We start from the raw sequence: 144,179 nt of genomic DNA, 5'->3' as shown, positions 1-144,179 counted from the left end.
GATATGAATTAATGTAATATGTGTAACTTTTGTGTGATCTCAAATAGATTAAACAGCAACATCAACAACCTTACACTTTCACTTTCCCTTAAAGTTGAACATGAAATGCCTGAGACTCAGTCTTGATCATGCTTATCAGGACAATTATTTTGGGTAGAGGCAGGCAAACTTTTACTGTAAAGGGTCGAACAGTAAATATTTTAGGTTTTGTGGGCCACATAGGGCCTTTGTTGCAACTACTCCACTCTGCCAATTGTAGCACAAAAGGAACAGTAGATGATACATACACAAATGAGCACAACCAGATGGCTGGCAGGTCAGATTTGACCCACTGGCTATAATTTGCTGATCCCTGCTCTAGGGGATGGTAGAGCAACAAGATGAAAGGAACCTCAAAGTCTTGAATGTTCACCGGTCAGTCTGGACCACTGGTATCTGGATTTGTTGTTATATGAGAATTTTCTTTTTTCTGTAAGCCACTGAATTGGGGCAGTCCCTTTACTACAACAGCTTTAAATTTACCCTAATATGGTGAGTGATAAAGAGGGATTGATTACCTAAAGTTTGAATCTGTAATGAAAAAAATTAAGTAAAATTATTCAATGTGTCAGTATTTTATTAGTAGTTAAATAAACCAACCAACAAATAAATACTTGGCACATACTTTCCAAATGGAGTGCCACAAATTAGGGAATCAAAATGCTAAAGGGGAAATCAGCTGCTAGATGTGATCGGCTTTACCACAGTTTCCAGAAACACAAATTATCAGAAAATTGGGGATCATCTATATTTACATTTTTAAAAGGAATCAAAGCTTTCAGCTCTACTACTGAATTTCAGTTATCAAACAATGGGAGAATAAGAGAAGTATTTAGGGAGACAACAGGACTCTCCACCTTCAACACCTAAATCATATGACAAAAGCAATGGCCTACTTTGCCTGCATGTGTAGCTGTCCCTATTGATGAAAAAATGTTAATAGGCCACATCAACACAATTCTACATACTATGAGTATCAGTTACACATGTGAGGGGAACTTGAGTCTATCTAAATTGTAGCTCTTATATTGTGCCTTCCACCAATGTTTGTTATTTATTCAACCAATAAGTTGCATTATAGGGGTCCCAGAAGCAGAAGAGAAAGTGATATAAAATTTATATGAAGAAATAATGGCTGAAACTTTCCTAACCTGTGGAAGGAAACAAATATCCAGGTCAAAGAAGCATAGAGTCCCAAGCAAGATGAACCCAAAGGCATATCATAATTTAAATGGCAAAGGTTAAAAATAAAAAGAGAATTTTAAAGGCAGCAAGAGACAAACACGTCACATACAACGGGACCCCTCATAAGGCTATGAGTTGATTTTTTTTTATCAGAAACATTGCAGGTCAGAAGGAGTGGCAAGATATATTTAAAGTGCTGAAAGGAAAAAAAATCACAACCAAGAATACTCTACCTAGCAAGTCTATCATTCAGAATGTAAGTATAAATAGAGTTTTCCAGATAAGCAAAAAATAAGAGTTCATCACCACTGAACAATCCTTACCAAAAATATTAATAGGTCTTCCTTAAGTGAAAAACAAAAGGACATAACTAAAAATAAGAAAATATATGAAAGAAAAAAAATCTCACTTGTAAAGGCAAATATATAGTAAAGTCTGTATATCAACCACTTAAATATGTTAAAAGACAAAAGTCATAAAATCAACATTAACTACAACAAGTAGTTAAGAGATACATAAAGTAAAAATTTGTAAAATGTGATACCAAAAACAGAAATGTGAGTTGGGGAGTAAAATGTAGTGCTTTTAAAATGCATTCAAACTTAAGCAGCTAACAGCTTAAACAGGTGCATACATACATACACAGACACACATATATAGTGATATATTTGAAGCTCATGATAATCACAAACCAAAAACCTGCAATAGACACACACACACACAAAAAAAAAAAAAGAGAAAGGAGGGAATTCCTTGGTGTCCCAGTGGTTAGGACTCCATGCCTTCACTGCTGAGGGCACAGGTTCAATCCCTGGTCAGGGAACTAAGATTCCACAAGCTGAATGGTGCAGCCAAAAGAGAGAGAGAGAGAGAGAGAGAGAGAGAGAGAGAGAGAGGGAAAGGAACCCAGAAACACAAGTATAAGGCTAAAGAAATCATCTAACCACAAGGGAAGAGACAAAAAGAATAAACAAACAGAGAAGAACTACAAAAATAACCAGAAAACAATTAACAAAATGGCAATAAATACATACTCATCAATAAACCCTTTAAATGTAAATGGAATAAATGTTCCAACCAAAAGACATAGAGTGGCTGAAAGGATTTTAAAAAATAAGACCCACTGGGGCTTCCCTGGTGGTGCAGTGGCTGGGGGTCCGCCTGCTGATGCGGGGGACGCGGGTTCATGCCCTGGTCCAGGGGGATCCTGCATGCCGTGGAGCACCTGGGCCCATGGGCCGTGGCCACTGGGCCTGCACGTCCGGGTGGGAGGGGCCACAGCAGTGAGAGGCCCACGTACCGAAAAAAAATAAAAGGCCCACCTATATGCTGCCTACAAGAGACTCACTTTAGATCTAAAGACTCACACAGACTGAAAATGAAAGGATGGAAAAAGATACTACATGCAAATGGGAACAAAAATAACGCTGGGTTAACAATACTCCTGTCAGACAAAACAGACCTTAAACAAAGACTATAACAAAAGACAAAGAAGGGAGTTACATAATGATAAAGGGGTCAATCCAACAAGGATATATGGCCTTCTTAAATATTTGTGCATCTACATAGGAACACCTAAATATATAAAGCAAATATTACCAATATAAAGGGAGAAATTGACAGTAATACAATAATATCAGGGGACTTTAATATCCTACTTACACCAATGGATAAGTCATCCAGACAGAAAATCAATACAGCAAGTCCCCTACATATGAAAGAGTTCCATTCCAAGAGTGCATTCATAAGTCCAACAAAGTTAGCCTAGGTACCCAACTAACACAATCGGCTATAGAGTACTGTATTGTAATAGGTTTATAATACTTTTCACACAAATAATACATTAAAAAACACAGAAATAAAGAAAACATTTTTAATTTATAGTACAGTACCTTGAAAAGTACAGTAGTACAGTACAACAGCTGGCATACAGGGGCTGGCAATGAGTGAACAGGCAAGAAAAGTTAATGACTGGAGGAGGGAGAGGAGGTGGGAGATGGTAGAGCTGAAGGATCGTCAGCAATAGGAGACAGAAGGCAAGCTGCAATTTCACTCATGCCTGACATTGATGGCACAAGTTCTGGTTCCTTGCTGGATTCAATTCTATCTACCCTCTTGAAAAAATGATCCAGTGATGGCTGGGTAGTAGCTCTCTTCTTCTCATCATAAATGACATGGTAGCACTAGATTTCAATCTGAACAGCTGCTGCAACCTTCATGTACTGTTCTACGTTCAGGTCCTCTGCCTCAAAAACTAACAGTTCCTCCTCAAATAAAGAAAATCCTCTTGCCATTTCCTGCATTGTGAATCTCTTCAGTTCTTCAGTTATTACTTCTTCTTCCTCTTGTTGCTCCTCTCTCTCAATTATTTTCACTTTTGTTTCCATCATTATCGCTTGGTGCTACTTAGCAGTACCAGCTACATCACTGCTGCTTTTATGCTTGCTTCCAGACATCCTGGGCTTCAAATAAAAATACTGTACTACTGTATCTATACAGTACTGTACAGTAAAGTACACAAAGGCACAACCGCTTGTAGAGGATGCACACACGTGACTATGTACACCAGACACATGAACTAACTTACATGATTGGACATGCAAATGCACATTTACACTTTTGAAAGTTTGCAACTTGAAGGTTTGTATATAGGGGACTTACTGTAAAGAAACATCAGCCTTAAATGACACATTACACCAGATAGGATTAATAGATATACAAAGAACATTTCATCCCAAAACAGCAGAATATACATTCTTTTCATGTGCTTGTAGAACATTCTCCAGGATAGATCACATGGTAGGCCACAAGATAGTCTTAATAAATTTAAGAAATTTGAATTGTATCAAGCATTTTTTCTGACAACAATGGTATAAAACTGGAAGTCAATTACAGGAAGAAAACTGGAAAAAACACAGACACATGGAGGCTAAACAACATGCTACTAAACAACCAATGAGTCAATGGAGAAATCAAAGAAGAATTCAAAAAATACCTTGAGACAAATGAAAGTGGGAACACATCAATCCAAAATCTATGAGATGCAGCAAAAGCACATCTAAGAGGGAGAGTCATAGTGATAGAAGCCTAGCTCAAAAAATAAGAAAAATCTCAAATAAACAATCTAACCCTACACCTAAAGGAATTAGAAAAAGGAGAACAAACAAAGCCCAAATTTAGCACAAGGAAGGGAATAATAAAGACCAGAGTGAAAATAAATGAAGTAGAGACTTCAAAAGTCATAGAAAAGATCAATAAAACTAAGAGATGGTTCTTTGAAAAAATAACAAAATTGACAAAACTTTAGGCAGACTCACCAAGACAAAAAAAGATAAAGGGCCCAAATGAATAAAATCAGGAATGAAAGAAGAGAAGTTACAACAGATAACACAGAAATACAATCATAAGGGACTACTATGAACAATTATATGCCAACAAATTGGACAACCTAGAAGAAATGCATAAATTCCTAAAGACATTCAGTCTTCCAAGAGTGTATCAGGAAGAAATAGAAAACCTGGACAAACTGATCACCAGTAATTAAATTAAATCTGTAATCAAAAAACTCTCAATAATCAAAAGTCTAGGACCAGATGGCTTCACAGGGGAATTCTACCAATCATTCAAAAAAAAAGTTAATACCTATCCTCAAACTGTTACAAAATGTGGAAGAGAAAGAAACATATCCAAAATAATTCTATGATGACAGCATTACTCTGATACCCAAATGAGGCAAATACACTACAAAAAAAGAAAATTCAGGCTAATAACACTGATGAACATTGATGCAAAAATCTTCAACAAAATATTAGCAATCTTAATTCAACTCTACATTAAAAAGATCACAAACTGATACGTGGGATTTGTTCTAGGGATGCAATAATAATTTTATTTTCATTTCCTTAGTTTATTAAAGAAGACAATGAACTATTAGATTGTGTATGAATTGCATCAAGTGGAATTCCAGTTCAGAACATGAGTTGTACATACACAAAAACATGTCTATGTAGACTCTTGCTCCTTTTATGTTAATTCAATAAAAGCTCTAAAGCCTTAGCAGAGAAAGTCAATTAACAACCTCATTTAAGTGAAAAATATTTGCCTTCCACTCTTCTGCTATGAATCTTGTCTCTACCTTATAAACAAATCAATCAACATGATACACCACATCAACAGAATGAAGGATAAAAATCACATGACCATGTCAATAGATGTAGAAAAAGCATTTGACAAAATCCAACATCCAGTTATTATAAAAACTCTCAACAAAGTGGGTATAGAGGGAACATATCTCAACAAAATAAAGACCATATATGAGAAGCTCACAGCTAACATCATGCTCAGTGGAGAAAAGCTGAAAACATTTCTCTAAGATCAAAACCAGGGTGCCCACTCTCAGCATTTTTATTCAACATAATATTGGAGGTCCTAGCCACAGCAACCAGACAAGTAAAGTAAATAAAAAAGCATACAAATTGGAAGGGAAGAATAAAATTGGCGCTATTTGCAGATGACATAATACTATATGTAGAAAACCCTAAAGACTCCTCCAAAAAACTTAGAACTAATAAATGAATTCACTGTTGCAGGATACAAAGTTAATATACAGAAATTTCTTGCATTTCTATACATTATTAATGAGCTGTCAGAAATAAGAATGAAGAAAATCCCATTCACAATTGCATCAAAAATAATAAATACCTAGGAATAATTTTAGCCATGGAGATAAAAGACCTGTACTCTGAAAACTATAAGAAATTTATTAAAGAAATTGAAAGTGACAGAAATAAATGGAAAGATATACCATGCTCATGAATTAGAATTATTAATATTCTTAAATATACTACCCAAAGCAATCTACATATTCAGTGAATATGTAGAATCCCTACTAAATACCCATGGCTTTTTTCACAGACCCAGAACAAGTAATCCTAAAAACTGTAAGAATCACAACTGACCCCACATAGCCAAAGCGATCTTGGGAAAGAAGAAAACAGATGGAAGTATCACACTCCCTGACTTCAGACTATACTACAAAGCTATAGTAATCAAAACAGTATGGTATACCACAAAAAACAGACACAGCAATCAAGGGAACAGAATACAGAGCCCAGAAATAAATCCATACCTACATGGTCAATTACTCTATGACAAAGGACATGAGAATATACAATAAGGAAAAACAGTCTCTTAATAAATGGTGTTTGGAAAACTGGACAGCTATGTGTAAAAAAATAAAACTAGACCATTTTCTAATACCACATACAAAAATAAACTCAAAATGGATTAAAGAGTGAAATATAAGACCTGAAATCACAAAATTCCTAGAAGAGAACATAGGCAGTTACCTCTTTGACATCAGGTTAGCAATATTTTTTTGGATCTGTCTCAGGCAAGGGAAAAAAAAGTAAAAATAAATAAATGGGACTACATTAAACTATAAAGCTTTTGTACAGCAAAGGAAACCATCAACAAAATGTAAAGGCAACCTAATGAATGGGAGAAGATATTTGCAAATGATATGTCTAATAAGGGGTTAATATTCAAAATATATAAAGAACTCATACAACTTTATGTGGGCAGAGGGTCTGAATGGGCATTTTTTCTAAAGAGGACATATAGATAGCGAACATGCACATGAAAAAAATGCTCAACACCACTAATCATCCGGAAAGCACAAATTAAAACCACAGTGAGATATCATTTCACACCTGTCAGAATGGTAATTATCAAAAAGACAAGAAACAGCAAGTGTTGGTGAGGATGTGGAGAAAAGGGAACCCATGTACACTGTTGGTGGAAATATAAATTTGTACAGCCACTATGGAAAACTATGTGGAGGCTCCTTAAAAAATTAAAAATACACTACCACATGATCCAGCAACTCTACTTCTTGGTATTTATCCTAAGAAAACAAAAACACTAGTTCAAAAAGATATATGCACCCTAATGTTCATAACAGCATTATTCACAATAGCCAAGATATGGAAGTGACCTAAGTGCCAACCAACAGATGAATGGATAAAGAAGATATGATGTATATATATATATATATATATATATATATATATATATATATATATATACACACACACACACACACAATGGAATATTACTCATCCATAAAAAACCCTGCCATTTGCAATAACATGGATGGACCTCATCCATAAAAACCCCTGCCATTTGCAATAACACGGATGGACCTATTATGCTAAGTGAAATAAGCAGACAGAGAAAAAAAAATACTGTATGATTTCACCTGCATGTGGAATCTAACAAAACAAAACAAAATAACAAACATGACAAAACAGAAACAGACTCATAGACACAGAGAACAAACTAGCATTTGCCAGAGGAGAGGGGTGTGGGGCATGTATGAAATAAGTGAAGAGGATTAAGAGGTACAAACTTCCAGTTATAAAATAAATAAGTCACAAGAATGTAATGTACAGTATAGGGAATATAGTCAATAATACTGTAATACATTTTATGTTGACAGCTGGTAACTAGACTCATAGTGGTGATCATTTTGTAATGTTTAAAAATATCAAATCAACTATGTTGTACACCTGAAACTAATATAACATTGTAAGTCAACTATACTCCTATTGAAAAAAGAAAGTTAGGTGTGAATCAAAATTTCTAATACCCATATCTTTTTGCCTAGCAATTCTACTTGTGACACTTTACTACAGATAAACCTATAAATGGTCTAAGGTTATGTGATAAGCAAAATTCTAAGATAACCTCCAAGATTCCCACTCCATGATGTACATGCCTTCTATAATTCTCTGGAGTGTGGGCAAGACCTGTGAATATAATGGGAATCATTCCTGTGATTATGTTATCAATCAGTTGACTTAGGAGTTACTCAAAAGGAAGATTATCCTTATGGTTCTGTCCTGATTAAGTGAGCCCCACCAAGAGGTTGAGCCCTTCCCAACATCAGAGAGATTCAAAGTGTGAAAGGGCCAATGGAGGGCACCATGTGGCAAGGACCTGAGAGTGCTAAGAGTGGTCCCTGGCCAACAGCCAGTAAAAAAGCAAGAACCTTAGTCATATAGCCACACGGAAAGTCATTCAGCCATCAACCTGAAAAGTCTTGGATTCAGATCCTTCCCTAGTCAAACCTCCATGGAAATCACAAAATAATGAATTTGTCTTGCTTTAAGCTGCTAAGTTTTTGATAATTTGTTATTCAGGAATAGAAAACTAATACAAGGTAGTTGTGTAATATAAGAATGTTGATGACAACATTATCTGTAAGAGTGAAAGATAAGAAATAATGCAACATAATAATTTGTCAAATAAATCTAGGTATATTTGGACAATGAAATGCCATGATGTCATTAACAGAGTAAGTTATCTAGGTACTAATATGAAGGTATGTCCTTGATAGTATGTTATATAAAAAAGAAGCATTTGTAGGACAGTACATATACCACAAACAATTTTTTTGTAATAAAAAAACCCTCTTTTTTAAAAAAAATCTACACATATATATTTAAATATGCATGGAAAAAATCTGGAAGAAAATACATGAATCTTGTTATAGTTGTTACATTTTGAACATGGGACCGGCTCAGTCAGTGGGATAAGAAGGGTTTTAACTTTTTATTATCTACACTGATGTACTGTTTGAATTTTTTTCAAGGAACATATATTATTTTGTGTTAAAATTAATAAAAACTCACAATCTGTGATGGTAGGAGTAAAAGCTATTTTTTCTTTTTCCCAGATATATTCCTTTATCTTAAGATTTCATTACTTTGAAGAAAAGTTCACTTTAAAAGTATTATATTTTCGAACATTTATTTACTGTTTGCAGAGACTTACCATTTTTGTTCAAAAGATCTACATTTTATGTATAATGAATGTAAAAAGTCTATGCTTGAGACTTCAAATCCAGAACAATTATTTTCAATTTTAGGGAAATCACTAACTGTTAGCACACATATCATTTGAAGGCAGCAAACCAAATCACAAGGGCAGTTTTTGAAGAGTGGCATAACCTTATCTGCAGCCAGCACTAAAGAGATTGACCTCTAATAGGGGAAGCACCTGTGAGCTTAGTGAAATAAAGGGGATTTGTCTAAATGGGCACAGTAAGTGAGGCGAGTTTGAAAGGGGACAGAAAATTTTAGGTTATAGACAGTGACCAAGGCCAAAACTAAACCAAACGTGAAAACGGGGCCATAGTCAGGCCTGGGCCACTGCTGGCCCATATAGTGCTTTTGTGTAAATTATTTAAAAGCTCCAATTTCTTCAAGGCAATAGAGCTCCATTTCAGACTGCATTTTCCCCCTTATCCTCGTGCTTTAATGCAGTTAATAATCTGTACCACTAAATAGGCAGTAATCGTGAGTCAGTCTCAGGAAAGCAAAAAAGAACTGGGGTGTGAGAGCTGGTACATGACATTTAGAACAAATTAGGCTTTAATAGAGTTACCTACTTCTGATGTGACACTGTGCTAAGCCAGCCTGAAGCAAAGTCGGGGACAGACATAAGTCTGATAAAGGTCAAACATACATGATACCCTGTATTAGTCAGGGCTGACACATAAAATTAACCATCATAGACCCTATCAGAATCTGTAAGGTAATAATCATAAGGTGATAGTTTTGTTATATTTGTATAGAAATGATTATTAAAATGGATCAAATGAACTTATATTGAAACTAAAAATATACAGATATTTGAAATTTTATAAAAATAAAAATGAATAAAACCTATCCTGACAATAAAAAATTTCAGTTTGATAAGGTTTGATCACATTTTATTTTGTAAATGAATAAATGTAAATATATAAATATAAATATATATTACTGACACTTCTATGTTCTGAAAATAAAATTTTCTATTGCACTAACATTGATGCTGTATGTCTGCCTATCAATGATGAGAACATGATGAATTAAAGTTTATCCATTAATCAGACATCTGAATGGCACACTCTTCAAGGCATCCAAGTGTTACATTTGTTTTCTCAAATTTGTATAACGTCCATGTCACTCTGAATCATTTTTCATCAAACCACATTATTAATCAATCATTTAATCAAGCACTTTCTACATGCCCAGAAGCATGCTAGATGTTGTGGGGAATCATAGGAAGTTGAGAAAGAGAATTCTGTTATTGAGGTACTTGAAAACCAGCTGAGGAGACAAGGCTTACACTCATAAACTATATAAAGAATGTGTAAGTATAAAGTGCTAAAGTCTGTGATATCAAAACTAAACAATACGGTCTTATTTGTGACATATACAATAAATGCAAAATTTAAAAAAAGAGTAAAGAAGGGAGAATTCATCAGAAAGAGTTTCACCACAGATGATATAGGACTTGAATTGAGCCTTAAAGAATAGGTTGGGTAAGCTTAATTTTTCTGTGCTATAAGCCTTTTTGAAAGCACAAAAATTGCATGAAAAAGTATATTTTATCCTTTGTAAACTAAATGTCAATGCAGGACTTCTAGAGAACACTAAATATGTTTCGGGACCTCAGATGCTTTGCTAGGGAAAAGGGAAGGGGCAATGTCTCAGCTTTTGGCATAGAAACTTGCTTATCCCTTGTTGAGGGAGACAGTCCTAGCTTCCACTTTGCTTGGTCATTCAGACTTTAGATCAGTTCTGTTTCATTGTGATGAATTTTTTAAGCAATTCGAGCATTCAAAATCTCCATTTCCTTGTGACCAAGTTCTTTCTGCCATTTCTAAGGTTATATAACATTTATTAAAAGCCTTTGGAATGATTTGAAAATTCAATATGCATTCTCTTCTATCTGTAATAATAGCTCTTCTTCATTGTTTTCTTAAAGAGGAAAATAAGACACAATTATAAGAGGCTGATCAGGGTATTCCATTCTTCAATTACCTTAGCAATAATTAATTATCCCAATTCTCATACCTTACAACTTTGCAGTAGGAGGCATGCTCCCTAATTACCACAGGGCATTTATGCCTGATTATTAAAGCAGCAGTATAACTAAAGAGATATGCATGTACTGAAGATAGACATCATTTACTGAAATGACTACAAAGGACAATGATAAGTTTCTGACTTCTTATGATGTGCCACTTCTTCAGCCATGGGTTTCCATTTTCAGTTTCCTTTAGTTCTAATTGTAAATGCCACGAAAATATATTAAAAAACTAGTATCTTTCTAGGACTAAATATATACTCATAGGATTAGAGAATATCATTGTTTGAGGGCATATTGGAGACTATCCCTCACTTTATAGAAGAAATAGCCAAAGAGGAGGTAAGTAGCTATTGACAGAGTCAGAAATGGAATTAATGTCTCTTGATATGAGTTAATCTAGAGTATTTTTTTTGGTTTGTTTTTAAAGAGGGTGGTTAAATTGAAAGTGTTGGCAACCTAGAAAGCACCACCATAGTTCTCCTACACATCATCAATGGTTATAAGCTCTTCAAAACTCTAAAAACCTTGAGGCCAACTTAAGGCTGATCTTCTGCCAGTGCCAAGACACCATGAAACAGTTCTTGGGATAGGTCTACAGCTGAGCCCAGTAGTAGACTCCATAGAAGACACCTACATACCCACCAGTTTCTATAGGTCATTTTTAAATATGCTGTGCTTCCTCTCCGTTGCAGCCCCCAATGCAGGCCTGAATTTACACACTGCTGACACTCTAAAACTCTTTTCCTGACTCATGATTGTTGATTAATTATTGGCATATACCATATACATGTTGAAAAAGAAATCTCGGCAAGGAAATTTCTAGTAGCTAAAAGAAGATCAGTATGGATGATTGGCCCAGAAAAGCATTAAAGTGTTGACCCAAAAGCCATACTGAAAAAGACTCAGTAATGGAAGACCAAAACTCATGCTCTTTTCTCAGGATCCAGCATCAAGCACTGTGCTCTGTACATAACAGGTGCCCAATAAATATTTGTAGAATGAATAGACTCTAGTAAGCCATGTCTACAGGGATGTTGGATTGGAGTATACACTAGATTTTGGAGTTATAATGATTCAGAAGAGAAAGAGTTTGTAAGGAGTACTGTATAAAGGTAAAATGGTAAGAGAAGCACCAGTTATGTTAAATAAATAGAACTGAGGACTTCTCTTGAATGGCATTTAGAATCAACTAGTAAACTAGATTTATGATGCCATGAAAGCATAACAACAATTACTATTAATTGGTTGAAATAGATCAAGGTACACAATCACAGGTTATAGTAATCTGAACTTCAAAGTAAAGCATGATCCCTAAGGATTGTATTTTAAAATAATCATAATAGTAACTGTTCTAGATCAGCTGATATTTAGCACATACAAGGTATAAGCTTTGGCTTTCACACTTACCCATGGTGTGTGAGATTTAATAAGCAATTCAACCAGAGCAGTAAACTTCATTATCCATTTTCTCCTCTGACTGTCCCAGGGGATCCTTCTGGAGTGACTAGATATTCATGGGATGTGCAGGAAATTTCTCATCATTCATTTCTATGTGGAATAACAACCTGATTCCTGGATATAACTATCCTAAGAGTCAAAAATAAAAGTGGCATCAAAAGTCATGGGTCCTATGACTTCCTAATATAATATCTCAACATTACAGAAGAAGAAATAAGTCAAAAGTAAATGAAAGCTTTGCGAACTGTGAAATAAGGGACATGGTGCTATTTGTTCTGTGACTGTCACAAAATTTTTCGTTAACATGGAAAATACAAACAAATCATAAGAGAACTATCTCATGGAAAGACCTACTCTTACTATACCTACATTATCTTTTCTCTTCCAACCATTTTCTAGCATGGTCAGGAATTCCCTTAGTTGAAGGAAACTGCATATTTCTCCACAGCAAGGCTTTGGGAAGGTTTTTAGAGGGAAAATAAAGTTCATAATGCAAACTGTGACAAGTCATGAAATCTGACATTTCCCCTTGGTTGACTAGGTTTCATTATCCTACATCCCAAAACATAGGATTCTGCACTAATATTGGAGGACAAAAGAGGTGGCCAAAGGATCCTAAAGCAAGCCTTTTCCATGGCCTGACTCTCATTCATTTCTCAATAAAATGTTATTGAATGCCTAGTATTTGCCAGTCACTGTGATAGATTTTGACAATTACAACAAATATCTGTATGGTACTTTAGAGCTGTTAGTAACAAGATCAATAACAAAGGGGCAGCACCTACCCGGGGAAAGCTCTTTCCATGGCTCTATCAGGAAGGGCAAGAGTGCCTGACTGTGCAAACACATTTTAAGTCCTCTTGATTATATCTGCTTATAACCAACTGGCCAAATTAGTCATAACAATTCACCTAGCCAAGCCCAACAACATTGGAGAAAGAAAATATACTCCTCCAGTGGAAGAGAAGTGGTAGAAAGTATTTTCTGAACAATCATCTGATCTTCTGCATAGGATATTACAGTAAAGTATGACTGTGGAGGCTTCTTTAGTTAGGATGGCTGGGGACAAATGCTCCATGGAGGTAATATTTGAGTTGGATCCCCAATGTTGAAAAGGGGAACTATTTGGAGGCAGAGCATTCCAAACAGAAGAAAAAAAAATTCAAATACTCTGAAAATGAAAAGAGCTCTGTGTGTGTTCAAAAACAAAACAGTCAGCAGAGTAGTTGGAAGGTAGTGAATGGGGGAAAGGGTACAGATAGATGAGTCAGAGAAGTAGACAAATCATGCAAATCTTATAAGGTCTCTATAAGGGGTTTGGATTTTATTATATGTGATTTTAGGAGCCATTGGAGATTTGTTTGCTTTTTAATGAAAAATACCAAACATATATACAATAGAGAGAATGATATGATAAACTTCATATAACCATGACTCAAATTTCTTTCAACATCTTTATTGGAATATAATTGCTTTACAATGGTGTGTAAGTTTCTGCTTTATAACAAAGTGAATCAGCTACACATATACATATATCCCCATATCTCTTCAGTCTTGCGTCTCCCTCCCTCTCTATCCCACCCCTCTAGGTGGCCATGACTCAAATTTAATTATCAAAAATTTGCCATATTTGCTTCATCTGTCCTATTTCTTTTTCTTTGCTTAAGTACTTAAAGCAAATTCCAAATTTCATGTTATTTCACCAGTATATACATAATTTAGTATGCATCTCTGAAAATAATGAGTATTTAAAAATTGAAGTACAGTTTATTTACAATGTTATATTAGTTTCAGGTGTACAACATAGTGATTCAATATTTTTATAGATTATATACCATTTAAAGTTATTATAAAATATTGGCTACATTTCTTGTGCTGTACCATATATCCTTGTAGCTTATTTATTTTATACATAGTAGTTTGTACCACTTAATCCTCTACCCTTATCTTGCCACTGCCCCCCTCCCCTCTCCTCACTGGTAACCACTAGTTTGTTCTCTATATCTGTAAGTTTGTTTCTATTTTGTTGTATTTATTCATTTTATTTTTTAGATTCCACATATGTGATAACATACAGTATTTGTTTCTCTGTCTGACTTATTTCACTAAGCACAATACCCTCCAGGTCCATCCATGTTGTTTAAAATGGGAAAATTTCGTTATTTTTTACGGCTGAGTAATATTCCATTGTGTGTGTGTGTGTGTGTGCGTGTGTGTGTGTGTGTGTACCACATCTTCTTTACACATTCATCTATTGATGGACACTTAGGTTGCTTCCATAGTTTCCATATTACTTAGGATATCTTGCATATCTGCATAATATTCCATTGTGTGTGTGTGTGTCTGTATGTATGCATGTATGTATATGTATATATCTTCCTTAGCCATTCATCTGTTGATGGACACTTAGGTTGCTTCCATATCTTGGCTATTATAAATAATGCTGCTGTGAACTTTGGGGTGCATGAATCTTTTTGAATTAGTGTTTTCCTTTTCTTCAGATATATACCCAGGAGTGGAATTGCTGGATCATATGGTAGTTCTATTTTTAATTTTTTGAGGAACCTCCATACTATTTTTCGTAGTGGCTTTACCAATTTTCATTCCCACCAACAGTGTAGGAGGGTTCCCTTTTCTCCACACCGTCTCCAGTGTTATTTGTAGACCTTTTTTTTTTTTTTTTTTTTTTTGCGGTACACGAGCATCTCACTGTTGTGGCCTCTCCCGTTGCAGATCGCAGGCTTAACGGCCATGGCTCATGGGCCCAGCCGCTCCACGGCATGTGGGACCTTCCTGGACCGGGGCACGAACCCGTGTCCCCTGCATTAGCAGGCGGACTCTCAACCACTGCACCACCAGGGAAGCCCTGTAGACGTTTTGATGATAGCCATTCTGACAAGTATGAGGTGATATCTCATTGTGGTTTTGATTGGCATTTATCTGTTGATTAGTGATTTTGAGCACCTTTTCATGTGCCTGTTGGTCATCTGTGTGTCTTCTTTGGAAAATGTTTATTCATGTCCTCTGCTCATTTTTTAATTGGATTGTTTGTTTTTTGATATTGAGTTGTATGAACTCTTTATATATTTTGGATATTAATCCCTTATCAGTCATTTTATTTGCAAATATTTTCTCCCATTCAGTAGGTTGTCTTTTAATTTTATCAATGGTTTTCTTTGTTATGCAAAAGCTTTTAAGTTTAATTAGGTCCCATTTGTTTATTTTTGTTTAAAAATTTTTATTTTATATTGGAGTAGAGTTGATTTACAATGTTGTGTTAGTTTCAGGTGTACAGCAAAGGGATTCAGTTATACATGTACATGTAATCTATTCTTTTAAAAATTATTTTCCCATTTAGGTTATTACAGAATATCTAGCAGAGTTCCCAGTGCTATACAGTAGGTCCTTGCTTGTTATCTATTTTAAACATAGTAGTGTGTATATGTCAATCCCAAACTCCCTATTGATCCCTCTCCCCAACCTTTCCCCTTTGGTAACCGTAAGTTTGTTTTCTAAGTCTATGAGTCTGTTTCTGTCTTTTAGATAAGTTCATTTGTATCATTTTTTTTAGATTCTGCATATAAGTAATATAATATGATATCTGCCTTTCTCTGTCTGACTTACTTCACTTAGTATGAAAATTTCTAGGTCCATCCATGTTGCTGCAAATGGCATTATTTCATTCTTTCTAATGGCTGAGTAACATTCCCTTGTATATATGTACCACATCTTTATCCATTCCTCTGTTGATGGGCATTTAGGTTGCTTCCATGTCTTGGCTATTGCAAACAGCACTGCAATGAATATTGTGGTGCATGTATCCTTTCTAGGTATGGTTTTGTCTGGATATATGTCCAGGAGTGGGATTGCTGGATAATATTGTAGCTCTGTTATTAGTTTTTTAAGGAACCTCCATCCTGTTCTCCATAGTGGCTGTACCAATTTACATTCCCACCAATAGTGTAGGATCATTCCCTTTTCTCCACACCATCTCCAGCATTTATTGTTTGTACACTTTTTGATGATGGCCATTCTGACCAGTGTGAGGTGACATCTCATTGTAGCTTTGATTTGTATTTCTCTAATAATCAGCGATGTTGAGCATATTTTCATGTGCTTCTTGGCCATGTGTATGTCTTCTTTGGAAATGTCTATTAAGATCTTCTGCCCATATCTTGATTGGGTTTATATATATATATATATATATATATATATATATATATATATTAAGCTGCATGAGCTGTTTGTATATTTTGGAGATTAATCCCTTGTCAGTCGCATGGTTTGCAAATATTTTCTCCCATTCTGTGGGTTGCCTTTTCATTTTGTAAACCCATGCACCTATGGTCAATTAAGCTATGACAAAGGAGGCAAGACTCTACAATGGAGAAAAGACAGTCTCTTCAATAAATGGTGCTGGGAAAACTGGACAGATGCATGTAAAAGAATGAAATTAGAACATTCTTTAACACCATACACAAAAATAAACTCCAAATGGATTAAAGACCTAAATGTAAGACCTGATTCTATAAAAATCTTAGAGGAAAACATAAGAAGAAGATTTTTTGACATAAATTGTAGTAATATCTTTTTCAATCAGTCTCCTAGAGTAATGGAAAAAAAAAATGGGACCTAGTGAAACTCAAAAGCTTTTGCACAGCAAAGGAAACTCTAAACAAGATGAAAAAACCCACAGGATGGGAGAAAATATTTGCAAATGAATCAACGGACAAAGGATTAATCTCCAAAATATATAAATAGCTCCTGCAGTTCAATATTAAAAAAACAAACAACCCAATACAAAACTGGGCAGAAGACCTAAATAGACATTTCTCCAAGGAAGACATACAAATGGCCAAGAGGCACATGAAAAGCTTCTCAACATCACTAATTATTAGAGAAATGCAAATCAAAACTGCAATGAGGTATCACCTCACACCAGTTAGAATGTGCATCATCAGAAAATCCACAAACAACAAATGCTGGAGAGGGTGTGTAGAAAAGGGAAACTTCTTGCACTGTTGGTGGGAATGTAAATTGATACAGCCACTGTGGAGAACAGTATGGAGGTTCCTTAAAAACTAAAAGTAAAATTACCATATGGCCTAGCAATCCCACTACTGGGCATATACCCAGAGAAAACCGTAATTCAAAAAGACACATGTGGGCTTCCCTGGTGGTGCAGTGGTTGAGCGTTCACCTGCCAATGCAGGGGACATGGGTTCATGCCCCAGTCCGGGAAAATCCCACATGCCGCAGAGCGGCTGGGCCCATGAGCCATGACCGTTGAGCCTGTGCGTCCGGAGCCTGTGCTCCACAACGGGAGAGGCCACAACAGTGAGAGGCCCGCGTACTGCAAAAAAAAAAAAAAAAAAAAAAAGACACATACACCCCAATGTTTATTGCAGCACTATTTACAATAGCCAGGTCATGGAAGCAACCTAAATGCCCATCAACAGACAGATGGATAAAGAAGATGTGGTACATATATACAATGGAATATTGCTCAGCCATAAAATGGAACAAAATTGGGTCATGTGTAGTGACATGGATGGACCTAGAGACTGTCATACAGAGTGAAGTAAGTCAGAAAGAGAAAAACAAATATCGTATATTAACACATTTATGTGGAATCTAGAAAATTGGTGCAGATGAACTGGTTTTCAAGGCAGAAATAGAGACACAGATGTAGAGAACAAATGTATGGACACCAAGGGAGGGAATGTGGGGGGGGAGGGTGGTGGGGGTGGTATGAATTGGGAGATTGGGATTGACATGTATACATTAATATGTATAAAATAGATAACTAATAAGAACATGCTATATAAAAAATATATAAAAATAACTAAAAATAAAGTGGTCTCAGAACCACCCTCCAGAAGGACTCAGAGTCATGCAGTACAAAATAAAGAGAAGGAGCCAAAGCAAGAAACACATCCCCATGCACAGTTTACAGCCTTTAATAAAAAGCAGCACAGGCCAAAAAGAGGACTCGACCCTCAACAACCCCTAAACCTAGACCAAGACCTTCCTTTAATAAAAGAGTGTTTATTTGACCCAGTTTCAGGGAGAGAATTATGTGTTGTTATTTTCATTAAGTATCTAAAATTGATGACAGCACTGAAGTATTAGAGAAAATATCTAGTCATTGTGTATGGAACATTTATGGAATTCAGTTGACAATACTTCTTTAATCTTATTTTACTGAATTTAAAATAAGGTTAAAAAGAACATTAGAACCAGAGTTTAAAAGGAGAGATATGTAAGAGCATTTATTTTCTGTTCTTAAGTTATAAAAACTACAAAGCCCCAAATTCTTTACATTTTATTTTATTTTATTTTTTGGAATATCTGTTGAAAAAGTCTTAAAGACAATCCTGAAAAGTTGTCATTATCCCATCATCCTAACCTACTGATTATTTAAACACATTTCTATAAGTTGGTGAATGCATGAATGTAACAAGACAACTGCAGCCAATAAATAAAATTAATAAAGAAATTTAAAAAAAACAGAAAACAAACAAAAAGAAATATTTGCCTACTCCAAGGTAAAAATATATTTTCCCATGTTTTCCTCTAAAAGCTTTTATCAATTTAGCTTTCACATACAATACATCTGGAATTGATTTTTGTATATGGTGTGAGGTAAGGGTCAAGATACAATTTTCCCTACTTGAATATCTGATTGAGCCAGCACCATTTATTCAAAAAAGCATCTAATGCACCATGGTATAATTTTGCCATGAATCAGATGACTTAGAGTGTGTGTGTGTGAATATTCTACTCCATTATTTTCCATTAGTCAGTTTGTCTACCCTTTCACCTGTTTTAATTACTACAGCTTTATAGTAGGTTTTAGTATCCAGTTAGTATAATTCTCTAGCTTTGTTTTCTGTTTTTTATGATTGTCATGGCTATTCCTTGGAATTGTAAATTTGAGTCACTGGCCTTTAAATGATATTTTATGCTCTATGATTACTTGCAATGACCAAGGACAGAGTGTAGATACAGAAGAGAAGAAGGCCCCAGATATAACTTAAGCATTTCAACAGTTAGAAGTCATATAAGAGAGGATAATCCAGAATCAGCTTCAGAAGATGCAGCTAATGAAGTAGAAAGAAACCAGGTAAGTGTAGTGTCATGGAAGCCAAGAAAAGAAAATGCTCCAAAAAGGAGGAAATGGTCAATAATGGCAAATACATTTGAAAAGTTAAGGGAATTCCCTGGTGAGCCAATGGTTAGGGCTCAGCACTCTCACTGCTGGGGCCTGGGTTCAATCTCTGGTTGGGGAACTAAGATCCTGCAAGCTGCATGGTGAAGCCAAAATAAATATAAATAAAAAAGAAAAATTAAAAAAAAATAATGACAGAGAATTGGCCACTGGCTTTGGCAATATGTAAGTCATTGCTGTCCTTGATAAGAGCCGTTTCAGTGGAGTTCTGGAGAAAAAAATCCTACTACAATTACTTAAAGTGAGAATGAGAAGTGGAATTTATATTGCTGATATTAAAATAATATAACATAATATAATATATATATAAAATAGAAGAATAGTGCTAGTACCAAAACATAAAAATATGAAAGAGAACAGAAAGCTTAGAAACAGACCAGATATAAATATTTTGTTTTACTGTGAACAAATAATGGTGGCGTTTTAAATCTGGGGTAGGAAAAAGGAAAGAGTATCAATAAATAGATCTAGGTTATTTAGAAAATAGACGTTTTATGTTGTACAACAATTGGGTTAGGACCACTGGAGGTTACTGAGAACATTGCAGAGGGTCCACGAAGTTAAAAACAATTTCCTTAAATACACCAAGGCACTATTTGCCAATTTTACTCTTTTTCTCTCATCTGTATGGTGGAGTTTTTCAGAGGCTACCTAATGTGTCTTCTATTAAGCTGGACATTATAAAGATTTGCAAAAGTGTAAAATAATAATATCCTTCTCACTAAGTTTATTTTCATTTCAGAAAAGATAGTAATTTTCCATTAAAAGTATATACTAATTTTTTTTTTTTTTTTTTTTTTTTTTTTTTTTTGCGGTACACGGGCCTCTCACTGTTGTGGCCTCTCCCGTTGCGGAGCACAGGCTCTGGATGCGCAGGCTCAGCGGCCATGGCTCACGGACTCAGCTGCTCCGCGGCATGCGGGATCTTCCCGGACCGGGGCATGAACCCGTGTCCCCTGCATCGGCAGGTGGACTCTCAACCACTGTGCCACCAGGGAAACCCACTAATGTTATTTTTAAATGAACAGATAAACGTTTTTTAAATTTCTCAGTTTTAATAATAATAAAAATCTCTAATATGGTAAATATTTATAGGTGTAACCTATATAAACGAAAGCTTTTAGGCATCCTCAATAATTTTTAAGAGTGTAAAGGTGTCCTGAGATCCAAAGACTTGAGAATCATTGAGTTAAAAAGATTGAAATTGTAAAAAAAAAAAAAAGAAGAAGAAAATATAAAAATATAGGAGAAAACGTAATATTGAGATAAGAAAGATCTTTTAACTAACAGCAACACAAAACAACAATAAACATAGATCATTTACAATATGCTAAGTGTTTTACATGCTTTCTCCTCAAATCTCATAACAATCTCATGACACAGGCATAATCGTTGTTTTCATCTAAAGATAGAAATACTAAAACTTAGAGTAGCTAATTTGCCCAGAGTTGATAAGTGAGTGGGTTATGAGCCCAGATCTACACTCTTAATTACTATTCTATATTGCCTTTCCCTGATTTACTATTGCTCCATCCAATATATTTTTCACATATACATGTTTTTAATTCAAATCTACAAAACGTGAATTTGAAGAACATTCATTGACCCTCCTTAAATGATAAAAGCCACGGGAGACCTCCCACCAATCCCTAAATACAGCATCCAACAAATGGATCTGGTTAAAGAGTAAAAAAATCTCACTCAAGTGAAAGCTCTCAGAGAAATGAGAAATCTCTTGCATCTGTGAATCTTTGTTGCTGTTGTTGTTATACTTGGTATGGGGATATATGTGTACATATAGCTGATTCACTTTGTTATACAGCAGAAACTAACACAACATTGTAAAGCAATTACACTCCAATAAAGATGTTAAAAAAAAGTCTAAGAAAAGTGTGAGCCAAGGATAAATAAATAAATCTCTTATTAGATTAAAAAAAAAAAAGAACTCTGGCTTAGATAAGCTTCATCTGCTACTGACTCAAAAAAAAAAAAAGCTGAAATGAAGGAAAAAGACAAACTATATTTAATGAAAAAAAGACAAGTACCAATCCATTACCTAGGATAGGAAACACAAGAGGCTTGAATGATCTTGCGGGTAGGAACAAAACTAAGGAAATTGACTGGAATATCTTAGCAAAGCATTCACAGTGTGAATAGTCAGCTCAGTTCATTGACACTATTTTGACCAGAGGGTAAAGTCAAATTGTAAATTTAGCTCAGCTATTGACATTCAATGATGAACTACTACAGCAATTTCTTTTATGAAACAATGCTAAACAATATCAAACAATATACATAGTCTCCCCTTATCCTCAGGGAATACATTCCAAGCCCTCCAGTAAATGTCTGAAACCACAGATAGTACTGAAGCCTATATATACTATGTTTTTTTCCTATACATACCCACCTATTATAATTTCTAAAGGCACAGTAAGAGAATATCCGAATTGCCAACATCACTACTCCTGTGCTTTGGGCCAATATTAAATAAAACAAGGGTTATTTGAACATAAGTGCTGTGATGCCACAACAGTCAACCTGATAACCAAGATGGCTACTAAGTGACTAACTGTGGGGGAAGGGGTGCTGGACTAAGAGATAATTCACATCCTGGGCAGAACAGTGCGGGACAGCGCGAGATTTCATCACACTACTCAGAATGTCATGCAATTTAAAAGTTATAAATTGTTTATTTCTGAAATTTTCTGTTTAATATTTTTGGACTGCCGTTGACCACAGGTAACTGAAACTGCAGAAAGCGAAACCACAGATAAAGGGGCACTATTATATATTCAGATAATCATGCTTTTGTGAATAACTATGGTACTCTACCATACCAAAATGATGAAGAAATCATCAAAGATGTCCAAACTGAACTCTGACAATCCAATGAAGAATTTTGCATTTCCTACTAATGCATGAATAGCAGAAAGGATGGGGAAAAGCCTCTAGCCAAGGCTCTTTGCTTTCCAGAAACAGCTTTCTTAGATCATATCATTTAAGCCACATATATCTAGAGAGTAATATACAAAACAGAAACAGGGGAAGGAGGCATTGAAAGAGAAAGAAGGAAAAGGTGAATGAACGAAGGAGGAGAAGGAAGTCTTCTTTAACATCCATAGAAATGCTCTGAGTTCTCAAATGAAGAGTTTCAAACCTCTAAAGGGATGAAGTAATTCATTTCAAAGTTTCACCCAAGAAAAATCTTCCCTTTGTCTTACAGTAAGTCCCCTACATACGAACCTTCAAGTTGCGAACTTTCAAAGATGCAAACGTGCATCACTGGATCGGTTTTTCAAGAGGATAGACATAATTGAATCCAGCAAGGAACCAGAACCTGTGCCATCAACGTCAGGTGTGAGTGAAATTGCAGCTAGCCCTCCGTCTCCTATTGCTGATGATCCTTCAGCTCTACCATCTCCCACCTCCCCTCCCTCCTCCAGTCAGTAACTCTTCTTGCCTGTTCACTCGATGTCAGCCCCTGTATGCCAGCTGCTGTACTGTACTACTGTACTTTTCAAGGTACTGTCCTGTAAGATTAAAAATGTTTATTTTTGTTTGTTTTTTATGTATTATTTGTATGAAAAGTATTATAAATCTCTTACAGTACAGTACTATATAGCTGATTGTGTTAGTTGGGTACCTAGCTAACTTTGTTGAACTTAAGAACAAATTGGACTTAAACGCGCTCTCGGAATGGAACTCATTCATATAGAGGGGACTTACTGTATATCCTAGGAGCTTCTATAATCTCATGCTCTGCCCAGTGGCCTGGCACTCAGCCAACACAAAGTGTTAATTCAACCTGTTTCTATACACCTAGCTGCATTTCTAACTACTGTATCTATTACCTTCTCTCTTACCACCTCATCTAAAAACAAAGCAAAACAAAAAAGAACATTGAAGGAGGCCCAAACTTTGGCCAGAACTTTAATACATCAAAATGATATGCTAAATTTCTTATTTTAATCTTTCATGCTGAATTATACATTTTAGGATTTTTAAAAACATATCTAACAAATGATTAAGTATCTGTCAAAAATAATGAGTTTGGGTGTTAATTCAATTACTGTTTCCTAATGCAAGGATTTAATATTATAGTTCAAGTGTGTTAAATCCCTATCTGGGGGAACTTTCCTAAATAGACTCACCAGAACATTCTTGATCATACATATCTAGTATAATTTACCTAAAGAAAAACATTCTGTGTCCATGACCTTTGAGCAGAAGTGCAGAATCAGGACAAATATTCCTTAATCTCCAATTGCCTTTTTCCTCTCTGATATACCTAGTACACCAGAAATCGGTGGGGAAAATCTCTCACAAAATGCACGGAAACCTAGTACCTTTAATCCTATGGCACTGCACTGGTTTACCTGTCCACTGGGATTGGATTGGATTGAGGCATACTGCTAAACGGAAACAACTTGTCTTTAAGGCCTTCCCATCTACCTTCATTTGTCCCTTTCTTGTTTCTTGATGACCATATTGAATCACCATACAGGACTCCCTGCCCTCATCTTGCATTCTAAGTGTTTTAAAGACATCTCATCACTACCAGTGCAGAATTTCACTTAGATTTTCTCCCTTCCCTAAGTACTCCACTACCAAAATTATCCCTTATCTCTGATCAAAGAATGCCATGTTCTCAAAACAGCTGCTCAGTATTATAAGTAAATTGATTCAATTGAAATTATTCACCTAAAAGTGGGAATAAATAATCTAATACCCATTTTCCCAGTCTCACCAGGAGTATTTGCATTTGGCAATTTAGATAAATCTCAGTCTGGTATGATTTCAGACTATGTAGCAAAGTGAAGAAATTTCAGCAAGTTAGGGGATGAACCAAAGGTAATAAAATGGAGGAAGTGAGAATAGTCTCTCAAGAAATATGTTAGAGAAGGGAAGGCTGCAGCCTATAGCAGAAGTTGGGCTAAGCCAATCTTTCTTTTTTGTTTGTTTCTTTTAGCTATTGGAGCCTGGAGAGCAAGCCAATGTGAACTTCTTTGTTGGTTGAAAGAAAGCAGCCAATAAGGGGGAGTAGGTGGAGAAGCAAAGAGATTTGACAATTGATGGATCAAGATTCTGGAGAAGGGATAGGGTGACTGGATGGTGGAGAGAGGATAAAATCAACGGCATAGATTGGCCTTGGAAAAGAATCAGGTATAAGCAGGTAAAGCTATATATAAATTTGGAGGAGAGAAGAAAGAATAGTTGAGGTACTTTGTCTTCTATGGCACAGGAGTTAAAATAATTTGCATATATTGAAGTGGTATGGATGGGAGAAAAGGAGGGTCTGAAAAAAGTGATATGGTTTGAAACAGCAAAAGTGGAGATTGGAAAAGGAAGGTCACTAGGGATCATAAAAGGATTGGTAACCAGTACTGACAGCTGCATCAAGGTGAGAAAAATACATATTTAATAGTGCCAAATTGTTATGCAATGTAGTCATCAAAAGCAACTCAACCAAGACTGGGGAATTTGAGAGGAGAGGCAAAATAAATAGATAATTGGACTGATCTAGGTGTGAGAATGTGTAGGGTAGCTGAGGGAAACGATAAAAAGACACAAGGATAGGGCGCTGGTGGGAGTATCAACACTAGGTAAAGAATAAAGTGAAATCGAAAGTAACTGATCTTTTGGCAGAATATGGAACAGCAAGGATTGGAGTGCTCAGTGAAGCTAAGGATCTGTTTAGATGAAGAGGTAGAAAAATTGAAGCAAGGAGTCATAATTTAAAATTGCAGAGTTGGAACAGAGTGGTTAAAGTGTACAGACTTTGGAATCGGTCAAATCTTGGTTCGTGTCTTTAGTTTCTTCATCTGCATGTCTGTGTTACTTTTGGGTAAATTTATTTGACCTCTCTAGCATCAGTTTCCTCATTTGGAAGATGGTGATAATACTAGTATTTACTCCAAGTGTTATCAGGAAGAATACATGAGTTATATAAATTACTTAACACAGTGCCTGGTACATAGTATTATTTTTAAATTATTATAATTGCTAAAATGTTACAGATTATTTTTTGTTGAAGTATAGTTTACAATGCTCTGTTTCTGGTGTACAGCAAAGTGATTCAGTTATACATAAATATACATTCTTTTTCAAATTCTTTTCCATTATGGTTTATCACAGAATATTAGATCTAGTTCCCTGTGCTATACAGTAGGAACTTGTTTTTTATCTATTTTATATATAGTAGTGTGTATCTGTTAATCCCAAGCTCCTAATTTATCCCTCCACCACTCTCATTATAAAGATTATTGTAAGTATTGTTTTAGGAGGCAAAGATCGGTGTGACCTTTAAATTGGGTTGCTGCAGTGGAGTAAAGGTGGTTAACTGCAAACTGAGTGAGGTGTTGAGTGAATCATCTGTAAGGTTGCTTAAGTTATATAATTTAGCCTCGTATCATAAAACATCGGTATCAACTATTGACTTCAAACAAGTAGATGAGAATTATTTTAATATAGCCAGAATTTTTGACCTATTACATTGCATAAAAACAGGAAATTAAATGAGAGAAAGAAAACATGACTCTGTCATAAATTGATTTTTCCCTTTGAACCAAGCAGAAATCCTTTTCAATTCTTCCTCAAACTGAGTTACTCACACATGTGAACATTATCATATCATAATTCTATTAATGTGGACTTATAATTAAAATCATCTTGAATTTAACCATTTAGCTGTACTCATATACATTCATCATAGAAGCAGTGTCTAGGCACTTAAAGGACACATGCTTGCACTTAGAAGAAAAGTTGATCTTTTATCTTCAGAGTAATAACAGCTTTTCAGAAGAGAAAGAATGGATGTAGACAGGAAAAGGCAGTTTTTAGTGATAAAAATTCAGTTTCTCTCACTACTTCCCTTGACTTAATGACTAGTACATGTTATGTGCAGAGAGAGCTGATGTAGGTATTCAAATAAAGGAACATCTGCTCTGTTTTATGCCTGACAGGTAGTCATGACAACAAGAATATGGAATCAGTATAAAAGTCCAAAAAATGTACTCCAAACATGCACTTACTCCTTTCTCATATCTACATATGCAATGAGAAAGTACCAACTGACAAATAAAAATTCAGTCAAGCCAGTTATTTGTCATCACATAGACCATCGGACACATCTGAAATGAGCCATTTCATTTTTCTTAATTCACAGCCTTCAATTAAAACTGAATGCTCAAATATTATGTAGTATTAGTGTACTAAGAGTAGATTTAAATGTCACTCATGAGATTTTATTGGACCTCTTTAATGAAAGAAAAATAATAATCTCACGTAATATTTGCAGGCTATGGGCCATATTCATATTAAGCATTTGTCTTCTAATTACTGGATCCAGATACCATTACACAGATTCAAAAAAGATAAAAAATAAAAAAGACTTCTCACATCCTCATCACTATATCTTTGCTCATGGCATGCCATCTTTATTAAATCCCCTCTCTCATTTTTGCAGGTTGAATCCTATTCTTCCTTCAAGTTCCAGGTTCAATGCAATCATCTCAATGATCTCCCCACCAGTAGATATGCATTCCTCTTCCTCTGAAGCTCCATGAATGTGCTTCAACGTCTTTTATGACACTTATACTTTCTGGCTAACGTATTATGACATTTTGGAGAGATGCCTTTTTCTCCCTACTGGATTTAAATTTTTTTTGATAAGTAATACATATTAATAATGTTTTATCCCACAGTGTCTAGCTCAGTGCTTTACACGTAGTACGTCCTCAATAATTATTCACTGATGAGACAGTGAAGCAATAAAAATTTCATTCTGCAATAAAAATGTTTCACTTTTTTTGTTTTTTAAAAATATTCTCTAGATTATTAATTTACAGTTTGTTGTTATGACAGATATATTTCAGTATTTTTTTAATAACACAGTTTAAGCTGGATACCTATCTCTGTCTCTTTTTCAGTGGTCCTCTAGCCTTTTCACTTATCAAGCTGCCAAAAATCACTGCTTGAATTTTCAAGATGCCCATCATAGATGTGATCAAAGAGGAGAAAGCATGAAGCTATATTTCATACATATAAGACCTTGTGTCATACGTCAGGATATTTGGTTAGTCACCTCCTGTCTATCCATGATACCACTAAATGAGATGATTTGTTCTACCTGTGGGCAAGGTGACAGAAAAGAGATAAATAGCTTTATATATTGTCAACTCAATATTTTATCACTGATAATTACCCAAACATCACTTTGTAAAATGTCAGCATATGAATATTGAAATAAAACAGCAATGAGCTAATATCCTATATTTTATGCTCCATATTTTGTTTACCCTTTTTCCTGTCTGAAATATATTTACTTCTAAACCATATCCAAATATTTACCCACCATGTGTCAAACACTCTCTTGCCTATGATGTCTACTCTCATGCCATCAGCCAAAAATGTTTTCCCCCTTTTAATGCTCATAGTACTTTATATGTACCCTTTTTTTCTGAATTTTTTTAATTTTTACCTTGTATTAAAGTTATTTTTATGCATATATTATCTTCCCAACTAAATGGTTCCTTGAGGGCAGACATGACATGGCTACATACGATTTATTTTGTATGCCTCAGGTGTTTAGTAAAATATCTTACATATAGAAACAGCTCAATAAGATTTTGCTCATTGAAAGAAGAAATGCTCTGCTTTCAAATAACTCATTTTAGGCCTAAAAGCATTTAACGTATTATTTCATTCATTCACACTCATTCATTCATTCATTCAACTAGTATTTATTAAGTACCTATTATGTTCTGGGCAATGTTTTAGGAACTCTGAATGTGGCAGTAAGCAAAACAAAGTCCTTGCTCTCATAGATGTTAAACTTTAGTGAGGAGAGGCAAAAAATAAAGAAATAAATATATAATATGCCAGGTTGTAATAAGTGATGTGAAGAAAAATAAACCAGGGTAAAGGGAGAGAGGGGACTGGTAAGGTACTACTAAAAATAAATTGGTCAGGTAATGAACCATGGTGGCTATAATTAATAATCCTCTATTGTGTATTTGAAAGTTGCTACGAGAGTAGATCTTAAAAGTTCTCATTACAAGAAAAAAATTGTAACTATGTGTGGGGAGATATGTTAACTAGACTTATTGTGGTGACCATTTAGCAATAAATACAAATATTGAATCATTATGTTGTACACCTGAAACTAATATAATGTTATATGTGAATTATATCTCAATAAAAATAAAAATTAAAAATATATATCTTAATAATATTCCTTAAAGATATCATATCAAAAGTAGAGGTTTGAATTAGAACTAAGAAAGAAGATTTGGATTTATCAGGTCCAAGGAAGTAAAACTTATATTGAAAAAGTTTAAGAACCTTCAGTTAATAGCATTCAGAAAAAATTTAGAAAATATATTCCTGGAATAAGGCAATCCAAAATCCAATTATTAGATTTGAAACATTCTCTTAGAGCTTACAATCTCATTAAGAGAAAAAACATTTTTTGACAATAGGTACATTAAAAACTCAATATGATGGCCTACAAACTAATTTCACACTATTTTAATGAGTTAGACCTAAAGAAAGATGAATGTCAATTTAAGAAAAGTTTTGCTTCTCTGTTGAGGAATACCTTTCCTCCAATGAGTTCAAGGGACTCCCTCTACATTTCGAAATGTAAGGACTAGAAAACTTGGATTAATGGCCAAGAAGAGGGGTCACCTCTAGTACTTGAATTTAAGAAGACCATGTTTATAGTTCTATGGAGAAATATTTTATCAGAAAAAAAATTGGGGAAAGGAGGAAGATTCTGCTTTCATGACAATACTTAATCTATAAATTACTAAATTTCTGTTAGGAAATATAAAGTCAATGCAATTCAAACATGAGCCTTAATAATGTGAATTGCACAGGTCATTTAACAAATATTGACAGACATTGGTGACTCTAATAATGAACAGAGACCTTAATTTAAATCGATATATGTTTTGTATGCTTTTGTTACTCTTTGTTAAATCCTGCCTTTATCCTAATTTAATCCTTTAATCAACAGCCTTTAAACTATTATACTTGGCATTCAAAGATTTTTTGTAACCTGATACCACTCTAACTACCAACTTTAGTTATTTCTATTCCTCAGCATCCGTTATTTTTCCTGACCATTTCATTAACATGCCAGGATAATGCTTAGCTCTGTCTTCATTTAAAGTGTTTACCTTATACAAATCCTACTTATCTTTCAAATTCTAGTTCAAGACCTACCTTCTCTATGAAATTTCCCTTTACTATTCCAGTCCTCTTTGATACCATTTTTTGAAATATTATAGCACTTAGTATGCAATATATAATTCAGGCTTTATTTATATATTAGCTTGTATTGGGATAATGATTTCATGTATATTCATGCAATGAACATTAACTGAATACACCCCTAAAATGTCTGGCTTTATGCTAGGCATTCATGATAGGAAAGTGCATAAGATGTGGCCCCTTCCCTAAGGAACCTCCTAGTTTACCAGAAGAGGCAGACACACAAAATGTGAGAAGGAATATTAAAGGGTAATACAAGCAAAGTTTTATGATGACATAGACAAGCAATTAATTTTGCCTTAGGGAAAAGTGTATGGCATGACAGAGAAGGTATTATAGGAGGTTAAACATGAGCTGGGCTTTGAAGGATAAGTAAGATTTCTGTGTTGGTAAGAAAAGAAAAGGCCTTGTAGGATTTCCACTTCCAGATGAATCTCCCCCACCCCAGGCTAAAAATTGAAAAACGTGGTTATTCAGGAAACTGCAAATAGTCCCACATGACAGAGCAGCATTTCTCAAAACCTGTTCTATGAGAGAGTTTTATGCTTTTTAAGAAGTGTTCTTCAAAAATTGGTTCCATGGTCAAATAAACTGGGAAACAACTGATTAATGTTAAATAGCCCTCTTCGTTACATTATTTTTTCAGAGCTTTTAACATATTAATATATCGCATGCATTTCTAAGAAAAGAATATATTATACAGTACTTCCCAAAATTATATAACCATGGAAACTTTTTCCCCCAGAGATAATGGAATTAAAGTTCTATAGAAAATTATTTGGAAAAAAATTAGACTACAACATAATTTGCATTGTGAAGGGGGTGAGGGTGTAAGTCACAGAGACTAGAGTCAGATTTTGAAGATCTTAAAGTTTCTAAAGATATTAGATTTGTTTTTTCTATAGGCAATAAAGAAACATCAAATATTTTATAAAAGGGAGTTGTATAATCAGACCTATAAAAGGATACTTCAGGAAGCAAAATAAAGAATGGATTCAAGGGAACAATGTCTGGAACCAAGGATATCAGTTGAGACATTACTGCAATGGAAAATAAGATGGAGGCCTGCACTGGATTAACAGTAATGACAGAAATGTTGGTATTGTCTCAACTGATGGTGATTTATTTGAAAACTAATGTTATGTTGAATGTTACTTTTCTTACACCCCTCTCTGCCAACCATAGGATCTAGCACAATGCAGAGAATGTCAGAAGTGTCTGAGTTTTTTTTATTATTATTATTCATTGTTCATTAAATATCTTCTGAGATGTAACTGAGCGTGACAACTCCGGGCTCCTGGGGAACACTGGGCAGAAAAGAAACTATTCTTTAAATTAAAACTTCTAAGTATAAATTTCATTTTTCAGGTGGTTATTCTAAGACTGTTATAGGATCCAGCCTCCGAGCTAGCCCCAGTTACCACCACCTCCTAACATTCATACATGTAGAGTCTCAAATTATACCAGGGTTCATTTGGGTGACCAACAGAACATAGCAGAAATTATGGTTATGTCACACTTCAGCTTAGGTTTTTGAAGTCTATCTTGGTCAACCATACTCGTTTACTCTTGGATCATTCACTCTGGGGGAAGGCAGCTGGCATATCATGAGCAGCCCTATAGAGAGGTCCACATGGTGAGGAACTGGAGCCTTAGCCAACAGCCATATGATTAAGCTAGGAAGTGGGATCCATGCTAACAGTGAGCTTAAGAAGCCTAGAGTACCTATACTAATATCCAATAAAATACATTTTAAAACAAAATGTATTACAATTACTAGAGATGATAATATTATTACCATAATGATATGTGTCAATTCAATAGGACAAAACAGTCACAAGTGTGTTCCCCCAATAACAAAGCTTCAAAATACATGAACAAAAATGGCAAAATTACAGGAAAAACAGACCATTCCTCAATCATAGTTGGGGATCTTAACACTCTTCTCTCAGAAATTGATAGAAAAACCAGACAAAAACTCAGCAAAAAATTAGATCTGAACAAAACTATCATCGCTTCAATTTAATTGATATTTATAGAACACACAAAAATGGCAGAATACACATTTCTTTCAAGTACACATAGTACCTTTCCATACTTTTATTCAATTGCTATTTGACAAATGTGTTAATGTAATTTCATGGAGGAAAGATATTCTTTTCAACAAATGATGTTGGAACAACTATATAACTGTATAGGAAAAAAAGAACCTTGACTCATTGCACACCAAAACTCAAAATGGATCATATGTCTAAATGTAAGAACCAAAACTGCTAAACTCCTAGAGAAAAACATAGGAGAAAATTTTTGTGACATTAACTTAGGTAAAATTTCTTAAACAGGATACCAAAACACAAAGTATAGAAGAAAAAAGTGACAAAATGGACTTCATTAATATTAAGAAAGTTTTCTCTTTGAAAAACATAATTAAGAAAACCGAAAAATAAGCCACAGACTGGGAGTAAGTATTTGCAAAACATGTATCTCACAAAACGCTCTTGCATCAAAACTATATAAAGAACTCTTACAACTCAACAACAAAAATACAAATAACTCAATGTAAAAAGAGGCAAAGGATTTCAATAAACATTTCTCCAAAGAAGACATACAGATGGCAAATAAGTACATGAAAATGCTCAGCATCATTAGTCATTAGGGAAATGTAAATCAAAACTGCAATGAGATACCACTATGCATCCACGAGGATGGCTATAATCGAAGTGATGGTCAATACCAAGTGATGGTGAGTATTTGGAGCATTACTGGTGGGAATGTAAAATGGTGTATCCACTTTAGAAAACAGTCTGGCTTTTCCTCAAAAGGTTAAGCACAGAGTTACCATATAACCTAGCAATTCCACTCCTAAGTATTTACCCAAGAGAAAGGGAAACATTTATTCACACAAAATATATATGTGAATGCTTATAGTAGCTTTATTTGTAATATTCCAAAACTTGAAATAACCCAATGCCCATCAACATTTGAATAAAAAATAAACTGTGGAATATCCATAAATTGGAACACTATTCTTCAATAAAAGAGAGTGAACTATTAGTACATATAACAACATGAATAAATCTCAAAAACATTCTGGGAAGTCTATAGTCCTCAACCAGGAAAGATTTTGCCCCCCAGGGAATAATTGGTTATATCTGGAAACATTTTGATTGTCACAACTGGGAATGGAACTGGTATCTAGTAGGTAGAGATCAGCAGTGTTGCTCAGCATACTAAAAATCACAAGATAGCACCACACAACAGAGAACTATACAGCCCAAATGCCAATAGTGTCAAGGCTGAGAAACCCTGTGCTAAGAGAAAAAAAGTCAAACACAAAATATCACATACTGTATGATTCTACTCATATGAAATTCTAGAAAAGGAAAACTATAAATGACATAAAAGAGATAAATGGTTACCTGGGGCCAGGGATGGGGAGAGGGGGTCAAGTTAAAGGGACATGAATAAAGTTTTTAAGGTGATGGACTGACTATTCTATACATTGATTGTGGTGGTGCCCACAACATCATATACAACTACCAAATTCATCAGAATGTGAATTTAAATTGATTGTAAAAATATTGCATGCATATTAGTCACACTTTAACATAAAGATACCACAATGGGGAAAAAAGCATTAAAAGAAAAGGTAAGGGAACTCCAAAGATGAGCTTTGCCAACCTCACCTATGTGATTGAGAACTGACCTCAAACTTCATTGACACTTCTGGATCACTGAGGTATTATCCAGTAGAACATCACACTGAAGGCACCTTGGTATCCTGAAAAGAGAGTTAAATCAGTTTCTTACCAGGTTCTACAAGGGACAGTGAATAATGAAGAGATTTTATTCTCTTCTAGTTTGTTTAATTCTTCAAAGAATATTCCCATTAACAAAATCTGATTCAATATTATTCCACCAAGTGAGAATTTTTGAGAGTATTCACTATGGCAATTAGAGTGTTACACATAGTACTTCTGTGAATTTTTTTAACATTTACTATAGCTTCCTCGATAAGTGAATGAAACCTTTCCTGGAGCTCCTGAGATGAACTTATTCCTTTGAAATTCTGGGAACACTGAAGCTCTCTTCATAATAGAGGCTTACATTTGCTCAATGCCCCCTCCCTCCCAAAAACAACCACCTATTACATTTCCTTAAACAAATGCTGCTTTGAGAAGTAAAGGAGGTAGAATTACAGCTGATGAAATGTGATAAACAAGGAGTCAGTTACTTCTCTCCTTCTGGGGTTAAATCAGAACTTTTCCTTCATTTTGAGTCTTGTTGAGACAGTTATATAGGAATAGCCTCTTATCTCTGCTACTCTGAAAAAGGTTATTTCTCCCATATGTCTCATTAAATCCTTGGAAAAATCATCTTAGAAGTAACAAAAATCATTACATTCAGCTCTGTGTAGAAGATTTCTTATGAAGACAGAGAAACACATAGCCAGGTTGCCTTCAGAGTCCCTGGAGGTTCCAGAGTTCTATGTGAATCCTGACAATCCTACTACAACTATTAAGAAAAGGAAAAAACAAGAAGATGTCAAAAGCTCATTTCTAGAGATGACGAAATGTTGAAAAATAAGAGTTTTTAAAGCCGACAGAAAATTACTTAGATCTACCACATTCATTTAAGTGAAAGCCTTTCAATGTCAACAACTTACCCTTGCATATCCCTCAGGTGCCCTGCATGACCTTCTAGGTCTCATCTGTTGATATGACTCTAAGGGTTTTTAATTTGCGGCTTCCAAATAACCACTCTAGGATGATGCCACAGCTAATGCCACAGCATTTGAATGCTATCAAATAGTCCAAGATGGCCAGTCTAATGATATGGGGTCTCTCTATGTCTACTTGGCATACAAAGCATGGTTGGAGGAAGCAGTAAAATAGCTTATCATTAGGATGTGGAAGGGGGTTTGGTTTGGTATGGTAGAAAATGAGAGTTTGGGGGAAGAGTATTCAGAACTATTCAAAATTAGAATACTTTCAAAATATTATTACTTAATAATTAGGTTATAAGTGAATGTGTTTTATGCACCAAATTGCCTAGCTTAAAGGTATCTTGCTACAGAGAAAGTATAGGAATTGCCTATGTAACCATATAGAATATAGTTACTAAGCAATACATTTTCAAAAATATTCAATTGTTTTTGAATTACACTATTTTCATACCTTGAGTAGATCCAACTACTCCAATCTTGCAATAGCAAGAATGAATACAGCTCTGGAACAGTTTCCTTTCCTGTGATTTCAATGAATTATATGTGGCAGACGTGGAAAAGGAGGAAAGGTCTTTGAATAATCAAACAACATTTTATATGTCTAGATGAGCCAGTTTTATTTGTCATTCATGTCCTCTACCCACACTCTCTGTCCTTTGAACAATCATTCTCCTGAAACACCAAGAATACGTTGCTCTATTGCCTTGTCAATGATCCAAACCCAAGTATGTGCAACTCTCTCTCCCATTCTGTCATTAATTCATATTATTCCTTTCTCTGTCTCTCTCTCTTCTTTCCTTTTCCTTTTCTTCTCTTGTAAGTCTCATCATCCCCTAGATCTTCTTCCCTCAGGCCCTTGCTCTCAACCAGGCAACATACACAGAATATACTGAGCTAATCTTAATGTGTACTTATAGGTTGATAGGCCAGACAACCTAATGCATTTTAACACTATTCATGAACCAGCTCTTCTTTCTATCCCAGCACATTTCCTTCACTGTCAGAAAAATGATTCCAAAGCACAGTTTCCCTTTACAAAGTTACTCTAATTTATCCCACCCATTCTCAAATCTGCCAACAAAAACTCAGCATCCTCAAGATATTTCTGTGAGCATAGGCACATATTTATTGGCACAGAAAGCAAACTTCATCACCAGATGTGACTGCAGCACCATGAGAGATTCCAATTCTGTCTCATTAATCTACAGATGGAGTAAGCACATTCACTTCCTGCATAACCCTACAGTCTAGTCTTCAAACCAAAATGAAGTTGTTCTATGTATGCACTCAGATAATAGTTTTCAGTGAAAAACAAATCCCCTTAATTGTAAGAAAAAAATGGCACTTAATGAAAGGACAGCTCAGCTACTTGGAAAAAAATGTTGTAAAGGCAGAACTCAAAAATAGGAAGAAAAAGCCCATTTGGGAATGATATTTTGATATTGAATCCATTAACTATCAGTTCTCATTTGTGCTCATACCAGATCTGAGAAACTCACAGATAAGATACAGAAAGTTGATTTAATGTCCATACATGCACACTACTGTGGGGCTCTGGGTTCTGTTTTATAATGTTGAGTAATTATTTCAGTCAATTCTTACAATTGTCTGGGCCACCTATTTTAGCACCTAATCATACACATCCCATATTGCATTTAACAGCTCAATATGGTTTGTTCATTTATTGTGTTTATATGTTTATGTCATATGGGTAAGGCTTTGTGCCTATGCAGTCCATAAATCCCTGATGGGTGTGTTCAATAAATAATCATTGAACTGACCTCAACTGAATTGAGGAGACAGTAACAGATATAATCCCCAGTTCATCCCTATTTGGCATTTTTTATGTGTGTTTGTATTTCCATTTTAATAAGGATCTATCTCGGATATTAGGACTTTGCATAATTTCAGATAATGAAGTCAAACTAAGAAGAGGTGATTTTGAAGAAAATGGAAAGAAACCCAGTTTACACTCATGCTGAGGACTGAAGCAAGGCACCAAGCCCAGACTTAGGGGCTTTTGATGATTACAGGCTGAATGACTCACATCTTCCCCAGGGAATGGAAGAATGACTCACAAGTCTGTTTTAAAGATCTCTCCTGACCACTGAGCATGGATGGGGTGGGGGGTGGGGGCAAGAAGGTAGGGGGAGCAGTACAAACACCCTGAAAGTCTCTCCTTTCCAACTCCCCCTGAGCAGCATGCTGAATTAGAAAAGGGGAGAATTAAAATAAATTATGATAATGCCAACAAAGAAATTGGAAAAAAAAACATAAAGAAAAACAGCGTAGCTTCGTTCCCTATTCCAATCACTTAGCAGAGAATTTAAAGATTTGCTTCTGATAAGCCTTAATACAATAACTAAGAGTTAACTCTTTCATTGATTCCACACCCATCCATCACTTGCCACATGCAGACAAACAAATCCTTCCTGAAAAACCACGGCTGGATTAATCTTCTTAAGGTGCTGCTTTCAGCATGTCATTCCCCTACAAGGGCATCCACTTGCTTGTAGGCTCAAGTCAAAACTAATCAACCTGACATTCCAGATCTTCCATTAACTGGCTCCACCCTACCTATTCATCCAGCCCCTCGCTAATCCCCCACATTATCACTGGCCCCAATTCTGTCAAACTGGTCTCCTTAAAATCATGTAGCACATTCCTGCCTCCATACCTTCACTCATTCCTCTTCCCTATATCTAAAATGCCTTCTCTTATCGCTCTACCATTCAAAACCCCAAATTTAATTTTTTCAAAGCTCTAAGTTCAAGAATAATCTTCTCTATAGAGCTGCCCAGTCTAACCCCGTCCCTCAGTGACCATTCCCTTACTTGAAATGCCTATAGCATGATATGTACATCTGTATCAAGTGACTTCCACATACGTTTATACCCTCAGTATATGACTTGCTTCCATAATTAGATTCAAATCAGACAACAAAGGATCTTTTTGTCATCACCAACATCCCTTAACACAGTGCTCAAGATATATATGTATTTTAATATTAATAATCAATAAATAGAAGCCTGTGATTTTTTTAGTCAATTTAGTGTTAATTTGACATGGGAATTCAGGCTTGTTAGAACTTTCTTTTCTTTTCATAGTTATATAGCAATTTTTAAATGTCCAAATCCTCTTACTTGCTTCATTTTTCTAAATTGAACTCATTTTCATTTTACTTTCTTTTTAAAAAGAACCTGTTCTTCATGTTCTATATATATTTTTGTTTGCGGTACGCGGGCCTCTCACTGTTGTGGCCTCTCCCGTTGCAGAGCACAGGCTCCGGACGCGCAGGCTCAGCGGCCATGGCTCACGGGCCCAGCCGCTCCGTGGCATGCGGGATCCTCCCGGACCGGGGCACGAACCCATGTTCCCTGCATCGGCAGGCGGACTCCCAACCACTGTACCACCAGGGAAGCCCCATGTTCTATTTTTAAAGCTCTGTTTTTCAGTATGGCATGAACAACCATCAGGCTTTAAATGCTCCAATTGAGGTACTGTAATTTAACCTTTACACATATCTTGGTCAGTAACCTGGACTGATGAAAGAGGAAGATCAGTAGCTCAGTAACCTGGATTGATGAAAGAGGAATATCTATCCCACCAAGAAGCCTTGAGGAAAAGATTTTGTTCTTTAGAATTGAGTTTCACGGGGAGAATGACTCTCTCTCCCAATTGGATATAAACTCTTCTTGGAGCCTGGAGGATGATTTCATGATTTCTTTACTTAGACAGGTAAAGAACAGTTGCTTCAATTCTTGTTTTTTAAAGTATTTTCTATTTTTTTTTACATCTTTATTGGAGTATACTCTCCCTATCCCACCCCTCTAGGTGGTCACAAAGCACCGAGCTGATCTCCCTGTGCTATTTTCTAAATCACACTACTTCTTTTATCTCTTCTGTGTATTTGGAATTCCAATCGGGTGAATGATTATTTTATATTCTTAAAAACTAAATTCATTCATTTTCTTGCCCCTTTTAGACAAAGTGCTGCAGGGAGAATTTAAAATCCGCTAGGGACGTGAGTAGACATGGCAGACAGAGACCATGATGGTATGACTTTTAAGGGCAGGAAAGCTTTCTAGGAACTCTTCAGTTGAAGTCTGATCTATTTGCCCATGCCAAAATTCTGCTAGCTAATGCATTTTCCTCTCTAGGCAGCCTCCTATAAAATTTAAATGTCTCTGAGAGCAATAACAAAGGAGTCATGCACACTATAATTTAGACTGGTTTATCAAATTTCCCTCTTAGTTAGCTGTCATTGTGGGAATGGAATTTGTAATGATGTATTTTTTTAATAGATCTTTATTGGAGTATAACTGCTTCACAATACTGTGTTAGTTTCTGTTGTACACCAAAGTGTATCAGCCATATGCCTACATATGTCACTATATCCCCTCCCTCTTGAGCCTCCCTCCCATCCTGCCTATCTCACCCCTCTAGGTCATCGCAAAGCACCGAGCTGATCTCCCTGTGCTATGCTGCTGCTTCCCACTAGCTAACTATTTTACATTCGGTAGTGTACATATGTATATATGTCGATGCTACTCTCACTTAGCCCCAGCTTCCCTTTCTCTCCCCGTGTCCTCAAGTCCATTCTCTATGTCTATATCTTTACTCCTGCACTGCAACTAGGTTCATCAATACCATTTTATTTTTTTTACATTCCATATATATGTGTTAGAATATGGTATTTGCTTTTCTGACTTACTTCTCTCTGTATGACAGACTCTAGGTCCATCCACCTCACTACAAATAACTCAATTTTGTTTCTTTCTTTGGCTAATATTCCATTGTATATATGTGCCACATCTTCTTTATCCATTCATCTGTTGATGGGCATTTAGGTTGGTTCCATGTCCTAGCTATTGTAAATACTGCTGCAATGAACATTGTGGTACGTCTCTTCTTTTTTTTTTTTTTTTTTTTTTTTGTGGTACGTGGGCCTCTCACTGTTGTGGCTTCTCCCGTTGCGGAGCACAGGCTCCAGACGCGCAGGCTCAGCAGCCATGGCTCACGGGCCCAGCCGCTCTGCGGCATGTGGGATCTTCCCGGACCGGGGCACGAACCCACGTCCCCTGCATTGGCAGGCGGACTCTCAGCCAGTGCGCCACTAGGGAAGCCCCATGTCTCTTCTTGAATTATGGTTTTCTCAGGGTATGTGCCCAGTAGTGGGATTGCTGGGTCATATGGTAGTTCTATTTTTAGTTTTTTAAGGAACCTTCATACTGCTTTCCATAGTGGTTATATCAATTTACATTCCCACCAACAGTATAGGAGGGTTTCCTTTTCACCACACCCCTTCCAGCATTTATTGTTTCTAGATTTTTTGATAATAGCCCTTCTGACCAGCGTGAGGGGATACCTCATTGTAGTTTTGATTTTCATTACTCTAATAATTAGTGATGTTGAGCATTTTTCATGTGCCTCTGGGCCATGTATATGTCTTCCTTGGTGAAATGTCTATTTAGGTCTTCCACCCATTTTTTAATTGGATTTTTTTTTGATATTGAGCTCCATGAGCTCTTTGTATATTTTGGAGATTAATCCTTTGCCTGTTGTTTCATTTGCAAATATTTTCTCCCATTCTGAGGGTTGCCTTTTCATCTTGTTTATGGTTTCCTTTGCTGTGCAAAAGCTTTTAAGTTTAATTAAATCCCATTTGTTTACTTTTGTTTTTATTTCCGTTACTCTAGGAGGTGGGTCAAAAACGATCTTGCTGTAGTTTATGTCAAAGTGTTCTTCTTATATTTTCCCCTAAGAGTTTTATAGTGCCTGGTCTTACATTTAGGTCTTCAATCCATTTGGAGTTTATTTTTGTGCATGGTGTTAGGTGGTGTTCTAATTTCATTCTTTTACACGTAGCTGTCCAGTTTTCCCAGCACCACTTACTGAAGAGGCTGTCCTCTCTCCATTGTATGTTCTTGCCTCCCTTGTTGTAAATTAGGTGACCATATGTAGGTGGTTTTATCTCTGTGCATTCTATCCTGTACCATTGATCTATATTTCTGTTTTTGTGCCAGTACTATACTGTCTTGATTACTGTAGCTTTGTGGTATAGCTTGAAGTTGGGGAGCCTGATTCCTCCAACTCCGTTTTTCTTTCTCAGGATTGCTTTGGTGGGCTGCCCTAGTGGAGAGTGGTTAAGAATCTGCCTGCTAATGCAGAGGACACAGGTTCAATCCCTGGTCTGGGAAGATCCCACATGCCGCAAAGCAACTAAGCCCGTGTGCCACGAGTACTGAGCCTGCACTCTAGAGCCCTTGAGTCACAACTACTGAAGCCCGCATGCCTAGAGCCCATGCTCCAAAATGAGAGAAGCTACTGCAGTGAGAAGCCCATGCACCACAATGAAGAGTAGCCCATGAGCAGCAACAAAGACCCAACGCAGCCAAAAATAAATAAAATAAATAAATTAAAAACAACAACAAAAAAGACTGCTTTGGTTATTTGGGGTCTTTTAAGTTTCCATATGAACTGTAAAATTTTTTGTTCTAATTCTGTGAAGAATGCCATGGTAGTTTGATAGGGATTGCATTGAATCTGTAGATCGCTTTGGGTAATATAGTCATTTTCACAATATTGATTCTTCCAATCCAAGAACATGGTATATCTCTACATCTGTGTATGTCATCTTTGATTTCTTTCATCAGTGTTTTATAGTTTTCTGAGTACAAGTCTTTCACCACCTTAGGCAGGTTTATTCCTAGGTATTTTATTCTTTTTGTTGCAATGGTAAATGGGAGTGTTTCCTTAATTTCTCTTTCAGATTTTTTGTTGTTGGTGTATAAGAATGCCAGAGACTTCTGTGCATTAATTTTGTATTGTGAAACCTTACCAAATTCATTTATTAGTTCCAGTAGTTTTCTGGTGGCATATTTAGGATTTTCTACATATGGTATCATGTCATCTGCAGTGACAGTTCTACTTCTTCTTTTCCAATTTGGACCCATTTTGTTTCTTTTCCTTCTCTGATTGCCATGGCTAGGACTCCTAAAACTATGATGAATAAGAGTGGTGAGAGTGGACATCCTTGTCTTGTTCCTGATCTTAGTAGAAATGCTTTCAGTTTTTCACCATTGAGTATGATGCTTGCTGTGGGTTTGTCTTATATGGCCTTTATTATGTTGAGGTAGGTTCCCTCTATGCCCATTTTCTGTAGAGTTTTTATCATAAACGGGTATTGAATTTTGTCAAAAGCGTTTTCTGCACCTATTGAGATGATCATGTGGTTTTTATTCCTTAATTTGTTAATGTGGTGTATCACATTGATTGATTTGTGTATATTGAAGAATCCTTGCATTCCTGGGATAAACCCCACTTGATCATGGTGTATGATCCTCTTAATGTGCTGTTGGATTCTGTTTGCTAGTATTTTTTTGAGGAATTTTGCAACTATTTTCATCAGTGATATTGGCCTGTAGTTTTCATTTTTGTGACATATTTGCCTGGTTTTGGTATCAGGGTGATGGTGGCCTTGTAGAATGAGTTTGGGAGTGTCCCTCCCTCTGCTATATTTTGGAAGAGTTTGAGAAAGAGAGGTGTTAGCTCTTCTCTAAATGTTTGATAGAATTTGCCTGTGAAGCCATCTGGTCCTGGGTTTTTGTTTGGGGCGGGTATTGGTCTGGGAGCTCAGCAGTCTCCCTGGGCCTAGTGGACCAGGCGATCTCCCTCCACTCCTCTCTCACTCTTCCTGGAGGGCCCCTCCCGCCTACCTCTCCTGATCTCCCTGGCCTCAGGGATGCTGATCCTGTCTGGCCTCCACTTTTCCTCCCCCCTCTGTTCTCCCACGTCCTACCGGTTCACTTGGGGGTTCCTGCTGTCTCCTTGGGCATCAGTGTCCCCCACCAGTGGCCAGCAGGCACCCTAGTTGTGGAGAGATGCTAACTCGGGATCTTCTCACACAGCCATCGTGACTCCACCATCTGTTCGTAATGATGTATTCTTTTAATTAGTCACTCTGGTAATCTCAGGATCAGCTTGGATTACCCAGATTAGTCTTATCTTCCACTTCTCCCAGTATACTCACATTATTTGCAATCATTCAAACAAACCATGTTTTTTTTTTAATCATGTGTCTCTGTATCTTTGCCCATGCTATGTCCTCCTCCATAGATTCCTTCTTATACAATCATACCTTTCTCTATGGCCCAGCTCATGCACCACATCCTTCAATAAAACTTCTCTGCATATTTTGTCTGGCAATGTGATTCATTCATCCTTCATCTATCATATCAAATGCTACCTCCTCTATGAAGCATTCTCTGACTTTTTCAGGTAGTTGTAGACACTTTTCCCCTAGGGTCCCACACTGCACCTTGAATTACATGCTAACATATCACATTGTATTGAAATTATTCTATTATGTGCCCGTCCTCATAAGACTGAGTTTCTCAGTGGCATGGACCAGACCTTATTCATCGTCATTTCCAGCCTATTTTCCCCTAAATATTTAGTATTTGTTAAATGAATAAAGCACAAGGTTAGCCTAAATAGAAAATTAAACAAGATCCAAATTCATTTCTAAGGGTATCAGATGGTTACTTCATCATAAACCATGAGGACTTCCTAACCACTAGCATGTACTTTGTCAGGGTAAAAGAGCAGAGCTGTTAGCTGAGTGTGGAAACAGCAAATTTAAAAGGTTGTTATTCTGTCATACTAAAAGTGAGTTCCCAAATATATTTCTCTTGTTTGACCTTTAAAATCACTCCAAGTCATCCTTTCCTTGCTTTAACTTTCAGAGTTAAACAAAAGAGCCAGATAGTGGCAGTGATTGTGAGATCAAACTCATTTATTTATTCATTGACTATTTATCAAATATCTTCTACATACAAATCTACAATAGTGAGGAAAACAGACATAGTCACTCCCTACCCTCATGAAACTTATCATCTAATGGAGAAAAAGATAATAAATTAGAGGTAGATAGATAATATCAGTTAATGTTAAGTTTATAAAGAAAAATCATCAGGATAAGAGGATAAAATGCAATGGGGTAAAGATGTGTCTATTTTAGATAAAAAGGTATCTTTAATGAGTTTATTTCTGAGAAAAATCTAAAGGTAGAAAGTGAGTAATGCCACTGTTGGGAAGAAGAGGGGCAGGGTCAGCAAGTGCAAAATCTGAGGATGGAGGAAGAATTTGTGGTAACCTAGTAAAGCAAAGTAGCCAGAGTGGCTGGAATGCAGTGAGCCAGGGGGAGCCTGGTAAGAGATATCAGAGAAGTAGCAGGGATCCAGATTATATTGAATCTTATAGGTCATGGTAAAATCTTTGGACTTTATTCTAGAATTTACATATTTTTGGAAACTATCTTAGTTATCCAGGCTGCCATAACAAAATGCCATAGAGTGGGTGGCTTAAACAACAAGAATCTATTTCTCACAGTTCTGAAGATGGGAAATCCAACATTAAGTTGCCAGTAGGGTAGGTGTCTAGTGAGAACTCTCTCCTTGGATTTCAGACAGCTACCTTCTTATTGTGTCTTTATATGGCCTTTCCTCAATGCATGCAGGTAGAGGGGGAGAGAGGGAAAAAGAAAGAAGGACGAGGAGGAAGAGGAAGAAGAAGAAGGAGGAGGAGGAGGAGGAGGAGATGAGGAGGAGGAGAGGAAGAAAAAAGAAGAAGTAGAAGAAGTAGAAGCAGCAAGTTCTCTGGTGTCAGTTTTTATAAGTTCTTATCCCATTATATGGGCCCCATCCTCATGACCTCATCTAAGCCTGATCACCTCCCAAAGTCCTCATCCAAATACCATCATATTGGGGGTTAGGGCTTCAACATATGGATTTTAGGATGACACAATTCAGTTAATAGCAGAAAGCTTAATCTGGATGCTGTATGAAGAATAGACTCTCAGGGAACAAGAGTGGAAACAAGAGAACTAGCCAGAAATCTATTGCAATAATCTAGGTAAGAGATAATAGTGGCTTGGACATGAGTAGAAGTGTTGGTAGTGGTGAAAGGTAGTGATATTTTAGACATATTTTAAAAGTAGAGCCCACAGGATTTGCTAATAAATTGTATGTGGGTTATGAGAGGAAATACTCAAGAATGACTCCAAGGATTCTGGCCTGGACAACTGGTGAATGTTGGTGTCATTTACTACAATGGGAAACACTGGGAAAAGACAGTTTGGGTTGGAGGGGGTAGAATCAGGAGCTCAATTTTGAGTGTGTTAGGTTTAAGCTGCCAAGTGGGTAGTGGAATATATCAACCTGGAGGCTACGGAACAGGCCTAGAATGAATATACAAATTTAGGAGCCATTAGTGTGCAGATGATGTTTAAAAATCAAGGGATGATATCACCTATGGAACAAATGTAGATAGAGAAGAAAATAGGAGTAAGGATAAGCCCTAGGGTGCTCCAGCATTTTAGGGAGGTGGGAGTAGAGAAGGAGAATCTACAAAATAAGACAGAGCAGCTAATGAGGTAACAGAAAAAAGGGGAAAAACAGATTAATGTAGTTTACTGAAACCCAAGTGAATAAAGGATATCAGCTTGGAAGTAGTAGTCATCTCTTCCAGTGCTGCTGAGAGCTCAAGTAAATGACAGCTAAAAATTTACCATTGGAATTAAAAACATAAGCCCCATGCCCTTTATTAATAACAGTTGTCAGAATGTAAATGAACTTGATGAGCAGTAGTCACCTTCGGGGAGAAATTAAATGGAAAAAGGATAAAACTGCAGGTTAGGTAGAAAAGAGAATTTTATCCTAACAATAGTTTATGGAACATTAAACATTAACACTGCAAGGATGTCTCAAAAGCCTTCTCCGGAGATCTATAAAACATGATAGGTAATGATTTAGGGCTGCTTCTGGGAGAAGTATTCAAAGGTAATCCTGCAAGGAGGTGTAGGCTAGATTGTCTACAGATCATTTTCAGCTTTCAGGAACCATTACTATCCTTTATGCAAACCAATGGTTTTTACAAAGCTGCCAATTAAGACTGTAGTTCACTTTTATAGATCTTGTGCATGGAAATGTTCATGAGGCTTACCTCAGATTTTTCAAAAGGGATAAGTTCAGTGTTAAAAGCAAATAAAAGATTGAGCAGTAGTGTAACAGAAAGAACATAACTCTTCTTGTAAATGTAAATATATAGATACTGGGGAGTATATTCCTGATAACTGCTTATAATGAGATGATGCCAAATGTGGAGTGACTACTTTTGACTCCTACTAATGGTAAATGCATTTGCGATTTCTTGGTCCAGGGATGATAACAGAGTTGACAAAATTTTTTTTTTCAGTTTTTTTTTATTATTTTTTTTATTCTTCTTTTTTTTTAAATTAGTTTCTGCTTTATAACAAAGTGAATCAGTCATACATATACATCTGTTCCCACATCCCGTCCCTCTTATGTCTCACTCCTTCCCACCCTCCCTATCCCACCCCTCCAGGCAGTCACAAAGTACCGAGCTGATCTCCCTGTGCTATGCGGCTGCTTCCCACTATCTATCTACCTTACATTTGGTACTGTATATATGTCCATGCCTCTCTTTCGCTTTGTCACAGCTTACCCTTCCCCCTCCCCATATCCTCAAGTCCATTCTCAAGTAGGTCTGTGTCTTTATTCCTGTTTTACCCCTAGGTTCTTCATGATATTTTTTTCCTTAAATTCCATATATATGTGTTAGCATACAGTATTTGTCTTTCTCTTTCTGACTTACTTCACTGTGTATGACAGACTCTAGGTCTATCCACCTCATTACAAATAGCTCAGTTTCGTTTCTTTTTATGGCTGAGTGATATTCCATTGTATATATGTGCCAACAAAAAGAATAAAATATCTAGGAATAAACCTACTAAGGAGACAAAAGACCTATATGCAGAAAATTATAAGACACTGATGAAAGAAATTAAAGATGATACAAATAGATGGAGAGATATACCATGCTCCTGGATTGGAAGAATCAATATTGTGAAAATGACTCTACTACCCAAAGCACTCTACAGATTCAATGCAATCCCTATCAAACTACCACTGGCATTTTTCACAGAACTAGAACAAAAAATTTCAAAATTTGTTTGGAAAAACAAAAGGCCCCGAATAGCCAAAGCAATCTTGAGAACGAAAAACGGAGCTGGAGGAATCAGGCTCCCTGACTTCAGACTATACTACAAAGCTACAGTAATCAAGACAGTGTGGTACTGGCACAAAAACAGAAAGATAGATCAATGGAACAGGATAGAAAGCCCAGAGATAAACCCACGCACATATGGTCAACTTATCTTTGATAAAGGAGGCAGGAATGTACAGTGGAGAAAGGACAGCCTTTTCAATAAGTGGTGCTGGGAAAACTGGACAGGAACATGTAAAAGTATGAGATTAGATCATTCCCTAACACCATACACAAAAATAAGCTCAAAATGGATTAAAGACCTAAATGTAAGGCCAGAAACTATCAAACTCTTAGAGGAAAACATAGGCAGAACACTCTATGACATAAATCACAGCAAGATCCTTTTGGACCCACCCCCTAGAGAAATGGAAATAAAAACAAAGATAAACAAATGGGACCTAATGAAACTTCAAAGCTTTTGCACAGCAAAGGAAACCATAAACAAGACCAAAAGACAACCCTCAGAATGGGAGAAAATATTTGCAAATGAAGCAACTGACAAAGGATTCATCTCCAAAATTTATAAGCAGCTCATCCAGCTCAATAGCAAAAAAACAAACAACCCAATCCAAAAATGTGCAGAAGGCCTAAATACACATTTCTCCAAAGAAGATATACAGACTGCCAACAAACACATGAAAGAATGCTCAACATCATTAATCATTAGAGAAATGCAAATCAAAACTACAATGAGATATCATCTCACACCAGTCAGAATGGCCATCATCAAGAAATCTAGAAACAATAAATACTGGAGAGGGTGTGGAGAAAAGGGAACACTCTTGCACTGCTGGTGGGAATGTGAATTGGTACAGTCACTATGGAGAACAGTATGAAGGTTCCTTAAAAAACTAAAAATAGAACTACCATATGACCCAGCAATCCCACTACTAGGCATATACCCTGAGAAAACCATAAGTCAAAAAGAGACATGTACCAAAAGAGTTGACAAAATTTTTAACGAAAATCAAAATTCTCTGTTATACTTGATTGAATGTTAGTCAAATCTATTGCTTTTGATCAGTATAACACAGTTGGGGTTAGACCAGATTCTTTTACTCATATACCAAGGACAAAAGAAACTTAAGGTCATAAAGTCACAGAATGTGTTTATAGTTGTATGCCTTCTTACTAGGAGACAAAGTTCCAGGGGAATTACTTAATAAAACTTGTTTAAATAAATGTCCACCATTTTCTGAAGACTTGAAAGGTATCTTTCCTGGTGAAATGAATTTCTCTTAATTGCAAATTTTCTGTGCTGATCATATTTTCACCCAAGAATGAATTCTGTCCAAAAAACGCCCTGTTTTACATTTGTTTTTGTAAATAAACATTATTAAGGAATTTTACTTAATGTCAGACATCCAGCTTTTATGTGTGTCTCCTGTGAAATCTTAGGTTCTGGCTAGATAATTCATCAAATAAGAAATATAAATGACTAACAAATATCTGTAAAAAAAAAGTTAAACATCACTACACACCTATTAGAATGGCTAAGATTTAAAAAAAACTGACAACACCAAATGCTGGTGAGGATGTGGAGTAATAGGGACTCTCATTCATTACTGGTGGGAATGCAAAAATGATACAGCCACTTTGTAGGACACTTTGGCAGTTTCTTACAAAACTAAACATAGACATCACATGATGCAGTAATTTTGTTCCCTGATATTTACCCAAATGAATTGAAAACATGTCTACATAAAATAATAATAATAATAATAATTTGAGTAATTGTGTAGGAGGGGATGTGATGGGGTTACAAAAACTGTACTATCCACTCAATCTTTCTCTTAACCTAAATTTGTTCTAAAACATAAAGCATATTAATTTTTAAAAAAACTTCTGAAACTGACTCAGTAAGACACAGAAAATCTGAATAGACCTATAACAAAGAAAAACATGAAATTGTTCATTTAAAACCTTCCCAGAAAGAAAAATCCAGGTTCAGTAGCATCACTGATGAATTATCCCAACTACTTAAAGCAGAATTAATACCAATCCTTCACACAATCTTCCAAAAATAGAACACTGCTCACATCATTCTATAATGTTCTGACAAAACTAGACAAAATTATGCCAAGAAAATAAACTATCAGCCAACATCTCTTATGAATATAGACACAAAATCCTCAACAAAATGTGAGCAAAGAAAACCTAGCAATACATAAATGGTGTTGTGTTTTTAATTCCAAATTCCAATTTTCATTGCTGCAATATAGTAAGGCAATCTATCATTGTATATTAACCTTTTATACTACAACCTTGTTATAATTGCTTATTAGTTCCAGGAGGGTCTTTTTGTTAATTCTTTGGAATTTTCTACATAGACAATCATATCATTTGCAAACAAAAACAGCTTTATTTCTTCCTTCCCAATCCGTATACCTTTAATTTCCTTTTCTTGTCTTGTTGCATTAGTGAAGACTTCCAGGACAATGCTGACTAAGAGTGGTGGGAGAGAACATTGCCTTGTTCCTGATATTAGCAGGAAATCACCTGGTTTCTTATCAAGTATGATATTAGCTGAAGGCTTTCTGTAGATGTTGTTTATCAAGTTGGGAAAGATCCCCTTTATTAATAATTTACTGAGAATTTTTAAAATCATGAATGGGTGTTGGATTTTGTCAATGCTTTTTCTGTATCTATTGATATTATATGATTTTTCTTCCTTAGTCTGCTGATGTGAAGGATTATATTAGTCTAATTTCAAATGATGAACAATTCTGCATATACAGAATTAATCTCACTTATTCATGTTATGCAATTTTTTAAAACATTGTTGAATTTCATTTGCTAATATTTTTGTACTTATGTTTATAAGAGATATTGGTGTATAGTTTTCCTTTCCTGTAATGACTTTACCTGATTTTGGTACTACTAGTTTCACAGAATGAGTTAGGAAGTATTCCCTCTGTTATCTTCTAAAAGATATTCTCTAATTTTTATATTCCTTTTCTTCTGTTTACTTAGATTTAATTTGCTCTTCTTTTTCCAGTTTCCTAAGGTGGAAGCTTAGATTATTAATTTTAGATCTTTCCTTCTTTCTAGTATACACATGAAATGTCACAGAATTACCTTTAAGCATTGTTTTTGCTGCATCCCACAAAGTTGCTAAGTTGTATTTTCATTTTCACTTACCTCAAAGTATTTTTTAATTTCTCTTGAGGCTTCTTTGACCCATGTGTTATTTGGAAGTGTGTTGTTTAATCTCCAGGCTTAGTGTTTTTCAACTATCTTTTCATTATTGATTTCTTGTTCAATTCCATTGTGGTCTGAGAGCATATTTTGTGAGATTAATAATCTTTTAAATATATTAAGTTATGTTTTATGGTCTAGAACATTTTTGTCCTGGCAGGATCTGTCAATTACTGATAGAGGGGTGTTGAAGTCTCCAACTATAATAGTGGATTCATATATTTCTCCTTGCAGTTCTATTTGCTTTGGACTCACATATGTTGATACTTTGTTGTTAGGTACACACACATTCAGGATCACTATGTCTTCTCAGAGAATTGACTCCTTTATCATTACGTAATGCCCCTCTGTATCCCTGACACTTTTCCTTACTCTGAAGTCTGCTTTGTCTGGATATAATATAGATATTAATTTAACTACCCTATTTTTCTTTTGATTATTATTAAAATGGTTTATCTTTCTCCATCCCTACACTTTTTTCTGTGTATGTATATTTAATGGAGGTTTCTTGTAGACAGCATATAGTTTTTTTGTTTTTTGGGGGGTTTTTTTTGGCCATATTGGGTCTCTGCTGCTGCACACGGGCTTTCTCTAGTTGCAGCGAGTGGGGGCTACTCATCGTTGTGGTGTGCAGGTTTGTCATTGTGGTGGCTTCTCTTGCTGCAGAGCCCGGGCTCTAGGTATGCAGGCTTCAGTAGTTGCAGCATGCGGGCTCAGTAGTTGCATCACATGGGCCCTAGAGCACATGAGCTTCAGTAGTTGCAGCGTACGGACTCTAGGGCATGCGGGCTTCAGTAGTTGTGGTGCGTAGGCTCAGTAGTTGTGGCACACAAGCTTAGATTTTCCATGGCATGTGGATCTTCCTGGACCAGGGATTGAACCCATGTCCCTTGCATTGGCAGGCAGATTCTTAACCACTGCACCACCAGGGAAGTCCAACATATAGTTTCTTATAGAAAATATATAGACTTGTTTTCATATCCACTTGGGTAATCTCTGTCTTTTAATTTGTGTATTTAGACCATTGATGTTTAAAGTGATTATTGACATAGTCAGATTAATATCTTAATATACTGTTTTCATTTGCTACTGTTTTTATTTCTTGCCCTTATCCTTCATTTCTTTTCCTTGTCTGTTTTTTAATTTTAATTTTAATTAATTAATTTATTTATTTTGCCATGCCACACAGCTTGTGGGATTTTATCAATAGTTCCCTGATGACCAGGTATTGAACCCAGGCTCTCAGCAGTGAGAGTGGAGTCCTAACCACTGGACCACTGGGGAATTCCCATTTGCTTCTTTTTGTCTCTATTATTTTCTGCCTTATATAGTTTCAATTGAACATTTTATATGATTTTAATTTTTCTCCTCTCTTAGTATATCAACTGTATTTCTAGCATTTCCTTTTGATTCTTAGAGTTTCCATCTCTCTGCTTACATTATCCATCTCTTCTTGCTTGTTTCCACTTTTTCCATTAGAGCCCTTAGCTAATTCATCATAGTTGTTTTAAATTTACTTGTCTGATAATTCCAACATTTCTATATCTGAGTTTAGGTTATGATGATAGCTCTGTCTCTCCAAACTATATGTTTTTGTCTTTTAGCATGCCTTTTAATATCTTGTTGACTGGTAGATATAATGTGCTGGGTAAAAGGAACTGAGCTCAACAGGCCTTTAAGGTGAAGTTTTATGTTTATCTGGCTAGGAGTTAGGCTGTGTTTACTGTTTGCTATAGCTGTATACGTCAGAGACTAAAATTTCCTCTGGTTTACTTGTTTTTGTCTCCTCTGTTGTCTTTGGACTTCCATAGAGACTTCTTAATAAGGTCTGAAATGTGCAGTTCTTTCCATTGTATTTCTCTGTTACACAGGAGCCCTATTGATATGGTGGTAATGTGTGGGGGGAGAGAAAGGGTACTATAGTCCGACAATTAGGTTTCAGTCTTTTAATAAACCTGTGCCTCTGGGCTTGACCTTCACAAGTGCTTCTCAGTTTTTTCCCCTGGTTAGGTAAAACAGAAGGCTAGAGAACGCTGTATCGGTATTATCCTTCCTCTAGGTGGAAGGCTAGATGGGGCCGAGTTGGTGATTTCCCTTTCTCCAGGTTGGTAAAAACCCCAGTAAATTAAGCTCTGGAAATAGTTTCCCCTTGAAGGCAAGCCTTGTTAACGAGAACAGAATGCTCTGGGTATATTTCAAAATGGCTACTTTCCCCCTCTTCCTACCAGAAGCATGAGGGAATTTTTACCTAGTTTTCACTGGAGAACCTGGTAAGGCTCCTGGAGGTAAAACTCACAAAATGTGAACCTTCACACTCTGCCAAGGCTTATATTCCCCCTGGGGTTCTTAACTCTCAAATTGTTCACATTGAGCCTCCAGAAATTTGTTGATTGAGATTCCTGCTCCTGGGCTACTGTTCCAGTAAACTGTGACTCTCTGTATTCACCTGTCTCTCTCTCCAATTTGGAGGGGCAGCAGTTTGATCTATGATCTCAATTCTCTGATGGATTAAAAAAGAGTTGCTGATTTTCAGTTTGTTCAGCTTTTTTCTTATTTTTAAGATGAGAGTGGTGACTTCCAAGCTCCTCACTGAACCAGGAAGCAAAAGTAATCATTTTTATTGGCTAGGAACTTTTACATTTTATCTTAGTTATCTACTTGTTAGCATAAAATTGTTCACCATATTCCCTTATAATCCTTTTTATCTCTCTAAGGCCAGTAGTGATGTCTCCCCTTTTATTTCTAACTTTGATTCTTCTTTCAAAAACTTTTTTGATCAGTCTAGATATGTTTGTCAATTTTGATTATTTTTTCAAAGAACCAACTTTTGGTTACCTTAATTATCTCTATTAGTTTTCTGTTTATTATTTCATTAGTTTCTTCCCTACTCTCCATTATTTTCTTCATTCTTCTTGCTTTGGATTTAGTTTGATTACATTTTTTCCAGTGTCTTAGATGGAAGGTATGGTTACTGATTTGAGAACTTTATTGTGTTTTAATATGGACATTTAAAGTTATAAATTTCCCTGAGCACTAGCTATGACCCATAAAGTTTTTGTACATTGTGTTCTCATTTTCATTCCTCCAAAAAGGACTTTCTAATTTTCTTTGTAATTTTTTTGACTCACTGGTTATTTACAACTATATTTTTAAATTTCCACATATTCGTGAATTTCCAAAATTGCTTTTACTTGTTTCCAATATTATTTCATTGCAATTAACAAACATACATTGCATGATTTTTAATATTTTTAATGTATTGATGCTTATTTTAAGGCATAGCATGCAGTCTATCCTGGGCAATCTTCCATGTGCACTGAAGAATGTGTATTCTACTGTTTGAAAGGTAGAATATTCTATAGATACATTTTAGGTCTAGTTGATTTATAGTATTATTCATGTCCTCTATTTCCTTGTTGATCTTCTGCATAACTGTTCTATCTACTACTGAAAGTGAAGTATTAAAGTCTAAAACTATCATTGGTAAATTTTCTATTTTTCTCTTCAATTCTTTCAGTATTTTCTTCATGTATCTTAGGACTCTCTTGTTAGGTAAAAATATATATCTTTGTCTGATAGTGCTGCTGTAATAAAATACCACAGAGTGGATTAAACAATACAAATTTATTTTCTCCATTTCTCCATTTATCTGTTGATGGGCACTTAGGTGGTTTATCCCTTTTGGCTATTGTAAATAAAGCTGCAAGTAACACTGACATACAAATATTTGTTTGGATCCATGCTTTCAGTTCCTTTACGTATATCCCTAGATTGGAACTGCAAAGTTACATGGTAATCCTATACTTGGCTTTTTGAGGAACCCCGCAAACTATCTGCCATAATAACTGCAACATTTTACATTCCCACCAGCAATATATGAGGGTTTCAATTTCCCCACATTCTCAACATGTTAGTTAGCTAGGGCTACCATGACAAAATGCCACAGACTAGGTGACTTAAACAACAGAAATTAATTTTCTTACAGTTCTGGAGGCTAAAAGTCCAAGACTTAAGTATTGGCAGTTTGGTTTCTCATAAGGCCTCTCTCCTTGCCTTGAAGAAGGTCACCCTCTCACTGTGTCCTCAACATGACCTTTTATCTATGCACAGGCATCCATGGTATCTCTTCCTGTTCTTTTTTTTCTTTTTTATTTACATTATTATTTTTTTTTGTTTGGGTACGTGGGCCTCTCACTGCTGTGGCCTCTCCCGTTGCGGAGCACAGGCTCTGGACACGCAGGCTCAGCGGCCATGGCCATGGCCCATGGGCCTAGCTGCTCCGCGACATGTGGGATCTTCCTGGACTGGGGCACGAACCCGTGTCCCCTGAATCAGCAGGTGGACTCTCAACCACTGCGCCACCAGGGAAGCCCTCTCTTCCTGTTCTTATAAGGACACCAGTCATATTGGATTAGGGCCCCAACCTTATGAGCTCATTTAACTTTAATTACAACTGTAAAGGCTCTATGTCCAAATATAATTACACTGGGGATAAGGGCTTCAACATAAGAATAGGGGAGGGGGCTCATTTCAGTCCATAACACTCCACCACCTGGATCCTCAAAATTCATGTCCTTTTCACATGCAAAATACATTCACCCCCATCCCAACATGCCCAAAAGTCTTAATCCATCCAGCATCAACTCTTAGTCCAAAGTTTCCTTTAAATAATCATCTAAATGAGGTATGGGTGAAACTTGAGGTATGATTCATCCTGATGCAAAATTCTTCTTCATCTGGAGCCCTGTGAACCCAGACAAGTTATCTGCTTTCAAAATGCAATGGTTGGGATGGTTATAGGATAGACATTCCCATTACAAAAGGGAGAACTAGGACAGAAGAAAGCGGTGATGGGTTCCAAGCTAGTCTAAATTCCACTAGCAAAGCAAATTCCACTAGATTTTTAATGCTCAAGAATAATCCTCTTTGGATTATTAAGAAGACCTAAATAGACATTTCTCCAAAGAAGACATACAGATGGCCAATAGGCACATGAAAAGATGCTCAGCTTCACCAATTATTAGAGAAATGCAAATCAAAACTACAGTGAGGTATCACTTCACACAAGACAGAATGGCCATCATTAAAAAGTCTATAAATAATAAATGCTGGAGAGAGTGTGCAGAAAAGAGAATGCTTCTACATTGTTGGAGGGAACATAAATTGGTGCAGCCACTATGGAAAACAGTATGCAGGTTCCTTAGAAAACTAAAAATAAAGTTGCCATATGATCCAGCAATCCCACCACTGGGCATATATCCAGAGAAAATTCTAATTTGAAAAGATACATTCACCCCAATGTTCATAGCAATACTATTTACAATAGCCAAGATATGGAAGCAACCTAAATGTCCATCGACAGATGAATGGATAAAGAAGATGTGGTATATATATACATATATATAGACAGATAAATTAGGAGTTCATATTTCTTCTTGAGACACTTCATATGTTATGTTTTTCTAGGGATCTTTCCAAGTACGTAAGGTATCAAATGTACTGACATAAAATTGTTCATTATACCCTCTTATCTTTTTAAGAACAGGTGCAGTTTTTTATATATATCCTTCTGCTTCCCTAAATACTGTACATTTGTACCATGCCTTTTACTTTTCTATCCCTTGTTCACTTTTTGACAGTGATTTGTCCATTTTATTTTTCTTCCTAAAAAACTGTTGGTTGTGTTGATCCTCTCTATTCTATGTTTATTTTGTATTTCACTAATCTCTAGTTTTGTTCTTTCCTTACTTATCACTTCTTTACATTTATTTTTCTATTCTTTTTCTGGAATTCTTGATATATATGCTTGTCATTAACTTCTAGACTTTTCTTTTCTTTAAATACACACATTTAAAGCTATTATAATTTCCCTCTACTGATTTAGCTGGATCTAAATTTTATGTTACATTTTTTTTTATTTCCAAGTATTTCATAAGGTCCATTTTTGTTTCTCCTTTGATTTGGTAATTACTGAAGAGTGTATCTTCATTTTGAGGTATGTGGGGCTTTTGTAGTTTTGTAGTTGCTGATTTCTAACTTAGTCACTTTGTGGTCAGATACTGTTGCCTATATGATAACAATCACTTGAAATTCAAAGTTAATCAGTATACTTACCCTCCAAGTGAATAATATAAGAACCTTAGAACACTAAGCCTGATCCATTTTAACAAACCTCCTCTTGACTTATATGTTATCATTATCTAGTATTTAGTTTTATCCTTCTTATCCCTCAAGACATCATCATTATTATTTTAAATATTCTGTGTATGTTTATGTTTACCCATGTATTTGCGATTTTATTTCTTCAGCACACCTTGCTGCTTTTCAAATCTCCTTCTTGGATCATATTTTCTGCCTCAAAGATATTTTTGTTGGTTATAGAACTCTAGTTTGCCAGGTGTTTTCAGATTGCTTTGTCTTTGGTATTCTATAGTTTCAACATAATGTCTCTAGGTGTTGATTTATTTCTTTAAATCTTGCTTGGGATTAGTTAGGCTTCTTGAATCCATGTATTGATGTCTTCTAATAGTTTTACAGAAAGTTCAATCATTATAACTTCAAATATTTCCTGTTTCACTCTCAATTCCTTTTGCTTTTGGATCTCTGATAAATGTGTGTTAGATCTTCTCAATCTAACAAGTCTGTTAACTCCTCTTTCATATTTCCCATCTCTTTGGGTTGTGTTCTGTATATTTCCTTCCATTCTTTATTATAGCTCTCTAAAACTCTAATTGTGTGTAATCATTGTTAAACACATCCATAAAGTTTTCCATTTCAATTCTAATATATTTCATTACAATGGGTTCTGTATGATTTATTTTAATAGCTACTTACACCACCAGGGAAGTCCCTCTACTTATATTTTTATTTCTCTCTTTAATTCATTGAAATATAGAAAACAAACTTATTTTATACCCTGAGTCTGATAGGTACAAAAATACCTATCAGATTTTATTCTGTTTTCTTTTGTTCCTACTGGCTCTCACTCATGGTTACTTCTTCATAAGTTTATTTTTTTCTCATTTTCCTTTGATCTCTATCTATGGCAATTATTTTGAGCTTGGGATAAACGTGAGTTCACTCAAAAAAGGATTTGAGTTTGGTTCTGTTAGGCACTTGGAGAAACCACCAGTCTGGATTTGCTTTAAACTAAATACTCAGCTTTAGGTTTTCCAGGCTACGTAGGTGGTATTTGCAAGCTATGTAAAGACTAGCTTGCTATTTCAAAATCTCAAGAGGAGATTACCTCACATTCCTACCAAGGTTCAAGCAGGTAGTACAGTTTTCCTTGCAGTCTCCTGGATAACAGATTTATTTCTAGTTAACCCTTAAACTGTAGGTGTGGCTCTTTGGGGACCAAGATTTGTAGAAGGATCTCCTGTTAGATTCTCCATCTTAGGTGGATTATGGGCTTTGTCTCCTATTCCCTGAACTCCACAGGACTGTGAAAAACAAAGTTTGTTAGGCTCAGCATATGCTCTTAAAGTAAAAGTTGGCTTTGGAGAACTGCTTAGCCCTTTTGGATCTCTGCCTTCATTTGATCACTGAATAATAATTTCTTCTTTTCTTTTCAGCTTATAGATGTATTCAAGAAGATTTATAAAGTGTTTTTATTAATTTTGTTTTGTTTTTCATGGGAGAGTCAATATGTGCACCTGGTTTGCCAGTTTACTAGAACCACAAATGGTTGCCTTTTTATTTTTTTTCATGTGATACTGTTCAATTCTGGTGAGAGTACAGTGAGAAAGATATTCTCATATATATACTGCTGGATGTGTAGATGGGTATAATCTTTCTAGATAATAAAATATATAAAGGGCTTTATCGATATTCATATATTTGGGCATAATAACTACAAATATAGGTTTTTATCCTAGGGATATGATCAGAAATGCAGAAAAGTGAGTTTTGTTTATGGGGTTAAAGCATGGTACACATCCATATGATATAACATTATATAGCAATTATAACCGTATTTTAGAAAAATATATAGGGACACGTGGAAATGCTTACCCTATAATAGTATATAAATTATTAAGATACAAAATTATATACAAAGCATTGTACTATGCATAGAAAAAAGTGTTGAAATGAAATAATTACTAGACTTTTTTGGTCTCTTTGTTGTACAAATATGAGTGCTTCTAGTTAACATTAATTTTTTTTCTGTATCTTCAAAGTACTTTTTATGATAAAATATTATATCTATAAAAGAAAAATAAAGGTGTTGTTTTTCTTTGTTCTTTTTCTTCGTTTTTAAACAGAAGTCTTAGACAATAAAATGATCTTAAATATTGGTACTCCCGGACTTCCCTGGTGGTGCAGTGGTTAAGAATCCGCCTGTCAATGCACGGGACATGGGTTCGAGCCCTGGTCCAGGAAGATTCCCACATGCTGCGGCACAACTAAGTCCGTGTGCCACAACTACTGAGCCTGCGCTCTAGAGCCTGTGAGCCACAACTACTGAAGCCCGCGTGTCTAGAACCAGTGCTATGCAGTGAGAACCTACCGCAATGAGAGGTCTGTGTACTGCAAAGAAGATTAGCCCTCACTTGCCGAAACTAGAAAAAGCCCGTGTGCAACAACGAAGACCCAATGCAGGCAAATAAATAAATACATTAAAAAAAAAAAGATTGATCCTTTAAAAAAATATATTGGTACTCTGAAAAATTGACCTCCCCTAGTGTTTCAATAACACACTTCATTTTGCCAGTGTTTAATGATTAAGAATGTCCTTTGTGTAAAAGATAGCACTTCTAATGAATGATTTGAAAAATTATACCTGATTAAAGGTAATTAAGAAACAGCCTGAAAAATAGTCAGTCTGGTGTTTTCAGACATTTTAACAAGCAGAAAGGATTTACTGCAAAGGTGATCCCATTGATTATGCAAAAGTGCAATCATTAAGAGGTCTGGAAAAAACAACTTGACCTAAAAAAACTTCTCTAGCAACCAGTAAACTTGGACCAACTTTGCATGCTTTTAACATTCTCTTTCTCTCTCTTTCCCTCCCTCCCTCTCTCTCCTTTTAACCAAGCTCAAAACCTTGATACAATGATTACCATGACATGGCCTCAAATATCAGTAAATCTTGATGGATCTGTCACATGTGGCACAACTTAGATTTGGGAAGTGTTTAAAACTAGAGCATGCAAAGCTTGTAACTGAAAGTAACAAGAAGTAAATAGGTTCAATTTACAGAGAATAGGTTGTACAGTAGGCCACAAGAGCCATGGAGGACATGCCAAAAGGGATAGTTTAATACAGAATGAAAGGAAAAAAGAAATTCGAAATTCAGAAAATAATCAAGGGGTGGCCCAATTAATTTCACATATTTATTGTCCAGGAGAACATTTTTAGTGTCACAACTTTATGCAGGCTGTCTTTTCCCTCATGACACCCTGGCACCAAACATATCCTTTACAAATTTAAGAGCTCCATGAAGGCACAGACTGTTTTGTTCACTGCTTTATCTGGGACTGATAGTCAGTAAATACTGGTAAAACCTAATGGACTTCATGGGTTCTGACTGGTGGAAGCCTAGGATGCCCATGTTGTACCGATTCTTAAATATCTTGTATATCAGCCCTAGATGTACCTTCAATGCCTAGTACATTGCCTGGCACATATTTGGCATTATATATATATATATATATATATATATATAATTAATACATACATAGTAATATATACATATATATACACAATTTGATGTTGTTAACCATCTGTGGACTACAAGTTCACCATCTGTCCTTTCCTGTATGTTCCCACTGTCATGGCATAATTCCATGCATGACTTTCAGTGGCCTGTATTTTCAACACCCTCATAATTTGCTCAGCCATCATCAATGCCAACCTCCATCTGCCTGTTGATAGCTAGTCTATTACCAGAATAATAAGTCTAAAATGTTATTTTTGTCATGTCTCTCCCCTGCTAAAAACCAACAAACCACAAAACACACAAATGCCTCTCTTTCATCCATAAGATAAAATTCAGAAGGTCAAACACTTTAATTTCAAACACTTTAATTTGCATCAAAAACTCTCCAAAATCTTGCCCAAACCTATTTTTTCAAGTTGAGCTCCCAAAATTCCTCTGCATCCATGCTCATAATGTTCTTCCTTATTGGATTATTCTCCCTATTTCTTCCATCTACTCAAATTCCACTTCCTCCATGAAATCTTTCCTGGTTACTCCAACCCATTGTAAGCTCTTCATCTTATGAAATGCAGTATCATTTAAGTTTTATATTTTTGATAAAAATTTTAACCTACCTTGCATTCTTAAATACAAACATATCTATACATCTTGAAATTATAAATTCTCAGAGTATAAGAAACATACTTGTTATTTATTTGCTTCTTTGCCCACAATTCTAGAATAACATGTGAAAACAATAGATAAAAACACAATCTTAGAATAATATTTGAAAACAGTAAATGAGAAGACAGATAACAATTGCCGGTTAATTGGCTCGCTCACATTTTACTCCTTCCCTCCCTTTTATTCAACAAATACTTCTTTTTATTGGAGTATAATTGCTTTACAATGTTGTATTAGTTTCTGCTGTACAATGAAGTGAATCAGCTATATGTATACATATATCCCTTCCCTCTTGGACCTCCCTCCCCACCCCCATCCCACCCACCTAGGTCACCACAGAGCACCAAGCTGAGCTCCCTGAACTATATAGCAGGTTCCCACTAGCTATCTATTTTACAAATGGTAGTTTATTTATGTCAAACCTAATCTCCCAATTCATCCCACCCTCCCCTTCCCCCCCGCCATGTCCACACATCCTTTTGAATGTCTATTCTGTATGCCTGAGAGTAAGGATATAAAAATAACAAAATACATTCCCTGATTTCAAGGACGCTACAGTCCAGATTTCAATCACCACAGAATATTAAATAATCCACTGATCATCCAGTGGAAGAGGTCTGAATTATAGTTTCTTGACCTGATAACCATTATTGCTTTTTCAAAATTCTATTTTTATCTGAAATCTTTCATTGTTGCATTTTTTAAGGATACATTTGCTGTTAAACAGAGAGCTTAGAGGCTAAAGCAAGATAAGAGCCTCTAGAAAAGACTAGGCCAGTGGTTCTCAGACCTGGCTTTGCATAACAATCCCCAGGAGAGTTCTTAAAAGATATCCAGTGCTGATGCACCAATATAGATCAATTCAATCAGAATGGAGGGAGGAGGCACATCTAGGCATCTACTTTTTAAGTTTCCCAGGTGGTTCTGATGTGCAACAAAAGGTGAAAAACCCTGCTCTAGGCTAGAATAAAATTGCATTTCTATATGTTAATTATAATTATGTTGAAAGAATAGTAAGAAACATGTATAATTTACATATTCATATGAAAATGAAATCATGCCATCATATCCATTGGTTTAAACAACTAAATTAGGTAATGTCCTCTAAGAAAACAATTTCAAAATTCTTTACTATTTTTTAACGAGTGTGGAAAAAGAAATCACCAGCTTTTTACACACATTGGCTCTCTATTTTTATTTTACTAAATTAAATTATGAGGTAAGTCTCTTTCCACTCCTGTTTTTAAAATACTGGTTTGGACTGAGAGGAGCTAATAGCAAATGTGAAGGTCAACTATGTTACACAAAGCTCCTACCAGTCTAGAGGACTGGTTCTCAAACTCCTCAGGCATCAAAATCATATAGAAGGCTTGCTTAAACCAGATCACTGAACCCCTACTTCAGAGTTTCTGACTCAGTAGGTCTGAGGTACAGCCCCATAATTTGCATTTCTGACAGATTCTCAAGTGATGCTGATGGTGCTGGTCCAGAGATTACACTTTGAGAACCACTGTTTTAATATAGAGAAACAGCTCATAATAGAGGTTTGATAAATACTTGATCAACTTAATTGAGTCAAATGGTATTTTTTGGGTATAGAACCCACAGTAGGTTCCAATATGTATAAGGATAGACTATATATAATTTTTAATTTTTGGCCACACTGCGTGGCATGTGGGTCACTGACCAGGAATCAAACCCATGCTCCCTGCAGTGGAAGCACAGAGTCTTGACCACTGGACTGCCAGGGAAGTCCCTGGATAGACTATATTTTTATCAGTTTACTATTTTTCAAGGTCTTGCTCATGAATAGCTATGTAAAAATCACCTTAATTAATTATTAAGAATACAGCTCCCTGGGTTCCATTCCAGACAAATCTAATCAGAATCTCTCTTGGTGTGGCCCAGGAATCTGCATTCTTAAAATCCCTAGGCATTTCTTGTGCACACTAAACTTTGAGAACTAATGCTTTATTCTCTTACGCTATTGCTTTTTTCTGGAATGCCCTTTCTCTCCATCTCTGCAGAAATCCTGTCCCTTTCTTCAAAGCCCAGCCCAAATACAGCTTCCTTTCAAGGAGTCTCCCCTGATTTCATAATTACCACACACAACAGACAGAATACAGGGAAACGTTGAATGCTGTGGGATAGGGCAGTGGGACAGTAGTAACAGAGGTGTAGGATTGGCTCTGGGTTTTGTACACAGAGGTTATACACTTGAGTTTGTGCACATGAATGGGAAATTACAAGAGCTGTAAGGAGGGTAAATTTAAAACTTATTTAACACTGAATCTCTTGATATATAATAGCTATACTTGAGGCAGAGATATGGTAGGCATGCCTGCACAGGAGAGGAAACATGGAGGAGAAAAGGAGACAAAATGGCCACACATTGGATAACTTAAACTGCGTATTAAGGAAAATGGATAATAACATTCACTGAGGGGCTTTTCCTTACCCAAGAGGAGAACAAAATAGGTAACCAACTCAGTTGATCTTGAGCCTATGATGGGGGACGAACCACACAGAGGAGTTAGATCAAGTAGTTAGCAGTGGCATCCAAGAGGGTTGAGGTTAAATGTGGAGCTAATAAGTGACAGAGATAGAAGTTGAACTCAAGAACTTCTTTAACATCTATGGTAGTTTTCTCTAAGTATGGTACCTGTCTTACTAATCAAAATTTGCATTTCTTGCAAGCTCTCCAGATGATTTTGGTAAAGACTAAGAGAGGGGTGACATAGGGAAGGTGGGAGGAAGACGCAAGTGGGAGGAGATATGGGGATATATGTATATGTATAGCTGATTCACTTTGTTGTAAAGCAGAAACTAACACACAATTGTAAAGCAATTATTCTCCAATAAAGATGTTAAAAATAAATAAATAAAAACTACTGATCCACTACTCTGGAAATATATATGTGGTGATTATCTAAACTTGGACAAATCCTTAGAGCCTCCTTCCATTCAGTAGCCAGTAAAAAATATATAAAAACAGATGATACACATTTGGAAAAACAAAAAGGACCCAAAGACTGGTATTAGGCACTTTACTTTTCATCCTCAACAGTTTACATAAGATAATCAGCCAGCACACCAACAAATACTGAACACTTAGGATGTATTTGCCACAACAGGATAGTGGTGTTTATAATTTGTTGTCTTAAATATCTCTTACAATTAAAGAAAAAATTGCTAAGACAATTTTTTTTCTGTAATGAGAGAACCACAGATGGAACTTAATGATGATTTAATCTGATCATCTAATTTTAAACACATGGAAATGAATGAAGCCCAGAGAAATCAACAATTAATTTGTTCCTAGTCCCTAAACTATTGAGTGACATAGCCAGTGACTATATTTCTGGTCTCCTGTCAGTCTTGTGCTCTTTCTTATACATGTAAATATTTAGAGAATATTTTGGTTCAAGATGGCAGAGTAGAAGGACGTGTGCTCACTCCCTCTTGCAAGAGCACCAGAGTCACAACTAACAATCAGCGACAGGAAGACACTGGAACTCACCAAAAATGGTACTCCACATCCAAAAACAAAGGAGAAGCCACAGTGAGATGGTAAGAGGGGTGCAATCACAATAAAATCAAATCCCATAACTGCTGGGTGGGTGACTCACAAACTGGAGAACACTTACACCACAGAAGTCCACCCACTGGAGTGAAGGTTCTGAGCCCCATGTAAGGCTTCCCAACCTGGGGGTCTGGCAACAGGAGGAGGAATTCCTAGAGAATCAGACTTTGAAGGCTAGCGTGATTTGATTACAGGACTTCGACAGGACTGGTGGAAACAGATTCCACTCTTGGAGGGCACACACAAAGTAGTGTGCACATCAGGACCCAGGGGAAGGAGCAGTGACCCCATAGGAGACTGAACCAGACATACCTGCTAGTGTTACAGGGTCTCCTGCAGACGTGGGGGTGGCTATGGCTCACTGTGAGGACAAGGATGCTGGCAGCAGAAGTTCTGGGAAGCACTCCTTGGCGTGAGCCCTCCCAGAGTCTGCCATTAGCCCCACCAAAGAGCCAAGCAGGCTCCAGTGTTGGGTTGTCTCAGGCCAAACAACCAACAGGGAGGGAACCCAGCCCCACCCATCAGTAGACAAGTGGATTAAAGTTTTAATGAGCTCTGCCCACCAGAGCAACACCCAGCTAAACCCACCACCAGTCCTTCCCTTCAGGAAACTTGCACAATCCTCTTAGATAGCCTTATCCACCAGAGGGCAGACAGCAGAAGCAAGGAGAACTACAATCCTGCAGCATGTGGAACAAAAACCACATTCACAGAAAGACAGACAAGATGAAAAGACAGAGGGCTATGTATCAGATGAAGGAAAAAGATAAAACCCCAGAAAAACAACTAAATGCCATGGGGATAGGAAAACTTCCAAAAAAAGAATTCAGAATAATGATAATGAAGATGATCCGGGACCTCGGAAAAAGAATGGAGGCAAATATCGAGAAGATGCAAGATGTTAAACAAAGTCCTAGAAGAATTAAATACCTACAAGAATTAAAGAACAAAGATGAACAATACAATAACTGAAATGAAAAATACACTAGAAGAAATCAATAGCAGAATAACTGAGGCAGAAGAACGGATACGTGACCTGGAAGACAGAAGGGTGGAATTCACTGTTGCAGAACACAATAAAGATAAAGAATGAAAAGAAATGAAGACAGACTAAGAGACCTCTGGGACAACATTAAATGCAACAACATTTGCATTACAGGGGTCCCAGAAAGAGAAGAGAGAGAGAAAGGACCCGAGAAAATATTTGAAGATATTATAGTCAAAAATTCCCTAACAAGGGAAAGGAAATAGCCACCCAAGTCCAGGAAGTGCAGAGAGTGCCAGGCAGGATAAACCCAAGAAGAAATGCACCGAGACACATAGTAATCAAATTGACAAAAATTAAAGACAAAGCAATTATTGAAAGAAACAAGAGTAAAACAACAAATAACATACAAGGGAACTCCCATAACATTAACAGCTGATTTCTCAGCAGAAACTCTACAAGCCAGAAGGGAGTGGCATGATATATTCAAAGTGATGAAAGGGAAAAACCTACAACCAAGATTACTCTACCCAGCAAGGATCACATTCACATTCAACGGAGAAATTAAAACCTTTACAGACAAGCAAAAGCTAAGAGAATTGAGCACCACCAATCCAGCTTTACAACAAATACTAAAGGAACTTCTCCAGGCAGGAAACACAGGAGAAGGAAAACACCTACAAAAACAAACCCAAAACATTAAGAAAATGGTAATAGGAACATACTTATTGATAATTACCTTAAATGTAAATGGATTGAATGCTCCAGGCAAAAGATATAGACTGACTGAATGGATAGAAAAACAAGACCCATATGTATGCTGCCTACAAGAGACACACTTCAGACCTAGGCACACATATAGACTGAAAGTGAAGAGGCGATGGAAAAAGATATTCCATGCAAATGGAAATCAAAAGAAAGCTGGAGTAGCAATACTCACATCAGATAAAATAGACTTTAAAATAATGTTACAAGAGATAAGGAAGGACACTACATAATGATCAAGGGATCAATCCAAGAAGAAGATATAACAATTATAAATATATATGCACCCAACATAGGAGAACCTCAATACATAAGGCAACTGCTAACAGCTATAAAAGAGGAAATTGACAGTAACACAATAACAGTTGGGGACTTTAGCACCTCACTTACACCAATGGACAGATCATCCAAATGGAAAATTAATAAGGAAACACAAGATTTAAGTGACAAAACAGACCACATAGCTTTAATTGATATTTGTAGGACATTCCATCCAAAAACAGCAGATTACACTTTCTTTTTCAGTGCACACGGAACATACTCCAGGATACATCACATCATGGGTCACAAATCAAGCCTCAGTAAATTTAAGACAATTTAAATCATGTCATGCACCTTTTCTGACCACAATAGTATGAGATTAGAAATCAATTACAAGGAAAAAAACATAAAAACCACAAACACATGGAGGCTAAACAATACATTACTAAATAACCAAGGTATCACTGAAGAAATCAGAGGAAATAAAAAAATACCTAGAGACAAATGACAACAAAAACACGATGATCCAAAACCTATGGGATGCAGCAAAAGCAGTTCTAAGAGGGAAGTTTAAAGCAATACAAGCCTACTTCAAGGAACAAGAAAAATGTCAAATAAACAATCTAATCTTACATCTAAAGGAACTAGAAAAAGAAGAAGAAATAAAACCCAAAGCTAGTAGAAGGAAAGAAATCATAATGATCAGAGCAGAAATAAATGAAACAGAAACAAAGAAAACAATAGCAAAGATCAATAAAACTAAAAGCTGGTTCTTTGAGAAGATAAACAAAATTGATAAACCATTAGCCAGACTCATCAAGAAAAAGAGGGAGAGGACTCAAATCAATAAAATTAGAAATGAAAAAGGAGAAGTAAAAACAGACACCACAGAAACACAAAGCATCCTAAGAGACTACTACAAGCAACACTTTGTCAATAAAATGGACAACCTGGAAGAAATGGACAAATTCTTAGAAAGGTATAACCTTCCAAGACTGAACCAGGAAGAAACAGAAAATATGAACAGACCAATCACAAGTAATGAAATTGAAACTGTGATTAAAAATCTTCCAACAAACAAAAGTCCAGGACCAGATGGCTTCACAGGTGAATTCTATCAAACATTTAGAGTAGAGCTAATACCCATCCTTCTCGAAATCTTCCAAAAAACTGCAGAGGAAGGAACATTCCCAAACTCATTCGAAGAGGCCACTATCACTCATACACCAAAGCCAAACAAAGATACTACAAAAAAAGATAATTACAGACCAATATCACTGATGAACATAGATGCAAAAATCCTCAACAAAATACTAGCAAACAGAATCTTACAACACATTAAAAGGATCATACACCATGATCAAGTGGGATTTATCCCACGGATGCAAGGATTCTTCAATATACGCAAATCAACAATGTGATACACCATATTAACAAATTGAAGAAGTAAAACCATATGATGATCTCAATAGATGCAGAAAAAGCTTTCGACAAAATTCAACACCCATTTATGACAAAAACTCTCCAGAAAGTGGGCATGGTGGGAACCTACTTCAACATAATAAAGGCCATATACAAAAAACCCACAGGAAACATCATTCTCAATGGTGAAAAACTGGAAGCATTTCCTCTAAGGTCAGGGACAAGACAAGGATGTCCACTCTCGCCACCATTATTCAACATAGTTTTGGAAGTCCTAGCCAAAGCAATCAGAGAAGAAAAAGAAATAAAAGGAATACAAATTGGAAAAGAAGTAAAACTGTCACTGTGTGCAGATGACATGATACTATACATAGAGAATCCTAAAAATGCCACCAGAAAACTACTAGAGCTTATCAATGAATTTGGTAAAGTTGCAGGATACAAAATTAATGCACAGAAATCTCTTGCATTCCTATATACTAATGATGAAACATCTGAAAGAGAAATTAAGGAAACACTCCCATTTACCATTGCAATGAAAAGAATAAAATACCTAGGAAAAAACCTATCTAAGGAGACAAAAGACCTGTATGCAGAAAACTATAAGACACTGATGAAAGAAATTAAAGTTGATACAAACATATGGAGAGATAAACCATGTTCTTGGATTGGAAGAATCAATATTGTGAAAATGACTATACTACCCAAAGCAATCTACAGATTCAACGCAATCCCTATCAAATTACCAGTGGCACTTTTCACAGAACTAGAACAAAAAATTTCACAATTTGTATGGAAACACAAAAGACCCCAAATAGCCAAAGCAATCTTGAGAAAGAAAAACAGCACTGGAGGAATCAGGCTCCCTGACTTCAGACTATACTACAAAGCTACAGTAATCAAGACAATATGGTACTGGCACAAAAACAGAAATATAGATCAATGGGACAAGAGAGAAAGCCCAGAGATAAACCCTCGCACCTATGGTCAACTAATCTATGACAAAGGAGGCAAGGATATACAACGGAGAAAATACAATAAGTGGTGCTGGGGAAGCTGGACAGCTACATGTAAAAGCATGAAATTAGAAAACTCTAACACCATACACAAAAATAAGCTCAAAATGGATTAAAGACCGAAATGTGAGGCCAGACAATATAAAACTCTTAGAGGAAAACATAGGAAGAACACTCTTTGACATCAATCACAGCAAGATCTTTTTTGATCCACCTCCTAGAGAAATGGAAAGAAAAATAAAAATAAATAAATGGGACCTAATGAAACTTAAAAGCTTTTGCATAGCAAAGGAAAACATAAACAAGACAACCCTCAGAATGGGAGAAAATATTTGCAAATGAAGCAACTGACAGAGGATTAACCTCCAAAATATACAAGCAGCTCATGCAGCTCAGTATCAAAAAAACAAACAATACAGTCCAAAAATGGGCAGAAGACCTAAATAGACATTTCTCTAAAGAAGATGGACAGATTGGCAACAAACACATGAGAGGATGCTCAACATCACTAATCATTAGAGAAATGCAAATCAAAACTACAATGAGGTATCTCCTAACACCTGTCAGAATGGTCATCATCAAAAAATCTACACACATTAAATGCTGGAGAGGGTGTTGAGAAAAGGGAACCCTCTTGCACTGTTGGTGGGAATGTAAATTGAAACAGCCACTATGGGGAACAGTATGGAGGTTCCTTAAAACACTAAAAATAGAACTACAATAGGACCCAGCTATCCCACTCCTGGGCATATACCCTAAGAAAACCATAATTCAAAAAGAGTCATGTACCTCAGGGTTCATTGCAGCTCTATTTACAATAGCCAGGACATGGAAGCAACCTAAGTGTCCATCGACAGATGAATGAATAAAGAAGATGTGGCACATATATACAATGGAATATTATTCAGCCATAAAAAGAAATGAAATTGAGTTATTTGTAGTGATGTGGATGTACCTAGAGACTGTCATACAGAGTGAAGTAAGTTAGAAAGGAAAAACAAATACTGTATATTAACGCATATATGTGGAACCTAGAAAAATGGTACAGATGAACCGGTTTGCAAGGCAGAAATAGAGACACAGATGTAGAGAACAAATGTATGGACACCAAGGGGGGAAAGTGGAGGGGGTGGTGGTGGTGGTGTGATGAACTGGGAGATTGGGATTGACATGTATACACTAATATGTTTTAAATGGATAACTAATAACAACCTGTATAAAAAAATAGATAACATAACATTCAAAAATTCAAAAAAAAAAAGATTTAGTGAATATTCTAGCAGCCCAAGTCAGTGGTTGACTTCAGTTCCATTTACTTTTATACACAGTAGTGCTGGGATGGGGTGTGGCTTCAGAAATTGATATCAATATTTGTTTTGCAAAGCCTTCACATAAAAGCTAAAAATAGAAAATGCTATAGCAAATTTTGCCATATACTTTTATAGTAGCATGTGCTCTCTAGGTATAAAATTTACTACCACACCATCAAAAATTGATTGCTAGATTATCTTGCAAGGTAAGAAAAATAAACCATTAAGTTTAGATTAGTACACTCTCCAGGTGCTATTTATTCTTTTCATTTGACAGTTGACTGGTCACACCTGCTGCCTTTTCCATACTATGCACATGGAATTATAAAGGAAAAGTCCTACTAGACGTTCCATTAACCCAGCTGTCACACATCTGTTGCTGCCTCTATAAATGTAGCAATTTGCTGGTAATTACTCTCCTGATAACAATCGAAAACTTCACACCTCTCTTTAATTGTGATAATCTCTTTTCCATCGAAACTGTTTCAATGACTTTGTGATCCAAAGATTCCAGAACGTATCCAACTATTTCTGATCCTGCAAATGGACTTGTAAATAAGTCTGATGACCACATAGTGATTTGAAAGCTTACAGATGTGGCCTCAGTATATTCCACTGAGTTTCAAAATAAGAACCCAGACTAGCTAATAAAGGTCTACTCCAAACATGGCTATAAGCTTGCTGCAAGAGTGTAAGCAAATTGTATAACTGCTTTGTACCTAAATTTTCCAATCTGTACTATGTGCAGGAAGAGTGGGCTCTCCATTCTACCTAAAAAATCTTTTGGAGCATAGTTCATGGTTGTTGTCTAAATGTTTGTGTCCTCCCCACCCCATAATCAATATGTTGAAAACCTAATGCCCAAGGTGATGGTACTAAGTGGAGGGATTTGGGGGGGTGATTAAGTCATGCAAGCCAAGTCTTCATGAATGGGATAAGTTCCCTTATAAAAGGGGTCCCAGAAAGCTATCTCGCCCCTTCCACCATGTGAGAATACAACAAGAAGTTTGCAGCCCAGAAGAGGGCCTCCACCCAACCATGCTGGCATTCTGATCTGGGTCTTCCAGTCTTGAGAACCATGGGAAATGTTTGCTGTTTAAAAGTCACCCAGTCTGTGATATTTTGTTATAACAGCTGGAACTAAGACAATGGTATATAAATTTCCTGGGGCATCAACTATGTTGTGGTAATAGCTTCTCTTGGAAATTTGAAATTTACAAATCTATTAGCACAGCTCTGTTTTTCTTAATAAATTAAATAAGAAATATTACCATTTATTTATGTAGCACTTTATAATATTCAAAATAGTTTCAACCATAATGCATTAATTTAAGTACCTGCTATATGCCAGACACTGTACTAAGTGCTAGAACTAGAAACATGATGAAAACCTAGTCCCTTGCTTTTGGAGTCTTTAAGGCAGCCCCATAAACAAAATAATATCTTTTCAAGTTCTGAGCCAGCTGAGATGTATCACATAGTAGCAAGTTAGATAACAAAATATTAGCTTCATATCTCATAAAACTGATATTCAAGAATATGATACTTCTAAGGCCGAGTGAATTTCATAATCTGAATTCCAGAATTAATTATAGAATTAACCATTTAGCAGGATTAGACCTGAAAAAACTGGAGCCAGTTCCTGGAAAACAGAACAGGCTACATGCTCCCTGCAGGCAGCTCCTCCCAAGAAGCAGGGGACAGGAAAGTGCTACACTATGCGTGCATAATTTCTGCGTCCAAAGTCACCAATCAAGTAATTCATTCCTGTTCCATCCCCAGTTAAGGATGAATAAGGAATAGTGGCCAGGTGTGTTATACTAGTTGATGTCTTCCCACCTGGAAGGAAACATCTGCCCTCTAGATAAATAAGAAATGATTATTTTACATTTTTTACATAACAGGAATCTGAGATCTAGAGGAGTCACATAACTAGGTTGAAATCAAGAGAATAATATCTCAATTCCTTATGGTATGAGTTTGGATGTTGTTACCAATGAAATTAGATCATGGACTTGTCTATACAATGCTACATTTTTTCTTTTGCAAGTGAAACAGTCATAAAACCATTTGCAATCAAAGCCTCAGCTAAGGTTTTGACAAAAGCACCTATCATCTTGTGCATAGATGGGCTTATTTGCAAATTTGAATCTTCTGCCATATGAGTAGATAAGCTTTAAAAAATTGAATACCACTATAGTAAAGTTTTTATAGGGAAAGCAGCCAGGCAAAGGTGAGATAAACATGTAAGACAAATGAAAACCAGGAAGTTATCCAATGCTCAATATGAGAAAGAATGCTTAATTTGGTCAACTGGCACTGTGTTTCTATAATAGTTATGAGTCATAAATACTTGTTCAGCTTCTGAGAGTTTTAGGTTCTAGCTAAGCACCATTTATGTGCACAATTTTCACAACAAATATACAAAGAAGTTATTTTTTTTCAGATGGAAAAACAGACTTATTTAGATCAAGTGACTTATCTATTTTCACATAATCACTAATATGTGGTAGTGTCAGTATTTGAACCCAACTTCTGACTCCAGAGCCCACACCCTTAACTAAGACATTAAGAACATAAACTGAGTTACTTCTGAATGCAGCACATTCCAGCAGGGAACAATTAAATACATTTAAGACAACCCCCTTTTTTTTTTCAAGCTTGTAATACAATTAGATACACATGACACAAACATTTAAAAGGCTGAAAAAATGTTGACAGTGCACAAGTGAGCACAAATAAACATATTAACAGGTGCATGAGCCCCGAGAAGAGCTGGGATGAAAAAGTGATTAGAGCAAGAGTTAAGCTGACAAGCAAGTGCTACCAGTCTGAGCTATTTAAAGATGTGATAACCTGCTTCAGGAAGTAGTAAATTCTCATCATGAGAGAGGCTTCCAACACAGGCTGGATGGACAAACACTTGGCAGATCAGTTTGGGTTGTTTTATATGGCTCCTAAAGTCCCACCGACCCTGAGATTCTGTGATTTAGTCAACTTATTTTGAAAAGCCACTATGTGCCTAGTACTAGGACAAGCTCCTTTCACAAAGAGAATTAAGATGCACCGTCAAGGAGGACACAGTCTAGTGGGGCAGTTAGCACAAACCCAGAAATGTAGAATGAAGTGAAATCAGTGCTCATATGGCATGGGAGCAAAGAAGACCTACACCTAACTCAAACTGGGAAGGGGAATTAAAAAGGTAAAGCGGGCGTTTCTTAGAGGTAATACCTAAACGAATCCTTGAAGGAAGAGCAAAAATTAGCCAGGTGTTCCAGTTATCTATTGCAATGTAACAAACTATCTCTAAAACTTAAAACAACAGGTATTTTATTATTTTATAATTTAGGTACCTACTTAGTAGCTGGGCTGGTTGGTAGGCTGCAAGACAGTTTCACTCACATGCCTGGTACCTTGGAGGAGATGGCTTTAAAGACAGGTCTCAGCTAGAACCCTCCCTCTCTCTGTGAAGTTTCAGAGCTTCTCCATAAGATCTATCCAGCAGGGTAGGTGGATCCTTACAAGGTGACTCTGGGCTCCAGGAACGAGTGCTCTAAGAGATCAAGGTGGAGGCTGCAAGGCTTTTTATAGCTTAGCCTTGGAAGTCAGGCAGAATCACGTCCAACACAATTTATTGGTTACACATGGGTCACTGTGGGTGGAAACACACAAGTATGTATCAATAAATACTCGGGAGGCATGATTTATTGGAGGCCAGCACAGAGTCTGGTTACCACACCAGGCTAAGAGGTTTGGGAAATTAAGAGGATGCAATTTTCAGCTAGAATGGATATCATGCACAAAGACAAAGAGGCATATAAGACTAAATCCTGAGAAACAGCAGGCTGCCACCATTACCAGCTCAGCGGTGCATGAGCAGAGGGGACACCTGGGCCATGCCCCATTGCTTTGTCTTCCTGCCACTGGCTCCCACATCCTAGGTCCCACGTAGATGACCTTAAAGGCAGAAACGCATGCTCCTTTCAACATCCTGTCAAAACGTGGTGGACTCCTATGAAGTTCTAGGCATGCAGAGACATCACTCAGCCTTTTAAGGATATAAAAAAAGGCATATTGGAAACTAGCACTAAAGTGGCATCCAGATAAAAATCCTGAGAATAAAGAATAAGCAGAGAGAAAATTCAAGCAAGTAGCTGAGGCTTATGAGGTGTTATTAGATGCTTTAAAACGGGATATCTATGACAAATATGGCAAGGAAGGGTTAAATGGTGAAGGTGCAGGTGGAAGTCATTTTAACAGTCCCTTTCAGTTTGGCTTCACATGCCATAACCCAGATGACGTTTTCAGGGAATTGTTTGGTGGAAGGGGTCCGTTTTCACTGGACTTCTTCAAAGACCCACTTGAGGCCTTTTGGGGGGATCTAGGAAGCAGAAGTTGAGGCACAGAGTCTTTTCTCTGCCTTCAGTGGCTTTCCATATTTTGGAGGGGGGGTGTTCTTTTGATAGCGGATTTACTTCTTTTGCCTCCCTAAATCACGAGGGCCTCACTTCATTCTCTTCCACATCACTTGGAAGTAGTGGAATGGGCGACTTCAAATCTATATCAACTTCTAAAATCGTTAATGGCAGAAAAATCACTACAAAGAGAATTGTCGAGAATGGTCAAGAAAGAGTAGACGTTGAAGATGACCAATTAAAGTCCTTAAGGCTAAATGGTAAGGAACAGCTGCTATGCTTGGATAACAAGTAATTCAATGCATGCACTTAACAGAAATGTTACCTCTAACAAGCTCCATCTGAAGATTGATAGGAACTTTTTTTTAAGATGCCAAATGAACTATCTTTCAGTATAACTGTACCTAAAGTATTTGTAAATAGCTCATCCAAACCACTATTGGTCAGAAACTTTGAGTTTATTGTTGGGACCACATAATAGGACCATTTTTTGGTCTTTAAAATTGTTGTCAATCTCTGCATGCACTTTGTTTTCTATTAAATGTAACCCAGGGTGCCTGTGGCTCTTTCCTACACTAACACTAGCATAGACCTGCCTTTCTATTGTGTTTGAAATGTGAGCTAAGTAGTGTCAGCCTGCTGTGAAGTTAACATTGCCAGGATGAATCTTCCACAAAAATAATCTCAATTTTTTCAGTATTTAGTAGTGGAAGATATTAATGCATTAATAGTAATGCATTTCTGGTTTAGTTGATATAAATTGAGGATATTTTCTAGCGTGCATGAATGCTGGCAACTTAGTAAGTGTTGACAATTGTTTATTTTATTGAAGTATAATTGACTTACAATATTATATGTTTCATATGTAAAATATAGTGATTTGATATTTTATAAATTATATTTCATATAAATTTATTATAAAATATTGCCTATATACCTGTAATGTACTATACATTACATCCTTGTATCTTATGTATTTTATACCTACTAGTTTGTACCTCTTAATCCCCTTCAACTTTTTTGCCCCTCCCCCTCCCCTTCCCCCCACTGATAGCCACTAATTTGTTCTCTGTATCTGTAAGACTGCTTCTGTCTTATATTCATTTGTTTTGTTTTATTTTTTAAAGTCCACATATAAGTGAAAACATACAGTATTTGTCTTCCTCTGACTTACTTCACTAAGCATAATACCCTCCAGGTCCAAGCATGTTGCAAAGGGCAAATTTTCATTTTTTAATTGGTGAGTAATATTCCATTGTGTATATACATCATTTATATATAGATATAGATGATATATACATATATCACATCTTCTTTATCCATTCATCTGTTTATGCACATTTAGATTGCTTCCACATCTTGGCTATTATAAATAACTCAGCTATGAATATTAGGGTGCATATATCTTTTCAAATGAGGGTTTTCATTTTCTTTGGCTATATACCCAGGAGTGGAATTGCTGGGTCATATGGTAGTTATATTTTTAGTTTTATGAGGAACCTCCATACTGTTTTCCATAGTGGCTATAGCAATTTACATTCCCACCAACGGCGTCCTAGGGTTTTCTTTTCTCCACATACTCGCCACCACTTGTTATTTCTCATCTTTTTGATGATGGCCCTTCTCACAGGTATGAGGTGATAGCTCATTGTGGTTTTTATTTGCATTTCCCTAATGATTAGTGATGCTGAGCATTTTTTCTTGTGCCTATTGGCCATCAGTATGTCTTCTTTGGAAAAATGGCTATTCAGGTCCTCTGCCCATTTTTTAAATAGATTTTTTTAAAATATTGAACTGTGTGAGTTATTTATGTATTTTGGATGTTAACCCCTTATCAGACATATCATTTGCAAATATCTTCTCCCATTAGGTGGGTTGCCCTTTTGTTTTGTTGATGGTTTCCTTTAATGTGCAAAAGCTTTTAACTTTGATTAGGTTCCACTTGTGTATTTTTGCTCTTGCTTCCCTTGCCTGAGGAGACAGATCCAAAATATATTGCTGAGACCTGTGTAAAAGATTGTACTACCTATGTTTTCTTTTAGGAGTTTTATGGTTTCTAATCCATTTAGGTCTTTAATCCATTTTTAGTTTATTTTTGTATATGGTATGATAAAAATGTTTTAATTTCATTCTTTTACATGTAGCTGTTCAGTTTTCCCAACACCATTTATTAAAGAGATTGTATTTTCCCATTGTATTTTGGTGCCTCCTCTGTTGTAGAGTAGTTGGCCATAGGTACATGGGTTTATTTCTGTGATCTCTATTTTGTTTCATTGATCTATGTGTTTATTTTTGAGTCAGTACCATACTGTTTTGATTACTGTAGCTTTGTAGTATAGTCTGAAGTCAGGGAGTGTGGTGCCTCTAACTTTTTTCTTGTTTCTCAAGAGTGCTTTGGCTACTTGGGGTCTTGTGGTTTTATGCAGACAATTGTTTAAATATGTAATGTTAATCTTAGGTTTTAAAAAGTTAAGTTGGTAAACTGGGTCTTTGTCATTTGCTTAAAAAAATAAATGTGAATGCATTTGATGAATTAAAAAAAAATCCTGAGAAACACCAGATCAGGAAGCAGCATAGCGTTGTGGTTAAAGGTGCAGGCTCTGGAGTCAGACTCTGGAACCAGTTATTCCCCAGGGTAGATTTTATATCCTAGAATTGAGCTGTCCTAGAAGGTTATGAATTAAATTAAATTCATTATTTAAATTAAGAATTCAGTTCTGCAGTCTCATGGAAGCCACATTTCAAGTGCTCAATAGCCACATGTGGTTAATGGCTAGTGTACTGCACAATGTAGATATAGAACATGTTCATCATCACAGAAAGTTCTATTGGACAGCAATGTGCTAGAAGCTCTTTTAATTGAACATTATTTAACTAATTTGCCATGTTAACTCTGTAAAACATATCAACTGATGCCCAAGATATATTGAAACTTACAGGTAACCACATATTTCTTCACTCTCCAGTTTAACTGTTTGCTTATAAAAAGTCAGTTGTGTTTGTTCCCAGAATTGTGTATTCCAGTCTACTTATATTGTAATTATATAACTTAGTTATATTTGTCAATAGATAAAATGTGTATGGGAAAAGTCTTACTTCTATGTAAATTGAATTGAATGCCTTATTAAGAGATTATAAGATATTAGAAGTAGAAACATTTAGAATTCTACTTCAAGAATTTCACTTCAATATCTCCACTTTAAAGAACATGAAACTGAAATGTCTTAGACAATACAATTATGGATGTGATTTATTAAAGAAAGATGAAGCTGAACTCCAATAAATAGAACCATTTATCAAATAATAAGCACACAAGATATCCTAAGTTAATATAAATATATTTAGAGAGACAGTCAGACATCGTATGCTTCCTAATGGAAGAAGACAACACCACATATAAAGTAAGTCTGGAAAAAATAAAAATCAAACCTGTATATCCAATCAAGTCTCTAGATCCAATTGACAATTTATAGGAAACACAGAGGACAAAGGAACTTGTTAATCTACACATGAGAATGCAATCCTCAAAGTCCATACTCTAGGAAACTGTACAAGACAAACAACCTGGTTTCTTCAACATATTGCCAAGAAAAAGAAGAGAGATGGTGGGGTATGTGGTAGATTAAAAGAGACTTAAAAGAGAAACCAATCACAAGATGTAGACCTTATTTGGATCCTAATTCATATATAGTATATAAAATAAATACTATTTATGAGACAACTGGAAATGTGTACACTGACAGGATATTTGACATTATTAAAGGAATTATTGTTAATAGGTGAAATAATTGTATTGTCATTATGTTAAAAAATGGTCCTGTTCTTCTAGAGATACATACCAAAATATTTACACATGATATATAACATGATGAATGGGACTTGCTTAACTATGGGAGGGGGTAGTGGATGGAGGTATGGATGACACAGGATGAATTGATTATTATTGGGGCTGGGTATACTGAGTACATAGGTATTCATTATACTATTCTATCTACTTTGTATACATTCTAAATTCTTCATTACACAAAGTTTATAAAAGATAAAATAATGTTATCTAACATTTTTCTCACCAAATATTTCTATTGAGACCAAGTTCAATAGCATAAAATGAGGAAAATGAAAACAAAGTAAAATAATAAAGATTAAGAAAGTGCTAATTATTTTCCATAATGTCATCCCTTAGTATCAAACCAAATTTTTTTAAAACATATTTTTTTATGTCCCTGCTTTAAACACAGGCTGATGGCACTACAGTCTGCCTACTGAATATTCAGCACTAATTCTGGAATCAACACTGATTCTAATCCCATGTTTGCCACTAACCAATTGCATTACCCTTAGACAAAGTTCTTATTGTCAATAAACCTCAGTATCCTCATGTATGAAGTGGGATTAATAATAAAAGTACATATACATCATAAGGTCATTGTGAAGATTCAAGAAGATAATCCAATGTAACATGTTTAGCAGAGCGCATATTGGGAGCTAATAGGAGAATACAGTATGGAAATTGCAAATGAGAACAATATGGAGAGTAGCTTTGAGGGTCATACCAATGAATTTGGATTTGCTGTATTATGTGAATTGTAAACGTTGTAAGAACTTGAGCAAGAAAAAATGATGTTTGAGAAAATTGACTTAACTACTCTCTCTATAGGATGGGCCTGGTGGGACAAAAAGTAGAGAAATGGCTTAGTTGTTGCAATTTTTGTACAAAGTCCTACACTTATCTGGTGGTTATAGAAACAGAAAATAGTGGATGTCCAGATATTATTGTGAATAGGTACTAAAGTTACAGATTGCAAGGTGTCCATTTGAGTCCTGAATAGACTATTGATTATTGGGGAGCACCATCTTCAAACTACTCACCTCAAATGGCTAGAGACACAGAGGAAAAAAGATGGAAAGAAAGGTGGAAGAAATAAAGCAGACATCAGTCTCAGGTTTTTAATTCTGTTTCCTGTTTACTCACTTAATTCAGTGGTAATGCTAAAGATGTCAGAGGCTTAATGTAGAACTGGGTAAATGTGTAAAGTATTATTGAGATTTAATACGACCTGATTGCTTGAGACAGAGGTAAGTTTCAGGAAAATGTCCAATACAGTTTCCTGTTGATGCCTGAACAAATTTTTCTCTTGCCACTCTCAGCTTGCTTATAACTCCAAGCTGTGAACCAAAAAAGTAAGATTGCAAATTGCTCACAAAGGGAACTACAAGAAAGTCTAAAAGTCACAGCTTTCACTGTTACTCAAAAAACTAGACTTTCTTTTTTCAGGGAAGTAGCATTCTTTATAAATTCATAATTTCTTAAGCAAACTTTCTCGGACCAGAGCAGTAAGAAATGTAGTTAAGGCTCTTATTCCTTCCTAACTGCAATCATCCCCAATGTTATTTTTCACTGTAAAACTAAGCAACTTTAGCTTTTCTTAGTCCATAGAGCCAGTCTTGTAATGTTCAATTGGGTAGCTTGGAGGTTTCCCTTGGGCTACTTCATCACTGCTTCCCCCAACCAGCTAATTAAAATGAAGCTCAAAAAAGACAAGCTTTCCACATCTGACTCCCAAGAGAAGTGAGCCAGAGATTGGGTGTTCAGTCTCTGCCAACCTTCCTGACTTTAGGTGATTGGAACAGATGACTTATGTTTGGACCACCAGTATACTTATTTTCAATGGAATGTGTATTATCTTGAAAGCATCATGGGGCTTGATTTTTCAAACTGATTTCTTCAAGTAAAATGAATTCTGGAAGCATTAAGCACTCTTACATGACACAGAAAAATATTGAACTACACAACAAAAGAAAAAGAACGTTTGATTTTGCTGAAAGGACTATAACCTTTAAAATGAGGAATTTAGAGCTTACAAAACGTCTCCTCTCAAATGCACTACTTTTTGTATTTGATCACTTTCTCAGCTGTGTAAATTTACAGCATATGCAAGGGTAAACCAGACCACCAAGACAATGAATCCATTCACAATTCACGGGCTGTCCACATCCATGAAAAAAATCCCCTTTTGCCAAAAGTAAATAGGAACAGTCTCTGCATCACTCTGAATTCCATAAGGAAGTATTTTCAGAGGTTGCTTTCTGTCCTCTTTTTTAAAACAATAACACCTTATTAATTTAGACTTCTAACACTTCATCACTTTAGTTTTGCAAATTCTGCCCCCAAGTAGTTTTTTTGTTTTGGTTTGGTTTGGTTTGTTTTGAATGTATTAAATGCATAAGCCTGCTATGCGAACATACCAACACCAGATGGCAGTTGTATGCCACAGCCTCCAAGGTTTGAGCTATAAGGTGTAAACTGACTTGTTTGATTACGATAAAGAGACATTCTTTTGAACCTTGTTCGTATCTAAATCATATTATAAACTTAAATTATAACTAAATCTTAAAATAACATTTTAGAGCAAATGTCAAACAACTGAAGTCCAGGATGCAATTTTATTCATCTCCCAACATACTTTACTCCAACAGCCAACCATATAGTAGTGTTTGATTAGAATGCTAATCCTCATATCTAGTATCACCTGCACCTTCCTGACTTTTTCACCTTCAATTCAGTCTTGTTTTGCACCTTCCCATTGACTTAGTCAGGCATGACATAGCTACCCTGCCTGGCTATCCCAACTAATTAAAGAAACAGCAATTCCTGTGGTCTCTTCATCTCCCTGCAGCTTTCTGGATTTCCCATTTGTTCTCCTTTTCTTCCTCTTTACTTAAGAAACATAATTTACTCTCTACAATTCTTAGATGGTTTCTCTTCACGTTTTGTCCCTGATTTTTACAATTAGTTTTATTTTTCTTGTTGAGAAGAATTAGCTCAGCTCCATTGCTGGAGCTGACTGAAGCTTAGCAAAAACAGCAATTAAAAGTAGGCAAACAACCCAATTCCAAAATAGGCAAAGGATTTGAACAGATATTTCTCTAAAGAAAGTATAAAATGGCCAATAAGCACATGAAAAGATACTCAACATTGTTAGTCATTAGAGAAATACAAATTAAAACCACAGTGAGGGCTTCCCTGGTGGCACAGTGGTTGAGAGTCCACCTGCCGATGCAGGGGACACGGGTTCGTGCCCCGGTCCAGGAAGATCCCACATGCTGTGGAGCGGCTGGACCCATGAGCCATGGCCACTGAGCCTGCGCGTCCGTCCGGAGCCTGTGCTCCACAACGGGAGAGGCCACAACAGGGAGAGGCCCGCATACCGCAAAAAAAAAAAAAAACACAATGAGGTACCACTTCACATTCATTAGGATGGCTATAACTTCTTAAAAATGGAAAGTAAGCCTTGTCAAGGGTGTTGAGAAATTGGAACTCTCATGCACTGCTGCTGGGAATGTAAAATAGTGTAGAAGATAGTTCGGTGGTTTCTCAAAAAGTTAAACACAGAATTACCTATGATCCAGAAATTCTACACCTAGTTTTATACCCCCAAAACACTGAAAGCAGGGACTCAGATACTTATACACACATTTTTATAGCAGCATTATTTACAATAGCCAAAAGGTGAATCTACCAAAGTTTCCATCAACAGATGAATGAATAAACAAAATAAGGTCTGTAGGAATATTACTGAGCCATAAAACATAATGAAATTCTGATACATACTACAACATGGATGAATCTTGAAGACATTATGCTAAGTGAAATAAGCCAGACATAAAAGGACAAATACTGTACGATTCCATCTATATAAGGTACCTAGACTAGTCAAATTCATAGAGACAGAGAGTAGAATGGTGGTTGTCAAGGGCTGGGGGGAGGGAGAATAAGGAGTTAGTGTTTAATAAAGTTTTAGATTGGGAAGATGAACAAGTCTAGAAATGAATGGTGGTGGTGGTAGCAGTGTGAATGTACACTGGTTACAATGGTAAGTTTTAATGGTAATGTTGTATAGATTTTACCACAGTAAAAATCATTCTGTCTAGCCCTAAACCCTAATATAAAAGAAACATAAAACCTTTCTTGTTAGTTACTGACTCCCCAGTAATTTTGCAAGACTGATATCTGCATATATGTGAAAAACCTTTCAGATACGATAACAATGTGAGAAAATTGCTGTTTTTCCACCATGAACAAAACATCTGTAAACTCAGTAAATTTGGCATAATGTATACTTTCTATAAATAACAACCAAAAAAAAAACTTTTTAAAAAAAGTGCCCATTAGGGCCTCCCTGGTGGCGCAGTGGTTGAGAGTCCGCCTGCCGATGCAGGGGATACGGGTTCGTGCCCCGGTCTGGGAGGATCCCATATGCCGCGGAGCGGCTGGGCCCGTGAGCCATGGCCGCTGGGCCTGCGCATCCGGAGCCTGTGCTCCGCAACGGGGGAGGCCACAACAGTGAGAGGCCCGCATACCGCAAAAAAAAAAAAAAAAAAAAAAAAAAAAAAGTGCCCATTGGCCACCTGCTGATAATGAGAGCCTAAATAAAAATTGCCTCAGGGCTTCCCTGGTGGCGCAGTGGTTGAGAGTCCGCCTGCCGATGCAGGGGACACGGATTCGTGCCCCGGTCCGGGAAGATCCCATATGCCACGGAGCGGCTGGGCCCGTGAGCCATGGCCACTGAGCCTGGGCGTCCAGAGCCTGTGCTCTGCAATGGGAGAGGCCACAACAGTGAGAGGCCCACGTACCGCAAAAAGAAAAAAAAAATTGCCTCAATCTAAAGGACAGTATGCCATCAAATGGGAAATTTGGAATAAAGGAAAAACAAGCAGAACTTTACCTGGCTGTATCACAAATCCATTAATTCAGAGCTTGAGATTATTCAACCCAGGTTAGGCCAATGTTGACATTTAAGTGTCTAGTAAACATTTCTTCTTATCAATGTAAATAAGAGAGAGAATTAATCAATGTAAGAGAACAACCGATTTATAAGGGTTTTTTTTTTTAGCACATTTATGGTCTACATGGAAAAGAGTGTTACTAATCATAAGTGATTGTCCCACAGTTGAATTTTCCATAAATGCCAGTATTTAGGGTTGCTCATTTTGTAATGTAACTGTTTATCCTGTGTTTTCTTCTCATTTATCTGAAACTTTTGCTGTTTCTCTAGCACAATGAAATATCTCTTACTTCTCTGATAATTATCTAACCATTGCAGAGGAACCGGTGTACCCTCTTCCTCAGTTGCAACTTCTCTAGCCCATCTCCCAGGCAGAGGAAGGAATCTGAATTATCTCCACATCATGAATATTGTATTAATATTGCCTGCTACTGTTTGGGCACCTAGTTTATGAGAGCACGGCACTAGTGCTTTTTCTGTGTTATTTCTAATTCTAAAAACCCTGGGAGATAGACACTGGAATCTCAATTTTAGAGTTTGGCGAACTGAGGCAATAACATTGATGTATCTTTGATCAAGGCCACACAGCTAATTAAGTGGTACAGCCAGGTTTCTAACACAAGTCTTTTAGCACCAAAGCCTGTGTGTGACCTTTCTGATACTGTGCTACCTTCAAAACACTGATTTGTTACCGTCAGACAAGGCATATAAGGATTTGTACCAGTCCTGAGGGAACAAAGACGCATTCTTCAGAAAGAATATATAATTTGAGCTTTTCCCTTCGAGCAGCCTTGTGTTTTTCTTTTTTTTTTCTCCCTGATTTAGTGCAGTGAGACTGTGAAAGCCTTATAGCTCAAAGGTCTCTCTGCATCCGCAATCTTTAGTTCCCAGGTTAATGTTAGCATCTCTCAGGGGACAGTTCTCTTCCTGAAAAGTTAACCCCCTCATGAACCCAGTCTGCACACAACACCAAAACATGAGAGGGCCTCCGTTTTTGCTCCAAAATCTCTCTTTATATAAATCCCCAGAGCCCAGCCAAGGCAGTTTAGAGGGTAAAGCAAATATCTTCTGGGACTGCAGAGAAGAGAATTTTTTCCAGGAAGCCAGGGCGGCCCTACTGTCAATGAACAAGCAAAGGAATCAAGAACAGATAAGAAACTAGCAGATAAGGGAATTTCCAGCGAGCTCTAAAACAAAGTAACAAAGAAGAGATAAGATGTTTGCAGGAAAAATAACCTTTGGATGTCCAAAAGGCTAGCCTTTGACAAAATTGTGGAGTTTGTCTGTTTTCTCTTTCACTCCCTCTGCACTCACTTCTCTTCCTATCATTCTTCTTCTCCACCCCACGTAGTCCCACAGCTCATAAATACTTGTTGAATAAATGCATGTCCAAGCCTCCTACCATGGGGCTGCCTCCTCTCTGCCACCCGCTTAACATATTTCATGTTCCATAGCATCCTCCCTACCCAAGTTAAAACTTGCTCTGTCTTTTAACTTATTCTCATTTAGGAGCTCTAATTAAACTCACTTGGTCAATTTATCTAGCAAAGATGTTGATGGCTAGTTGTAATTTAATGCATTACCCCTACCAGATTACACACTTGAATTTTGATAGGACTTTCAAAACCTTAGGGCTGTCTTTCACCCTAAGCTATCTCTTCTGCTTCTTCCACTTGTGAACCTATAAATTCTATCATGGTGGTTTTACAACCTCTCCAACAGTAGCAATGAGAAAGTTTTGACTGTACAAGATAAAGGACTAATGTGCATAAGAGATGTGGCATTTGTTTGTAAACATTAATGGAACATTGCTTGTAAGCCTAGTATTCCCTAACTTAAAGGAGCTTACAATTTAGCTGGGGAGACAAAATTAACACATATGAAAAGGCAAACAACATAACCAAAATATGATGGCCTTCCTGGGTTTGATTATCTAGAACACCTGCTAATTCCAGTGATCTGACACTAGCAGAGGTAGGAGGGATGAGAGAAAAAAACAAAAGCAGTATCCTCAGAGTATATGGCAACAACAGCTAAATGCTGGAGGGTAAATGAAGCAGTGGCAGGGTCACAAATACATTGTAAAAACAAGGCTGTAGCCCAGGCATATACACCCATCAATCCCAATGTGTGCTAGATTGCTCCAGTGGTGAGGGTACAGGCTCTGGGGAATACATGGATAAAACACTGTTTGGTAAATACCTCCTGAAAACTGCCTTTCATCATTTCCCTGTGAGCACACTGAGAATAGAATTTATGGCATTTTAATTAATTCTGTGTTTAACATCCAGATGGTAAGTTCAACAATTGCACAAAACAACTTCCTTAGGTTAAAGCTCTAAAATTAGGATTTAGCTACGGATTCAATGCAATCCCTATCAAATTACCAGTGGCATTTTTCACAGAAAAAGACCAAAAAAATCTTAAAATTTGTATGGAGACACAAAAAACCCCGAATAGCCAAAGCAGTCTTGAGGGAAAAAAACAGAGCTGGAGAAATCAGACTCCCTGACTTCAGACTATCCTACAAACCTACAGTAATCAAGACAGTATGGTACTGGCACAAAAACAGAAATATAGATCAATGGAACAGGATAGAAAGCCCAGAGATAAACCCACGCACATATGGTCAACTAATCTACGACAAAGGAGGCAAGGAAATACAATAGAGAAAAGAGAGTCTCTTCAATAAGTGGTGCTGGGAAAACTGGACAGCTACATGTAAAGGAATGAAATTAGTACACTCCCTAACACCATACACAAAAATAAACTCAAAATGGATTAGAGACCTAAATATAAGACTGGACACTATAAAACTCTTAGAGGAAAACATAGGAAGAACACTCTTTGACATAAATCACAGCAAGATCTTTTTTGATCCACCTCCTAGAGTAATGGAAATAAAAACAAAAAAAAAAACAGATGGGACCTAATGCAACTTAAAAGCTTTTGCAAAGCAAAGGAAAGTACAAACAAGAAGAAAAGACAACCTTCATAATGGGAGAAAATATTTGCAAATGAATCAACGGACAAAGGATTAATCTCCAAAATATATAATCAGCTCACAAAGCTCAATACTAAACAAACAACCCAATCCAAAAATGGGCAGAAGACCTAAATAGACATTTTTCCAAAGAAGACATACAGATGTCCAAGAAGCACATGAAAAGCTTCTGCACATCATTAATTATTAGAGAAATGAAAATCAAAACTACAATGAGGTATCACCTCACACCAATTAGAATGGGCATCAACAGAAAATCTACAAACAATAAATGCTGGAGAGGGTGTGGAGAAAAGGGAACCCTCTTGCACTGTTGGTGGGAGTGTAAATTGATACAGCCACTATGGAGAGCAGTACGGAGGTTCCTTAAAAAACTAAAAATAGAATTACCATATGACCCAGCAATCCCACTACTGGACATATACCCAGAGAAAACCATAATTCAAAAAGATACATGCACCCCGATGTTCCTTGCAGCACTATTTACAATAGTCAGGTCATGGAAGCAACCCAAATGCCCATCAACAGATGAATGGATAAAGAAGATGTAGTACATATGTACAGTGGAATATTAGCCATAAAAGGAAGAAAATTGGGTCATTTGTAGAGACATGGATGGATCTAAAGACTGTCATACAGAGTGAAGTAAGTCAGAAAGAGAAAAACAAATATCGTATATTAACGCATATACGTGGAACCTAGAAAAATGGTACAGATGAATCGGTTTCCAGGGCAGAATTAGAGACACAGATGTAGAGAAAAAACATATGGACACCAAGGGGGGAAAGTGGCGGGTGGTGGTGGTGGTGGTGGTGTGATGAATTGGGAGATTGGGATTGACATATATACACTAATATGTATAAAATAGATAACTAATAAGAACCTGCTGTATAAAAAATAAAATAAAATAAAAAGCCAAAAAAAATAAAATAAAATTAGGATTTAGGAATTGAATTTTCAAAAAGTTATTTAAAATCAGTACTTAGAGCAGTTGTTCTCAATCAGTGCCAAAGGAGTTGGAGGTTGCTGGGGAAAGGGACACAAAAAGAATTATCTATTATGTTTTTCTGTATATCTCCAAGCTACGGGCATAGAAAGAACAGCTGCTTGCATCTTCCTAAATATGGAAATGGTAGTAAAATCCTTCTAATTATCTGTTTTCAAATAACTTGAATTTCTGTCAAATTTAGGTTAAATATGTATTTCCATAGTACTTTCCTCTTTCTGTGCCCCTTACAGTACCAATGCCATTCACATGAAGAAAAAACTCAACACATACTTTCCCACTGATTGGGTTGTTCTGGGAGAGATCCCAAGCTTTTAGGAAAATTTCTGGTATAAACTGAAAATTTCCTAACTCTGAGCTCTGTTTCAGAAAGCTGCCTCTGAAGTGACTTTGCCATGCTTACTAAGAGGTTCATTGGATGTAAACCACAGTTCCCATTAGATGAAGATAAGATATTGATTGGAAGGGAGGGGGATATGGTTGGAGTAGGTTTCCCTGAGAGAGCAAAGAAGAGTGGGATAACAAACTCTTTCTACCCCCATGAACATACATAGAATGTGACTAGGAAAATTTATAGGATTATAAATGTGGTCTATACAGATATACAGCTTTTTGAGTACCCTTGATATATTCCAAAGTTAGTTGTAGAGAACTTTCTCATTAAGACCTTCCTCTGACCCTCCTATTTAATTGCAACCTCACCTCATACCACCCACCCCCACACCCTATACCATTTCCCTGCTGTATTCTCTTCCTCAGCACTTATCAATACATACTTTGTAATACATATGTACTTATTTGTTTGGTTTATTACCTGTTTGTCCCACTAGGATGTAAGTTCCATGAGGACAAAGGTCATGTTTGTCAAATTAACCACTATTAAAAGATAATTTCCCCTAAAATGGTAAAATCATGACTCTCATACAAAGATAAAAATGAATACATATTAAGGATTTTATTTAACTCACTAATTAGGAAACTGGTAAAGTTTTACAACCAGTTGTAAGTAGAATTCAAAGAATAGACACATTTATAGATCAGGAGTATTGAAATGAATGTGCAAATAGAGGCAAGACCAGTTTTCCCACAGGGGGAAGAATTATTCCTTCACCTGAGAGAATTAGATTTGTTTGTCTATAGACAAACATCATTGTCTATAGACAAGAAATATGTTGCATTGCTATCAGTTATCTCCAATCTACAGAGCTGTAAAATAGCTGCCACCCAAGCAGGATTAGATAACCCTGAAGGTGTGCTATGGACAATGCATAGTTTTCCACTGAAACACAGAATTCTCCCTACACCACAGCAGTGCCGAGCAGAGTGCCTGGCACATAAAACACTTTAGAGGGCTGTGTGAGGGCCAGTGTTACCAACATGAACCTAATTCTCCAAATCAGAAATGTGTTCATTACTCCTGATTGCCCTCTCTCCTGCTATCCTCCCTCCATATCCCATCAATCACTGCATTCTGTCATTTCTACTATCTGAAAATATTTCTTTATTTTGCTGCATGAAAAAAAATCTGTTCTAATATATAAATCTTTCATCATGTGTTTTCATGCTTAAAACTCATTCCCTCAGAATAAATTACTCTGAAGTAATTTAGAACCTAAGGCCCTTTACTACTGGGTACCTCTAATAAAGGAGAAAAGTGTAAAAAGGCCATAGACAAATCACCAATTTAGCATAGTTGCTGGCTCATAATGGATGTTCAGTAATCATTTGATAAATGAATTAATTCACAGAATTATTCAAAGTGATCCTATAACTTATCTTTCCCCTAAATGTTTTTTTTTCTGATTATAATTTATTCTAAAATACACCTTCTTTTACCTTTTTCATTTGGAACTCAAACTTCATTTAAAAACTAAATAATTGGATTCTATGAAGAGTTTTATCCTGAATCTAAGGCACAAGAGTTTAAAATTATAGCTAATTTCTCCAGTCTAATAGTCTTACCTAATTATAGGCACCACTTCCATGCCCAAGGGAGTCTCTAGATGGTATTGTCAAAGCTCAGATTGTTGCAAGAAAAATTAAAAGCCAATATTATAGTTCTGTAGATGAAGAAACTATTTCTAAATTAACTGGAGCTGGCTGGGACAGATGGCCTCTCTGCCTTCACTATGTTTTGTGGTATTTTATTGTCTTTGAAGGAAGGCTGATGTCTAAAGAAACCTTCAGAATCAAAGGCTAAGGCGCATCTTGGCTCTGTTCTCTGTAGATACGTTCTCTCCAAGAGCTTATATTTTTTGTCAGTGGCAACTTCTTATAGTTAGCATATATTAGGTTGGCCAAAAAGTTCGTTCGGGTGTTTCTGTAACATCTTATGGAGAAACCTGAATGAACTTTTTGGCCAGCCCAATATAAGAGCTCACCAGGAAAAGAAAATGTCAATTTAAAATGTATTTCTCAAAACAAAACAAAATAAAACAAACAAAAAATGTATTTCTCAGATGTCCATCACTATGAATTATTATAATGAAATGCAATAATTTACACTTAGCAAAATAAAATGTTTAAGAAACTACAGAAAGCACTATAGTAGGACCCTTTTTAAATGCTGAGAGTGAGAGTAAGGCTGACCTTAGAAAAACTGGGAGGTAAATCAAATTTGCTTTGGTATCCTTCCAGCCTTCCCTTCATTGCCTTATCCCCAAAGATACTTCTCCTACTTCCCCACTAGGTAACCAGGGTCCTTCCGGTAGTAGCCATAAAAGGTCTGCCCTCCTTGTGATATATAAAAGAGCATACAAATGCAAGGAATAAGCCTACTCATTGGAACAGCCTATGATTAACAACTACATCTATATTATACTCACTTTGAATTTGTCTTATCATTTGTCTTGTTCTTTTAAAATTCAAGTACAAGGGAAAAAACCTGTTATTTGAAGGTTCAGGTTAGTTAGATTCAGGTCAATCAAGGTTTTGCTCTAATAGAATAACATAATATGATGACTTTCAGCTGTGAAAAAAAATTTGGGGCTATTCAGTTCAGTGAGCCTGTAATATCGATTTAATGACCTGTTTGAATGGGTCACACTAATTGAACTAAACTGTATTGTTTACAAGAGCAGCTGGTAGTGAAAATAATGTGTCCTATATCCTTCTACCAAAGTAGACAACACAGCTCATTTTACTTATTGCTTAAAATTGGCTTGCATGAACTCCATTTTGAATATACATTAATTTTTTATTTTACTTCATTTCGTATTTATATGCCCTTTTGTATATCACAAGGTGAACTAATTTCATATGGAACACTAGCATAATAAATAAAAAGGTGACAGGGTAAAGTCTTTCTTATCTTGATCACTCCAAAAGTTTTGTTTTAATTTCTGTGATAGTTGGGGGAAAAAGTGTTTTTTTGTGCTAACATAAAATCATATTTTGGCAAGCATCATATTGAAGATATATACTAATTGCTTAAGGTATACTATGGGGATATTTTTGAATGTGGAGGAAGACAGTAAGTACATCCTTTCTGAGGTTCTAATTGTAGACATTTGAACTATGCCAAAATACCATTTTAAATGTGTTGTTTTGGCCTAAATAAAATTAGCTGACAAATTAAAACATTAGAGTATTAAGGTCATGTCACTATAATTTAATAGTCTTTAACCATTTATTGTTCTGCTTAAAATGTTTTTCTCCCTCCCAGCCCCATCTGCAAGATACTATGAAAATACAGAAGCATATTTTGCATATCAATCAGTAAATATTTATTATCAACCCACACTGTGGGCATTACCCATATAAATCATTTCTTAGTTAAATAACTTGAAATCTATTTGAGGAGGTGAAATAAATACCCATAAGCAATAAACCTCAGTATAAAACAAAGGATAATAGGAGATCAGAGAAAGGCAAAAGGAATGTCTTCAGAGAAGAGATGAGAACCTCAGTTAGACCTCGAAAGGCCCAATTGTTAATAGATAGAGGAAAGTAAGGGTCATTCCAAAGCAAGAGAAGAGCATAAGCAAAAGGGCTGAGAACAGGTTGGCATGGAATGTATTTGAATGGGGTGAAGAACAACGAGCTTGACGTGCCTCTAATGGCTGTATCATCCACAGTGAGAAAGAAGGCTGCTTGAGTAATATTTTTTGTCTCACACATGAGATAATCTGCTCCTCAAGAATAGGAACTGGTTCTACTACATATTTGTTCATAGTTTTAAACACCTACTTCAGTTAAATATATGCAATAGATGCTCAATAAAACCTGGTTGAATAAATTAACCTGAAAGGATGTAATGACAGATACTAGAGAAGTTGGCCTAAGAAAGAATATCTGGGATTATGATACAGTGAAACAGCAATAGACCAGGCTTGCCAACTTGGAAATTTTCCCAGTAACTCACACTAATAGAGGGTTTGTAAATATTTTGATTATGAGAAGGTACAGGATCTGCCTAACAAGCTTCTACTTGCTCTTACCCACATGATTTAGCCCTTCATCCAATTAATCTTCCTAGCCTGGTACTGATTCTGATCCCCACACATTCCATATCAAAGCTTGAAAACTGGGTATTTACTGCATTCATGGGTCTATACATGTTAGGACAACATTTCCCAAAGTGTCCTACAGATTAGTCATTCTGAGAGATATTAAAAGGTATGTAAAAATGTGCCACATAATCAAGTAAGTTTGGAACCACAGCCTATTCTGTCACCATCTTGGAGATTTCCAATGAATATTTATCCATATATCAAAATGTTCTGAAAGGTTCTACAGTAATCTGTTTTAAATTGTTTACATTGTTTAATGCAATATTTCTCAACCTTATTTCATAGAAATCTTTTTATTTTAATCGACCACCTATTAAACATCATTCTGTAGAAGACTAGCATCCCAGCTTGTGAAAACCTTCATTAGGCATACCAAGAGAGTTGCTGGAAAAAAATTGACCATTCCCATTTTAAATCTGCAGCCGCCTGTGCCTTGTTGTCATCTCAAAGATTTGCCCTAAAGAAAAGGGTCATGACTCCCTATCTCCACATACTGTAGTTTGTTAATTAGAGAGCCTTTGTATTATCTGCCTACTTGTGAAATGATCTAGGAGTCCTCAGGAATAAAATAGTTACAGCAATCTGTGATAGTAATAAACATAGTCTTCCCACTTATGTAACAATGCATAGCACAGTTCCAAAATTTGGGTTTCCAGGGAGTCTTCTAGTTTTGTGTATTTGATTATGGTCCCGTGAACATCGGCTCTAAGCGAGTGGAATATAATTTCTATACGGATCAAAACTCTTACATACTAACAAGCAAAACCTGAAAATTGTTTTAAGATAGTACTTTACAATGTATCACATGTTTTTGTAGCTTTTTCACCCTAGTTTCCAGTCTTAAGGAATTTTGGCCACTGCCTTTCTTTGCTGGAGCTTTGAATGGGATTGATCAGATTATCCTTGTGGGTTAATTAAGGAATTTAATCATTTTTACAACATTGCTTCCATTGGAAAATGCGTTTGGCACTTCAAGAGAGGCAGCATATATGATAATAAGGAGTTTGACCTCTGGAAACAGACATACCTGGGTCCAAACTCTGGATTATCTCAGGTAACACATGAGATTACATGTAAGGAAGGTACTTTCATTTTTACCACTTAATAGAAAATTTACTGCCAATGAGTTCAAGAATTGGAATTTTCTTCCAGGCAGTCTGCATCCAAACTTCATTGCCTTTTTCCCACACCTCTGCATTCCAAAGCACTGCTCTGAAAGAGATCAGGGCTAATGATAGTAACAGTGAAACTAATCACAAAAATGAGGACTGTATGTGTAAATGACACAAGTATGTATACTCCTAAGCTATAAAACAGAGCTAGGGGCCTCTACTAGTCAAAGACCCAGCAAGTCTGAGAGTGATCAGGCAGATACATGGTACATACCAATAGGGACAACCAAAGAGAAAGTAAAGAAAAAGGAGGTAAAATGTAGGTTTTTTTCTCTATATTTTCACTTTTCAAAAATGTTGCAGAATTTTTATTTTAAAATACAGAAGAAATCACAGCTATTTTTAAAAGTTATTATACCATTTAAACAAGTTTCAGAAATTATAGAAAGTGAGTAGAGAAACTTCTCTATACCATCAATTCCAGCACTGTAAATCTTAACTACAGTTAAGAGATTGGTACATATGTTTCAAGACATTTTTCTATGCTTCCACAAATAATACCTATATGTAGAAAATATGTTCCTTAATCTCTATTTTTAAAATCATAATTATGTCTAAAATTTTTGTGATATGTGCAACCTATTTTTGTAACACTGAGCTACTTATTAAATATATATACATATATATGTGTGATTTTATTTTTAATTTACAAATGGCAGCTAAGATGATGCTTACTTTAAAAATGAAAAAAAAAAAACACGTTCTAGTTTCAAAGGGTATGCCTCTAGAGTTGAAAATGTATATAATTGTCTCTTATTTTAGAGAAGGAAAAGGCATTCCCTTTTTTTTGCATGTGTTCACTATTTATCATACATATTTAAAATTTATAGGTCATTTTCTTTTTAAATTTATTTTTTAATCTACATATTGTAAAATCCACCTTTTTGATGTACATATTTGTAAGTTCTGACAAATGCAGATGATTGTATAATTACCACCACAATCAAGACACATATAGTTTCATCACCCCCAAAATGCATAAAGTATTCTGGGTTGATGGTTATTTTCTTTCAGCACTTTAAAGATATCATTCCACTGTCTTCTGTCTTCCATTGTTTGTGATGACAAATTTGCAGACATTCAAATCATTATTTCCCCCATATGTAATATATTCTTTTGCCTTGGTATGTTCAAGAATTTTCCTTTTCTTTGGTTTTAAGTATTTAAATTATGATGTATCTGACCATGATTTATATTTATTCTTTTTGGAGTTTTCTGAGCTTCTTGAATCTGTAAAATTATATCTTTCACCATTTTGGGGAAGATTCTAGCCAATCTCTTTCTCCTCTCTTTTTGGGACTTCAGTGATGCAAATGTTAAACTTTTTTGATAGTCATAATAATGCTATTTTTAAATATTTAAAATAATTAGTAGTAATGATGATAATATATTTTTATCAGCTCTATTGAGATGTTATTCTCATAACATACAATTCACTCACTTATAGTATACAATTCAAATACTAAAACTTTTGATGCTTTCTCACACAAGTCCCTGAGGATCTTTTTTTTTTCAATCTCTTTTATCTCTGTCCTTCATATAGGATAATTTGTATTGATCTATCTCTAAGTTCACTGACTCTTTTCTCTGCCATCTCCATTCTGCTATTGAGCCTCTTCAATGTTTTTTTTTAATTTCACTTACTGTATTTTTCTGTCCTAAATTTTTAGTTAGTTCTTTTATACAGCTTGTATTTGTTGGCTGAAAACTTCTATCGTTCCATTCATTTCAAGAGTATCCATCCTTGGGCTTCCCTGGTGGCGCAGTGGTTGAGAGTCCGCCTGCTGATGCAGGGGACATGGGTTCGTGCCCCGGTCTGGGAAGATCCCACATGCCGCGGACCGGCTGGGCCCGTGAGCCATGGCTGCTGAGCCTGTGCGTCCGGAGCCTGGGCTCCACAAGGCGAGAGGCCACAGAGGTGAGAGGCCCGTGTACCGCAAAAAAAAAAAAAAAAAAAAGAGTATCCATCCTTAACCACATGGAGCATTAGCAAATATCTGTTTTAAGGTCTTTGTCTGATAATTCCAATATCTGGATTATCTCAGGTTTAGCATCTGTTTATTATCTATTAACTTAGACATTTATCTTGGACATTCTGAGTATTCTATTTTTACTTCAGATCCTTTTAAAGTCCTCTGGCAAATGACAAGTTGGTTTGTTTGTTTGTCTGGTTGGTCGGCTTAGTAGACAATCAATTCATTTAGGTTCAAATTGCAAGTTTTACCTTCCCTTCTGTGAGCAATGGCTCTAATATCAGTTTAGTTTTCCAAATCATTGTTATGCTGTTTGGGTCCACCCCACATATGCAACACTCAGGACTTACTCTGGTCTTGGGCAATAGTTTATATCATATTTCAGTTTTCAAAGCTTTATCTGTGCTTCATGTGTCTATGCCCTGCATGCACAGCTTGGGTGTAAGCCTAGAACTTGTGTCAGTTTAAATGCAGAAACCGCCTCTTCAACCCTTTACTATCTTGGATTTTCCCACAGTCTCTGGCTCCAAAAGTCCTCTTTTCCCAATTCCTCTGGCTAGAATATATGGGTTTCTCTCATAGGTTTAGACCTGTGTGATGTTGCAAAATTCCATGAAACTGGTGCCAAAAATGGAGTGAAGCAAGAAAAGTCAAGAAAAAAATAATCGGTATTCCCCATACATACTTTGGTTCACCACGGTCACTTTCCTTGGTGCCTCTAAAAAGAAATACGGGAATTTTTTGCCTCAGGGTTTTAGGTGAGTGCCGCATCATTACAGCACTGCAGATCTGTAACTAGTGATGATCTCAGGCAAGGACTGGAGATAAAAAATAAAGAAAAGATAAGGATTTCTCTTTCATTCTTCAGACCATTTTCTCAGTCTTCTGACTAGAAACAGGAATTACTCAGAGTTTTTTCTGTCCATACCCACTGCACAGGGTGGAACATTCACTACTCTTGAGTCAAAGCCAAGCAAAAGAAATAGTAAACTCATCATTTTACTGGCCATTCTTCAAGTTTTTACTTCTCTCCCCAATCTACCTGCTATTGTATTTTGTGTTCCATCCATAGTTTTTTGTTATAATTAATGGGTGAAATAGGCTGTAGTGGGCTTACTCTGTTTAGTCCAGCACTGCAAGTCCCAGACAATCTCTTCTGGTTGAGGAAAAGACAAATATAGGGAAATCACACATATTAGATATACTTGGCTACCATCTCATGTATCTCATTCCCAAGGATATAAAAACATCAAATAAAGGCTTCCCTGGTGGTGCAGTGGTTGAGAGTCCGCCTGCCAATGCAGGGGACATGGGTTCGTGCCCCCATCCAGGAACATCCCACATGCCGTGGAGCAGCTGGGCCCGTGAGCCATGGCCGCTGAGCCTGCACGTCCAGAGCCTGTGCTCCACAACGGGAGAGGACACAACAGTGAGAAGCCCGCGTACCGCAAAAAAAAAAAAAAAATCAAATAAAAGAAGGAACGATTATGTAGTTAAAAATAAAATAGATCAAAAGAATCAATATTAATACCAAAGTACAATTCAAGGAAAAGATACATTATTTGATAGAGAAGATAATTTGTTTTGATTAAAATGTATAATTTACAATGAGGCTATAACAGTAATGAACCATTACCAAATAACATAGGGTCTCTGCCACTGCATGTACATATAAGCAAAATCTGTTATAAATTCAAGAAGAAATTGAGATAAACATAATTGCAATGAAAGATCGATGTATCCTATTACTAAATCTTTGATAGAGGAAAGTATAAAAAACACTTAATACTAGAGAAAACTTGAAAATATAATTTATGCATTTTAATTATTAGGTATATATCTAATAAAATGTCCTAAAAAGAGAATACACATTCTTTTCCAAAGCTCATAAGCATCTCCAAAAATTGATCATAATCTAGACCAGGGGCTCTATAAACTTTCTCTCTAAAGGGCTGGAGAGTAAATATTTTAGGCTTCATAAAGTCTTTTAGTCTCTGTCACATGTATACAACTCTGTCATTGCAATGCAAAAGCAACCATGAACAATACATAAACAAATAAGCACGGCTCTGTTCCAATGAAACTTTGTTTACAAAAATAGGTGGTGAGGGGACTTCCCTAGTGGCACAGTGGTTAAGAATCCACCTGCCAATGCAGGAGACATGGGTTCGAGCCCGGGTCCAGGAAGATCTCACATGCCACAAAGCAACTAAGCCCATGTGCCACAACTACTGAGCCTGCACTCTAGAGCCTGTGAGCCACAACTACTGAGCCTGCATGCCACAACTACTGAAACCCGCATGCCTAGAGCCCACGTTCTGCAACAAGAGAAGCCCCCACAATGAGAAGCCCATGCACCACAACAAAGAGTAGCCCCCCACTCACCACAACTAGAGAAAGCCCACGCACATCAACAGAGACCCAACACAGCCAAAAATAAATAAACAAATTAATTAATTAATTAATTTAAAAAAATAGGTGGTGAGCCAGATTTGACTCCCAGGCTGTAGTTTGCCAACCTCTGATCTAAACTAATCAGAGGAACTGGAAGCTCTGAAGATTTCTTCAGTAGGAAGCTGTGAGATAGGTCAAGTAAGAGAGATGAGGTTTAAATCAGGTACAAACTCAAATATTCCCAGGTTTCTTGACAGATGAAGAGTATAACAGCCTGACACAAGAAGAGGCAGTGGTATTTTGACCTTGATCAATGAGAAAGGTGAGAATTGAGGAGTCATGGCACTATTAGGAAAATTATGTTACATCTGACTCTCAATCTAAGAGATTTCTTGTGAGTTGAAAAATGTATTCTATTAGTTCTTAGACAAAATGAAAGCTAACTTCAATAAATTTTGCTAGTGGTTAAAGTGACTATTTATGTTTATAAAGATGGAGAGAGGTTTTCATGGAAAGCCACAGGATTAAAAATGGATTTAATTGAGGGTTCTGTCACTAATTAGCTGCATGTCCTTAGGCAAGTCATTTAGTCTCTTTTGGCCTCAATTTCTTCAACAGGTAATAAGGGGCTTGTAGTGAATAGATACTTACATGCCTTACAGTTTGAAAATTCTATGATTTATTTAAATCTTAGTGTATCACTTTAAAAATTATTAATAATACTTGTCAGTATTAATGGTCTACTTAGCTATTTTTATGAATTACCTATCACCCTTAAAGGATAATTACCTGGAAAAGTGATCTATCCATTAAACAAGTCATCAACCAATTCACTTCAATAACTCACACACAAAATAATTGCATCAACAAATCAAGTACTTGCAGAATACCTTCTTTGTAACTAGCATTAATGGATTCAGTGGTAGATCCAAAAATAAGTTTACAATCTATTGGGAAAATAATGGAATATTTTGAATAAGAGAATGACCACTAAACAGTCATTTCTTTGGGGAATATATGAGGATATTAAAATCACTGCACCAGTATTGGATTTTTATATTTTAAACTTTTTCTGAGCTTTATTGAGGTATAATTTATATACAATAAAATTCTAAAATGTCAATGACAAATGTATCCAGTCATGTAACCATCACCATCATGACAGTTAATGTAAAACATTTCCATCACTCCAGAGCATTTCCTTTTAGCCTTTGGTACTCAGTATCCTGCCCCCACCTCAGACCCTGGCAACCACTAATCTGCTTTCTGTCATTGTAGTTTTGCCTTTTCTCGAATGTAATATAAATTGAACTGTACAGTATGCAGTCTTCAGTGTCTGGCTTCTTTCATTTAGCATAATACTTTTGAGAATCATCCACCTTGTGTGTATCAGTAGTTTGCTCATTTTTATTCCTGAGTAGTTTTCCATTTAATGAATGTACCACAGTTTGTTTATCCATTCACCTATTAAAGGATGCTTGAGTTGAATCTAGGTTTTGACTCTTGTTAATAAATCCCCATAAACATTCAACTCCAGATCATTGTACAGATAAATGCTTTCAATTCACCATGCAAAAATTGACACTATACAGCAGAAGTTAATGTAGGAGGGCACCTAAAGGTAAGAGGAAGCCCATAATAGAGAAGTTCCCCCATATAAAGAGAAAGGAATTTTAAGAAGGATGTGGTAATCAACATGCCTTAAGTACATATGTCTTAGAGAGTCATATACCTTAGAGGAGGACTAAAGAGGACAAAAATTGGAAGTCATTATATGAAACTATTATCAGAACTTGGAGAAAGAATTATCAGTACAGTTGTGAGAATAGAAGCCAGATTTCAAGGAGTATAAAGAAGCAGTAAGGAATGCAAACTGCAAGTATAGCCTACCCTTTTAAACGTACTGACAGTAAAGAGTGTGGAAGAGAAGAGAAATGGTGATTTTAAGAGATATCCAATATCAAGGAAGATTGTGGAAGATTTTGGTGGAGGCTGATCTTATTTGTGGGAAGAAAAGAGAGATTGACATTGCAGAGAGTAGATCATTGATGCAGCAAAGTTCCAGAAGAGTGTGGAAAGGACAGGAACAAGAGGAACCTGCCTTGAAAAAGGGTCTCTTACAAAACAAAGACAGGAAGTTAGATTACATATTGGTGGTGAGGAGAGTTTGGCAATAAAAATCTCCTTAGAATGAAACCAGAGAAGGTCAGGGAGCCATATCAAATGACCTTAATCTTACCCAAGTAGTTAAGAACCATATTTAGAGCTGAGATACTAGAACGTGTATAAAGTTTGGGCATCTACCATAGGAAAAGATCAAAAAAGGTCAAGAAAAGATGCAAGAACTAGCAAGCAAAGTGAAAAATCCAGCTGAAGTTCAGTAGCACAAATTTATTGTGAACTTGATCATTGTTTTGTGACTTTCCTCAGAAATCAAGGTCTAGGAGAAAATCAGATGACCAGAATAAGAAGACATTTCTTTCCTGGGTTAAGAATGGGTTTTGCAGATTTAACAAAAGACTGCAATGAGGGATTGCAGAGGGATTCTTTGAGTTAATGATGAGATATGTTAAAATCATGGGTCCGAGCATTATTAAGCAAGCAAGTAAAAAAATAAACTAAATGAAAAATTAATCAGGAGAGCTAAATTATCACGAGATTATTTGTGGGGTGGGAGCAAAAGGAGAGAAGTCTATAGGTATAAAGGAGTAAGGCTAAGGAAGGAAATATTATTGTGGTCAGAGAGTAGTGATAGCTGGTCTTTAGAATTGACTTACTGAAGAAACAGTTAAATGGGCTAAATAAAGAACATGTTGGGGAGCAATTTGAAGGAAACAGAATTGCTACAGATCACTTGTAAAAGACAAACTACTTCAAGACACAGTGAAAGACAAAATGTGGTGATAACTAAAGATCTATTAAGATAGTTTTATCTTTTTCTGCAACAACACAGATTGCCTCCAGAAAGACTGAGGCTCTATCACCAGCACCACATCAAATCAAAGAGCAGAGACAAGCAGTTACCAGTTCTTTGACTGTGTACTCTTTTTCCTTTACAATCCATTTATCAGTTTTAGTGCATACTGCTGCCATGCTTACCCTTTCATTTGCTACCACAGTCATAAAACTGTTGTTGTATAGTACATTTCAACTATCTGTCGCATCCCCCAAGTGTACACTGGCAACTTAAATAGAAAAGATTTGATTTTGTTAAACTCAAAGAATTGATTTTGGTAATACTTTTTTTTTTTTTTGCAGTACGTGGGCCTCTCACTGTTGTGGCCTCTCCCGTTGTGGAGCACAGTCTCCGGACGCACAGGCCCAGCGGCCATGGCTCACGGGCCTAGCCACTCCACGGCGTGTGGGATCCTCCCGGACTGGGGCACGAACCCGTGTCCCCTGCATTGGCAGGAGGACTCTCAACCACTGCACCACCAGGGAAGCCCAATTTTGGTAATACTTGTTATAAGCAACACCAATATACTCTTGCTGAACATAACAGAAACAAAAATATGAGGATAAGATAATAAAAGCACCCCATTACAAAATTGGGGGGTACAGGATGGGAGCTTGGAACCAAAGTTAAAGACAAAGCCCAGTTATATGAATCTAGGAATTCGTTATAAAGTCCAACCCAGAATCATGGCAGCAGTTGTAAGATATGCTTGATACAATGAAAAGGCATGGATACACCAAATTTTCTACAAAGGTTGTCACTGGAGAGTGGAGCAGGGAGGAGGAGAAAGATATATTCACTTTAACCCTTTATACTTTTGTAATGTTTAGGTTTTTAATGCCAAGTATGTATAACTTTTGAAAATTTTTTAAGACTGAAAAAAGAAAAAAAGGAAGGGAAGGAGGAAGGAAAGAAGAGATTTACCACCTGTCTAACTTTGGGCAATATATTTAACTTATATATCTGAGCATCAATTTCTTCATTTATAAAATGGGGCTATCAAGAACTACATTGCCTGTTTGTTCAGTCAAGTATTTATTGAGTTTATTGTCTTAGCTGCTGTGAGTTGGCAATAATGTTGTGAGGAATTGAATGAAATGATTCAGATGATGTGTCTGGCACAGAGGAAACACTCGATAGATTCCATTATTCCCTTCCATTTTTCTGTATAAAAGCAGAACTAGTCTCAGAACTTGAGGTGAATTAAAACAGTCTAAGCTGTAGAGATTGGTGAATGAGAAAGCAGAACACGGGCAGATCCTGTGTAAATCAGTCTACCTCCATGTCGCCTGAGGGAGTAGACTCCTGAGAAGTCTGAAAAGTCCCAGAGTCCTTGCATCTACTCTGAGTCCATCCTTGCACCAATAAGGTTGAGCTGCAAGCCTGAAGTCTTCTTTTCATCCTTAATAACTTGCATTTTGGAGTAGATTAATCTTAATTTCATCCTGTCAAAAACTGTACCCTACAAGTAAATTTATAGTTTCTTGAAGTATCTCACTTACTTGTTGCATGAAGGCTCCCCAAATGTTGGCTGTTCATGTCTAATCTTAAAGATTAAGTGATAGTAAAAAGCTAAAGTGTGATATTAAAAAATACAAATGTCTCTAAAAATTGAATCCTGCTGATGAAAAAAAAAAAGCATGACTTTTCTTCAAGGTTGATCTCCTGCGGAATGTCTTTAGGGAGGAAGGGGTGGTGGTGCTGAGGGCAGCCAACTCATGATCTATCAATCTCCTCATTAAATAAGGTTGTTGTGAAGAATCAAATGAAATGATTTGGGTAATGTGTCTGGCACAGAATAATTGTGTCTGGCACACCGATTACTACAAAGCTGCCAGATTCAGTCAGCTAAATACAGTTTCCTCATCGGTTACCTTATGATTCTGTAATAAACAACCATTAAAAGACATTTTTGTTTTGCAATCTCATAGAAGTATCTACTCATGACTACATTTTGAAAAGCTATCAACCCAATCACTTATACTCGTTATAATGAGACCCCATTATCCTGATTTTCAAGGCATTGGAGAGGACAAAATTATGAACTGGAAATCCTTACATGTAGGAACAATTTAATATGAGGATTAGATTCGAGCTTTAGATAGATATAGTTGAGAGGAAATCTATTAAATAAGAGTGTTATAAAAGAATCAGAGTCTTCGAGAGAAATTATGTTTTCTTACTTATGAGAGTTCACATTTTATTAATGCTGTTCTATCGGAATCAGAATGCCTTGATCTCTGATTTGTGGATACTAGCTCTGCCATAGATTATATTAACTTGCCATATACTCTTGAACAACTCATAGACTCATATTTTCCACTTGTGAAATGAGAATAGTGCTAACGGACTTGCCTAACTCATGGGGATGTGATAAAGTCTTAAATGAGATAATGTATATAAATGCATTTGGAAGTGTGTAAAGTACTATATAAATATAAAGAGATATTCTTTAATTTCCCTCTCTTCAATTCAAGCATTATTCTCCAATTTAACACATACCGTTTGGCCCTTCCATCAGTCTGTGTGTATACAATATGAAGAATGATCTGAAGTAATTGTGCTGTATTTATGTTTATCCACCAGTCTTTGATTAAATAAAAAGGAAAACCATAATGTTAAAAAAACAGTAGTTTTCAAATATTTGTGTTTATTTTTAATCAATGGCATTCTTTATTCAAGTGAAATAATGGAAAGACCAAGGAAATCCTAAATGTAATATAAGTAAAGGAAGAGCTGCTTCATTTAAGTTGGAATATGACCTCTGCTGGCTAAGCCCAACCACCGCTCCCCATTCCTTCTCACCCACCAATCACAACCAGAAAACTCTTAATCTAATGATTGGAAAATGATTTCCACCTGATTTAGTTTCAAATTATTCAAAATAATCATGCACATTTCACTTCCCATTTACTGCCTTACTTTCAAAGGCAGGTACCATGTTCTCAACTGATTCTGTATCTACAATGCGGGGCAAATTGACAGGCAGCCGAAATACCATGCCTTATCAGATCTTAAATGTCATCAATTATAAGATGCACATTATTTTATGTACCACTAAGAAAGAAAACAAGTTCCGTCCTGGCCATCTTTTCATAGTTTCTCATCATGATATATTATTTTGTAACCCACAGATTAGCAAAGTTAAAAAAACATCCATAATATTCATTGTTGGCAAGGCTATGGGAAAACGGACTCTCTCAGACACTGCTGGTAGGAATGGAAATCATTACAAGCATACTGAAAATTGGCCTCATTAACTTATTTATTCACTGAATGTCTGCTATGTATAATAACAAAGAAAATGGAAACAGGTCTTACCCCCAGCAGAGCCTACGTTCTTATGAAACAAAATAAACAAATTAACAAACAAATATACAGTGTCAGTTATTGAAAAATGTTATGACAAAAAACATTAAGCAAGATAAGAGGGAAAAGAGTGACAGGAGGTGCTATCTTAGATAGAGTGGTCAGAGAGGCTCTTCCTGAAGAGGTAACAGCTAAGCATATAATTGAATGAAGTAAGAAAACAAAGGTACCTGCAAGAGCTAAGGGGGCATTCAAGAGATGACAAGGAGCCCAGTGTGTACGGAACAGAGAACTATGGATTTCATAAGTGTACTGGGAAGCCATTAGAGGATTTCAATAAGGCATTGACATAGTCTTTGCATTTTTTTTTTTTTTGCAGTACACGGGCCTCTCACTGCTGTGGCCTCTCCCACCGCAGAGCACAGGCTCCAGACGCGCAGGCCCAGTGGCCATGGCTCACGGGCCCAGCCGCTCCACGGCACGCGGGATCCTCCCGGACCGGGGCACGAACCCGTCTCCCCTGCATCGGCAGGCGAACTCTCAACCACTGCGCCACCAGGGAAGCCCAGTCTTTGCATTTTTAAAGGATCACTCATTCTATGGTATGTAGAGTAGATCTTAAAGGGACAAGGGTGAGAGCACTTAGGAGACAGGGGCAGTAGTTCAGCTGAGATGTGATGGTGTCTTTGACTACAATGGTTGAGCCAGAGACAGTGAAAGGCAGTGCAATTTGGGATATATTTTGAAGATAGACCTGAATGAATTAGCTGGTGGAGAAGATGTGGATTATAGGAGAAAGAAAAGAATCAAGGATAGTTCTCAGTTTTTGGTTTAAGAAACTGAGCAGGGGCAGATAATAAATGAAGAGCAGTTTGAGGAGTGGGGTAGGAATAAATGTATTGATTTGATACATGTAAACCTTGAAATGTCTATTAGATATGCAGATCATCTGAAATTCAGGGAAAGGTTAGGCTAGAGACATAAATTTGGAAGTCATGGGACCAGCTGAGATCATGTAGGAAGCAATTCTAGATAAAGAGTTCCAAGGACTGAGCTTTGGGGCATTGCAACATTTAGATGCTAGGAAGAGTAAAAGGATCCAGCAAATGATACAGGAGTAGTCAATGGGTTAAAAGGAAAACCAAGAGAATAATAGTATCCCAAAAGCCAGGAAAATGGTGTTGCAAGAAGGATTTACCAAATTGCAAATTATATATCCAAAGTCTCAAGATTGTTTTTACCTATTGACCACGCTTTAGCAATCTATACTGAAGAAATATTCATGTATGTGTACAAGGATTTAGCTACAAGAATATTCATTAGACTGCTGTTTAGAGTAGTGCAATTATAAACTACCAAAATGTTAATAAACAGAATTATTTTAAAATAATTAGGGTTCCCCATTCAGTGACAAAATAATGTAAAAGCTAAAAACTAAACGAATGTTCTTTTATGTATTGCCTTGAAAAGATGCCCAAGATAAAAATGAAATAAAAATATGTCTTGCATTCACATCAAATGGTATCTATAGCACAGTGCCATTTTAGAAAATAAGCTATAATTTATGTGAGTTTATATATGTATAGGAAAAAGTCCTGAAGAATTTGCACCAAATTAACAGTGATTTTCTTCGGGTGATTTTTACTTCTTTAAATTTTCTACATTGTCTAAACCTATTTCCATTTTTTTAAAAAAAATCATATGCTCTATTGAGGCTTCACGAATTGTACTGAAATTGAGAAGCCAGCATCCTTCCTTGAATCAACTCACAGATGTCACTTTTCACCACTCTAAGAATTTGCATCTAAGTCTAAATGCAATGCATGTATTATGATCTTTCCCTGTACACCCCTGCCCCGGTAAAATTTAAATTACTATAAACTATATGAAATTCTGATACTCAATCCTTTTGGCCTATTAAGAGAGCAATTTCATGTAGCTCAGCCTATTATTTGAAGTTTAACTTAATACTATGATTCAAGATCTGGGAGACCCTAACTCTAATAGCTTACATCATAAATATTGATTCTTTCTCTCTGCCCACCACCCTTAGAGGTTCCATCCCAACTTGGAGAGGCAACTGTGGTATAATGACAAGAACCCTAGACTGAGGGTCAAATAGACAACTTTTTAAAACTTTACTGAGGCCTAATTTAAATGAAACAAACTGCACATAATTGAACTGTGAAATTTGATTAGTTTTGACCTACGTATGCAATTATGGAAACATACTACAATCAAGATAACAAACATTTCAATCACTCTATAGAAATCACCTATGCACCTTTCCATCCCTCCCTCCACCTCCATTCCCAGGTAACTACTCACCTACTTTCTGTCACTATAGATTGGTTTACATTTCTAGGATTTTATATAAATGGAATCATACAGTGCGTACTCTTTGATGTCTAGCTTATTTCAATCACCACACTTATTTTTATCCATCCTTGTTGTTTTGAGTATCAGTACTGAAAAATTTCAAAAATCAGAAGATCATTGCTCTTTATTGTTTATCATGCATATTAGTAAGGACTCATGGATATTTATTTTATACCTTGTGTTATAATCTGACTATTTATTTATTTTGTTGCTCAAATTGTTCCAGCTTTGGCCACTGGGATCTCTTTCAGTTGGGTCCTGTGTCCCTTTGATGTATCCCCATCACTGAGGGCTTTTTGGTTTATTTGTTTTCTTGCTTGATTACATGTTTCCTTGCTTTCTGGCAGTACAAAATGTTCCAGGCTCATATTGTGCATTTCCTTCCCTGGCCCTACAATCAGCCATTCCTCCAAGAGCCCTGATTCCTTTTATTGAAGAATGGTGTTAGTAAACAATATATAAGCACTGGTTACACTCATTTTTTTTTTGGCATTACTGTTCAATTTTTGAAAAGACTAATTTTTCCATTTAATTGCCTTTGGAACTTTGTCAAAATTCAATTTTCCAAAAGGAAGGAAATTCTGACATATGCTACAACATGGGTAGATCTTAAGGAGAGTATGCTAAGTGAAATAAAGAAGTCAAAAAAACCCACAAATATTGTATAATTCCACTTATGTGAAGTATCTAGAGTAGTCAAAATCATAGAAACAAAGTAGAAAGGTGGTTTCCAGGGGCTGGAGTGAGGGGGGAATTGGGAGCTGTGGTTTAATGGGTATAGTGTTTCAGTTTTGGAAGATGAAAAAGCTGTGGAGATTAGTTACATGACAATGTGAATATACTTAACACTGCTAAACTGTATACATAGACATTGTTAGGATGGTAAATTTTATGTCACGCACTTTACCACAATAAAAATATTTTTAAATGCATGAAATAAGAAAGAAATAAAGTAGACGTAACTACAAAAAGATCAGTTGTTTGTATTTATGTGGGTCTATTTCTGTACTCTAGATTCTTTACCAATAAGCTGTGCATCTATCCTTTGACCAATATCATTGTATCTTGGTTAGCTTTATAGTAAGACTTGAAATCAGATGGTGTGAGTCGTCCAGCTTTTTCTTCATTTTCAAAGTTGTTTTGGGTATTTTAGTTCCTTTGCTTTTCCACATACATTGTGAACAAGTTTTTCTATATCAACAAATATTCTGCTATGATTTTGATTGTGATTGAATTGAATGTATAGATTTGTTTGGAGAGAATTGAAATTTAGCCATATTGAGATATTTTATCATTGTTTAGTAATTTTCAGAAAACAGACACATATATTTTGTTAAATTTATACCTAGGTATTTCATGCTGTGTGTACATTGTAAATGGCATGGATTCTTTAATTTTGTTTTCCAATTGCTCATTGTCAGCATTTGGAAATACAATTGATTTTTGTATTGACCTTGTATCATACATTGTTAATCTCATTTATTAGTTCTAGGAACAATTTTTGTAGAGTCCTTGGAATTTTCTATTTAGAAAATCATGACATCTGTGAACAAAGACAAATTTATTTCTTCTTTTCCAATTTGTATGCATTTTATTTCTTTTTCTTGCCTCATTTCACTCAAGAAGATCTCAAGTATAAAGTTGAATAAGAGGAGTGAACGTAGACATCTCTTCTTGATTCCTACTGCAAGTAAAAAGTAGTATCTTTCACCATTAAGTATGTTGTCACTTGAGAGATCTTGTTTCATTTGTTTTGTTTTAGATGTTTATTTTTGTAAATTCTCTTTATCAGATTAACTTCCCCTCCAATTCTTTGTTTGTTTATAATTTTAAAAATTATTAATTGATGTTGATTTTTGTCAATTTATTTTTCTTGCATCTTTTGATATGATCATATACTTTTTCTTCTTTAATCTGTTATTATGGTGGAGTAAATTGATTGATTTCCAGTGATGAACCATCCCTACATTTCTGAGATAAACCCTTTTTGGTCCTTATTTTCAGATATTATTGATTTTTATTTTCTAATATTTTTTTCAGGGCTTTGTATCTATGTTCATGATGGATATTGAGCTTCTAGTTTTCTTTAATGTCTTTCTCTGATTTTGATATCAGGGTAATGTTGACCTCTTTTTACTGGAAGAGATTGTATAGATTTAGAAGTATTCCTTCCTTAAATGTTTGATAGGATTCTCTGGTGGAGCCATCTGGACCTGGAGTCTTCTTTTTGGAAGTTTATTTAACTATGAAATCAAATTATTTAATAGATATAGGACTATACAGTTACTTATTTCATCTTGAGAAAGATTTGGTGGCTTGTAGCTTTTAAGAATTAGTCCAATTTATCTAAGTTTCCAGATTTATACGCATACAATTGTCCTCAGTATTCCTGTATTATCCTTTTATATCTGTAGGTTCTGTAATGATATCTTCCCTTTCATTCCTGGTACTGGCAATTTGCATCTTCACTCTTATCTTTGTTAGTGTTGCTAGATATTGACCAATTTTATTGAATTTTCTAAGATGCAGCTTTTTGTTTCATTGACTTTCTCAATTGTTTTTCTGCTTTCATTTACATTGATGTCTGCTCTTATCTTTGCTATTTCCTTCCTTCTGTATTCTTTGAATTTAATTTGCTCATCTCTACTATTTTCTTCAGATGGATGCTTAAACCCTTATTTTGAAAACTTTTTCTTTTCTAAAAGATACATTTAGTGCTACACACTTCCCTCAAAGAACTTCATTAGATGTATCTCACAAATGTTGCAATTTAAATTTAATTTAATTCAAAATATAATTTCCCTTGACTCTTCTTCTTTTATTCATTGGTTATTTAGTAATGCTTTCCAAATATTTGAGGGTTTTCCAGATATCTTATATCTCTGTTATTAATTCCTAGTTTAATTTCATTATGGTCAGCAAACATACTTTGTATGATTTTTATTCTTTTAGAGTATTAAGTTTTGTTTTATGACCCAGAATATGTTCCATGTGCACTTGATAAGAAGATGAACTCAGGTTGCTGCTAGTGTTGTTTACATCTTCTATATACCCATATTCATCTCTTTTCTAAATTTTCTATCAATTACTGAGATACCTGTTGATGTCAATATATACAACTGTGGATTTGTCTACTTCTTCTTTCAGTTCCATTACTTTTTGTCAGGTGTATTTTGAAAATCTGCTGTTAGCTGCATATTCATTTAGGATTTATATGTCTTCTTGGTGAACTGATTCTTTTATAATTATGTAATTCTCTCTTTGTCCCTGGAAGTATGCCTTGCTCTGAAGTTTACTTTGTCTGAAACTAATATAGCCACAATAGCATTTTTTGATTAGTATTTTCATGGTATATCTTCTTCCATAATTTTACTTTTAACCTATATATGCCTTTATACTTAAAGTACATTTGATACAGACAGCATATAATTAGGTCTTGCTTTTATGATTCAATTTTCAATTTACGTTTTTTAATTAGCATCTTTAGATTATTTACATCCAATGTAATTGGTGGCATGATTTGATTTTTTTCAATATTTATTTATTTAGCTGTGCCAGATTTTAGTTGCAGTACACGGGATCTTTGTTGCTCTGTGTGGGATCTTTAGTTGTGGCATGCAAACTCTTAGTTGCAGCATGTGGGATCTAATTCCCCGACCAGGGATCAAACCGGGCCCCCTGCATTGGGAGTGCAGAGTCTTAGCTACTGGACCACCAGGGAAGTCCCCACGATTTGATTTAGATATGACATTATTTGTTTCTGCTTGTCCCCTCTGTTTTTGTTCTTTTCTTTTTCTTTCTTTTTTTTTTAAAGAGCCCTCCCAACTTTAGAGGTTCTGGGATGGACACCTTTTTTTCTTTTTTTTTTTAAATTTATTTATTTATTGGCTGTATCGGGTCTTAGTTGCAATACGTGGGATCTTTTGTTGTGTTGCATGCGCTCTTCATTGTGGCGCTTGGGCTTCTCTACTCTCTAGTTGTGGCACACGGGCTCTGGAGTGTGTGAACTCCGTAGTTGTGGCATGCAGGCTCCAGAGCGCATGGGATCTCTAGTTGTGGTATGAGGGCTTAGTTGCCCCATGGCATGTGGGATCTTAGTTCCCTGACCAGGGATTGAACCTGAATCCCCTGCATCGGAAGGCGGATTCTTCACCACTTGACCACCAGGAAAGTCCCTTTTGTTCTTTTCTTACCCTTTTTCTACTTTCTTTTGGATTAGCTGAATATTTTTTCTATTCTAAATCAATTTGTATATTGGATTTTTTGAATTTTTTTTTGAATTATATTTTTAATAATTTCTCTAGGGATTATAATATATACAACAAACCTTTTGCAATCTATTTAAAGTTAGTATTGGACTTCCCTGGTGGCGCAGTTGTTAAGAATCTGCCTGCCAATGCAGAGGACCTGGGTTCGAGCCCTGATCCAGGAAGATCCCACATGCCACAGAGCAACTAAGCCCGTGTGCCACAACTACTGAGCCTGTGCTCTAGAGCCCGCGAGCCACAACTACTGAAGCCTGCATGCCTAGAGCCCATGCTCCACAACAAGAGAAGCCACTGCAGTGAGAAGCCCATGCACGGCAACAAAGAGTAGCCCCTGCTCGCCACAACTAGAGAAAGCCCACATGCAGCAACGAAGACCCAATAAAGCCAAAAATAAAAAAATAAATTTATTAAAAAAAATAATAATAAAGTTAGTATTTTGTGACGTCAAGTAAAATATAAAAGTCATTTAACCAAATAGATCCTTGTATATTTTTATGTAATATTTTTCATAAATATAATACCTACTTACACTGAAAACTCCACAAGACAATATTACACCTTTGATTTCAATAAAAATACATATTTTAAAGAACTTAGGAGAAAATTGTCTTTTGTATTCACCCATGTATTTACCATCTCTGATGCTCTTCCTCCATTCCCATGGATTCCAGTTTCCCTCTGATATAATTTTCCTTTATCTTGAAGAACTTTCTTTAGCACTTCTTGTAGAACATGTCTACTGTTGACACATTCTCTTAGTTTTCCTTTTTATGAGAATGTCTCAGACATTTTGCCTATGGTCTTGTCTAGACTCTGAGTCCTGGGACTTGTGGTCTTTTGGAGAATGTTGATGCTTTTGTTTTACCAGAATGATTATTCTGTGAGGTTCAGACCATAAATTCTGTCTTGCCTTAAATGAGTGGCAGTTCAAATTTTAGTTTAGAATGTGAAATAGCCATACAATGGAACACTTTTCATCCTTAAAAAAGAACAAAATACTCATATATAATACGATATGGACAGACTTCAAAAACATTATGCTAAGTGAAATAAGCCAGATGCAAAGACCACATATTGTATGATTCCATTCATGTGAAATGTCCAGAAAACACAAATCTATAGAGAGAAAAACTTGATTAGTGGTTTCCAGGGGTGAGAACAAAGGTCAACTGTAAACAGAAACAAGTGATCTTATTTGGCTGATGGAAATGATCAAAACAGAACTGTAGTGATGTTTGTACAACTCAGTAAATTTCCCCAAAATCATTGAATTATAAAATTAAAGCAGATGAATTTTACAGTATGTAAAGTATACCTCAGTAAAGTTGCTAAAATATCAAATCTTATTTTATTTCTCAAAGAATTTGCTCTGCTTATTTGGATCTGTCTCATGCAGGTTTTATTCACAGTTAATCTGAAACTTGCACATAGAAGATTCTAACCTCACTTCAGTTCTAAAAGCCTTTGGCCTTCTCATTAGGGTCTATCCTATGCAGGAATAGCTGAGGGGTTCAGCTGAGACTTGTACAGAATTAGAGGACCCCTTCTCCAGCTTTCTCCCTTCTGTGATCCCTCCCACACTATCCAGTATTGTGGCACTTCTTTTCCTTGTTTTTCTGGCCAGAAAGTTGATGAATTTTCTATCAGAGTTTTAGCCTCCAACATCACCACACCACTGTGTGACTGGGACCCACTCTAGACACAAAGCCACACAAGGAACAAAAATGGGAAACTCACCCTCATGCTGGTCCCTTCTCCAAGGTTTGACTTCTCTCCATAATATTACTGCTTTTGTTAACTTTTTAGAGTCCTCAAGTAGCATTTTTTGTATTTTTCCATATTTTTCAGTTTTAATCAGCCAGAAGGATGGGTTGTAGTCACCTTACATAGCCATAATGAAACTACAACTATGACAGACCTGGTTTTGAAGCCTAGCTCTGCCACTCACTAGCTGTATGACATTGAATAAATTACCTAACTTTTCTGAATCTATTTTATTTTTGTCTGTAAACTGAAAGCCATTTTTTTACTCAAAAAATGATAGAAAAATGGGCAAGAGCAGGTCTCTTAAAAATAATACCATTATCATTAGCTACCAGAGAGAACAGACACTCTCTGTCTAAGTCTATTACTTTATTATAACTATTTGTTTAGCTGTCTATCTTCTCTACTAGAACAGAAGTTCTACGAAGCCAGGAACTGTGTCTTCCTCATTTATGGCTGTCTCTCCACAATACTTTCCACAGAATAGGCATTCCCTATTCATTCAATAAGTAAAGATCCTTATGGACAGTTGGTCCACTCAGTGCCCTACATTTTTAGTTCCTAAACCTTTAACTCCTGTGACATTCACCTTCACTTCATTCTACCCACTCACTGCCATTGAAGCCTTCCAGACCCTGCCATCTCCTAGGACTGCTCTACATCAGAAAGCCTTAACTGCAGTATCCCACTCTCTGGCCTCAATTCCTTATGCTTTCAGCAATCCCTTACCTTTCCCCTCAGTCTCAATATACATACTCCTGACTCATAGCGACTTGTTCTTTTTCTCCCAGTCTTTTGGTAAAAGGCTTGTAGCACCTTTGAGGCTATAAAACATCCTCGGAGAAATTTCTCAGGTTGCTTCTATTTCCTTTGGGCTCCACTTGATGAACGATGTGTGTTCAGTAACACATCTTTATAGTAATTTTATGTAATATTAAAGATACAAAACGTAACTAGAGATATATAAATGTAATCCATTTTAGATAATTCATCTCTTAGTTTGAAGTCCTATATACTCAGTGTGCTACACAATGTGCCAAGCTCTAAAAAACCATGTTAGGTTACTGTTACATGACAAAACTACATTTCTTCAAAAACTGATTCTCATTATGGAAGATCTCTAATACCATAGATTTTATCTTTTTTTTTTTTTTGTGGTACACGGGCCTCTCACTGTTGTGGCCTCTCCCGTTGCGGAGCACAGGCTCTGGATGCGCAGGCTCAGCGGCCATGGCTCACGGGCCCAGCTGCTCCGCGGCATGTGGGATCTCCCGGACCGGGGCACGAACCCACGTCCCCTGCATCGGCAGGCGGACTCTCAACCACTGTGCCACCAGGGAAGCCCTATTTTATCTTTATATTGATTTGTTCCTTGAAATGATTTCTATTGTCATGAAAAGCACAATTGAGGAATAAAATAGACTTTTTGCTTTTTTAAAAAATGCAGAGCCTCTCAGCAGGGGAGTAAGGGTGACCCAATCCACTCAATCTTGATTCCTCCTTTCCCCTCCCAAGGAGGAGTGCTCAGCTTCCTCTCCAGGACTGTTATACCCTGAGGGTTGTGAGGAAAATCTGAAAAATGCAGGCTCTTTTCCTGTTCACCCTTATCCATGTGTTGACCTAAGGAATTCAGGATATTTCCCAAGCATGTCACTGTCTGACCATTCCCATGAGGCTGTTTAAATATGGTATTACTTTAGGACCCAAATTTCCCTAGATGTGGATGTCTTAATGAGGGGCTTCTGGGAGGAAGCAAGGGGATCATGTACCCGTTCTGCAGATAGAAAACCTCATGAACTTCTCCAAACTTCTCAGAGCCCATGAACTCACATAAGTTGTCAGGAATCTACCAAGAAGAGGTCTCTGGCCCCCATGTGTCCCCTCTCCTCCAGCTAAATGAATATTCTCTTTTTGTTCTTATGGTGGAGGCAACATCTCCATGGGACTGCTGTACTTTGAATGAGTTTCTAGAAGCAAGAGAGAGTTGAGCCTTCTCAACGTTTCACAAGATCTGGAGCAGAGTCAAGAATGGATTGTGAAATGATACATGAAGGTCCATAGCAGCATTATTCACAATAGCCCCAAAGTGGAAACAACCCGAATGCCCATCAATGGATGAATGGACAAATAAAATAAAAGCAGAAAAAGGAATGAAGTACTGACACATGCTACAACATGGAGGAACCTTGAGGACATTATGCTAAGTGAAAGAAACCAACACAAAAGACCACACATTATATGATTCCGCTTATATGAAATGTCCAGAGTAGGTCAATTTGTAGGGACAGAAGTAGATTAATGGTTGCTTAGGGCTGGGGGAGGGGAGTGGGAGCAGTGGTGAGTGACTGCTAATGGATAGGGGTTTTCTTTTGGGGGTAATGAGAATATTCTAATATTGATTGTGATGATGGTTATACAACTCTGTGAATATATTAAAAACCATTGAATTGTACACTTTAAATATGTGAATTGTATCTCAAAGAGATTCCGCAATACAATTCCTTTTCTGTTCAAAGGAAAAAAATGCATGGTGGGGAGATGCTTTTGAAGAAGTAATTTTGTAGTGACGTAGATGGACCTAGAGTCTGTCATACAGACTGAAATAAGTCAGAAAGAGAAAAACAAATACTGTATGCTAACACATATATATGGAATCTAAAAAAAAATTGTTCTGATGAACCTAGTGGCAGGACAGGAATAAAGATGCAGACATAGAGAATGGACTTGAGGACACAGGGAGGGGGAAGGGTAAGCTGGGATGAAGTGAGAGAGTAGCATTGACATATATCCACTACCAAATGTAAAATATATAGCTAGTGGGAAGCAGCTGCATAGCACAAGGAGATCAGCTCAGTGCTTTGTGACCACCTAGAGGGGTGGGATAGGGAGGGTGGGAGGGAGACACAAGAGGGAGGGTATATGGGGATATACCTATGCATATAGCTGATTCACTTTGTTATACAGCAGAAACTAACACACCATTGTAAAGCAATTATACTCCAATAAAGATGTTAAAAAAAAAGAAGTAATTTTCATTCATTCATTAGAAACGAATGTTTTTATAAAACTAGACAAATCAATATAGTCTGTCTTTTAATTCTGGTTTGGTGATCAGGGAATAAATTCCTCATCAGTGTCTTATGGTTCCTTAATATCATTAACCTAGGACACTGGCAGATTTGCAAGTGATTTATATTACCTGGTATAAATTTACATGTCTTTCTACTTTCATGTGTTAATAAAATTTTTACTTCTTTTTTTTTAAATAGCCAAGTCTCTGTGCTTAAGAGTAGCAATTTTTTATGATGACTTTGAATCATGAATTGTAATTGGTGATAAACTCCTTTTTTGGGAGGGTGTTTCCCTGGCATTTAGGGAGGTAAACAGGATAGAAAGAATGAAGAAAGATACCTACTTCTGCTTATTGATAAATGCTGGCCCTGTTTTACCTAAGTCTTAATTTATTCCTGAACTAAAAATTCTTTCTTCAGTTTCTCTTTCCCTCATCATCCTTAGCCTGCTAGAATATACTGAATCTTGTTTATCCTAACCTAGAATCTTTTGGTTTCTCAAGGCAAAGATCACAAATGTAACATACCCAAGACGGAAGCTACATATATTTAATATGTCTAGCCACCCTCAAAAGGAACCAGTTATGACTACTAAAATATGATATATTTAAAATTCACATCATATACACACAGCCACACTACCAACAGAGGCTGAAGTATGTGATCTAAAAACCATAAAATAATAGAACTGAGAGCAGACAGAGATAATATAATCCAACCCCTCATTTATTTTACAGATGGGGAAACTTAGCTCCTGAGAGGTTAAGTGACATGAACAGGGTCACACCCAAGCTATATCATTCTTTTAAATTGTACACTCACTCTGTAACAGTAGAATATTTCATAATGCTATACATGTTACACTATCGCCATTGTAATCACACAATGATGCATTTTCCTCCTCCATCCTCATTTCATAAAATATAAAAATAATCACAGGGACTTCCCTGGTGGTGCAGTGGTTAAGAATCCTGCCAATGCAGGGGACACGGGTTCGATCCCTGGTCCGGGAAGATCCCACATGCCACGGAGCAAATAAGTCCATGCACCACAACTACTGAGCCTGAGCTCTAGAGCCCGCAAGACACAAATACTGGGCCCATGTGCCACAACTACTGAAGCCCATGCGCCTAGAGCCCGTGCTCTGCAACAAGAGAAGCCACCGCAGTGAGAAGTCCGTGCATCACAATGAAGAGTAACCCCAGCTCGCCGCACCTAGAGAAAGCCCGCGCGCAGCAATGAGGACCCAGAGCAGCCATAAATAAATAAATAAATAAATAAATAAATAAATAATCATAAATACCAGTTCATTGTCAGAACACCTGGTCTGCTGTTTTAGATCACAAGCATGAAATTGCCTCCATTTGATGTTTTGCTTTTCATTGCTGCAAAATGCAATTTCACTAAATATCATTGATTCATTTTTTTCAGCAAGCATTTGAAACCATGTTCTTGAGGCTAGATGCCGAAGGTGATATGAGAAGGGTGTTACAAAGTAAGAGATGCATGTCTCAGTGCCACTGAAGAGCTTTGCAGCTAGTTGGAGGAGGGAGATAAATATATAGAAAATGACTTAAGAACCATGCAAAGCTATATATCTGCAGGTGCAGAGGATTACACAAACAATTATGTGTGTGCTGAGAAGATGAACCAGAATCATGGTGAGACCTAAGTCAAATGGGGTTAATTAAGCAATTTCCTGGAAACTGTGAGTTTTGTGCAAGATTATGAAACAAATTGAAATACTGTGGCATTGAAGAGTAAATAGCACTCTGTGGGGTAAAGACAACAGTGAAAGCATGGGACTGAGAAGCTGAATAGTGCTTAGGGGCAGAAAGGAAATTAGTTTGGCTGTAACAAAGGGACAAATCCTAACTAGACTTATAATAAACTAAGAGTATTGGTGCCTGGGATAAATACAAGAGCCAATTCCTGAATGATAGGATAAAGGATTTACATGGCACCTTCCAAGAACTAGATATCCATCCATTCATTAAATCAATATTTATTGAGTGCCTATGCACTCTGACTCTGTACTGTGTACATACTAAGGCTTACCTCATGCCAGGCACTATGCTAAGAGCTTTAAACATTGTCTCATTTATCCCTCACAACAATACTATCAGTATTGTTGTACACATTCCCCTGCTTTGTTTATAAGGAAACTGAGCCTCAGAGGAAATAAACGACATTCCCAAAGTCACACAGCTAGCAAAACATAGAGACTCAGACCCAGAACTTCTGTCCCTAGAGCTCCCACTTGTACCCACTAAAGCTATAGGCATTCTTTTTTTTTTTTTTTTTTTTTTTGTGCGGTACGCGGGACTCTCATTGCTGTGGCCCCTCCCGCTGCAGAGCACAGGCTCCGGACGCGCAGGCCCAGCGGCCATGGCTCACGGGCCCAGCCGCTCCGCGGCACGTGGGATCTTCCCGGACCAGGGCACAAACCCACGCCCCCTGCATCAGCAGGAGGACTCCCAACCACTGCGCCACCAGGGAAGCCCTATAGGCATTCTTAATAGGATTTTGAGCAAGAGAAGAATGTAATGAAAATACTATTTATGAGATTATACCAACAGGTATGTGAAGGATGAACATAAAAGCAAAGTTCATAATTTTTAAATGGCTCATATGAAATATTAACCATTCATTTAGTCACAATTAATATTAAAGTGTGTACAATTTCCCCACTGAATTTTTAAAAATCATATATATGAAGATTCTGATGTGAAAAGAGAAAGATTAAAACTTAATACCACCTGTTTCCTATTCCCAGCTGTCCTGAACAATGAGAACAATACACACAAATTTCATTCTCTTCCCTGCAGGCTAGCATGCAAGGAGGTTTGATTTATGTACTTTTATGTATTTATTTAATCTTGGTAGGACATAAAATCCCAGGCAAAGAATTATTTTTTCTTTTCATATATCTACCAAAATTATCTAGAAGTCAAATATCCCTTGTGCAGCAGTTTTATGATAAAAATAAAAACTACCAGAATGAATTGTTCAATTAGTTTCCGTCTCAAGGAAGAGTTATAGGCTTGGGTCAAAGACATCTAGATTAGAAACATGAAAAAATAAATAAAAATCTATTTGTTCTAAAAAATTTTAAAAATCAACACATATATGTTGAGTGCCTGCAATGAGCCAGGCACTGAGCTAGGTGCTTTTGTTTAATTGGTTTGCTTCTTTCCACATTAGATACCCAAGATATATTAGAATTTGTTTAAGATTAAAGAAAAACATATGCTAGAAAATGTTTTTTTCTAGAATCTCAAGTACTAGATCAATTCTGTCCCCTTTATTTGAAATGCCACAAAAATTGTTGCCAATTTTTTATTATCTGAACTCATTTTGGTATTTTAATAGTCAACTCCCTTTTCCCTGAGAGACTGAGCCACAGTAAATATAAACTTTGACCCTAGGCCTCAGCTGCCTCATTTGACAAATGAGCTATGATGGGTCTTGGAGATAACTAGTCTAACTCCTTAAGAGTATAGGACAACAGCTAAAGAACTGCTAAAGTCCCTTCAAGCTCCAACATTCTCTAGCCTACAGAATGTCAGTTGGACTGTATTCTTTTTCCTCTTCCTGTGGTCATTCTTCTGGCTAATATATAACCATCCCTATTTACTTTGAGCTAAAAATGCAGCCTGGAAGAAACTCCAAAAGAAGGAAGTTGGAAGTTATTTCCTCTTAAGAAAACACTCTTACCCCCGAAGAAGTTGTAACATAGAGCATCAACAAAGTTAGAAAGAAAATGAGCATCTCTTAGATTAATGTCTAGCCTATTCATAAAGCCAATCCAGGAAGGAAATTCCTGAATTCTCCAGGGTAATCTTCTTGAGAAGCTAACAAATAGTGCCAAATATTTACATTCTTGCTTGAGACTGACTAAACCTTGGCTCCTTGAAAATGTTACCTGTCTTCAATATCCCTACAATACTTCATGCTGTGCCATATCCATGGTGAGAGCTCTTCACACCTATTTTTAAATGTTGATCGAGACTGTTGTTCAGTATAAGGCTCTGGTGACCTGGAAAACCAAAGCTCTTGAATAGAACTTGAAAAGAGTTTATCGTTTGCATGTGCTGGCGGTGACTGATCTAGTTCATTTTCATTCTTGTCATCATGTAGCTTCTCAAAAATATTCTTAGCTTACAGGATATGACTGAAAGAGTTTAAACAGTCATTTCAAATTTTAGCACAGGCAGAAACATTTTTAAGCTGCTTGTTTTCCAAGATCTGGCTAGTTTAGGGAATTAGATTATCAAAGCAATAAGATCACTGTCCAGTTTTCAAACTTTTTAAGCTAAAATTGAATCTGACCTCTTAATTTTTCAAAATTGTCTAACATAAATTTACATATTCTGTAAATTCAAATGCAAATTTGTGTAAATGTGAAATATAGTATAAATCTGTAAATTCTGGATATAAAGTAAATATACACATATTCAATGATATATATATGCAAATTACATATACATCTATGCTTATAAATATACACACAGATAATTATAGAACAGGGGTCTTAGATTATTTATTTTAAATATGTTTGTCCTTCCAAAATAGTAGTAAAACCTTGGTGGCTTGATATTTCTTCTCCCTCTTTCTTCCCATTCTCAGTCATTATAGAAGATACTACTGATAATAGCAGTGATTTCTAGAACAAATTTGATAAGAATTAGAATATTCACTTGTATACAATCATTATTCTGCATAACAAGAGCTTAAGGGAAGAGTAAAAAGAAAATCTACAAGTCATTGGTCCAGATCTAGTCCACATAGGTCTAGTCTGTGTTTTAATTGATCCAACATTTAAAAAGCAAGGGATACCACTTTTTAAAAAATCTAGATTTCTGACTTCTCTTGAAAAATCAAAAGCTCTGGCAATACCAGGCATAACACTCCAGTGTGACTACAACAGGTAGGAACCAAGTAGCTGCTGCTCTCTTCAGATAGGACTATATTCTTCAGTACATCACAGCCAAACAGGCTATCTCAATTATTTGTTACATGCTTGGCCCCTATACTCATTGAAGCTTTCAACCACTGATTGGTCCGACCTTCTCACATAATAGAGGTTAACTAATTCAGAAGTTAGGTGACTATCTTAAAGTTATTCAAGGGAAGAACACAATGAATAGATATAGTCTTTGCCCTCAAAGAGTTTATAATCTGCTGCAGGAGAATAGACATATTCATAATAAAGTACAGAATATGATCATCATCATAATAGAAGCATAAACAAAATGCAGAGAAAGCTACAAAAAGAGATCACATCTTGCTGGCCTACCAAGAAAGTCTTCACGAAAGAAGGAGCATCTCACAAGCAGAAGATATCATCAGAAACCAGTTTTTCAGTTTTCTCAGCACAAATTCTAGCTCTGACACTTAGCATTGTGACTGATGCTGTTACTTAACCTCGCAGGGCCTCAGTTTTTTCATCTATAAAATGGAGATAATAACAGAATGTACTGAACAGGATTGTTGTGAGAACTAAACGGGAAAATAGAGGTAACAAACATTGTACATAGTAAGCAACTACCAAAATATTCTTCTTATTATTATTCTTATGGATAATGTAGACTATTTACAGATGGAAAAGGGAGAGATGATTCTACTCTGCAGGGTGAACATCTAGTTGGAAAAATATAGGGTATAGTCAAGGAATAGCAAGTACAAAATAGGGTTGAATTATAAATAAAGGTGAAAGCTAGGCACCTCCCCAAAGCAAGGGTAACGTCCTCCCAGAGACAGTGTGAGGACATGAAGGGAGAGCAAAAGCTGGTCAGTCCATCCAGCTGACACAGCACCTTTCATCCTGTCACCTCTCTGCTGACTGGGAGCTCCCGCCCTCCCCAGCCACACACCCATGTGATAAGCATAATAAAGAGATGTACAGTGGAATATGAGAACGTTAGGGACAGTGGATCAAGTCGAGGAAGTTATAAATGTCTTTCCTGAAGGAAAATAAGCTAAGATTTGAACGATGAGTGTGAATTGACCAGAGAAAGTGGGGTAAGTGCACTCCTAGCTAAGAAAAGAGCATGTTCAAAGGCGCTGTGGCAAGGAGCAGAGAGAATAGGAATCAAAGGAAGGCCAGTGCAGCTGGAGCACAAAGAGTAAGGCAAATTCAGGGTGAGATGACACTGGAGAGGGTGAGGAGGGTTCAAATCATTCAAAACTTTGTTGGTCTTTTAAAGACTTTTAAACTTTCCTTAAGATCAGTGGCAAGGAGAATTATGTGTTCATAGCTATGTCTTGAAATGGCAGCACTGTGGAAACAGAATTGAACATGACTTAGAAGATTTCTGAAGTAGTCTTGGTGATAAAGAATAAACTGCACTAGACTAATGGTGGTGGAACTAGAGAAAAAAAACAACTGAGAGATGTTTAGGAGGAGAAATGGAGAAAGCTAGTGAGGATTGAATGTAGCAAGGAAAGGAGAAGAAAGCAGCATAAGAGATGACTTTGGCTTGCATACCAGAATACACGGTGGCATTTTTGGTAGAGACCATTATATGGGGAGATAAATTATGATTTTTATTTTTGAGCATGGTGAGCTTGAGTGCCTTTAGGATAAAAAGATATATTATGTAGGCAAGCTCTAAGAGGCTGGAAGTAGATGATTAACCTATGCTAGAAATAAAATGTTGAGTCACCTGAACAAGGTGCTAATTCAAATGGTGGACAAGAATGAGATCTCTTAAGGAAAGAGTACAGATTGAAAAAATAAGTGGTCCTAACACTGGCTAGGTAGTTTAAGATGAACCTGTACACAAGAGAGAAAGAAGGAAACCAAAGATATAGATGGAAAACCTCAAGAGTCTTAGGAAAATTAAGACAATAGAGCATTTCAAGGAGTCAAAGTTTTAAACTACAGAATGCTGGCAACCAGAGTCAAAAAAAAAAAAAAAAAAGCCGGCATAGTTTTTCTTTTGGCTGTTAAATCATGCAAGCCCATTTCTAATTGTTGCATCAAGTTCCCTTCTTGTGTCTTGTTGTTTTACAACAGTGAAAGTGTCTTGTTGGTTTACAATGGTGAAATTTTTAGTATGGAAACTCTTCCATTGCTCCTGCTTTATATAAAGAAGAGAATTCTGAAGTACAGGGGGGGAAAGTAGGAACCAAGAGGATAAACAAAAAGTACTGCAAGTTCCCCCATGTACACTTGAACATGGTTTCTATATCCAAGTTTGCTATGAAAACAGCAACAACAACAACCTTAAGAAGCTGTATTCTTATGCAACTTGTTGGGAGCATTTTCACTTCTCCCATTTCTGTAACTGTGATTGCCTGTCCTCCAAATGGAGCCAACTAATCAAATGGCTGCATCTTAGAAATAGTAAAAGTTGCTGTGCACATTACAATAATCACCACTTAATGCTAATGCAAGCTTTGTGACTGGTTGATGTTCTCCCTTCACCTTTTGTGACGTAGATTGAGATAAAGATATTAGTTAAAATCACCATCTATTTACAAAGTCAGTCTGATTTCTAGTTATATCATTACATTCCAAAATAAGAAAAGAAGAAAACAAAGAAACAACTGCTATCAGATGGCTCCAGATTTTGCATTTGTTGTTAAATAAATTAAAAGTAACAATAATTTTTAAAAATAACTTCATGTTCTGCCAACAATCCACACTTCACTCCTCTTGTTTTGTAGGCTATCAGTTTTAGCAAATGTAACCAGTTGTTCCCCAGACAATACCAGTCACAGGAAGCAATTAAGAGCCCAGATTATACTTAGGGCAATAGTGGTCTCAAATCTTCCATTCAATTTTCATTCTACTTTCATCTATTATTAATTGAGCATCTACTATGTGCCAGGTATTCTTCTGGGTGGTAACAATAAAGCAATGAAACAGACATAAATACTTACCCTAATGGGGCTTATCTTTTCCTTTATTTTGATTTCGTGAGGCTTTCGCCAATACCCCTTGCTAACTAGTTTACCTCTTTGTTTATATGAGATTTGGAAGAAAAACATTCCTGAAGGACCCTTACCTTTCCCTTTTCCTTTATTGATCCTGCTTCCAGGAAATATATCTTGAGTCCTTTAGGAATTGTGGCAGAAAATTATTTGTGTGGCTTGGCATTCTACATTTCTGCACTTTTATCCTCTTCCTCTATCCTTACTCTGTATACTCAGTATACTTGTCTTGTAGTTCCCCAACATGACAAGGTGAGTGCCTTGACTTCCCCAAAGGGTTTTGTTTTTCAGCATTTTTTGTTTTTTTGTTTTTTTGTTTTTGGTTTCGTGGAGGAAAAGCAGACTTCAGCTCCCTTTCTTTATTTGAAAGTCATCAACCTCTCCAGCCCAATTCTCTTCAGTCTTTTCTAAGCCTGTGGTGGCATGTCCTCCAGCAGATGAGACTCCCGATAACCTGGCTTGACATTCCAGCACTCCCAAAATTAACCCTTTACTCCACTATAAAAAAACAAAATAGGGCTTCCCTTGTGGCACAGTGGTTAAGAAGCCACCTGCCAATGCAGGGGACATGGGTTTGAGCCCTGGTTCGGGAGGATCCCACATGCCATGGAGAAACTAAGCCCATGCACCACAACTACTGAGCCTGCACTCTAGAGCCCATGAGCCACAACTACTGAGCCCGCGTGCCACAACTACTGAAGCCCACATGCCTAGAGCCCGTGCTCCGCAGCAAGAGAAGCCACCACAATGAGAAGCCCACACACCACAACGAAGAGTAGCCCCCGCTCGCCACAACTAGAGAAAGTCCGCACACAGCAATGAAGATCCAATGCAGATTAAAAAAAAAGATTATTAAAAAAAAATAAATAACAGCAATAACAACAACAAAAACAAAAATGCAGAACAAGAAAAATTTCCCCCTTTGGCACTCTTCTTGGTATTCTCAACTCCAAACAGCTATTATGTGGTGATAGTAGAGAACACAAAAACAAAAAGACATAATGAGGAACATGTTTTCTCCTCTCTGCCAAGGACAAAATAGAATTGTGATATTAAACGTATGCACATTTAAAATTTTTTTTGATATTGCCTAATTGCCTTCAAAAATTATGTAAAGTGACACACCAGTAGTGTGTGAATGGCAACGTATTAATTTTCTGTCTTTGCAAAATTGACTGACTAAAAATAGTTATTTTATTTTGTATTTCTTTATTACTAATGAGATAGAACATCTTTGTTTCTTGACCCTTTGTATTTCTTGTTTTGTAAATTGTGTGTTAATGTTCTTTTGCTTGATTCCTGTTATCATTTCACTTTCTACCCACTGGCAGACACCTTAGATGCCTCATCCAACACTCCATTCAAATTGCTCTCCACAAGGTCACTGTCAACCACCTTTTACTAAATCTAATAGATGTTCTTCAGTGCTATTTTACACAGCCTCTCAGCAACATTTGATACAGTAAACCATTTCCTTTTTCTTGAACAGTATCTACCCTTAGTTTCCATGGCACAAAACTACCCTGGCTTTCCTCTCACCTACCTCCAGGCCCTTCCTTCTCATCTTGAGGACTTTTCTTCCTTGGTACATGGCAGAGCTCTACCTCAGAGTTCCATCCTAATCTTCTCTTCTCTTCTCTTCATACAGTACTCACTGTCTCTAGATGACCTCATGACATAGATTATCATGTATATACTGATGATTCCCAAATCTCTATCTCCACAAGTTCTTTCTCCTGAGTTCTAGACTCATACAACTAATTGCCTTCCAGAAATTTCCATTCTTATGTCCTTTAGACACCTACAACTCAACATGTCCAGAACAGCATTCATCATCTTTCTTTTCAAAGCTCTTCTTACTTCTTTAAGCCACCAATCCTGGTATATCCTAATAGTCACCAATGTCTGCCAATTCTACCTCCTAATTAAATTTCAAATCCATACACTTTTCTCTTACTCCCATTGATGCCCACCATCTTTCTTCTAAGTTACATAAAAATCCTCTTAAATAGACTTCTTGCCCACTCCAATCCATTCTCTACACTACAGTCATATTAGCTAAAGCCCAAATCTAATCATAGTTCTTCTTCCCTGCTTAGAACATCTTAATGGCTTCCTTAAGAAAATCCAAACTTCTTAACATAGTTTCCAAGGCTTACATGATCTGACTTCTCCCCTTGTACCCTGTGCTTCAGACATACTTAAATGTCTTCCTTTCCCACAAATTCCAGGCCTTCACGTACGTTATTCACTATGACTACACTACTCACCAACTCCTTCATCCTCTTCTATTCTCATCCTCTCACCAACCTACTCCTAGCTGTGTCTGTCTACATTCTACCCATTTTTCACCTTTAACATTAGAAGCTGCTTCCTCAGGCAGATTTCTCTCACTCCCTATTTTAACCTTTTTTTTTTTTTTTTTTTTTTTTTTGCGGTACGTGGGCCTCTCACTGTTGTGGCCTCTCCCGCTGTGGAGCACAGGCTCTGGACGCACAGGCCCAGCGGCCATGGCTCACGGGCACAGCCACTCTGCGGCATGTGGGATCCTCCCGGACCGGGGCATGAACCCGTGTCCCCTGCATCAGCAGGCGGACTCTCAACCACTGTGCCACCAGGGAAGCCCCACACTCCCTAACTATTATTTAGGTGCTTCTCCCATATGTTCTGAGCACGGCTTCATCACTAAATTGTGATTAGTCTAGTTACTTATCTGCAACTCCCACTAGCTTGCAAGCTCCATGAGGACAGGGAGTATATTGTTGCTGTTTTCATTGTTACTATTTTGTAAATATAATAAGTGTTCAATAAATATTTATATTAATATTTGCCCATTTTTCTACTGAGGTGTTCATCTTTTCTCATTGAATTATAAAAGCTCTTTATATATGAAGGGTTTCAATCCTGTGTCATTTTGTTGTAAGTATCTTCCTACCAAAGAAACTACTTTTATGTTTCCTGAGCAAATTATTCCCTTTACTAACACCTTTCCTCTATATGTGCTATTCTCTCTGTTAGGAATGTACTCACTCCCTATGTATCATTTAATACCCATTCAAATGGCATTTCATCTGTGAAGGCTTTTATGATTCCCTAATAATTCACTCCTTCCTCTGTATTCCCATAGGAACTTGTACATGTGTCAACTTCAAGAAATTAATGTTTTTATTTCTAGTGTAATTGTATTTTTGCATGACTTTATCCTCCATTAGACTGTCAATTTAAATCTAAGGATTTTCTTATTCATGTTTGTATTTCCTGTGTCTATCACTATGTCTGAAATATAGTAGTATCTTTAAAATATTTTGCTAAAAGAATTAATTTGGGCTCACGAGTGAACAATGTTTAATAATAAAATATAAATACAAAATATTTTCTGCCAATAATCATAAATTCAGAACGTCAGGAAAGTCCTGCCTATTAACATCTCAGTTAATAGAAGCCTTAACAATTGTAAACTGGAAAGTCAGTTGGCAACTAATGATAAGTCAAGGAAAGACCCTAATTATATACACTGTTTGCACTTGTGTATGAAACATTCAGATAAAACTGTAAACCCGGGTTGCAGGTTAAGCAAAGATAATCCATATGTCCAATAGCTTTACCTGTAGTCCTCTAATACTTCTAGAATTTACTGCTTTTAACTTCTGTGGTTTTGAATGAAAGGAGAAAAATAATTGACAGAGATTTATCCTTGGCTACTAAATTGTACAAGGCAAAAACTTGAGATTTAAATTGTTTTGCTAATTATGTTTAAAAGCGCTTTCTAATTGTCCCTTTTTAAGAAATTGTTTTTGCGTTTGTTTTGGGTTCTTTTTAGAATCACTTCTAGTTTCCTACCTTTTTAATTAGACTTTACTGTTCAAAACCTGCCACTTCTAATTGACTTTAGAAAATTTTTAGCTATGTAACTCTTAAGAAGAAGAGTTTATTTTACTTTTCGGTCTAAGGACATTTTTCTGCTTAAAGCCAAAGAGCATTTGAACTTGACATTTTAGAACCAGAATGTAGAGCTAGATAAGACCAGTCACAGTAAAGGTTGTTCAACTGCCTTATTTCATAAGAGAAAAACAGATTAGGAAGGATGCTAAGTATTTTGATCAAGGTCAAGCACCAAATAGCACAACCAGGGCTAGAACCAGATTTTCTGCCTTGCATTTTCCATTAAATAATAAGTGTCTTTTTAAAAGTTTGCTCAACCATGTAACCAATGATTCAGTAATCAGTAAAGACTGATTCATGATTCAACAAATATATAATGAAGGCTTAAAATGTGCCAGGTACTATGCAAAGAGCATCCATTAATTTTTAAAACTTTGCAATAGCTCTTGTTGTATGCCTGGACGACACAATGGGGAAATAAGACAGACAAGGTTCCTGGCCTAAAACTCTGAGGGGGGTTGAGATATATCTTTTTCCTCCCCCTACCCCACCCCCAGCTCTCACTTTCAGTAACCTCTCTTTTCACTAACACATTCCATTCTCCCCACATGAGGAGGAATGAATAATCTGATTGGTCAGATTCAATCACTCACTGAATGATGTTACCCTATTGGCTGAGGTCCCTTTGCCTCCAAAAGCAGGAAAAAGACTCCACTTTGGCTCTGCCACAGTTTGCCTCACCCACAGGTAAGAAAGGTAGCACCAACACCACCTCTGGACTTCAAAGTGTCAACAGACTCTGCTCTCTTTTCCTGCTTCTCACCAGGGTGGGTAGATTGACCTGAATGGTATTAGGGCCTAGGAACCTTCAATCCAGGAGGCAAGGGAGAAGAAGGCCCATTTTAGCCTCAGGCCTAATGTGTGTCCTCTAAAAATTGCCCCTGTACTTCAGAGTTATTGGCCCCTACTCTTCATCCTTTGTGTGCATATTCAATTGGTTAGAACACAGGAGGGAAGGTAGTGAATGATGAGCATATTTCCCAAGCCAGTTTAGTAGGAAAGATAGAATCAAACTAATAACTCAAAAATAATTAACCACACTTATACTAAGTGCTACAAAGACAAGTTTGGAATGCTACATGGACATATATATCAGAGAAGACTTCCTGAGGTAGTGACATTTAACTAGGACCTAAAAGATAATTAGGAATTAAGATAAGCAAAGAGAAGGAGGAGGAAAAACAATAAGAACTACAATCCTGAAGCCTGTGGAACAAAAACCACATTCAAAGAATGATGGACAAGATGAAAAGGCAGAGGGCTATGTACCAGGTGAAGGAAAAGCTAAAATACCACAAAAACAACTAAATGAAGTTGAGATAGGAAACCGTCCAGAAAAAGAATTAAGAATAATGATAGTGAAGATGATCCAGGACCACGGAAAAAGAATGGAGGAAAATATCGAGAAAATACAAGAAATGTTTAACAAAGACTTAGAATAATTAAAGGACAAACACCTAGAAGAATTAAAGAACAAACAAATATAGATGAACAATACATTAACTGCAATGAAAAATATAATAGAAGGAATGAATAGCAGAATAACTGAGGCAGAAGAATGGATAAGTGACCAGGAAGACAGAATGGTGGAATTCACTGCCATGGAACAGAATAAAGAAAAAAGAATGAAAAGAAATGAAGACAGCCTAAGAGACCTCTGGGACAACATTAAATGTAACAACATTTGCATTGTAGGGGTCCCAGAAGGAGAAGAGAGAGAGAAAAGACCTGAGAAAATATTTGAAGAGATTATAGTCGAAAACTTCCCTAACATGGGAAAGGAAATAGCCACCCAAGTACAGGAAGCGCAGAGAGTCCCAGGTAGGATAAACCCAAGGAGAAACATGCCAAGACACATAGTAATCAAATTGACAAAAATTAAAGACAAAGAAAAATTATTGAAAGCAACAAGGGAAAAATGACAAATAACATACAAGGGAACTCCCATAAGGTTAACAACTGAGTTCTCAGCAGAAATTCTACAAGCCAGAAGGGAATGGCATGATATATTTAAAGTGATGAAAGGGAAGAACCTACAACCAAGATTATGCTACCCAGCAAGGATCTCATTCAGATTCCATGGAGAAATCAAAAGCTTTACAGACAAGCAAAAGCTAAAACATATATACACTAACAAAATAGATGGCTAGTTGGAAGCAGCCGCATAGCACAGGGAGATCAGCTCTGTGCTTTGTGACCACCTAGAGGGGTGGGATAGGGATGATGGGAGGGAGGGAAATGCATGGGAAGAGATATGGGGACATATGTATATGTATAATTGATTCACTTTGTTATAAAGCAGAAACTGACACACCACTGTAAGCAATTATACTCTAAGAAAGATGTTTAAAAAAAAGTGATCTGCCAAAAAGGTAAAAAAAAAAAAAAGAAGAAGAATTCAGCACCACGAAACCAGCTCTACAACAAATGCTAAAGGAACTTCTCTAATTAGGAAACACAAGAGAAGAAAAGGACCTACAAAAAGAACAATTAAGAAAATGGTCATAGGAACATACATATTGATAATTACCTTAAACGTGAATGGATTACATGCTCCAACTGAAAGACACAGGCTTGCTGAATGGATACAAAAACAAGACCCATATATATGCTGTCTACAAGAGACTCATTTCAGACCTAGGGACACATACAGACTGAAAGTGAGGGGATAGAAAATGATATTCCATGCAAATGGAAATCAAAAGAAAACTGGGGTAGTAATACTCATATCAGATGAAATAGACTTTTAAATAAAGAATGTTACAAGACACAAGGAATGACACTACATAATGATCAAGGGATCAATCGAAGAAGAAGATATAACAATTATAAATATATATGTGTCCAACATAGGAGCACCTCAACACATAAGCAACTGCAAACAGCTATAAAAGAGGAAATCGACAGTAACACAATAATAGTGGGGGACTTTAATACCTCACTTACACCAATGGACAGATCATCCAAACAAAATATGAATAAGGAAACAGAAGCTTTAAATGACACAATAGACCAGATAGATTTAATTGATATATATAGGACATTCCATCCAAACACAGCAGATTACACTTTCTTCTCAAGTGAGCATGGAACATTCTCCAGGATAGATCACATCCTGGATCACAAATCAAACTCAGTAAATTTAAGAAAATTGAAATCATATCAAGCATCTTTTATGACCACAATGCTATGAGATTAGAAATGAATAACAGGAAAAAAACGTAAAAAACACAACACATGGAGGCTAAACAATACGTTACTAAATAACCAAGAGATCACTGAAGAAATCAAAGAGGAAAACAGGGGCTTCGGTGGTGGCGCAGTGGTTGAGAGTCCGCCTGCCGATGCAGGGGACATGGGTTCGTGCCCCAGTCCAGGAAGACACCACATGCCGCGGAGCAGCTGGGCCCGTGAGCCACGGCTGCTGAGCCTGCGCGTCCGGAGACTGTGATCCACAACGGGAGAGGCCACAGCAGTGAGGGGCCCGCGTACTGAAAAAAAAAAAGAGGGGGCTGCCCTGGTGGCACAGTGGTTGAGAGTCTGCCTGCCGATGCAGGGGACACGGGTTCGTGCCCTGGTCCGGGAAGATCCCACGTGCCGCGGAGCGGCTGGACCTGTGAGCCATGGCCGCTGGGCCTGCGCGTCCGGAGCCTGTGCTCCACAGCGGGAAAGGCCACAGCAGTGAGAGGCCCACGTACAGCAAAAAAAAAAAAAAAAAAAAAAGAGGAAATCAAAAATACCTAGAGACAAATGACAATGATAACACGACTATCCAAAACCTATGGGATGCAGCAAAAGCAGTTCTAAGAGGGAAGTTTATAGCAATACAAGCCTACTTCAAGAAACAAGAAAAATCTCAAATAAACAATCTAACCTTACACCTAAAGGAAGTAGAGAAAGAAGAACAAACAAAACCCAAAGCTAGTAGAAGGAAAGAAATCATAAAGATCGGAGCAGAAATAAATGAAATAGAGAAAAAGAAAACAATAGCAAAGAAAACTAAAAGCTGGTTCTGCCATATATGACAAACGCACAGCCAACATCATCCTCAATGGTGAAAAACTCAAACCATTTCCACTAAGATCAGGAACAAGACAAGGTTGCCCACTCTCACCACTCTTATTCAGCATAGTTTTGGATGTTTTATCCACAGCAATCAGAGAAGAAAAGGAAATAAAAGGAATCCAAATTGGAAAAGAAGAAGTAAAGCTGTCACTGTTTGCAGATGACATGATACTATACATAGAGAATCCTAAAGATGGTACCAGAAAACTACTAGAGCTAATCAATGAATTTGGTAAAGTAGCAGGATACAAAATTAATGCCCAGAAATCTCTTGCATTCCTATACACTAATGATGAAAAATCTGAAAGTGAAATTAAGAACACACAATATCTAGGAGACAAAAGACCAGTAGGCAGAAAATTATAAGACACTGATGAAAGAAATTAAAGATGATACAAAAAGATGGAGAGATATACCATGTTCTTGGACTGAAAGAGTCAACATTGTGAAAATGACTGTACTACACAAAGCAATCTACAGATTCAATGCAATCCCTATCAAACTACCACTGGCATTTTTCACAGAACTAGAACAAAAAATTTCACAATTTGTATGGAAACACAAAAGACCCTGAATAGCCAAAGCAATCTTGGGAAAGAAAAGCAGAGCTGGAGGAATCAGGCTCCCTGTCTTCAGACTATACTACAAAGCTACAGTCATCAAGACAGTATGGTACTGGCACAAAAACAGAAATATAGATCAATGGAAAAGGATAGAAAGCCCAGAGATAAACCCATGCACATATGGTCACCTTATCTTTAATAAAGGAGGCAAGAATATACAGTGGAGAAAAGGCAGCCTCTTCAGTAAGTGGTGCTGGGAAAACTGGACAGCTCCATGTAAAAGAATGAAATTAGAACACTCCCTAACACCATACACAGAAATAAACTAAAATGGATTAAAGACCTAAATGTAAGGCCAAACACTATCAAACTCTTAGAGGAAAACATAGGCAGAACACTCTATGACATAAATCACAGCAAGATCCTTTTTGACCCACCTCCTAGAGAAATGGAAATAAAACCAAAAATAAACAAATGGGACCTAATGAAACTTAAAAGCTTTTGCACATCAAAGGAAACCATAAACAAGATGAAAAGACAACCTTCAGAATGAGAGAAAATATTTGCAAATGAAGCAACTGACAAAGGATTAATCCTCCAAATTTACAAGCAGCTCATGCAGCTCAATATCAATAAAACAAACAACCCAATCCAAAAATGGGCAGAAGACCTAAACAGACGTTTCTTCAAAGAAGACATACAGATGACCAAGAAACACATGAAAGGTTGCTCAACATCACTATTATTAGAGAAATGCAAATCAAAACTACAATGAGGTATCACCTCACACCAGTTAGAATGGCCATCATCAGAAAATCTACAAACAACAAATGCTGGAGAGGGTGTGGAGAAAAGGGAACCCTTTTGCACTGTTGGTGGGAATGTAAATTGATACAGCCACTATGGAGAACAGTATGGAGGTTCCTTCAAAAACTAAAAATAGAATTACCATATGACCCAGCAATCCCAGTACTGGGCATATACCCTGAGAAAACCATAATTCAAAAAGACATGTACCACAATGTTCATTGCGGCTCTATTTACAATAGCCAGGACATGGAAGCAATCTAAATGCCCATCAGCAGATGAATGGATAAAGAAGATGTGGTACATATATACAATGGAATATTACTCAGCCATGAAAGAACGAGATTGTGTCATTTGTAGAGACGTGGATGGATCTGGAAACTGTCATACAGAGTGAAGTAAGTCAGGAAGAGAAAAGCAAATATCGTATATTAACATATATATGTGGAACCTAGAAAAATGGTACAGATGAACTGGTTTGCAGGGAAGAAATAGAGACACAGATGTAGAGAACAAATGTATGGACACCAAGGGGGGAAAGTGGCTGGGGCTGGTGGTGTGATGAACTGGGAGATTGGGATTGACATATATACACTAATATGTATAAAATGGATAAGTAATAAGGACCTGCTGTATAAAAAATTACATAAAATAAAAGAGAAGGAGGAGGAGGCAGAGCATCCAAGAAGAAGGACCAGCGTGTGTGAAGGTTCTGTGGCATAAAAGAGCAGGATACATTCCAGGTACTGAAAGGAGACCAATGGGTCTGGAGCAGAGAATGTAGAAAAGTCCTGTATCATTCATTAAAAATAACACTTTATTATTACTGCTTCTTAACGATACATAATTTTGAGTTGCACTAATACAATTACACACACACCAGTGAAAATGGAGAACTACTCTGCTTGTAGTGGTGTCCATATGTCAGGAGGCCTTGCTGCATAGATGAGTTAATAACACTCAATTAAAACAACAGTAAGAAATCGAGGTAACCAAAATGCCCTTATCTCCAACCAAGCCAGCCAAGTGAGGTATGGGTGTACGGTGTCTGTAAAATACCCATAGAAGACATATTGATTTCATTATCACATAGCTAGAGTTCCTAAAAGTTCTTTCCCAGCCCCATGTTTAACCAGTCCCATCTTCAAACATGAGCATCAGTGTTCAACTTATTAACTTCTTAAGATTTGTTTTGACAGCCACTGGTTTTTCTTTCTTCAGCAAGACGAATCAAAATATCAAAAATAATATACCCTTCTTCTCACTTACTAACCCTTGGAAACAGTGTCACTATGCAATTCTTTTTGCCTAGCAATGTGCTCTTCTCAGAGGCCTAGTAAGAGCCTATCAGTTTGACTGCACTGGCCAGCCCTCATCCCTGAAGTGCTTGCTGAATTTCCATTTTTATTAGTAGCTTCTATTTCTTTAGAAGCTCTATCATCATTCAGCTTTCATTTATCTGAAACAACCTGCATTATGTTAGAATTTTAAATTAAGCCATTGCTCAGTCATCTACTTGTTTATCTGCTCTGTTTGTCCCACATACCATTTTCTTTCTTTTAGAAGTTTAAATTTTCACTCAAGACTCTCTTAATTTATCTTCAGTGTTCCACATAGTTGAGAAAGCTGGGGAAAGGGAAAATACACTTTTTGTTTCATTCCCCACAGCAACAAAGCACAGATTCATAGAATTTTTTGCTGAATGGTACCTTGGTGACTAGACATTCTCTTTCATCTAAACCCCAATTCCCCCTCCTACCCCTACATTCTTGCTCTCAGGAAATGATCTATCTTCTTAAAGTGAAATCCCCCTAAAACGTTCTCCCTGATCTACTCTTAACATCTCATGTTTATTGCTATAGTTATTCTTTCTGTCTTCCTATAAATCTCAAAGGAATAGGCACTACTTTACTTTTTCTACTGCTAAAACATCTCTGATTCTAAATTTTATATATTTCCATCTTCCTTTGGTTGTTAATTAAGATGATGATGATAGTGATGAGGAGGATTAAAACTAACATTTATTAAACACTTTCTCTGTGCCCAGCATCACCTTATTTTATCCTCACACCAGCCATATGATATAAGCACTATTATAATCACCATTTTACAAATGCACAGACCATAATCCTCATAAACATCTGGATTTTAGGTGATTCATACTTTTTTCTTTGTATTTTCTGTACTGTTTGGATTGTTTACAGTGAACTACATACAACTTTTAATATAAAACACAACAGATAAAATAGAGCCTTTTTTAATAGAAGGGAGTAAATAGAGTCATCAGGGCAGTTTACCTCCACTCTTTGATTTTTTTCCACTACAATCACAAATGTGCCATTCCATCTATCAAAAAGTATTCCAGTGATTAAGAGGAACAAATTCCTATGTGTAAACTATGCTACAGGGATATATTGTACATCAGGGAATACAGCCAATATTTTATAAGTTTAAATGGAATATAATCTATAAAAATATTGAATCACTACCTGAAACTAATATAATATGTTAAATCAACTATACTTGAATTTAAAAAAATATTTGAGTGCCTACCATATGCAAAGCAGTGTGAGGGAAACAAAGCAACATAAGCAGCAGCTGAAGACAGTTTGTTTCAAAATGAGTGGTGTTCATCTGTACCCTTTTATTAGATTCCACATATAAGCGATATGATATGATGTAGAAAACAAACTTATGGTTACCAGGGGGTAAGGGGGGGGGAAACTGGGGGTTGGAAATGACATATACACACTACTATATATAAAATAGATAACTAATAAGGACCTACTGTATAGCACAGGGAACTCTACTCAGTATTCTATAATAACCTATATGGGAAAATAATCTAAAAAAGAATGGATATATGTATATGTATAACTGATTCACTTTGCTGTACACCTGAAACTAACACAACATTGTAAATCAAATATACTCCAATAAAAATTGTTTTAAAAAATGAGTGGTGGGGCTTCCCTGGTGGCGCAGTGGTTGAGAGTCCGCCTGCCAATGCAGAGGACACGGGTTCATGCCCTGGTCTGGGAAGACACCACATGCCACGGAGCGGCTGGGCCCGTGAGCCATGGCTGCTGAGCCTGCACGTCCGGAGCCTGTGCTCCGCAGCAGGAGAGGCCACAACAGTGAGAGGCCCGCGTACCGCAAAAAAAAAAAAAAAAGAGAGTGGTGTTCATGCTGCCAAGAGTTTAGAGGAAAAGGAATTCACTGTGATCAGAATGTGAGTAGAACTATAGTCCTAGTCTAAGCTAGTCCTAAGCTAGGCCTTAAATGTGAAAGGTGCTCAGATATCAGGAAAGAGAAAGGAATTTTCAGAAAGAAAGGAAGGTATGTCCCTATCCTGAATCCCATTACCCTCTCTAGCCCCTCTCCTGCCATGATACTTTAATCTCCTGATTGAGAAAACAATACCAAAAGCTAGCACTGAGGTATGAACATAATCAGGAGGAAGTCTGAGCCCTGGCTTGATTATTCTTCTCATCACTGTCTTTCCTCAAAGTTTCTAAGTCATGAAACTAAACCTTGTGATATTTCACAGTAAGCAAATGTCTAGCTCACTTTCAGACTTGTCTTTATTCACCTGCTTTAGGTTCAACTAAGAGCAAAATCTTTGAAGACACCTATTCAATAATGTATAACAGGAGATATAAAGTGACATCTCCCTCAATCTTGTCTCCTCCAAATAAACTGCAAACTACATTTAGTACAACTGCAAGCACAGTGCTGGGCACATTAAAGACACTTAATCACGTATAAGGTGATTGATAGCTAACTTCTGTACTTTAATTACCTTTGCTCCAGCATTTCACAATAAATTACCAACTCCCACAAGAGTAGGGTTTCACAAAACTAAGGCAATTTATCTCCATTAAGATTTAGAGATTAAAAAAATAACATTTAAGCCCTTTTCAGTACCAAAATAAATTTCAAACCATAAATAAAGCCCATGAAGAAGCTGAGAACCTCACTGTACTGATCCCTTGATATACATCTCTACAAAATCTAGATCAATTTAATAGATCAGAACATAAAAGTTTATTCTCTTTTTTCATCAACTATATAAACTCTACAGTGTTAGTTGCCATAGCAAAAGACATCTCAGAAATCCTTAGAGTTAGATTCTATGACATAAATCACAGCAAGATCCTTTTTGACCCACCTCCTAGAGAAATGGAAATAAACACAAAAATACACAAATGGGAACTAATGAAACTTAAAAGCTTTTGCACAGCAAAGGAAACCATAAACAAGACGACCCTCAGAATGGGAGAAGATATTTGCAAATGAAGCAACTGACAAAGGATTAATCCCCAAAATTTACAAGCAGCTCATGCAGCTGAATATCAAAAAAACAAACAACCCAATCTAAAAATGGGCAGAAGACCTAAATAGACATTTCTCTAAAGAAGATATACAGATTGCCAACAAACACATGAAAGGATGATCAACATTATTAATCATTAGAGAAATGCAAATCAAAACTACAATGAGATATCATCTCACACCAGTCAGAATGGCCATCATCAAAAAATCTACAAACAATAAATGCTGGAGAGGGTGTAGAGAAAAGGGAACCCCCTTGCACTGTTGGTGGGAATGTAAATTGATACAGCCACTGTGGAGTACAGTATGGAGGTTCCTTAAAAAACTACAAATAGAACTACCATACGACCCAGCAATCCCACTACTGGGCATATACCATAAGAAAAGCATAATTCAAAAAGAGTCATGTACCAAAATGTTCATTGCAGCTCTATTTACAATAGCCAGGACATGGAAGCAACCTAAGTATCCATCATCAGATGAATGGATAAAGAAGATGTGGCACATATATACAATGGAATATTACTCAGCCATAAAAAGGAACGAAACTGAGTTATTTGTAGTGAGGTGGATGGACCTAGAGACTGTCATACAGAGTGAAGTAAGTCAGAAAGAGAAAAACAAATACCGTATGCTAACACGTATATATGGAATCTTAAAAAACGGTTCTGATGAACCTAGGGGCAGGACAGGAATAAAGACGCAGATTTAGAGAATGGACCTGAGGATACGGGGAGGGGGAAGGGTAAGCTGGGACGAAGTGAGAGAGTGGCATGGACATATATACTACCAAATGTAAAACAGATAGCTAGTGGGAAGCAGCCGCATAGCACAGGGAGATCAGCTCGGTGCTTTGTGTCCACCTAGAGGGATGGGATAGGGAGGGTGGGAGGGAGAGAGATGCAAGAGGGAGGAGATATGGGGATATATGTATACGTATAGCTGATTCACTTTGTTATAAAGCAGAAACTAACACACCATTGTAAAGCAATTATACTCCAATAAAGATGTTAAAAAAAAAGAAGGAAAGAAAGAAAGAAAGAAATCCTTAGAGTTAGATGTTACTTCAGTTCCATCATATTCAAAGACCAAAAGGTGGCTTCACTCTTTCTTCAGTATTGATCTTCTGTCTCATTTTTTCCCTCAAAACCGGCACTCTCTTCTATTTTGGAGCACTGATATCTGAAGTGAACTTTCCTGGAATGTCAACATCTAACTGTATCTTTCGCATTAGGTAAGTTAATTTTCTTCACAAAGACCATAATTTACAGGAGAGAACAGTAAAGTTTGTTCTTATAAGAAGATCTTTCTAAAAATAAAAAGGCATACAATTACTTATTACACCAGCCATAGGATTTGCTTTTATTTTTAAGCACCCTCACCCCACACCAGATAGATGCAAGTCTAAAAGGAAAGTGGCTCTAGTTTTAACATATCAATTTATTTATTGAAGAATTTTGAAGGAAAGATGCATGATGTATAGGATTAGGATCCTGACATTACAAAATTATTATTAATTTGAGCAAAGTCATTTTTTTCACATTGGCAAATAAAGAGTGCCATATGATGCTTTTCCAGATTGCATTATAGAGTTAATAAGTAGAGAAATGTATAGTGAAGTTTAAAAGACTCAAGGAAGAGCCTTAGCCAAAGAAGATTCATCCACACAGACTGAAATTATCCTTTTCTTACTCACTGTGGGTTAGGCATAAAGCCTGATGGGATCATATCAGCACAGGCACAAGAGGAGTGTGAGGAATAAACACCAGGACAGGGTGTGGATACCTCATACTCATTCCAACTGGCCTCATTAGCCAGGAGAGTAAATCTTCTGTGTGAAGCATACCAGCAGGAAGTTCCAATCAGGTGACACTTGAAACCAGGAAGGTAGAAACACCATAGTCTAGGGTGAGTGATTTACTCAGAACAGACCTCTTGAGCCAGTAAATGGTGAGTCTAAGGACTAGGGAAGAGACTATCAGGTAACATCCACATCCAAGCAGAGCATCAAAGCCTCAGGATAATATAGTTTGGATGTAGAGCAGAGACTCAGGACTAGTAGGAATTGGGGTGCCTCGAGACAGAGGCTCAGGTTTGCTGATCAGGGGAGGTTACAGTTCAGCAGGTATATCAAATGATGTTGGATATGCCTCTCTGAGCTTCAGTTTTCCTCATCTGTAAAAGAGAGATATAAATGTTCCTATTTAATTGGGGTAAGGGGACTTACCCCACCCAAGGGCACAGGCAAATAGCTATGTCTCTAATGGAGTACATGCAATTATGGAGACAGTTATATATCAGGGAAGCAAGGTGTTGAGGGGAGAGAACATAAGAGCAATAAATTTTCAATGATAATCAAAAGGAATGGGGATCCCTAGTATAACCAGGAAGCAGCATCACTGAGAATTGAAGTCAGGTCCCTATCCATATGATTCAGATGTCCATAATTATGTATTCCCATATATCAATGTCTATATAGCTACCATTTACTGAGTGCTTACCATGAGTCAGGCACTGTGCTAAACACTGTCCCTGAATTTCTTATTTAATTTCACCAATACCCTGTGACTTAGGTACAGTCATCATTCTCATTTTACCAATAGGGAAACCAAGGCTAATGTAGAGCAAACTAAAGTAAGGGAACAATGGATCAAACTAACACTATTAGATTAATTACTATTGAACAGCATTTGCATTGAATATGTATTTGTTCCCTGAAAACTAAATTGATTATGACATAAATTATAAATTGAACCTAGGGACTTCCCTGGTGGTGCAGTGGCTAAGAATCCGCCTGCCAATGCAGGGGACACGAGTTCGAGCCCTGGTCCAGGAAGATTCCATATGCTGCGGAGCAACTAAGTCCGTGTGCCACAAGTACTGAGCCTGCGCGCCACAAGTACTGAAGCCTGCACGCCTAGAGCCCGTGCTCCGCAACAAGAGAAGCCACCACAATGAGAAGCCAGCATACTGCAAGTAGAGTAGCCCCTGCTCACTGCAACTAGAGAAAGCCCACGTGCAGCAACAAAGACACAACGCATCCAAAAATAAATAAATTATAAATAAATAAATAAATAGAATCTAGATAAAGGTGGCACTACAATGGGAGAATGCCGAATATCAAGTAATTCAGCATAACTAGTGGCCATTCAAAGGTAGCAAATTGCCAAGAACTGCCAAAGAATGGATATAAGGTTGGTAACTTGAGAGGGGCAGCTCAGCTGGCCAGAAGGCCAGGCTGGAGGAGAGATCCTGTTTTGAGCATCATACTCCAAGAAGAATCCTCATTTTCCTTACAGATAACACAACTAGGTTGGGGTAGCACGAAAACACTGATAAAGGAAGAAGATTTGAATGTATTGAGCCTTTACTATATGTCATGCTCTTTGTTAGCTGTACATATACATTCCCAGTCAATCTACCCAACAGTGAAAGACAATAAGTGAAAATAATTATTCCTGTTTTACTAAAAAGGACACTGAGATTGGAGAAAGTGACCCCTATTCCAATGTTACAGAGCTAGTAAATGTCAGAGTTAAGACTTAAACTCAGGTCTGCACAACTTCCTTCCAAGAGTTGCCACAGGAATTGATGCAAAAGAAGTAAATAGAAAAAAAAAAAAAAACAGTTAGGGCTTCCCTGGTGGCGCAGTGGTTGAGAGTCCACCTGCCGATGCAGGGGACACGGGTTCGTGCCCCGGTCCGGGAGGATCCCACATGCAGTGGAGTGGCTAGGCCTGTGAGCCATGGCTGCTGAGCCTGCGCATCTGGAGCCTGTGCTCCGCAACGAGAGAGGCCTGTTCAACAGCGAGAGGCCCGCGTACAGCAAAAAAAAAAAAAAAAAAAAAAAAAGCAGTTAAGAAATTCTAACACTGAATCTGAGAATAGACATTGCAAGGCTGTCATACTGAAGTGGTACAAAGGAGGTATAGAACCTGAAGCTCATGCCCAAAATATAATATAATAGTAATAAGAATAATAGTAGCTAACATTTATTGAACACTTTCTATGTGACAGGCATTGTTCAAAGTATTTTATATGTTTAACTCATTAAATCCTCACAACCACTCTATGAGTTAGATATTATTGTCTCCATTATATAGTTGAGTAAATGGACACAGAGATGTTAAAATCTTTAGCCAAGGTAGTAAATGGCTGAGCTAGTATGGGATACTGGAGTTCAAGATATGGTTCAAGGAAACTCTCAAAAAGACAATTTGAACTATACAATTGTAAATTATACTGATGTAACAGAAAAAAATAGAAGTGAGTACCTAAGTAAACCAGAGAGCTGTCCAGGGTGATGGATAACATAAGGAAAGTAGACCCCTTTAAATCCTATTTTGTTTCTATCTCCTGTGTCAAAGAGAATTATTTTCAGGCTGAAAAGTGTAAAAAACAACCATTGCTAAGAAATAACTTAAGCCTAAAATGGTTGAAAAGATTGTAAAATGCGCACACACACACACACATACACGCAAAAACCTACTGTTCTAGTGTTTTAAATGTCTTTCAGTTTCCTGGGATGTATGAATTAAATCCAAGAATGTATACAATTGGTCAAGCTATATTCATTATCTTTGAGGAATCACAGAGAAGAGATGAAATCACGGATGAGTGCTGGAGATGCATTCCTTATTTTTTTTCTTATTTTTTTAAGATGAGAAGGACGGTAGATTCCAAAATTAAATATAGGCAAATTGTCTCCATTCTCTCCTTGCTCCCTTAAAATTCATTCTCTGCACACAGCAGTTAGACTCTTTGAATAATGTAAATAAGACCATGAAACACTGCTCCTTCCTACAATCCTCCTTGCATTTAGAACAAAGTCTACACTCTTTACCATTACTCTTACCATGTTGTCTCCTTCTTAAACTCCATTACTTATTGTTGCTCCATTGTTCACTCTGCTTCAGCCACTTTGATCTTCTGTCCCTTGAACACTCCAAGATTGTTCTTGCCCCAGGGCCTTTGCATTGCTGTTATCTTTGCCTCAAGGATTCTCCCCCTACATATTTGCAAACTAAATCCTTGTCAACCAGATCTCAGCTAAAATACCATTCTCTAATAGATGTCTTCCCTAACCTATCTAGTGTTACTGCCCTGTCCCTACTCCAGTCACTTTTTATCCCATTTCCTTATTTTATTTTCCTGGCAGTATTCACCATTACCTGAAATGATCTTACTTGTGTGTTTGTTTATTGCCTGACTCCCTCACTAGTATGCAATCTCCATGGGAGACAAGATCTTGTCTGTCTTGCTCTCTGTTTTAGCCCCAGTGCCTAGAATAGTTCCTGACACAGAGCAGGAGATGAACAACTACTTGTTGAATGAATGATTGACTACTTGAGTCATGGGAAAGATTCTAGAGCAGATTGTTAAAATAATTGTCCATGAGCAAATAAGAATGCAAGTGATGGTCAGCTTAGACTAAGTTCATTTCATTCTCTGATATGGTCAATAGCCTTGAAAATCAGAGATGTATGGTATGTAGAATATCCATATACAAAGACATTTAAACAAAGTCTTTCATGACACCCATGCATTGAAGATGGATAACCACTGGCTGGAAACCATTCAAATTGGTTTTTTTAAAAAAGATTGAATGATTTTAGCCAGAGTGTTTTGATGCCATTCTAGAAAATGAGTTCCTAATTTCTTTGGACCATGAATAGGTTTAAGAATATGATGAAATCTATGGAGATTTGTTGCAGAAAATAATACATATATGCACACATTTTGCATAAAATTCATCAAGCTCCTATTGATTCATGGATCCCAAGTTAAGAAGTGCTCTACTAGAATATTTCCAATGGAAAACTTCCTGTTTTTTTCTTTCATTTTTCCTTCTTTCTTTCCTTCATCTATCTGTCTTTCTTTCTTTCTCAGAGAAGGCTGATCTGTCATGTTTGGAGATGGCAGAAGATGGTAGATATATAAGATACATTAGAAAACATGACCAAAATTTTTAAAAGAGTATGAAGGACTGGTTATGATGGATGGCATATAACAGGAAATTTAAATTAGCGTTTTAATCAATTGTAAGTTTGATACAGAATAATATTGATGTGGCCACCAAAAGCAGCTAATCTGATTTTATGTTGTATTAATAGAACAAGGTAGGTGATAACATAGACTATTCTGCATGCATTGCAGCATACTGTGAGTATACACAGCATTCTAGGTGCTAACCTTTAAGAAGTATATGGACAGGTATATACAAATGCACTTGATAGGGATTGTAAAGAAACATGAAATCGGTTCTTATAGGCAACCACTGATTGAATGGAAACGTTGTGCTGAGAGTAAAGAAGATTCTGGTGGTGGAGGGAATTTGTCAAATGTTAGTTGGTTTTGAACATTTGAGAGGTCTAGAGGTGAAAAAAAGTAATAGGACTTATTCAATATGACTATAAGTCATAAATCTGGAACCAAAGGTTATAAAAAGATATTTTAGTTTGATATCAGGAATCATCTTCTAAATAGTAGAAGCAGTCCAAAGATGGAACATGCTGCTTTAAGCAAGAAAGGATGTCCATCACATCACTGAATCTGGTAAAGCAGAGGTTCCATAATTAATTGGCAACAATGCTATAGAGGAGGCTCAAGCATAAAACAGAAGGTTGGAAACTAGATAACTGATCTACTTTCTTCTTACTCTAGGAACCAAGCAAGTTAGTTGACTGTGAAGAATAATGCCCCAGAGTCATCTATGTGAATGCCACACCCAACCTATCCAGGAGCAGTGAGAATCTAATAATAACTCTAGTTCAGAATATTATGGAAACTCATTCTCTTCAAGCCTTTTAAGCTCCTTATCTTCTTAAGTTTTTTTTTAACCCAAACACAGTATATTGGAAATGACCTTTTCTTTTAAACATATGAAATTGTTCAGATATCCTCACAGCACAAGCAGAAGAACTGCATATGGTAACACTGGGGGAAAACATATAGCAAAACAATGTCTAGTTTTTTCCAAAAGGCAGGCTGCTGACAGTTTGATAGGTTTGGGGAGAGAGGGAGTGCAAGAATGAATTCAATCCTACCACAGCTGCAACAATTTTGTTAGGTAAAGTTCTGATTACAAATTGAGAAACTGCTTTATGTTTCATGTCTATGACAGGATTATTTAAATATGTCACCCAGCAACAGCAAGCAGATCCAATCAGTTGTGGACATTGCAGTGGTCTGGTACATTTACTACTATGAGAACAAAGCTTGCACAAAATTGTTTTCTAAATGTCATCCACTTAATAAACAATGATGTGAAGCCACACAAGACACCAACCATTTCTGTAAACCCAGCAAATCTCCAGATGGAGAGAAGGAAGGAAGGATTAGTCAGGAAGTAAATGGAAGAAGGTAAAGAAGAAATGGAGGGAGAATAAAAGATGAACATCCACTGATTATCTGCTAGTTCTATGCTCGGCAATTTCACATATACTATTAACTCTTCTCCACAAACGAAGCAGAAATAATCATCCTCACTTTTTTAAATTTATTATTTTTATTATTATTATTATTTTTGTGGTATGCGGGCCTCTCACTGTTGTGGCTTCTCCCGTTGTGGAGCACAGGCTCCGGACACGCAGGCTCAGTGGCCATGGCTCATGGGCCTAGCCGCTCCACAGCATGTGGGATCCTCCTGGACCGGGGCACGAACCCGTGTCCCCTGCATCGGCAGGCATACT

The 144,179-nt window shown here is 36.6% G+C and overlaps 1 pseudogene across 1 annotated transcript; it reads left to right on the top strand.

The window, feature by feature from the left end:
* The first annotated feature begins 73,802 nt into the window (after positions 1-73,802).
* On the top strand, positions 73,803-74,538 carry LOC309796271 (dnaJ homolog subfamily B member 6-like; annotated as a pseudogene). Its single transcript has one exon. The product of its transcript is annotated as a dnaJ homolog subfamily B member 6-like (transcript).
* Positions 74,539-144,179: the final 69,641 nt, after the last annotated feature.

The sequence above is a fragment of the Mesoplodon mirus genome (genome assembly GCF_964341445.2).
Source record: "Mesoplodon mirus genome assembly, chromosome: X".
Taxonomy (NCBI): Eukaryota; Metazoa; Chordata; class Mammalia; order Artiodactyla; family Ziphiidae; genus Mesoplodon; species Mesoplodon mirus.
The sequence above is the reverse complement of the archived record's forward strand: the minus strand, read 5'-3'. Positions and strand labels throughout refer to the sequence as shown.